General features: G+C 35.9%; 1 protein-coding gene across 1 annotated transcript; it reads right to left on the bottom strand.

Moving 5' to 3' along the window:
- Positions 1-23,864: 23,864 nt before the first annotated feature.
- On the bottom strand, positions 23,865-138,664 carry LOC126858295 (dynein axonemal heavy chain 12-like). Its single transcript, XM_050608499.1, has 8 exons — positions 138,554-138,664; positions 137,746-137,986; positions 137,422-137,668; positions 131,830-132,109; positions 86,195-86,635; positions 28,008-28,175; positions 26,438-26,779; positions 23,865-23,930 (listed from the first exon to the last, which is right to left on the bottom strand). Exons 1-8 carry the CDS (start codon positions 138,662-138,664, stop codon positions 23,865-23,867), a joined length of 1,896 nt encoding a protein of 631 aa, XP_050464456.1.
- Between the last annotated feature and the right edge of the window lie 5,515 nt (positions 138,665-144,179).

Here is a 144,179-nt window from a genome sequence, read left to right as displayed (position 1 = left end):
TCCAACAATTATCTATTTCCCAAGAACAGCACTCACGTCAATTTCTAGTACTGGAAGAGATAGGAGATCGCAAACTATCGCAATTCTTGAGGCATCTTCGAACATTTGCTGCAAATAACGTACTGGACTCTCTTTTATGTACATTATGGCTAGGGAGATACCACATCAAATGCAAATGATCCTTGTTACTTGAACGAAAGAATGGTCGCCGAACAAGCCGACCGCATCCACGACTTCCAGAGTGATAGTTGCATCCTCTCGACATCAAAAAAAAATGCTTGAAGCGCAAATTCAGGCGTTAACAAAGAAGGTCGATACATTCACTACACATCTCTCTAGAGGTAGGTCAAGAGATAGAAAACACGATAAAAATAGGAGTTGAAGCTGTAGCCAGAGCAAGGACTACAATAAAAAACACTGCTTTTACCATAATCGGTGTGGTGATAAAACGAAAAAATACACGCAACTATGTGCTTTCAATTCGGAAAAAGAACAAGGCAGTCACTGATGACGGTCGCTAACCCGCCCAAAGACCCTGCCATCTCTACATAGAGTAACATGCCAAAAAACGATTTCTGATAAACACAGGATCAGACGTGAGTGATATACCCTCGCTCGATGACAGCGGGATACATCATGTCTACGAATTATGAACTATTTGCAGCAAACGATCATTACAACATATGGTTGGATCACTATTCAACCAGAGTTAGGATTACGTCGATCATTTCCATTGCGCTTCGTCATCGTCAATGTCGCGACGTCCATCATATCTGAACTGATTTCTTGGTATATTATCATCTGCTACCGAACCTGCAAAAAAGAATACTATTAGATAGAGAAACAAATCTCCATACCAAAGGCTCGGTGAAAATCGGATTTACAGAATCGATCAAAGTTCTGGCAATCGAAAAGAAGTATCATTAGATCCTGGCAGAGTTTCCTGATATTACAAACTACTGTCAAAGTTCAAACAATCAAACATAACACCGTATACTACATCAAAACGACAGATGGCCGCCCTGAAGTATGTCATCCACGAAGGCTGGCTTCCAATAAACTAAAGACAACAAAAGAATTTTCTGCTACAAGAAGGAATTATTCAAAAGCTCATGGTCAATCCCCTTGCATATGGTTTCAAAAAAAGGGAACACATGGAGACCTTGTGGAGATTTCAGACAGCCAAATGCGAATACTAGATCGTTATCCGATACCCCATATTGAAGACTTTTCGCAAATTCTCCATAACGGAAAAGTCTTTTCAACAGATTAGATTTGGTCCGGGCCTATAACCAGATTTCTGTACATCCTGACGATGTATCAAAGATGGCAATTACTACTTCCTTTGGTCTATTTGAGTTTTGTTTTATGCCATTCGATCTTCGCAATGCGGCACAAAACGGTTCCAACGTTTTATTAACGAGATTATCAGCGACTTGGAATTTTGTTATGCAAACATAGACAATATTTTATTCGCATCCGAAACGACGAAAAAAAGCATGAAGACCACCTCCGCAAACTCTTCAAACGGTTAGAACAGAACGAAATCTTGCTAAGTCCAAATGCGTATTCGGAACCAGTCAAGTCTTCTTTCTTGGATACGAGATATCAGAACAGGGAACACGACTTCTTCCCGATAAGATTGGAAAAATTTTCCAAAACCAAAGAACATCCAACAGTTACGACAATATCTGGGAACATTGAATTTTTACCGCAGATTCCCAAAGTCGCAAAAGAGCAAATACTGCTAAAAGGATTATTTAGCGGGTCCAAAATTAAGAAGAATTACACCAATAGCTTGGAACGCTGAGTTAGAAGAAACTTTCATAAAACGTAAGGATAGTCTAGCCCGTGCAATGTTGCTAGCACATCCAAAATCGGAGGCAGAGATCACGCTTGCAACTGATGCTTCCGACAAAGTCAGGGGCAGTAATTCAGCAACGTGACGGAAAAGACTGGCAACCATTAGCCTTCTTCAGCAAGAAATTAAGTAACATAACAAAATCCGGCATAACAAAAATACAGCTCGTACGATAAAGAATTCCTGGCGACCTATACTGCAGTAAAATATTATTGCTACATGCTAAAAGGGAGCTTCTTTACCATGTACACTGATCGCAAGCCAATAACATACGTCTTCTTGCAAAATCCGTTGCACAGTTCTCCTAGAAAAACGAGGCAATTGCAATATATCGAACAGTTCACTATCGATATACGCCATATCTCAGAGAAAGACAATAGGTCGCTGAAGTTCTCAGGCGCTCGCTCGCTGATGTCTTTCGGTGCCAGGCCGCCTGCCAAGATCAATCAATTCGTCTTCCAACATCCAGTTATCCCAGACATCGGACACATCAGCACATCGCCTATTAGTGGTTTTCGCCATCACTAATATCGTCGCTGAGAAAGCGAGTCTGTGTGACACAGCGGCCCGCAAAAGAGTGTCAGCCCTAAAAAAGTTTGAGTGGATATGGCCACTCAAACCAAAAGACGAGGAAGAAAGCAATACAACGTCCCACTACATATAGCGTTTGTATATTATAACAAAATATTCGATTTGATAGATTTAAAAACGATATTTAAAGCAATGAATCACTCTAGTATCGACTCAATATACATAAACCTTCTTAAATTTATATTTAAAAAAATGGCACTTTTTAAGTAAATATTGAAGATATGAGCACAAACAAATAAAAAGAAGCATTAGACAAGGAGATACTATCTTTTCCAAACTTTTCGTCTTAGCAGTAGAAAATATTTTCAAGACTCTCCTATAAGAAAAGGCATCAGAATAGATGATATCTACCTGAATCACTTAAGATATGCGGACGATATAGCCAGAATTAGTAGCACTGAAGGAGATAGAGGTTCCGTGTCTGGGCGGCAGAGGGAGGGTGATTGTAAATGTGCTCGAGGAAAAAAGCGTGGAATGTAAGAGCAAGGAGGAAGGCAAGGAATTGGAAGGAAGGAGAAGCAAGAGCGGAAAGAGAGCAGATGAGAATAAAGGGAAATAAGATGGACAGAAAATGAAGAAATTAGAAGGAGTTAAGGATATATTGGCAGTTGGAGGTTAGGACAGAAAGAAATAGTAAGAGGGAGAGAGGAAGAGACATGTGGAAAGAAGGAGAGGCAAAAGAAAGACAGATGAACAGAAGATGTTAAGGAGAGAAAAGACGCAGGGAATAATACAGGGCGCGAATTGGTGGGAGAGTGTGAGAAAGAGACATATGGTTGGATAGAGAGACGAAATGAAGAGAGAGAAGAGATGTCAAGAGTAAGGATATGCAAAGTAAAACAGGGAACATCTTCTGTAGAGGACGAATAATGTTGAGGAGAGAATACCGAGAGATGACGAGAGAGGTACGGATTGTAAAGATCGAGCACGTGGAAATCGTTGAATATACACGGAACAGACACGGAACAAAGGAATTAGTACGCAGTATCACGTTGCAGATAGTGGTCAAAAGTAAGGTGAGAAGCGGTAAACGTGAGAAGAAAGTGGAGGAGATAGAAAAGGGGAAAGAGAGTGGAGTGAAGAGAGGGAAGAGAGATGAATACAAGCGTAAGAAGAGAAGAGTGAAGGAGGAGAGGTGGAGCGGTAAAGGAATTGAGGAAGACGTGTAAGAGGAGAAGATGGAAGAGGAGAAGAAGGAAGAGAGAGAAGGATGGAAGGAGGAGATGGAAGGATGGAGAGAAGCTGGAGGGGAGAAGTGGAATGGAGAGAGATGAGGAATGGGACAGAGAAAGGCGAGTTGATGGAGAAGATGAAAGGGATAAGCAGGCAGGATAGAAGAGAAGTGTCAGGGAAAAGTGAAGAAGGAGGGGGGGAAAACAGGAACAAGAGAGAAGGAAAAAGAGGAGAAGATAAGAGGAAGGATGAACAGAAGGTGCGAAAAGGATGAGGAACGTTTGGAAAAAAGAGATAAAGAGATTTTGAAAGGGATATCCGCGGAGGAAGCAGAAGGGATCAAAAGAGAGGAGCTACAGGAGCGACAGAGAAGAGAATGAGAGTTTGATGGGTGATACGAGGATGGAAAGAGCGGAGATGAGTGAAGTGATCAAGATGAAAGGGGAAGGAGAGAAATGCGAAGAAGAGGAGCGGAGAGCGGACGAAAAGACAAGAGAGGGAATTGATTCTAAGAAGGGTGAGAGGGAAGGAGAAGAAAGAAAGTAAAGAAGAGACTGGGAGTGAAAGTGAAGTTTCGGAAGAAAAGTGGAGGCTAATGAGAGAAAGAAGGAGCGGACGCGGGAGAAAGGGCGAGGATGGCCGCGATAGTAATGGAGTAAACGTTGGACAGGAGGGTGAAGACAGCAGGGATTGTAGAAAGGGAGGGTGAAGGAGGAAGGAAAGTGTTATTGATAGAGATGGAAGAGGAAGGGGACAGAGTCCTCTCTGCAACTCTTAGCAACTCCTGTTGCTGGAAATGAAAGGAGAAATAAGGAGGAAATGGGATATCGGCGTGGATGAGAATTTGTCAATGGAGGAAAAGAAGTTGAGATGGAGGATGGTAGAGAAAGCAAGGGAGGAAAGAAGGAAAGGTAGGAACACGTTAGTGGACAATAGAAGATTATGAGTAGACGGAAAAGAGTGGAAATGGGATGAGGAGAGGAAAATATGGTGGGAGAAGAAGAAGCTGAAGCAAGGAGGGATTGGGAGAACATAGGAGGTATGGAGGCGGATGAAGATTTCAGGATGGAAAGCAATGGTGAGATGAAGGGGAGACGCAGGAGATTAGCAACGGCCACTGAAGGAAGAAAAGGAGAGAGGAGGTACAAGAAGAGGACGGGGAAACGAGGAAGGGGAGGGAGTTACCAGAAATGTAAAGCTTATAGGCTAGGTTAAGATAGAAGAGTGGAGGAGAATGTAAGAGATTGTAGCCCTAAGGAGATCAATAAATATTACATACATACATACATACTTACATTCATAGTATCACTGAAGGAACTAAAGGAAAGAAGAATTTAAAAAAGGCATCCGAGAAAGCAGTATTAAAAATGAACATTAAGAACCAAATTTATGAGCTCAAATGAGGCGAATTCAATTCTTATTGAAGGCCAAATTATAAAGAAAGTGGACAAATATATTTATTTGGGCCATGAAATAAAATTGAGCAAAGAAGATCAAACTACTGAGATCGAAAGAAGGATTCGCATGAGCTGAGCAGCATTCAGGGAACTGAGTTTCATACTAAAAAATCCAGAAGTATCTATAAACCTGAAAAGAAAAGTACACGATATGTGCTTCCTGTGATGTCATATCTCGAGACTATGACTAACTATCAAAAACACTGTTACGTCCGATAGATTTCACGAATATTCCTTTTTTTTCTTCTCTAATATATAAATTATTGGGTCCTGCAGACCGCATGGTTGTTTTCTTTCATAGAAAATCCGTTAGCGACATAAATTTACGTTCTAAGAAATACTACGTCCGACAGAAAAAATAAGCAGGCGAAGTCTGGGAAGCAGGACTGTGTAATCTCGCTGTCTAAAGTCAGCGGATCTATAAATTTAACGTTACAATTCTGAAGGTTCGAGAATTTTAAACAAAAGATAACAGACGGTCAAGCGTTAGAAATATAAAACCATGTGGAAGCGAACGACAAACAGACAGCGAGATATGCAAGCTCAAGCTCAAATATCAGACCCAAGAACTCTAAGCAAAAGTAGAGCGAGGTCCAGAACAATGCATAGACGATCCGGAGTCGAAAACTCGCGACACTTGATACCACATGTTTGCCTGCCAGACCACCCTCGTACGTTATCTGTTTATCATAAATTTCAAGTGAAATGTCAACCTAGGAGATCAAAGCAAACTGGGGATGACTCAATCCGTAAAATGAAAGCCTCACCCTCACCCGATAGCAACTACTCTCCATTGGTCAAAACTCAGCGAAGATCTTCACCAATACCTATGATCTAAGAATCTAGAGTAACGCCCTAGGAAAAATCGGAGGGCGTGATTAGAAACAACTATTCGTTAAAATAGATTAACAAACCAATGGAGAGGAGGAGCAAAAGGGCTTAATAAACGTCGGACAGGACCACGCGACACGCGCTACGTTCTATTCATTTAAAAAATTTTAGCAGTCTCCTCATATACTCGGTCGAGATTATAATGCGAAGTGTGCCGTGTCCTCGCGAAAAGACTTTGCGACATATAATTATCTTAAGGACCCAAGACTTTATCGTGAACCGATTCCTACCCTCAGTGTATTTCGAGTTAAGATTTTATAGTGCGTTTAGTGTTATAAAGACTGTGCGAACCAATCAACAACCTTATTGTGAATACTGAGGAAGTCAACCTCCACCCGACGAGCTCGAGAGCCAAGATCTACAGGGTCGATCACGTTTTTTTTCTCAAGTCAAGTATCATTGCACTCAATAAATAGTAAGTGCTTAAACTCTTCAACTAATTAGTCTAAAATAATTCTTGGTTAACCATCCAACTAAAACCTTACTCGAAATCCTATTATATAGATCATTAACAATTTAGAATTATTATTAAAATTAAATTATTATTATTACATTTCTATTCTACTTCCCATACTTTCGAAACTCTTTATCAGTCACCAAGGGTCTTTCGCATTTTGCGGAGCTACCCGTGACTCTCTCTTTCTCTCTCTGACTCTCTCTCACTCTCTCACTCTCTTTATAAATCACCCAGGGTCGTTCGCATTTTGCGGAGCTACCCGTGATTCTCTCACTCTCTCACTCTCTTTATCAATCACCAAGGGTTGTTCGCGTTTTGCGGAGCTACCCGTGATTCTCTGACTCTCTCACTCTCTCTTATACAGTTACTAAGGGTCGTCCGCGTTTTGCGGAGCTACCCGTGACTCTCTCATAATCTCTCTTATACAGTTACTAAGGGTCGTCCGCGTTTTGCGGAGCTACCCGTGACTCTCTCATAATCTCTCTCTCTTATACAGTTACTAAGGGTCGCCCGCGTTTTGCGAAGCTATCCGTGACTCCCTCATAATCTCTCTCTTTTTATCAATCACCAAGGGTCGTTCGCGTTTTGCGTAGCTACCCGTGACTCTCTCATAATTTCTCTCTCTTATTATTCAGTTACCAAGGGTCGTCCGCGTTTTGCGGAGTTATCCGTGACTCTCTTATTATTCAGTTACTCAGGGTCGTTCGCGTTTTGCGGAGCTACTCGTGACTCTCTCATTATCTCTCTCTCCTATTATTTAGTTACCCAGAGTCGTTCGCGTTTTGCGGAGCCACCCATGACTCTCTCACAATCTCGCTTATTATTCGGTTACTCAGGGTGGTCCGCGTTTCGCGGAGCTACCCGTGACTCTCTTATAATCTCTCTATTATTCAGTTACTCAGGGTCGTTCGCGTTTTGTGGAGCTATCCGTGACTCTCTCATAATCTCTCTCTCTTATCATTCAGTTACTTAGGGTCGTCCGCGTTTTGCGGAGCTACCCCTGACTCTCTTATAATCTCTCTTATTATTCAGTTACTTAGGGTCGTTCGAGTTTTGCGGAGCTACCCGTGACTCTCTCATTATCTCTCTTCTCTCTTATACAGTTACTAAGGGTCGTCCGCGTTTTGCGGAGCTACCCGTGACTCTCTCATTATCTCTCTCTCTCTTATTCAGTTACCTAGGGTCATTCGCGTTTTACGGAGCTACCCGTGACTCTCTCATAATCTCTCTCTCTTATCATTCAGTTACCTAGGGTCGTCCGCGTTTTGCGGAGCTACCCGTGACTCTCTCATAATCTCTCTCTCTTATTATTCAGTTACCCAGGGTCGTTCGCGTTTTGCGGAGCTACCCGTGACTCTCTCACTCTCTCACTCTTCCTCTCTATCAACTATCAAGTTTGTTGCAAACCCCAAGAATTATTTCGGATTTTTTTTTTATATCCCCAAACCGTTTTTTTTTTATTTTTATTTATTATTATATCCTCCCTCAGTAGAAGGAGTAAATTGGAAACGTTCCTCCCGTGCGTCGGTGAAGCGTGCGCGTAACCGTCGAAATAGACGGCTTAGGAAGAGGTTGGCTCGGGCTCAGGCGGAAACTAATTCATCAACCGACGTTAACGTTAATATCAACATAAACATATCCACTACCGACACTCCTCGCTCCCCTACCCCCGTTACTTCTCCTCCACCCCTCTCTACCCATTCAAGATCGGAGTCGCCCACCCCCTCGATCATTATTTTGGGTGACTCCCCCTATTCTTCCCCTCATCGCCCCCTCACCAGGAAGACCCCCTCGAACTACGGGGTACTAACTACGAAGCAGAGGAAGTATCCACAGAGACCGAAGACTCGTCTCGGTCCGAACGGGAGCCGTCACCCCACTGGCCAAGCTTTTCCGAGGACTACTTCCACTTCCGGATATTGGCCCAGTTCCCCCCGATTTACGACCCACTTCCGGACGACGCCATCTCCATAGGGCCCGGCCCGGTGGACCTCGAGGAGTTGCTGACTGCACTGACGGAGGGCCTACCAGACACCGTAATCCCGTGGTTCGTCCCGGGGTGTAACTATCCTGTCGCTGTTCCTATAGAAGTCCTCTGGAGGCAATTCCTCCCTTCTACATGTATCCTAGAGGAGATCCCATAACACACACACACACACATATACATACAAAGACACATAAATACAAAATAATAGTTAATAAGCGATATACACTAAGCTAAATGTTTAATTAGATAAACCTAATAATTTGTTCGTTGCTCTCATTTTTCTTTTATTACACAATAAATGTGAAAATTTGATATGTAAACAATAATATATTTTTTTTGCCTAACCCTTTTCCTATCTCATATCCCAAGATCGCACAAGGTCCCGTCCCGGGTAATAAGGATTTAGTTCCTTTACCGAAAAGGGGACCAGCGAACGAACGGCCTACTGACCAAGTAAAAGCGACCCTTCCGGTCGTTGACCTGTCTCAGGCCCCGGTCAATTCGTTCGTCTCCGAAACATTCGTTGTCTAGCGTCTGTCTAGCGGAGTTAAATAGGTTACGCCCTCCCGCTGACCCTTACTTTAAAGGGTCTGGACGTAACAACACAAACAAATTGAGAATCATCCAAAAAGCAATAGAACGCTCAATGTGTCAGAAAAGATATATACTGGATATATACTGGATATATACCGTGCAGCAGACAGAGGTTGGTATCAACTAGATCAAAATAAATGGAAGACAGAAGGAGAGGCCTATGTCCAAGATACAAAAGGACTGTTAAAGAAGAAGAAGAAGAAGAAGAAGAAGAGAGATTGTAAAAGTATATATTTTCATATTTTCTGCATATACAATCAATATTTATAATATCTTACAGCAATAATTTTTAATTTAAAAATGTTTCAAAATATTTTCATTTATTTACGAGTTGTATTTTTTGAGTTTTTATTTTGTATCTTGTGAAAATCAGAATATAAATGCTTTGAAACATTTTCATATATTCATAAAAAATAATAGTTGTGAAACATTGTAAAACATGAATCGTACAAAAAACATGAAAATATATACTTTTACAATTTGCTCTGCGATTTGCGTTCTTTTGGCAAAAGTCATCAAAAAGTCAAAGTACAATCATAAGAAAGTCAAATTATGTTTTATTAAAAGTATTAAATGATATCATTTTGATTTTCTAGAAATGATTTTTGATATCATTTTGACCTTTAAATGATTTTTTGTTCTGCTTGAAATGGTGGCTTATACTAAAGCATAGTCACGTAAAGTCATGTAACTTGTATTTGAATGTTGCATATTGTTAATAGGCATTCTTACTTACGGACGCTCCTGAGACGTAGCATCGCGCTCCTTAGTTACGCGTATGAATCTAGCGATTCATTGCTAACGCGCGAGTGAGGAGTGGAGGGCAACGTGCGTGAGCCACAGAATCGGACCGAAATGTGCAAGTAAATCCCATCATTGCTTTACGTATAAAATCATACTACCATTCAACTTCTTCTGTTGGAGAAACAAAGTAATCACATAATACTTTTTTGAGCTTGAGCTTCTTTGATATTAGCATTATTCTTCAATATTTGATAATGACAACTAGAACGTATCCTGCTATATTAATAATTAAATAGATTTAAAAAATTAAATCGATTAAAAAAATGTATGAAATGTCTATATAGCAATTTCCTACTTTTACAACAATTATAATTAAATTTATTTACCTGGCTTGTGTTACTTTTTGAAATTATTTCTTTACTATAAAATTTATATCCACTGCATTGTTCTTCTTTCAATATATAATTATACAAACAGACTGAGCTGTTACTATTATATTAGCAGTTTCTACTAACATACAAATGGCTGTGTTGAAGATTCTCTATTTAACTAAAATTCCAAACTTTTTACGGTTCTCCGTACTCTAGAAAATTATAGTTACAAATTCTTTGTTTGTCACTCATATTTTTGCTAAGGTTTCACGATTTTATTTGAGAAATGCTTTAAAAGCATCATTAAGAAAATATGTAAATGTTTTTATATTGCTACCAGAAAGATTAATAGCTTTTTTGATCAAATTTAGTTATTTATTATTTAGATTAATTCCTATTTGGGAATCATGAAAAATACCTCCATCACTATCGCCTGCATTAAATCAAATATATGGATTCCTTAGTTTTTATTGTATTTAGTAAAAGTGTAAAAATTTGTATAACTTTTTTTTCATAGGTTCCAATATCAACTAATGTAAATCTGTACAAATGATCTGCCACTGCCATTAATACAATACTATATTATTTTTTATAGTTGTAAAACAAACTTTCAGAATATTGAGGACATTGCATTCTTATATGTTTACCATCAATTGATCTAATACAATTATGTATGTTTCACCGCTTCTAATATCTATCTGAATATTTTTTTAGTCCTTTTCAGTAGGATAAGATATAGTGGTTCTAAAACTTTAATCAATTCTAAACAAACTTCTTTCATAATTGTTCTAACTGTCGATTTTCCTACTCGAAATGCTAAAATGAAAATGGTGAGTCACCTGTAGTAAGGTAGTTGCAATATTTTTTATTTTATATTGCACATTTATATTGTACAATATAAAGTAGTTATTAAAATTATGAAATTATTACATTAAAGCTATTGTAAGTCTGTGTTTTAGAACAAGAGCACGTGTACTTTTCTTTTTTAAATGTCTTATTAATTCTACAAGTTTTTTGAAGTGTAAGTTTTATTCTAGCGTAGTGATAAAACAGTTCTGTGTCATTTTAAGATTTTGAAATAAATTTTTATAATTTATATATCGAACTCTCTGATTAATTGATCTAGTTTGCCATCGCCTATGTAGTCACTTGATTTGTTCTTTTTTACGTTTAAGTAAAATACAAGCAAATCTAATAACGAAACAATAATGAAACAATAATTTGCATTTCTCATATTTGGATTTAATATAAAGTATTCACCAATATCAATTTGTATGCGAAATTAAAATTTAAAATGTGATTTCATGAGCACAAAAATGGACATTGCTTTAGATTCGATTTTATTAACTTTATTAAATAAATTTTATTAAAATTTTATTATTAAAATTAAAAGTAACTAAACAAAATTATATTTTATTTATTTAGAAATAATTGAATTATGTATATACTTACTTTTGATTACATAGCACGTCAAATTTTATGACATACGCCAAAGCTTGTTACTTACGTCTACGACTTACGTTTACGACTTACTTATGTTGCTATGTGATCAAATTCTAATATCATCGAGATTGCGCACATTTTCCATCGTTTTGCCAAATACTGCATTAGTCATTAATTTATCTAAATTTTTTTTAAAATAATTTTTCGCGAATATTTAAAATTGTATATTGAGTTTGATATAACTGGAAAGTCATAGTGATTCAAAAAACTGTAATATACAATGTATTTTTATAACGCAAAGCCCGTGTCGTGTATATTGCTGCAGATTGCGGGAATGTATCACGTAACGCTTCTTATTATATAGGATTGCGAGCAGCTTGTCTTGTCGCTTATCCGATGATTTGTCGCGTTTGTCGGGCAAAGCGGTAGATCAGTGTGCGCATGATGATGTTGCGGATACTCGAGATGTACTTCGAGAACGTAGCCTATAAGCGAATCGAGCGCAATTAATCAAAATTAGATTAATTTAAGTCGTTGACCGATATCGAAAATCTGCATAGAAGTTTGACACATTATCCATCTGTAAATTATTTATTATCAAAATATATGCATGGCAATATGTCGCGAAATTTTTCTCATTCCTCTTGCGTTAAATTTATTATAGGGACATTAGCTGATAAATTAATCTTTATATGTTGCGTTAAATTTTTAAGTTTTTCAGTAAACTATCGGTATGATGTAATCGGTACTAGAATGATATGCAGATAACAAATCGTTGTATGAGCAATGCATGTAATAGGCGATACTCAGTATTTTATGGTACTGATATAAATTCTTTTCTTCCTTTATCTTCTCCAAAACGCACTCTAAGTCCACAACGAAAAGAAGCCGCTCTTTCCGATTAAAGTTGTTGAACGTGAACACTTGTCCTTATCACTCGGTTAATCGGATAGCGCAGTCATTCATCTCTCGACAGTCATATATGACTCCAACTTGTTGTCGAACCAAAGTAGTGCAAACCTCTGTAAAAAGAAATAATTTTTTATTTTTGTACAAATATTTTTACAATGTATTTTTTATTAAATATATACATACCGATTGCAAATATTTGTTCATTATGTTTGCTCAATTGCGATTTCACGAGCTTGGATAGATTTTTAATCCATGAAAAATGTCTAATGTTGTTATTTTCTACAAATTGACGATTATCTCTTTTTCGCTCACTCAGACGTATCAATATTCTTTTTTTTAATACTATATACATTTATTGAGATATTGTTGGCAAATTCGAATTTTTTAATTTGGTTCACAATCACTGGAAATTCAATGTCCTTAAAATTCAGTACTATCGTATAATGAAAGTACGACGATTCCCGTTCCGCATTTCTTTCAGCTGGATATAGACCACTGATCACGCAAAACACGCATTGTCATTAGACTTCACATTAATCACTGTTCTTTTCATCGTTGTCTCCCATGGCAATTTTATGACATCTCGTGCGCATAAGATTATACTTAGTTATATTTACAATCAAATCGAGTATTTGCGACAATGCCCACCCACTATTGTGTTCCTGAAATTCTTTAAGCGATGCCAGAATGAATAACGCACTGCTCGTAACACTTGTATAAATTAAATGCGAAAAAGTTCATAGTTTTTGGTATTGATACTTTTATTTGCGCATTTATTACCTGTAACAAATTCACCATTGAACATTTTATTAATTTTTACATTGAAGTGTTTTTTCATCATGTTTTGCTCTTATTCGAGCACAATGCCTTTGGCATCCTTGAAAAGTTGATGAGGTTCAATATGGTTATGATTTATAATCGCACTAATCAATATACGATTTTCGAACGCCATAACAATTCCTCGCCAAATCAATTCATGTTGTTGCATCCTGCATCTGCATTTACAAAACGTTTGCTTAACAAGTTCTTTAAATTTTCGAATCGTCCGATTCTAGCAATAGTCGATTGTCGAGTCTCGATCGACAATCGTGGACATGATTCAACTTTACTATTCTAATGACTTAATATATGCGTCGCATCGTTGTTCCCACGTACTTCTTTATCCGAATTCATTTTTGTCACTTACTCAGATTTTGTTTTGCATTATTTTCCGCCGTATTTCCAAACTTATGTTGAAATTATTAATATGATTGTTGTCTTGGAACAACTGCGAAAATACTGACAAAGTGTGCCTCTTTATCATGGTTTTATATTTTTGATATCTATTTTAATTAAAATTCGCGGTTTACCACATACGTTTTTAACTAATGTTGATTATTGCATTTTTGTAGCCTTTAATCTTGATGGTTACTCTTATATTTCAGGATTTGTCACGTACATTTTGATTTATGCCAAATATTTCATTTTCTACAGATGATGTCAAATTTTGAGTGCATTGCAAAAGGTTCGAATTACTTACAGCTCTCCTATTATATTATCCTTTTGCATGTTTTATTAAATAATTTCGCGGTTTGTCATATACATTGTGAACTTTGATATCTGTCAATGATATCATCATAAAATATCATAATAGAAGATTGCATATTCGACTAAAGCTCCATCTGGGGATGATGTTGTGAATAGCAGCCGTATATCGGCGCTTGAATATTAGAATTTGATAATTAGAAAAATATCGTGTATTTAATAGTAATAATCTTCTCACAATTTACGATACTGCAAAATTACACATATTATTTCAAGTCATTTAATATTGCATTGACTACTTGTGTGAAAGGTTCATATTAAAAATGTATCCCGCTGGAGGAAACCGCAATGAATTATTATGTTCCGATTTAAGACGATGAGACTTTGACGTATAAGAAGAAGAAATCAAACATGTAAGTTTCGATTAATTTAAAACACTTTTTTCAACAACTTATTTCTTCACAACTTATTTCTGACATAATTATTCATTAAATATGTTTTTCATAGCATTTCATATGAGCCTTGTCGTCTAGTGCGTCCTTGGCAAAAAATATGCTTTAACGACATCTTATAAATATTTGAAAATTGGAATAAACATTGGGGCTATGTCTTGCGTGAATTGATTATTGGCGATGTAATCAAATATTGCCTTTTGAAGTGAGGAAATCGCGGTGCAGAAACATGCGAACATTGAACAACTTTCACAATCATCTCAAATTCCATTATGTTCGAGATTTAATTATCGAAATGGTTAAAATATCTGATTCGGATATTATAAAAAATGACATTAATAATTCTTTACAAAGCTATCAAATGTATTATTTTTATTTGATTTTGAAAAATGTATAGATCATATATATCACTGTGCGAAAATACGCATATTGTTAATAAAAGATTCAAACAATTTGTAAACAACGCAATAACTCTAAATCACTAATGTGCGATGCTGCAAAAGTGATACGGGAAATGATATATTTGACAGTGATTCACTCATAGATTGTGAATTATTAATTTGTGCTGCAACGGTATTCTTTGCGATGCTTGTAATAAATAAATTATTATTTTATTTATCTGTCTGATTTTAATTATTTATTCTATCCTCTCTTAATAATGACGTATGTATAATTGACAAAACTTTAATCTTTCTCTCAACACATTCTGCTAGAGATGTAGAAAAATGATAATGTAGATGAAACATAATAGTCCGGTTGGAAGGAGACAAAAAAAATGAAATTGAAATATATAATCGAGAAGAATGTGCAACGTTGTGTAGTCTTACACAGTCTGTCACGCTCTTGCGACGTTCTTGACAATATGTAGTATGCCTGAACAAAAAGTAATTGTTATCGAAGATGACGATGTCATATTCATCAAAAATAATAACTTGTTGGAGAATAATGATGGATCATCTGACGCAGATGATTGGAAATCGGTAATTTTTTGGACGATTCATTTAACAAAAACCGCATATTTCGCAGGATTCTGATAGTGGTGCTTTCACGAACATAAATCAACAGATTTTGAAATGGAATTAAACTTTAGGTACAGTAAAAATGTGTTGTATATATTTCATTTATACATTGAAGGCAACGTGAAATTTTGCATATCGTGTTTTTTGCGACTCTTACATTTATTTCGAATACCCGTATTGTGCGGGAATATGAAAGTGCAATTTATAAACTAATCCTGGGATCATTTTGCATAGAATGCGGAAAACCTCTGCATCAGATAATGCCTTGCAATTTGTGCCCAACTTGCACAGTATAATTTGCACATATAAATTTGCAAAGAAGAGACTTGATTAGGAAATATAGTAATGGATAAGTAATGGAACAAGATTTATTAAAAGAATCCATACAATTGGATGGCGAGATAGATGACTTCATGTGGTTGAAATTTATGTTACGTGTGACTGTTACTGTGATAAGTTTTTCGAATTATTAAAAAAACAGTATTGAAGTGTCACGATAGAGCGGAATTCAATCGCTGATTGATCGAATGACTCGAAGGTTTACAAACTTTGCTACGCAGACATTCCGTACGCGTGCCAGACATCGGTATTCTGACGCTATCAACATATACCCCAGTAAATTCGATCATGCGGATAGGTTCGAAAAATCGATTTGGAAAAATCTCATACTTCTTCATTTTTGCCTGGCAAATCACTGGCAATGCTCTATCATATACATATTCTTTTATTCAGAAGGGTGACCTAAGTATTTCTTTACAAATTATAATAAATTAATATTATTATTATTAATCATAATTTTTTTTTGTTTTAAATGGAGCGCAGTCCGATAATTTTTATATTATTAACATTTTATTATTATTATTATTTTATTATTATTATTATTATTTATTATTATTATTTTTTATTATTATTATTTTTATTATTTATTTATTATTATTGTTATTATTAAATTTGTTATTTGTTATTGTTGTTATTATTATATTTTACACGATGTGATGTTGCCGTCTCACGCGCGTCCACCGGGTCCCTCCCCGATTGTTGAACACGTGATAAGCGTCCGCGCCAGTCTAAAATCGCGAAAATCGTGCCGAATTATCCAGAGAGGCGCTATTTGCATTATTAAATTTTGAATTTTAATTTCGATTTGTATTTTTATTACGCCGTAATATACCGGAGCCTCATCGGAGAGGAGGAGGAGCGGCCGGAGAGCTAGAGAATTAATACCATTCGAAAGATAGCGGGCGACTTTCGGGAAGGCAGCCAAAGAAAGTGAAAAATCAACAACCAAATTCCGGAGAGCGCGTGAGGTGCAAGGACGAGGAAATCCGCGCGCCCGGACGCAGGACTGTGCAGAGACGTCGCCCCGAAGGGTCGCAGATAAACTTCGCCACAGCAAGAGCGACGGGCGGAAAAGAGACTCGTGAGGGCTGCAATCCTATTCTCGAGAGCGGTATCAAGTCGAAATTCTTTGATGATTCCGTAAAATAGGATTAGCAGAAATATCCATCGCGATCGCGGAGATGCACGCATTCGCGATCTTGAGCGTGCCGCTTGACGGATACTTTATGCGTTATCATGCAATTAGTTGCGATAATACGCATCCTCTGGCCCAATCGATTTTCGATCACGGCGATCTCGGAGCAGACTGGCACGAGCGTTAGTGCAGAGCAGACTTGTTCATAATCAGTATTTTTGCGAGATAATCTTAGCGAGTGTGAGCTATCGGAGGAGATTCCGGCTGGCCGCGAAGAGCGATCCTGCAGGAGGTGAGAGATCGATTGGAAAGACCGCCGTCGAATCCCTTAGTCTGCACGAAGAAGAGCTGCAAACCCGGTAAGATTATTCCTCTGTAATACGACCACGCGTGATCGCGATATCGGAATCGTGTCATTCTGTCATAGTTGTCCAGAGTTAATATAATCACGTTAGAGCCGAGCTCTGTATTTGTCGCCTCTTATCTCCGTTATCGCATTAGATCAACATACGCCCTGCCCCTCTATCATTAGGTGAGCTAGTTCGCTCGCGATGAAATCTATTATTTTCGTTTGCCCTTTTTTCGCGCCTATCTCGCCTATTTAGTGAATTGATACGTGAAATTGTATTTGATGCCCAATTAATGTTCTCGCGAGTTTTAAAGTTTCGTCACGGCACGCGCAGAACGCCTTCCATCCCGTTCCCTCTCGGCGTGTAATTATATCTCGATTCTCTTTTTGTCCACGATCCTTTTCCCGCATCTCCCGTCCGGCGAATCCTACTTCCGTTCGTTGGCGCAAGTTGACATCCACGCGACGGAGAGATCGCGATGGCGGCCGTAGGCGGCATTCGACGATTCGCAGAGGGAAAAATCGTCGTAATGCACACTCTAATTTTTGAATAAATATTATTATTAATAATATTAAAAAAATATCGATTATTTCTGCGCCTCCATATTCCTTGATGCTATCTCTAACACATTGCAAACATTATCCTTATCGCATTGTTATCTTTGTCTCACATGTTACAAACGTTATCCCTCATATTCGTATACTATGCTTTTCCACGCGAATGCCTCGCGCTATCCCCCTCCCACACCTATGCTAACGCTATCCTTGCACCTTATGAATGCTATCCTTCTCTTATACATTGCGGACGCATCGCGCTATATCTCTCTCATACCTACTCGCGGACTCGTATCTTCACGTTTCTCTCACCGCTATGATCCCTCGTCCACCGGTCGCGCCGCGGTCCTTCTCTTCCTCGCGGACTCCTTGTCTACCGGTTGCGCCGCAGTTTCCCACAATAGTTACATACGCTCCAATGTTATAAGAATCTGGCCTTTTGATCATTGTTCTATCGCGTAAGCCTTTTCGCTGATTAGTCGGCGTGACCAATTCAGATAACTCATTATCTTTACTTTTTATTCTTGCAGAACATCTTCCTGTTGATCTAGTGCTTCCGATTTATCATTATTTAGTTCTCTGGGAGTATTTTTACCTTTGGCAACCAATTTATTTGATTCTCCCAATTCAACACTTGCGTATTCAAACTCGAAATCACCAATTTCAATTTCGTCAAAAAATACTATTAAGGCCATCCTTTTTCTTTATTGTCGCGATGCTTGCATGTCCCAATTTCTCATGTACAAGCTTAAGAGATTCTCCTTTAGTTAAATTTGCTTCCATCAGCCAAATAGTTTTAAATTTCATTCATAGAATTCCTCTAACTTTGGCACAATGCAGCATAATTTTAGCAATGAGCTGACCATTGAAGAACATCTTGACATTTCCACTCGTTAATTTCATATCTATTCCACGTTCCATTGAAATCATTAAAGAAAACAAATTTTTTCTTTCGTTCAGGTACCCAGCGCGTTCTCAATCGTTAGATTTTGCCACTTTGATCCTATGCCTTTACGAATAGCACCAATGCTCTTTGATTTATCCTGATGATTATCCAGCAAGTGTTATTAACTCGCTATCTTGCTTTTCATCTAGAATTGCAAACATCTTCCGATATACCATATAATCATACCATATAAAACATTGCGCCGCTATTTGCAATCCATATTGCACTGCTGACCGCACAGTTTACTTCTGAAGGCATTATGGCTTTAGATTAAGTATTGTTATTCCGTCATCTAATCTTCTTGAAGATTTCTTCATCTTAGATCATTCTGACTTAAAATGGCCATTTTTGTCGCAACTGTAACATTTAAGGTTGCTTCTATTTGGATCCGGATGCTCTCCCATCAGAAGTGGTATATTTTTCTTCTTTTATTCGCAACTATTTGTCTCTGTTACATCAGTCTTCCTTTTTGACGCAAACAACGCTTGCATATCCTTGTTATTTAAATGAAAATTCAGCATTTTTGAGTGCCGCAAAACATTCTTGTAACGTTTGTTTATCGTCATCACGCTGATGACGATAAACAAACGTTGCATCAAGAGTTTCACCAATGTAAATAAATGCAATCACGATGTGATAATTGCTACGACGTGCTGATTTTCAATCGTGCCTCCTGCAATTTTAAGTCCTATTAATAGTTATCTTATCTCGCCGATGTAATCGTCAATCGTTTGATCTTCCTGCTTTTGAACCAATCACAACTTTCTGAAAATTCGACATTTTCGCTGATTCGACTCCTTACTGTATTGATTTTGCAGATACGTCCACATTTCGAATGCACTGTCAAGACCGCTAATATGCTTCGCAACATTCTTGGTCACAGTTTGAAGAATAAGACTTTGAATGTGCTGGTTCTTATTCCATTCAGGCGTCTTTCTAGATTCAACCGCACTTGATGTCGTTAAGATAATCTTTGGCCAGTCCTTCTCGTAAATGATGGCCTCGATTATAACCTTTCAAAAATAGTAATTATTGTCGCATATCATCTTTTAAATCCTTGCTATTTCTGATTGAGTAATTATGTCTGATACTGATACTTTTTCTTCGTTATTTTACCTTAGTAACCTCAATATTTCTATATATTTCTATACTTCCTTTTTGTTTTAATCAACATGTCTAATATAATTGCACACATAAGCGTGCAGCAGATGCAGTGAAAATCAATTTCATAGGAATAACAGTTATTACTACAAAAAAGAATAAGTAAGCAGCGAGCACGGAAAAATAAACAGAAAAAAGAATGTCATCTGTCGACTTACAGTCCTTTTATAGGACGAATCAGAAGGGTTTGCTAGTGAAATTAATTAAGAATAAATCTGTTAATTTATAGATGTCTCGCGTCTGTCGCTATACATAATATTTTTTTATAACGTTTCATTCGAGCTTCATCGTGTAGTTCGCATCCTTGGATACATTTTAACCTGATATCTTATAGATATTTGGAGTAAGGCTATCTTGCGTGGAATTGATTCTCGACAACCGGGGCAATCAAATAGCATTGTCTTTTGAAACATAGAAATCGTTGATACAAAAATATGTGGATATTGAACGATTTTTACAATCGCCTCAAACTCTATTGCGGAGATTTGACAATTGAGACTGTTAAAATTGTTGAATGAGTAGGTTTATCGCATTTTGAAATACCGCGCACATGCGTAATACTGTGCAAAACTAAGATTTCGTTCACATCCTTTCTATAAGCTTTATTGTCTATGTATTAGAGGCGCCATGCAATAAGAAAATGGAAATACAGTTAGCCTTAGAGCATCCGTTATGTTGTAAGGTGTCTCCTAAAATTATAATAACCTTTTTAAAACTATTATCTAGAAATATCCACTGCTTCTTTTCCTGTTACATCGATATTTTTTACTATCGATATTTAAAACGTTCCAAAAGATTAAAGCCCAGTTAGGCCGATATTCATAATCAGTTCCTATTTAAGAATGTCTTAAGCACAATCTTAAGATATCCTAAACCAATCACCGGATCATCAGAGCCGTATTAGCATCTTAAAACATTACTAAGACAGTCTTGAAATAAGAACTGACTATGAATACCGGCCTTAGTTTAACCGCAAGGAAATAAGCAAAAGCGTGGATGTATCGAACGGAAAAGTGCAATAGTTTTCTTCGACTAGTTGAACATGACGCGGTCATCTATATTAAAAAGGCAAGTGCATGTAATATCAAGTTAATTATATATCCGAAGTGTTTGTGCGGCAAGTCGAAAAATCAAAAATTTCTCAAATTTCCTGTGCTGGAAATTCCAGATGAAAAATGTGTTTATCGCGGCGAGAGTCGACGATATTGTAAGAGGCACAATAGTATTGCGAGCAGGAGCCACAGCGCTGGTCGTCACAGTTTAGAAAAAAGACAATGCAAAAGCAAAAGTGTTAATCGCGACGACTGTCGAAAAATCACAACGTGAAACGCTGATCACGTGCAATACAGCCAACGAAATGTGGGAAAACCTGTGTCGAGTGCATGAGCAGAAATCTGCGTTGAACAAACTGTTCTTGACGCAGAAATTCCATGAGTATCGAATCAGGGAATTTGTATAGCACGTGACAAAAGTGAAAAATATGACGGGCCAGCTGAGAGGCGTGATTGAACAAGTGTCGGACACAACGATAAAGAAGCATAGAATGGCAAAGATTCTAGCAAGTTTAGTTTCAAAATATATGCTTTCCAGACCGTGTGGAACAATGTAAAAGAGGATAGACAGTCTTAGATAATCTAATGGAGAGGTTCATAAGAGAAGAAATAAGACTCGGAGGCGGAAGTGACTCGAAAGCGTTAGCCGTTATCAAAAACAGAAGCAAAAATAAATCAAAGACGATCGGAGGCTCGAAGAACCGGTGTTCAGAAGAAGAAATCAAGTGTTTCAAATGCAAAGAAAAGAAGCACTTTGCAGGCGACTGTCGCACGAAAAAAAAAACCGTAGCAGTAGATCGCGAGATAGCAGTGGATAGTAGTGGATCGCGAGATTGTGCATTTGTAGCCTCGTGAGGCGAACAATGAACAAAAAATGCCAGAAAAGTGCATGAGCCTCATGGAACAGATGAAGCAACTGCTGGATATCAATAAGAAAGATTCCTGGCTTACCGACAGTGGCATCGCGACATATATCACATCGACGCGAGTGGTTCAAGGATTTTCAGTCTTCAAAGAGAGACACAATTGTACTAGGCAACGATGGAGTGTGCAAAGCTGAAGGCGAAGAAACTATTCTTGTTGAGAAGTTTGCTGAGAAGTTTGTTGACGATTAGTGGAGCAGAGGGTACATTGAAAATGTACTGTACATGTCAAAAATACGGAAAAATCTCTTCTACGGATGCGTGCATCGGCAAAGGTTACGAGGTCAGTTTTTATGAATCAAAAGTGACAATCAAGGACAAAATCGTAGTCATGGCAATCGGCGTCAAGCAGAGAAATGCGATTTATCGCATATTTTTCCGCGTAATATCACCGAAAGTTTCGGACGAAGCAAATGTCACATCGATTGACTTAAAAGTGTGGCACAAATGTCTCGGGTATGTAGGCGGTAGAGCACTTTGCGAAATGATTAAAAGCGGACTAATCGACGGTATAAAAATAAAAAATACAAGTAAATTTTTCTGTGAACCGTGTCAGCTTGGAAAAATCACACAGCTACCGTTTTGAGTAGAACAAGTCAGACGAAACACTAAATCGGGTGAATTTATACACACAGATGTGTACGGGAAAATGCAGAGCGAGTCGCTTGGTGATATTACTATGTTACGTTTATTGATGATGCCTCAGGATTTTGTTATGTGTACTTTTTGAAGCACAAAGGTGACATTCTTGATAAATTCAAACTGTATGAAAGTGTAGTAGCGAACAAGTTCGGTAGCAAAATAAAAACTGTGAGGTCAGACAATGGTGACGAATATAAGAATGCGAAAATGGAAGAATATCTGGCAGAAGGTGGAATAATCATGGAAAACAGCTCCACACATTCTTCAACAAAATGGCAAAAGAGAACGAATCGAATAATTTTCGAGTACTCGGATGATATTAAGAGCGAAAGAACTTCCGGAAAATCTGTGGGCTGAAATAGTCAATACGGTGGTGTATTTGCTAAATAGAACCATACGCTCAAATCGGAAAAACATCAAAACTGCATACGAAGCATGGACTAGAAGGAAACCAGATTTGCGGCATGTGAAAATTTTTGGATCAGTAGCCTACAAACACGTACCTAAGCAATCAAGAAAGAAACTCAAAGACTAGTCTAAGAAAATGATCCTGGTGGGATATCAGGCTGAATCGTCGAATTATAGACTCTATGATCTTGCATCAAAGTCTGTATCCAGAGATGTGATATTCGACGAATCATTAAGCGGTGAGTCTCAGTATGAAAAGTCCTGAAGAAGGAGTACATGTCCTACCAAAAATTATACGAAACAGCGAGGAAGCTATCGAAATAGATGACAACAATGACGATGAGTCTGGCGGTGAGAATAATGAACTTTTCGTTTAGCAAGAAGAAAGGGATAGAGCAAGATATAAAACAAGCAGAGACTTTGGTTCAATGTCAGCTCAGAAATTGTGCAAATCTGCGGAGATGCCACGAAGATATGAAGTGGAAGTAGATTTTGTTGAGTACAAGACATGAAACGTATGAAAAGGTTGTAAAAAGATCAGAAGATGCAGAGTGTATGGCAGCGATCAAAGAGAATTACATACTCACAAGAAAAACAATACTTGGACACTGGTAAAAAAAAGATTATAAAACTCATAAAACACTGGTAAAAAAAGACTATAAAACTCATAAATTATAAATGGGTATTTAAACTAATTCATGGGAAATCAAAGGGAACTGCACGATACAAAGGGCGGTTATGCAACAGAGTTTCTTCAAAAACAAGGGATCAACTTCCATGTTTTCTCCAGTAGTGAGATATGACTCACTCAGGATGTTCTTAACTCGGGTTGCTCAAGATCTCGAACTGATACAATTTGATGTCTGTACGACATTCCTTTACGGCGAGCTAGAAGCGGAAGTTTTCATGAAAATCCCATAGGGCTTGGTCACCGAAAGAGAAGACTGTGAAAATGACAATATGTCGACTAAACAAGTCGCTATACCTAAAACAAGTTTCTAGGTTTTGGAATCGAAAATTCAACGATTTCATAAAGAAGTTTAGTTTAGAATAATCCGACAGATCTGTGTATCTATAAGGTGTTGAAGGTTCAAATGTATATTTAGCTTTGTTTGTCAACGATAGCTTTGTTGCTTCAAAATCGTGCTTGAAAAGATAGTTATTTTCTTAAAAGGAGCATTCGAAATAATGTTAAAAGACTCTAGTAAATTTGTAGGACTTCAAATCGAGGGAAACCAAAAAGAAAAATCAATGTTCTTGCATCAGAATGAATATGCTGATAAAATCTTGAAAAATTTCAAATTGTTGATGCAAAAGCAGTGATATTTTTTCAGACCTTCATGCAGTTCAATAAAATCCGATAACGAGATAGTAAATAATTTAATATAATATAATTAGTATAGTAAATAATTTAATATAATAATTTAATATAATTTTATAATATTCCATATCGCTAAGCGAGGTTCGTTGATGTTTCTCACAATAATATCACGTCCGGATATAGCTTATGCGGTTAATCGATTTCAAAATACCTGGATAACTACAATTAGATTCATTGAGAAGCTGTTAAGCGATCTATTCCTCTCCTACACATTGCGAATGCTATACATTGCTCTATCTCTCTTTAACGTGCTTGCGAACACTATCCTTGTTGCATCTTCGCATTGCGAATATTATACTTCGCGCCATTTTTTTCCACATGCATACGAGCATTATTCTTGTCTATTTTATGAACCCCTCGCCGGTCGCGTCACGGTGACATCATATCTCTCACGGGATTCCTCACTGCCCTCCCGCACTTTTTCTCAGAGGACTTGCATTAGAATCTTATATCATTACTGACATCTAAGCACGCTACTATCATAACATAATTATTTGAAATTTTGAAAATATATGTAATGTACAAACTTTATAATTTTGATAAGCTCAGAAAATATTACAATAATTACAAATGACAGAAATATGTAGACAATAAAATGCATTCATGGCATAGAGATTCTCACAACGTAGGAGATATATGCAGAACGCGAAATTTCCGCGAGATATGAGACTCGTTACAAGACAAAAATAAAGTATAAAACGATAGCGATACAGATATAAAAATGACTGTCAGCGGCAAGATTTCTAAAAGAGGTACTTACATGATATAAGAAGATTCGACCATGTGGCTGTTTAATCTCAAAATATAAAAATACGACAAAAATTCGGAAAAACCACAATTGAACCACAATTTGGAATTAGCAGCTTTATTTAGCACGATGAGATCCATCTCAACTTCGGCTGCGCAATTCGCTTCGCAAGAGTGAATTAATTTCAGATCATCGTTTTTCACATTGATTTATCGAATAGTGATAAATGAAAGACCTATAGGAAACACGCCACAACGCATTAATTTATAAGTAATTATAAGGCCACTTCAAGGCTAACCTCTCGTGCACCTTGGTATCCACAGATGAGATCTCGTCATTCACTTCTGCTGCTCATCGATATTACGCTAAATCTCTTAAAATAACACCAAAAATAAGAATAAAATTGTGGGATCGCGTCTGAACTTGCACTTAAACCGCTTTTTCTTTTCCTAAAATGGGAGAAGGGAGGCTCGCGCGACCGTTCACGGACTATTTTTTCCTTGTGACGGATGATCAAACATGTCACGCCACAGATTATTCCTGAGGACTACAAGTAATTATAAGTCGAAACTTCAAAGCGTTATATTTTTTCATAGACTGATAAAAAAATATTTTGAATAAAACTAAGTTGTTTTCTTTCGTAAAATTAAAAAATATAATAATTTTATATTATCATTTTAAAGATAATCTCTCGCTTCATCTCTGCAACCAGAATTTATAAACTAATTTCCTTTCATGTTTAAAAGCTTTTTATCAGACCCTTATAATTCAAGATCTTAATCGTTCAAGGTCTTAATCGTTAGCATAGTTTCTTAAACATCGAGCTGTTAAGAGTTATGTGGGCCACTCTGTATATTTGTGCAATAACTTCATGTGCTAAATATTAATCCAATATTTTTTATTTTATGTGTGAAATATGGTGATATGTGCAATATATATGTGTGCAATCTGTGCAATGCTATCAAATGTACAATTTGCATATGTACGTTTTTATTTTTAATTATTACATATGTATAATAATACTGCGCAATTGCTCTATTGCTCTATGAATAATCAAGATTGTCAGCAAACAAAATTGTCGACAAAATGTTGCAGGCAAACAAAGATGTTGACATTCGGAAATATAGGCTAACGGAATTATCCCTTTTTTATCAAAATTATTAATATTTTTTAGTATTTACTATATGTATAAATATTTCAAAAAATGAAAAAAAGTTTTAAAACAATATAAATATTTAAAGGTTCCAAAAAGTTAACAAAATTAATAGAAAGATTTAGGCAAGGCCACCAGCACCGTATAGGATGCAAAAAGTTTTACTTACTTCGCCAGACGTGAGACAAAGTTTGCGATTATCATCGAGCACTGTATTCAGACTTTCGATCCATGTGGCGTCTACTGGCCCATCAAAGATAATCCATTTCCTTTCAAATGAATTATCCGAAACGAACTTTCGAAAAATGTAAGCACACACTCCATCGGTCCATTCAGAGGACACTGGGTCAAAATAACCATACAACTGACCCAAAGTAATAGCTTTAGGATTCAGAACGAAGTATGTAGTCGGCGCGCTGTTTTCATCATTACGTTCGTACATCAATGTCAGAGCATCGGCCAAAGTGTGAAGAGCAGTAGTCTTGCCTCCAAATGGATCTCCGACCAACATGTTTTATCACAATATTTAATTAATAAATATAAATACACGCACGCACGCACGCACGCACGCACGCACGCACGCACGCACGCACATTATATATATATATATATATATATATATATATATATATATATATTATATGTGCGTGCGTGCGTGTGTGTGTGTGTGTGCGTGTGTGTATATATACAGGATGTCCCATAATAATCATATCATCTCTCATGGACAGGTAGAGCAAGTGAAACCGAGAAGAAAAGTCCATTACTATGTTTTTCTATTAACGCTTAATAAAGGAGTTATTATTGAGTACATTTTGGCCTATCTTCGCCAATCCTTAGCCAAGCGCACATTGATGAACTGTGCGCCTGGTAGTGTGCGAAAGCGTTCAGCTGTTACGTTGGCGCATAGATGCGTGGCTCACTGATGTGTGTCCGGCTAAAAATCGATACTGATTGACCAGACTTTATTCAATAATAATTTCTTTATTAAACATTATAGAAAAAAATGGTAAAGAACTTTTTTTCTCAGTTTCACTTGCTCTACGGTTCATATGAGAGTTGATATGGTATTATGGGACTTGTATATATATATATTGTATATATATATATATATATATATATATATATATATATATATATATATGATACTCCTAGATTAAACGGCCAAACATGAAACATGAATTTAAAACCTCAAAAATAATTTTTCTCTGGAAATGCTCACAAACATTTTGTTCAAGAAATATTGACTTAAGTTATAAAATTATAGGAATGAATAATATTGAAATGACTTTTCTTTTAAAAATGAAAAACTATTAATAGGCTTGTGTTTGCACTGTAAACAAAGCTAAAATAAAATTAACAATCATTAAAACGGAGAATAATGTAAGTGTGCGAAAAAATTACAGATGCATAATTTCAGTCGCTTGTTCTCTCATCGATAGATACAATGCTTATCTCTGTGTTGGAGGCCATTTTGAACAAAACATTTAATAATTAGATTTTAATTATTATAAAGCAATAAAAAAGGTAAAGGTAGATTATTTCGATATTACTTATTCCTATAGTTCTGTAACTTAAGAAGTCATTATCTCTGAGACAAATATACTTTCAAAGAAAAATTATTTTTGTTTTGAGTCCTACATTCATATTTCAAGTTTGGCCATTTAACCCGAAAGCATCCTGAGAGAGTATGTATATTATGAATCATTTTTATCATCACTTTTACAATTACTCACTAGCATGAAGCCATGACGGACCATCATCATTTCGTATGTTTGCACAATTTTCAATAAAAACACGCTTACTGGTTGAATATTTTTTTTTTTAGCAATATCATTTACTGCGGAAAAAAGCGCTGTGTAGTCCGGTGAAGGTAGAATTAATCCCGGAAAAAGATCTGATACTATTCCCTGAAAAGAAATTTGGAATATATATTGAAACAAATTAAGTATTCAATTAATATAAAATAAAAATTGATTATTAAAAATCATATAATTTATTTGATCACTAAAAGATTTCAAACAGTCTTCAAAGAATCACAGATTTCAAAAAAGTCTCACCTAATAAACATTGCTTATTGCACTAATATTACGTAGAAGTAAAAATAATATAATAAAGTTTTGTACATGAAATAAACTTGTAATATCATATTATACTTATTATTTTAATCAACTATTATTTTACGTAACAATAGTAATGTAACAAAACATTATTGTAATATAAAAATAATCTTGAACACAATTGGCATTCGTATATCACATTGTAAATGACAAACAATGTATTTGTCGTTAATGCAGTAATATAACTGCAATAAGCAATGTTTATTAGATGAGGTCTTTTGCCTGTTTGAAATTCTTTAATGATCGAATAATTTAAACTGTATGGTTTTTAATAATCTGTAATGCGTACATCGTTACCCGGCCGTCTACCCGCCGGACGCCGCCGTCCGACGACCATCAGTCGGGCCAGCGCGCGTAAAAGACCGCCGTCCCACGCCCAGCAGTCACGGGACCGTAGAGCGAAGGTGCTATGCGCCCCATTATATCAAAATCGTTGAGCGCGCCTAAATATTTGTTTATATTTACATTTATACCATCGGTTCGACATACCGTACCGGAGCACGAGTCGCGCGCTCGGGAAACCGCTCCGACCGTTTCCGAATATTCCCGAGCCGCGAACGGGCTCAATCGAATTGTTTAATAAACAATTATCGCGCCGACGCGATACCGCTGACAACGGATATAAATAAGCGCTCCACCCGGTAAAAAGACAGATTCTTCTCCGCCGCTCCGAAGTCAGTATGGATGCTCAGAGCATCCTGAAGAATCCGCACGCTTGAAAAGCGAGATCGAGGTTGGGAGTACTCCGCCTCTGCTGGGCTTTCCCAGCATCCCGCAAGCAAAGCGTTTCTAACAGAACCTCCGATCGTCCGGCAATATTTCTAGCAGTGGGAATTTACCCGCCACCGACGGATATTCCCGTCTGGCGGACGCTCCTATTCCGACCGCGAACTGCTCCCGCTGATCCAGATCATCGCGAAGTATCTCGCGAGCCGTCACAAGCCGACCTCGCCATTATTACGGCGACTAAAACCGCACGCCGAGGGCCGTAAGACCGTCTTACGCGCCGAAATTATCAGCGCACGATTCGCCAAGCCGCGAGGCTCCCGCCCCTCACGGAGATATTACCGCGCGCCATCGCGCTATCTATCCGACGGGTGACACCACCTATGGATCGCGAACATCGATTCTCGCGCACTGCGCTCGATCCGCCGCGTAAGCGCACCGTCCGCGGGTGCATTTTAAGCGTGCATCCGAGTTCGTCACGCACCCGACCGCAGATGCACGAGGTGCATATGCACACGCCGATACAGGCCGTTTGTACCATGTCGTTTATATCACGCGGAATCTCGCACGGGCACCTGCCCGCGCCGCTCACATACACACTTACACATTCGCATACACACACCCGCCCACGCATTCATTCGCGCACGATCATACACATTGTAAACCACCATTCTGACCATTTGAATAAAGACACTATTTATTTACACAAACACTCGCATTTCGTGCTTGCTATCCTTCCGAGCCCTGATCCCGATCGAGTTATCCCGCAACCGCGCTCAAGAAAAACCGACCGTTACAAATCAATTTCTATTTTATATTAAAGAATAAAAGGAACTTTAATATTGAACTTTACTGTGACACACGCACAAACAAGAAATATACTCATAAAGAAATAATCGCACGGAGCTTTCAAAAACGCGTTCACACAGCTTGATAATTCGCTCCAACTTACAATTTGACTGCCATTATCGTTCAACAACAACTCAGCAATATACTTAAAGACGATCTTCTAAAGATCAAAATACAGACAATAAGTTTCCGTAAAAACTAGGGATAAAATACGAGTGATAAACGTGTGAGAGTTTTGCGCGAGGGCAAATCTTTGAATCTTATGTGGGGGTGATTACGATAATTACGATCCCTTATTTGAAAAGTTGTTTCTGAAGGCATTTTTGACGAAAAACATGGGAAAAATAGTAAAAAAAATTTTCGACCTACAGTTTCCAAGATATGCGATTTTAAAGTTTCACAGTTTTAATACATTTTCTGTCATAAAATAAAGAAAAATAAAGTTTGTTTACATTGTATTTGTGTAAAGCAAAGATGGAAAAAGTGTTTACATTTTCAGAGATAAAATTCTTTGAGTTTTTCCACTTTCCACGCAAAGCAAGGGTCATTGCAAACCTATGTGTTTAATTTTTTGATAGTAGAGCCCTCTCGTAGAAGGGGATAGAACACACTGTTCAACGCATATATTTAATGCAAAATGACATTCCACATGGGTTACACAATTTTCCACTTTATATTTATCAAAAATTTAAATAAATAACACTTATCAATACAAAGATTTGGTTAGATGGCGTGAGAGTGAACGGACGTATGCATGGAGTGTGAGGTGATTTTTTAGTAAATATTAATTGTATAATAATTATATATATATATATATATATATATATATATATATATGTATAATTATATAAATAATTGTGTGGGCAGGATCGTAGGTTAGGTAAAAGAAGAGAATAGATAGTAAGGAAAAAGTGATTGAAGAGAAGAACAAAAGTATAATAAATAGGGCGTTTTTTAGAGGTAAAGACGACAAAGGATTGAGGTTAGGATGGCGAGGAAACCAGACAACGAAAGAATGCCGGTAAGGAAGGCAAGTATAAAGAAAGATAAATTATGTTTAAGATGATCGTCAATAAATGATTTGAGTAGTAAAGAAGTTAAAAGGATAAGAGAGATCATAATAGATAAGGAAAGAGAAGAGAGGAGGAATAATAAGTGAGGTTATGTTTATACGCACGTTTTATTAAAAGTTAAGTGATACATCCTGACGTATATCTTGTGGAAAAGGTGATACGCAAAAAGAGCAACAAGGTTTGTGAAATGGCTGGGATTTGATACAACACATAAATTTTGGATACATAAAAATAATATTATTATGTCCGTCCTTGTATATTTCGTCTCTGCGTCAGTTGTATAAGTAATTTATGTAATGGTATGTGAAATACATACAGTAACATAGGATAAGAAGTGTAGAGGATAAAGTAATATAGGATAATAAGGAATTTTTGTGTATTTAATATAAGAGCAAGAATTATGTGATTGTAAAGGTAAAGAAATAATTATAGGATAAGATAGTGAAATAATTATAGGATAAAATAATGAAGAAGGATAAAGTTATATGAAATAATAATATAGAATAAAAGGCGAAGGGAAGATATAGAATAAAATGTGAAGGAAGGAAAAAGAAGTATAGAGGTTAAAGTAATATAAGATAATAAGGAAAGGTATTTCTGTGTATTTGATTATAAGAACGAGGATTATTTGTTTGTAAAGGCAAAGAAATGTGAAATAATTATACGATAATATAGTGACGAAGGATAATGTAGATGTAAGTAAGATAGGAAAATAGAATAAGAAGCGTAAAGGATAAAGTAATATAGGATAAGAAGCGATGGGAGGAGATAAACAATAATATATTTATAAAGGTATGAGGTATGAATGTGGAATGGTTGATATACCGTGTTTTAAAGAATTTATGTAAACCAAGTCCATTTCTTGTTTTTAGCTGAAGTTATTAATAAATCTATCACTTATCAATACAAAAATTTGAGTTGAACCTCAATTTGTGTGGAAAGTGAAAAAACTCAAGGAGTTTTGTCCTTGGGAATGTAAACAGACACTTTTTTCACATCTGTTTTACATAAATGCAACGTAAACAAACTTTATTTTTCCTTATTTTATAACAGAAAAAGCATTAAAACTGTGAAACTTTAAAATCGCATATCTCGAAAAACATTGCTCAAAAATCTTTTTTTACTATTTTTCCCGTGTTCTTCGTCAAAAATGCCTTCAGAAATGACTTCAAATAGGGAATCGTAGTTATCATAATCGTGCTTTCATGTACGCTAGGACCTCATATGTTTAAGGACATATTCTCGCATATTCTCCAAAATATATAAACCTATATGAAACCTCACTTCGCATGGAAAGTAACCCCATGTGGAACCTCTTTTTGCATTAAAATGTATATGCGTGGGTGCAGTATGTTCCGCCCTGCGGGGGGACTCCACTATCAAAAAACTAGAAACGTACGTTTGCGTTGAACCTTGCTTTGCGTTTTACATAACATTTTTAACGGATTGTCACTTATTTCAAGCTCAAGGTTACTTAGAACAATAATCTTGACAACATATGTCAAGATCAAGATCATGTGAGGTTGGCCACTTTATGCATATTTATCAAAAGTATTTATTTTCATTTATCTCGCTTCGTAAATATATGTAGACATAATAGATCTCTTTTCTCCCTCCTACGAGGGGACTCCACTTCCGGAAAATATAACTTAATCTAAACCTATTTTTGATTCAAAACTAAAATTTATGCTTTTACTTATATCAATGCTTCATATTTTTTGAACGAATTGTGATAGCCACTTTTTTTTTATTAAAAACTTTTTAATGAATACTGACCGACGGCTGAAACCTTTTGAATGTTGTCAGAGCCATAACAACATACGTCAAGGTCAAAGTGGTTCTGAGGTGCTTCTCTAAAAGTAAATAATTATCATCTTTGTTTCTTTAGTGCCAAAATGGTTCAATTGCGGACACGGATTTGTTGGCAAAATTGGCTTATTTTGACTTTTATAACCACATAAAGTTTGTTAATCTAATTCTGAGACATCCTTTATACTATACATATAGACCACTATCGCGTTCGCGAAGATTTTACTGTTAAGAACTGATACAGACGTATGAACAATTTCGCTAAATTATAGTGTTAAATTAGAAAATTCGTGGCTTAGGTAATGGATGAGGTGAATGTATTCCGACGCGTTAGAATCATCGTTGCGTGATGTTTCTTATTGAGTCTCATGTATTCGCATCGTAATTTTATTTCTTTTGATTTACATTCAATTGACAGTATTTTTTCTAATATGTATTTCTTTTGTATAAAGGTCGATGGTTTATACCGCAATTTTTAATACTTGAATCGCGCGATTACAGCCGCGCGTCTTCGATCGCATCGCTGTGTGGTCTGCTTTATAAAGAAAACAATTAATCTGTTGTGAATATCGCATTTTTAGTTGTACTGCTCTTGCGACTGTAGCGACGCGATTTGTAGAGACTGTAGAGATGCGCGACTCAACTGCATCTGGAGCAGTCTAATCGCGTAACACCAAAACATTCTTCTTCACTTTTTGATAAAATTATTTGGTTTATTTAAAAATGAATGATTTTATACTTGGTAAATTGGTAAGCAAATATATATGCTTATACAATCCAAGATAAAAAATACAATACAATACAAGATAAAAATTATAAAGATCAGAATACGAAGGATAATATGTGGGAAAAAGTAGATAACATTACACAACCAGGTAAAAATAAATAAATAAATTCTTTTTTATTATTTTATCTTAAAAGATTCATATAGATTGATTAATAATAAAGTTTACAATCATATGCATATATTACAATCAATATGTAAATAGTTTATTCTAGTCAGGAGCTCTAAATTAGTTTATTTTATTTCCGCATTTTATTTACCATTGGATATAACCATTACTATGAAAATAATTCATCTCGAATATCAAATCTTTCAACATTAGCAAAATCATCAGTAGCACAAAGAGAAATCATATTTTGAATAGATAATTGTTCTGAAGAATTAAATTGAAAAAAATGACATTTTTCTTTTTTAAAAGTCCATCTCAAAGCATATTATGAATACAACATGCTCCGAGATGGATTTTTAGAAAAGGAAAATGTCATTTTTTCAATTTAATTCTTCAGAACAATTACCTACTCATAATTAAATTGTCTGTAATTTTCAGTTTAAGTGCTATTGGTATATAAAATATTCTAAACATCTGACTCAATAATCTAAAAGTATTCTCAGACACTCTTCTCGCACGTGAAAATCGATAATTAAACACAGTTTTTTTACATTTAAATGAGCATCATTTATCGTAAATGGTTTCATATATGTGTTGATAAATGGAAAGCTCCATCAGCAACAATGACATATACATAGTAAAGTAGTTTGAGTATTGGGTAAGTTTGTTGGAGAAGAATAGAATTCATTCTTTTTAATTTTCTAATACTTGATTTTTCTAAAATGCCATTATCCCCTTCTTTTCTATACGATCCATATCGTCCATAAGAAATTTATAATTCGCATCAACTATTGCTAGCAATACAATAGAAAAAGTTTTTGTAATTAAAAAATAACGATCCACTTCTTCCTGGGCAAAATATACGTATATGTTTTCCATTTATCGCTGCGATACAATTAGGGAAATTCCATTTTTCATAAAATTTTTTTTCTATTAACTGAAGGTTATTTTTTTAAGGTGCTGATAAAAATATAAGCGGTAGTTTTTCACTACATAATTGAAATACTTTTTTGACAATTCTATTTATATATCCTAATGAGATTCAAAAAGCAAAGAATAATGATATCAATAATTCTCCAGTTGCTAGAATCTAAAAATTAAAAAATAAAATTTTAATCTATCAAATTTTAATCTATTAAATTTAATCAATACAATCAATTTTATATCATATAATTTCAACTATTTTGTGATTAATTTATTGCAGTTGAAGAATGTAAAAAACGTTGAAAAATATATGTGACATATATTAAACATAAAAAAATTATAATAAAAAGACTATAGGATCAGCTAGATGAAAAAATGTATCAAATATCTTGCTGATAGCGTTTCATTTTTAAGGATAATAAATAACAAATGAAAGTAAGCATTATTTACATATAAATATTTTAATTACTAACAAAATAATTAATTATTTAAAATTAAACTCTATGAATCATTTTTGACATCTTATGAAATATTTTCATATAAAAATAATATTGTGTGTTTGTGACTTTATAGGAGTATCTCCAATATTCAGAAAGAAATTGAAAATAATTATTATGCATAAATGAAATTGATGAAAATGAGAATACTACACACAGGAAAAGATAATATTGATGATAAACAAGAAGAATTATAAAATAAATTAAATTAAATCAATGAAACGAGATCTGAGTGATGTGAATATTGATAATGAAACTCAAAATGTGGAACGAGGACATATAGATCAGTGTTGGGATTTACTTGCAACTTTCTTAATTTTTTTATTATCTATAAATATAGATTTGCAACCAATATGCAAAATAAGTTGAAAATTCTTGTATCTAGCATAAAAATTTTAAACTTATTTTGCGTACTGGTACCAAGTCTATATTTATAGATAATAGAAGAATTAAGAAATGTTCTTGTTTAACTTCGAAATTTAACATAAATTGTATGACCGAGTAATTGATATTATAAAAAGAAATTCAAAGAACGCTTTGAATTGTTAAAAAAGAAAAAAGAAAAAAGAAGTGTTAAGGAAGTTGAAGATCATCCTATCAATACTTTTTTAAAAATATGTCTACGTCCATTGAAAAATTAACACCAGTATCTTAAATCAAAGCAAAAATGCACCCCGCACAAAACCTATGGAAATGGATTCTCGGCGAGTTTGTCTGAAACTTTGGGAAAATGTTATTCATGTCATCTTGATCAAAAGTTCTCATGGCAACAACTCTCTTTAAAGCAGTATTTTAGCTCCAGGAGATCTTAAAGATGGACATTTTTATCACGCGATCACAGATGACTTCACCCATTCAGCTTTCAGGATAATGATTGTGTGTGTGTGTGTGTGTGTGTGCGTGTGGGTGGGTGGATGTGTGTGTGTATTGCATAATCCATATAACCTAATAACCCAATGAATTGATGAATAATAGTATTAACAGTATGAATCGTCGGCATTTGCGTTACCCTATATGCACCGCAAGGAAATTGCACGATCGGATTTTGCACATCATTATGGCCCTGAAAATGACCGATTTTGTCTTCAATTTTTAGGTTATATGGGTTATGCAATACACACACACGCACACGCACACGCACACACACACACACACACACACACACACACACATATTCATTATTCTGAAAGCTGAATGGGTGGTCATCTGTGATAAAATATTCATCTTTGAGGTCTCTTAGAGCTAAAGTATTGCTTTAAAGAGAGTTGTTGCCATGAGAACTTTTGATCAGGATGACATGACCAACATTTTTCCAATGTTTCAGACAAATTCGCCGAGAACCTATTTCCACAGGTTTTGTGCGGGGTTTTTTAAAATCTTTAGCGACTTAGAATTATAAGAATTATCGACTCGTCATCCAATTGTCTTATTTATCAGTTTCCAGCCCAATAATCAATATAACTATTTTGCTTATTCTGGATCACAGATATATCATTCAGATATATCAATCACGTCCTACGCCTGAACTTAATCATGAATTCTTGGAAAAGAATTCTCAACCTCCGGAAGTATTTTTATATAATTTCTAAATTAAATATTTTTACTGTTGATATTTTTTATTTTGTTTTATCTATAAAGTTTCTTAAGGAGATCTTTAAGCGATGGGCGAACTCCGATGGGTTAGCGCCCTCATCTAAACGTAACTAAATTTGCCGATAATACCGGCATTTGTAGTTCCGTTATTATCGATAGTATTAAATTAATTCAACCATGCATAATAGAAGACTCAATTTTTGCATTGTGTTCTATATATTCAAATGAGAATATTACAATATACTGCTTTTTACTGCTTTATCGTCTGGCATTAGATATATCCAAACATATCTAAGCGTATGATAATAAAATATACAGTGTGTCTGTATTGCATTTGAACACAATTTGAATATTGCTTACATTATAATGTTTACTCTTCTGTATATTTTTTAAGAGAAATACCATTTGGTCATTTGTGTTCATATTTTTATATATACATATTTATTTTATGTATACATATATATAATATATTTTATATATGTTTTATATGTTATATATATGTTATAAATATATATATGTATATATATTATATATATATATATATATATATATATATATATATATATAATATATTTTATATATTTTATATATGTATAAAATATATATTGTTGTATATTTAAATGTTTATGTATTTGTAGTATAAATTTACAAAACATTTACAATACATTATATATTTATCTTAATCGCGATAGAATAATGAATTTACAATATTTTGAATATTGAATTTACAATATTTTGAATATTAAAAATAAATAGTAGGTCCCTCCATCGTCTATTCTTGTGAGACACAACCATATACTTTTTTTGTCTCTCCAATAAAGATAATCTTCGCATTGAGATTTTTTTCGTGATATTTTTTTGCACATCGTGATAAGCTTTATGAATATGATAATCATTATCATCGTTAATATATTGATATGATGGAGAGCTCAATATTATAAACTTTTTCACCACAAAAATGAATGTTTATATATTAGTAAGACATAAGTACACGTAATATGATATTTGTCCAAATATATCCTCTCCAACTCACGAATTGATCGCCTCTGGCATTTATTTTACACACATGCAAATCGCATCTTGTGTGAAATAACAACCAGTTCACAAATTGATCGTCTCTGGCATTTACTTTTTAACCAAAGCGGACATGCAAAACGCATTAGTGTGAAAAAACAACCAGCTCACGAATCGCCTCTGGCTAACTAACTATTGTACCAGTAACTACTATTTTAAAATACTAATATAATAAGAGAGACAAGCTTTTCTCGTTATATTTGCGTCTCATTGTATTCCTACACACTATATATTAAAAATTGTACTCAAAAACATAACTTCAACGTGTAATAACGTATTATAACGTTGAACACGCTGTAATTTCTTGTTACGCGTATGGACAAGACACACGCAACAAACTAAGATTGAGCCTGCCGCGCACAGATACGATCGTGTGCGTCTCTTTGTATGCGCGTACAGCCGATTTACTGCCTGATACATACATACTACATACTAATTGCTATAGATATCGCGTAATGATGAAAATGAAAACTAATACACATTTTTATAAATGTTTATCTTTATAAATTAATATTCTATGACCGAATGAAAACATTATTTTTATATTATTAAATTAATTGCATAAAAACAAAAACATTATTTCTATTTTATGAAAAAATTATATAAATTTAATTATTTATATGTATGTTAATATGGATTATTCTGTATAATTAATAATAATTGTATTATCTTTGTATTTTACACATATATTATATACAACAAGATCCCCAAATTCAAATTGTGCAATGGAATAATTCTGGAAATATTAAATAGTAAAAATTTTTAACAATTTTTTCAATAATATTTTCTAAAATGTAATAGCTTTTACCTTATAATCTACGATTTATATGATTGCCTGTGATTCGTACATCTAATAATTGATAACCGAGCAGATTTTAAGGTTTTATTTACTCTTCCTTACTCTCTTGCGTCCACACCCATATTTTACTCGTCCATTCCTTCCTTTCTAACCTTTTCCCTTCCCCCTCTGTTAACCAAACTATGATTGGATATAATCGGAGTCTATATTATCTCCCACCTTCACCTTACTGCTTACCTGCATCCTTACATCTTCGTCCCATAACACATAATCTCTCACTGAATTACCAAATCCCCCCGTAACGTCCCCCCGTAAACATCCATTCCCTCTCTACATCTCCCTTCGTGCATCCATTAAATATTGTCCACCCCGATTTTTCTATCCCTAGCAACTCCTCTCCTTGTTGTTAACGTTTGCCCGACTCCTTCTCCTTTCATCCGCCTTGTACATCTTCCTTATCTGTTCTCGCATTAAAATCTCGAATCTATTCCGTTGACGCTGATTCTGTCGTATTATTCAACGCCTCGAGCTTCTCTTGATCCCTTATACATACTACGACTATCCTTTCACTTCATACTTTATTCCGATCCTTCACGTGATGACCTGTATTTATAACTTTCGGATCGGGATGATTGATTCTCCGATTCTGACTATCCTTTCCTGATGACGATTTCGGATGCCTTCGACGATGCTCGACGAATCTCTAGATCTCTTTGATCCGATCTCGATCGCGACGACGAGCGATTACTTACGACCTGTACTTTGCCGACGCCGGAGCGGATCTCTTGCGAGAATTGAATCTGATTCGTGATGCCGGAGCTGATTGATTATCGCGAGATTTTCGGATCTTTGATCTCGACTCGATTATTTTATCGACGGAGCGAGATCGATCGAACTCTCGCCTTTGAGATCTCTCGATCCGATCGACGCCGATGATGATCTGATCTGGTTCCACGGAGCGATGAAAAGTGCCGATCGACGCGGATCCTTTTGACGGATCGATATGTACTTTCGACTCCGACGCGATTTTTGATTCTTTGCTGATCGACAGATTACTCTCGATTGTGACGATTTCTGATTCGCGGACGCGTGGACTCTGATTGTCGATGCCGACGGATCGGTGCACGACGCGATGATTTCGAGACTCTTCGGATTTCTCTGATTCGGATGCGATCTGATGTCGACCCGGATTTGATTTCGGAGAGCGCCGATCGACGCGATTTCGGATCGCGGATGCGATTGTGTTGATGGATGCGCTTTGATTTTGATTCTTCGGATCTGCGATGCGATGCGATCTTTTTCGACGATTCTGAGCCGATCTTGACGATTGACTCGATTGATTTTGGTGCGATTAATGACTCTTCTTTCGACGATCCGGGATCTCTGATGCTCGAGATCTGATGCCGATGATTTTCTCGACCTTGCTCTTTCGCACTTATGCCATCTGGCGCGCCGTTTAGGTTGATCCAGGCGACGCGAGCCTTTCTGTTTCGAGGAGATTCCCTGTCGCATTCACTCAATCCGCTCTACGATCTCCGCTATCTATACTCTATGGTCTAACTGTCACTATCCTGCACCTCTCTTTACAACCTTATATTCGCGCTTGCTTCCACTTTCACCCTTCACCTCTCCACACTCTCTCACACTCATTCCTCTTCCACTCCTTCCTTTAACTCTCAACAATCTGCAAAGCACACACGTCAAACCACCTCGAAGCACACTACCTGACACCGGAAGCGGAAGTCAGGTTTCACTTACTCTATATACAATAATTAATTGATAAATTATCAATCTTTAACAAGATTGATATTAAAGATTGATAATTTATCAATTAATTATTGTATATAGAGTAAGTGAAACCTGACTTCCGTTTCCAGTGTCAAGTAGTGTATATACATATATATATATATATATATATATATATATATATATATATATATTCATTTTAAATGCTCGGTTATCAATTATTAGACGCACGAATCATATAGGCGATCATAAAAATCGTGTTGTAAAACAAAAGTTATTACATTTAAGAAAATAGTGCTAAAAAAATTAAAAAAAAATTTTATTATTTAATATTTCCAAAATTATTCCATTGCAAAATTTAAATTTCGAAGTTTTGAAGTGCATCTTGTATATAATATATAATGTGTAACATACAAAGATAATTATTATTAAATATACAGAATAATCCATATTAATGTACATAAAAATAGTAATTTTATATAATTTTTTCGTACAATAGAAATAATGTTTTTATATATAAAATCAATATAGCAATTATTTTGTATTTAAAAAAAAAAATTGCAAAAGAGTACCTCTGCGCATATTAGCGCAGATACATATCCGGATGGTGTGGACGATGCGGGCACATATCGGGATGATGCGGCATCGGGAATCTTATTTTATCTACAAAATGTGAACATTTTATAAAAAAAAACTTAAACTTGTATTTTATCAATATATGAATATAAATATAATGGATTAATGACGTTTTTAAGATAAACATGATACTAAATACGATATAAATCATATAATTTTTAATGAAATAAGTAATCATAATTAGATAATTGATTAAAAATAATCCGATTTATGTCATGTTTGGTATCATTTTAATCGCAAGAATCTCATTAATCCATTATATTTATATTCATATTGATAAAATGCAAAATGCAAGTTCCAGTTTTTATTCTATAGAAGATTTATATTTTGTAGATAAGAAAAAATCCCGATATTGAAAAGTCGATAAAAAAGAACAAGAAAGAATGAAGGAGCAAGCGGGATGACAAATCAAAGAATTTCGAAGTCTCGCTCACCAGGCCCTTTAACTGTAATCTTTGACGTACATATATCACCATATTATAGAAAGTAAAAATTCTATATTTCGCATTTTATATATCTGAAAATAATTGTAATGCATTAATTACATTTTTGCGATTAAAATGACACTAAATATGATATAAATCGGATTATTTTTAATAAAATAGTAATTATAATTTTAATTATATAATTGATTAAAAATTATGCGACTTATCGTGTTTAGTATTATTTTAATCAGTAAAATATTATTAATTCATTGTAATTATTTTCGAATCAATAAGTGTGAAAAACAAAAATTTTACAGTAACGATACATAACGCGAGAGATTATAAATAAAGCGAGCCTTGCGAGCGAGACTTATTGTTATAACATATGTAATATATTAATAATATACAAATTATCAGGCAAACTAAATTTTAACGACGATTTGACAGAAGATACGATCCCAGCTAATTTTTTAGATTGAGACGCTCCTGAACCATAGCGTTACAAGCGCGATCGGCGGCTTGGCCGTCGAGCAAAGAACGATACGTGGGGGGATCGTAGGCGTCGCTTCAGATATCGGCCCGAAAAGGGCAACTATCTCCGAGCACTGGAGTAAAGAATTAGATAAAAAACATTTTACATTAGAGAATGAAAATACTTAGCAATAATTTTCAAAATTATGCAAATAATATAAAATTAATAAATAAAATTTATGTTAATATTATCTCATGTTAATGTTTTGTTATAGAAATCATGTATAATTTGAAAAATGTATACGTCTTTATATAGATATTGCATAATTTTAGTAATAATTTATAGAATTATTTATTTCAAATAGTGATATTTTTATATATTTTATTTTTTTAATTTTACATTGTCAAATTATATTTTTATTTTATTATAGCAATTATTTTGTTAAAATATAAAAATTTATTTTTCACATATTTATATTAGCAAAAATAAGAAACTGTTTTAAAATAAAACAGCTCATTAATTAACAATTGACAAATAATATAATATAATATTCTAATGATTTGAAAAAAAAGCATAACGAAAATATTTTATTACATCATTCTTTCTTTCGTTTCCTTCTTTTTGTTTGTTTCTTTCTAAATCTCATCTTTTTATTAAATTTATTAAATTTATGAAAAAGTAATGTAAAATAAAGTTAGTATATTAATTATTATATTTTCTTAAATTATGAAAATGTTTTATTTTAATTGTTAATTAGTTATAATATATACTTATATACATTATAACTAATTAAAATTAAAACCAAAGCGTTACTATATCAATTAAATTCACGTATCTATTCTTCAATTTAAAAAAAATATTTTTATTCATATTTCACATTATCTCTGTGAACTTTTTCTGACAAATAAAAGACGCTCTTTAATTTATTATACAGGGTGTCCTAAAAATTTTGACACATCCGAAGTGTGAAGGTAAATTGGGCCAAATTGAGTCGAAAAGTCCTATACCATTTTGCAAAATTCGCAACAGTTTTTGCGTTATTAATTAAAATGAGCTATTTATAAAGATTGCAATTTTAAAAATACTATATTTAAAAAATAAAAAAAAAGATTATAAATGTGATTTGTATTTATTATTGTATTAAAATAAAGGACAATTTTATTATATATATATATATATATATATCAAATTTTTATTTAATAATAACATGTTACTATAACATGCAATAAAATGCAATAAAAAGTTTATAATATTTATCCCTAAAAAATAACTTATAAATTTTATTAAAAAAATATAAATTTTTATAAAAACAGTAATTATAAAAAATAGTGATATCCTTCTAAAAAATATCCTCCCGAAAAAAAAATCTTTCAAAGATAAAAAAAAATACGCCAAGTACATACAAAAATTTCTAACTGATACGCAAAAAATTAATAACAAAAATTTTAATATTTATCCTAAAAATAATTTTTAATTTTGCAGAAAAAAAAATTTTATAAAAAAGTTATTTGCAAAAAAATATAAATTTTTATAATAAATAGTTATTACAAAAGGTAGTGAGATTCCTCTAAAAAAAAACCTTACAAATGTAAAAAAAACAAGCCAACAACATAAAAATATCCTAACTTATACGCAAAAAATTACTAACAAAAATTTTAATATTTTTCTTTAAAAAATAATTTTAAAAAAAATTTCTTTTAAAAAATAATTTTCTCTTAAAAATTAAAATATCAAAAATCAAAACTAAATATGAAATCTATAGTTAACTAGCCAATTACATAGATACAATTCAGTTTGTAATTTAAAATAGTATTTGTCATAAAATCAATCTTGCATTTATAGAAATGTTATAGATTTTCACGAAAAAATTAGAATGCATTTTATTTTTATCAAGAAATTACATTATTATATACGCTCCCTTCAAATAAATATTTTGTATAATATATAAAATAATACTATTGTATTGCGGATTTTATTACATGAGTAAATCTTGAAAAAATTGGAATGCATTTTATTTCTATCAAGAAATTACATTATTATATATATATATTCTCCTACCCTTCAAATAAATATTTTGTATAAAGTAGCACTATTATGTTGCAGATTTTATTACAAATAAGAAAATCATAGAAGACTATTTAATCCTTACTGCAATAACGTTGATCATTATAATTTTAAATTTATATAATTTTATATTTAATAATTTTAAATTTAAAAATGTCCTGTGCCAAATTGATCGATTTGTAAAATTAATCATAAGCTTTACCATAAGGAAATAGTGAGCGAATTATGGAACGAATATAGAAGGTAGTAGAGCGGCGCAACTCATCATTCGATACAAACGCTTTCGCTACAGCTGATAGAGCGCTACAGCATACTCCCGTATTTCGCATACTATTTCCTTTCATAATTTAAAAACTAAGCTTCAGACGAAATTTTCGTAAAGGAAAAATTGTCTTAGAATTTATAGGGAACGGTTCTTTAAAGAATACTATACTTGTTTTGCATTACCCTGTGTACATATATAATTTTCGCGTTGCCGAATGTCCCTTGTCAGTTTGACCCAATCTACCTTCAATTTATATACAATAAAGGACCCTGTATATACAGAGTGTCTGACATATAATTGACCGAACAAAAAGTGAAGATAGATAGAGCCAAACTGACAAGGGACATTCAGCAACGGAAAATTGTTTATGTTTATAGTCAGAGCTTATAAGTGCTGCTATTTAAAATAATGCTGCAAATTTGATATTAAATATTAAATATTAAAATTGCTTCTTATTATAGTGCATAGAATTCGTCTTGAAGTCCCCTATAATATTTTGAAAAAAAATTGCATGTTGCCATTTAAATAATTCAAAGTGACATTGATTTTTTTATGAAAAACATTTTTTCTCAAAATTTTTTTATGATAGCACATGATAGCTTGCGTAAAACAAATTAATTTTCACTATATGAACTTTTTTTTTAAACTGTCTAAAAATTAGTGCGGAACGTTACGTTGAACATGTATGTAAATAACCTGTATGTAAGTAACATCTATTTTTATTATCTCCAAATCTGATTCTCTCCCTATAAAGGATCAAAATATTTAATTTTCTATTTTTACAGATGTTTATATTACTTTGGATCGAAGAATAAATTGCAGTCGCATACGGTGGACTGCTGAGAAATGAACGAGTGCGCCATCCGTTTACCGAACGAGAATGACAAGTGGCTCAAGTTCAACAATTACAACAGGAAAGTGCAGCTGCCTTTTGTCGTAAACGCCGACTTGGAATGCGTTTTGGAAAAGATGGAAGAAGAAAGAAACTATCAACATCATCAAGCATTTAGTATCGCTTATTATGTACATTATGCGTACGACGATTCGTTATCCGAGTATCATTCTCGCCGCAGTACTGATTGTATCACGTGATTCGTCGAAGGACTTAAAAATTTAGCGCATCGCGTAGAGATTATTTTAACCATGAATGTCCCCATGATAAATTTAACGCAAGAAGAATGGGAAAAATCTAACAGTGCGACACATTGTCACATTTGCGAGAAACCATTCGCGCCGGACGATACACGAGTACGCGATCATTGCCATCTGATCGGGCGGTACCGAGGTCCCGCGCATTCAAATTGCAATTTAAATTATAAGGATTCTTTTTACATTCCAATACTTTTTCATAATTTATCCGGTTACGATTCACATTTCATTATCAAGGAAATAGCTACAGCGTTCGAAGGGAGAATCGAGTTATTGCCGATAACGAAAGAAAAATATATATCTTTTACAAAACATGTTAAACTTGCAGAAAAGGAATCAAAAAATTGTATCAAATTGCGTTTTATAGATTCATATAAATTTCTTTCAGCCAGTCTTGACAAATTGGCATCTTTTTTAAATAAAGACAAACTCAAAATTTTAAAATCAAAATTTCAAAATGTACAAAAAGACAATTTCAATTTATTAACACGAAAGGGCGTCTTTCCGTACGAATATATTGACTGCGTCGACAGGAAGATACGTGTTTACCACTGCGCGATTCATTTCACAGTTCTTTGACTGGTGACACTGTATCCAAGAGCGCACGCCGAGACTGTCTGCGGGTTTTCCATTCGAACGCTAGGCGAATACAGCGATCTATATTTAAAAACAGATATCTTGTTATTAGCAGATATTTTCGAAAATTTCCGCGAAAATTGCATTAAAAGCTATGGGCTTGATCCCGCGTATTACTTTACTCTTCCCGGATACACATGGGATGCTATGTTGAAACATACAAATATTATGTTAGAATTACTTACTGATATCGACATGGTTATATTTATCGAACTGGGAATACGCGGCGGTTTGAATCAATGTTTCGGCAGATACGCGCATGCTAATAACAAGTATATGCAGTCGTACGATCCATCGAAATCTTTATCGTATTTGATATATTTCGATATTTCGTAAACAACTTATACGGTTGAGCGATGTGTCAACCGTTACCTTATGGCGAATTTCGATGGGTTGATGACATCTTTGATTTTAACATTAGCGCGATCGCTTTGGATTCGCCAACAGATTATATTCTCGAGGTCAATCTGGAGTATCCGCAAAGTAAACATGACGAGCACGCTGATCTACCGTTTTGCCCGATACGCGATAAATCTCCAGGTAAGCGGGAGGACAAGCTCCTCGCGACTCTATGCGATAAAAAACGTCATACATTATCACAACCTGCAGCAGTGTACGCGTCATGGTCTTCGCAAAAATACATCGCGTATTGCAATTTGCTCAATCCATGGCTTCGCGATTACACTGAGCTCAATACCCGATTTAGAATGAGCACGACAAACAATTTTGAAAAAAAATTATATAAATTATATAAATTATTTATAAAAATTATTTATAAAAATTATTTATAAAAATTATAAAAATTATATAAATTAATGAATAACGCGGTATTCAGTAAAACTATGGAAAACGTGCGCAATCATGTTAATGTAAAATTATTAACGAAGTAGAACGGACAATACGGCGCGGAGGCAATGATCGAAAAACCGAATTTTCATAGTAGAAGCGTATTTTCAGAAAATTTAGTCGCCGTTGAACTTGAGGTAAAATTCAATAAACCGATCTACGTGGGTATGTACATACTTGATGTATCGAAAGTATGTTTATACGAATTTTACCATGAATACATGTTACCATTATATCGCAACAATTGTAAAATAATGTACACCGATACAGAGGATTTCCGATACGACCTCCCCGCATACGCTGCACGGCACGGTTGTTCGTGCTATTGCAACACGCGCTGAATAACCATTGCTTGTTTTCATCAGCACACATTTCTTGTACGATGAGTCCACTCGCCCGCGCCTAATCTAATTCACTCCAAACAATCGCTACGTGCCGATTAGAAATTCTTGCGCACTCAAGTATAATAGAAGCCTCGCCGCCCGCGCCATATCACGTTTTGCGCCGAAGAACCATAGCATTGACAATTACTCTCGCGTGTCCGCCTAACCGCCGCGCTGTTACGGACTAAACCATATTGTATAACTGACTAAAGAGGCAAATAAATGACGATTAATAATTAAAGTCTTTGTCTCACTCTTCACAAATCTTGATCCCAATTGCGCTATCCACACACTGCACGTGAAACACTCCATTACAACTTCAGTAATATCCAAAATGTTTAAATAAAGTTAGGCTATAAGCTGAAGGTGGCAGTAATTGGGATATCCATCCTACGTCTGCAAGCTCTCTACCCTCCAGGGCAAAGCACGCAAGAGAAACGTTAGCAAAAAACTTTCTCGCGAGCATCAAAGAATAGAGATTATGCTTATTTATGTATTTGCCATCAAGCAGCAAACTCTCTCGTAAATAAAACGCTATAAATATGGATATATAAACCCGCATAACACTCGATTGAACAGTCGCAGCTCAGCAAACATAGATAGAAATCTACTCTAGTAACTGAGATATTTTGGGCATATTACGTCCAAAAAGGACAATGCACCCTGTTGCATAGACGAAAGACTTCAATGTTCTCCGAGTTCATTTGCTGTCCATGTCACTGTTGCCCTCATCGCAGCCAGGAGCGCAACGAGTCCTTCGAAGCTTCGAAGTTGCCTAAGATCAAAGCACGTTGCAATAAGTATATAGGCTCTGTCCTTCTTGAAAGTTACTGTTGGATCTGATTAGTGCTCTTTATTCGCCCGCCGCACCATTTTATCATTTACCACCTGGATACCGGGATTTATACCTCGCCGTTGATTCCTTGGATACTCCCCATTTATCTCGCCGTTGCCAGCCTCATCGCAAATAGTATTCAAAACAAACAGATGCTACCGCTCAGTCAAGTGCATAGAAAGATCCAGAACATTCCAGCGACCACCGTAGACAAAGAAACGCAATCCGACAGTAACTGAGAGACAGTGATGTTAGTTTTGCGAGGACTTACATGAGCAGAACACTGCGCATTACATGGATATGATTCACGCTTATGGGGGTATCATCTTTACACACTACGCTGCGGACAGCATTTCGAAACTGGCATCACAGCTGGGAAATCGGATAAATACGGATGCGAACTCACACACCGTGCATTCCATCCGAAAAACAATCAACGCGCTGGGGATCTTTGACACCTGATTTCACAATCATCTATTACAACATATATTGTGACGTTTGCCGTTCCGCGCGCGTCCACCGGATCTCTCCACGATCGCTGAGCGTGGAATACGCGCCCGCGCCAGTCGAAAATCGCGAGAGCCGTACCGAAATCTTCAGAGGGGCATTATTTGTCGGATTTATTTCGTTATTTTTAATTTCAATTATTGTTCTATTATTTCGATACGATATGGGAGCCTTATGGGAGGAGCGGGAAAGCGGCCTAGAAGATGACTATCAAAACAGCTCGGAAGACGAGAAGCGACCTTCGGGAGGATATGAGATGGAAGGGAATCCTCAACAGCCGAATTCTAAAGCGTGAGGTGAGGAGCGCGAGAGGACAAGGGGATCTTCGCGCCTTGACGCAGGAGACGTGTCCCCGAAGGACCCCGAAGGAACTCCACCGCCGCGAGGCGCGGCGGTAGGAAAAGAGGTTGTCGAGAATTACCAGTGCGTTCCTCGATCCTGAGATCTAGGCGGGGCCCGCCGATGCCTCCTCAGAAGAGCCTGAAAAAATTATGGATCGCGATCTCGGGGGTGTGCGCGCCCGCGCTATGATCATGAGCGTGCCGACCAGCGGCTGCTTCGCGTATTATCACGCGATTGGACGTGATAACACGCACCTCGATTGCGCATCCCCGATTGGCCCGGCGTTACCGATTCTAGATCGCGACGATCCCGGATCAGACTGGCGCGGATAGCAGCATGCGATAGAAGTGTGCTAGCGAGGACGTTTTTCGAGTGACGGACAAGCGTGAGCGAGAGTGGAGAGATCCCGGACGAGAGCGAGGAGAGCAAGAAAGTTTGCGGCCGGATCCTGACGGATCCCGAGGACGAGGCCAGACGTGGAGAAGTCGCCAGATTCCCGGACTCCCAGGAGGAGAGCATCGTTGCCGGTGAGGTTATCCCGCTGTATCATAGCCACGCGCGTTCGCGATATCGGAATCGTTCGTCTGCCGTCGTGAACACAATTATTTTCGCGTTTGAGCTCCGCTCGGAATTTTGGTGTTGATCGCGTCGTCCTTAGCATAATTGCGACAGCGACACGGCCATGTCGGCAGCGATCCGAACATCGAAACGTCTTAGGTATTGGTTTCACGGATTCAATCATTATTGCGCGTATTATACTGCATAAGTCGTTTCTCTGAAGATCGCGGATCGGTAATACGACGTAATAGTAGTCGCGAAATTTGTCGCCCGTCAAGCGTTTAAGTCATGTATGCGTGAGTCGTCTGTCGCCAAGTGTGAGTGTGTTTCGCGATTATCTTTTTTTAGTTAGTCGTCGAATGTGAGTGTGTTTCGTGAAGATATTTTTCTGTCTATTATTTTTTTCGTCAAATTATATGCATTAGAATGGATGAGCGATAGAGTGATTTCGTGGTTGGCACGAAATATCATACAGAGCGTTGTGAGCAATATTTGCGCGGTGCATGCTTAGGGCTGCACTGGATGCATATGGTTGACGTACGGCATGTTAAGATAGCGAGCGATATATTATCGATCCACGAGGGGTCCGATAATCGACCCAGTATAATTGCTCGGGCATAGGCCCGACCGACCTTGATTTAACGGCGTCTTATTTTCCGCTGCGCCAAGCTGTATCTAATATCCAGTCTCGCTTCCGCGAATTTATCGTCGCCGAATAATTCACCACTTATCTTTGTCTATCCATTCAGACACAACTCTTCCAAATTAATAAAGCTATTATGTCCTTGTTACGCTTAACGACTTTACTTTCTTTTTACGTGTATCTGTCGGTCTGTCTTTGGCGCTTCTTGCCTCTATTCGTTCAACATACGCCCTGCCCTTCTACTGGTAGGTGAGCTAGTCCGCCCGCGACGAAATCTACTTCTTTCTTTCGCTTCTTTTTTGCGCCTATCTCGCGTATTTAACGAATTAATACGTGCAAGACCGTATCTGGCGCCCAATTAAAATTCTCGTGAGTTTTAAGGTTTCGTCACGGCACGCGCGGAACACCTTCCACCCCGTCCCCTCCCGGCGTGTAATTATATCTCGATTCTCTTTCTTGTCCACGATCCTTTTTCCGCATCTCCCGTTTGTCGGCGCAACCGAACATCCGCATGACGGAGAGATCGCGACGGCAAACGCACGCAGCGTTTGACGGTTCGCGAAGGGAAAAATCGTCGCAATACATAGACATGGAACATTTATGCGTACAGTAAAAACGGAGATTTTTCTTAAGACCTCTATTGGTACGCGAAATATTCATACAGGGTGTCCTAGTCTACTTGTACACCCCTTTTCTTTCAAAAACTAAGCATTCTAGAGAAAAACATTTTTTAACAAAAATTGTTTGGTTTTGAGTGGACATAAGATGGTGTCATTGGTTTGATCTTGAATGATCATCGTTAAGGTCAAGTCGAGGAAACCTTTAATTATATGGAATCCCCTATTTTTTATTGCATATTCTTATAGCTTATGTCGGAAGCTTTCCAAAACTCTATTATAAAGTATTTTTTCATTAAGATTTTTTTGAGTTATTTTGAATCTTAATCTGACATATTTTAGTATAAAATATAAAATATCGACTTCCGTTTTCGGTGTCAGGTAGTGTGCTTCGAGGTGGTCGACGTGTGTGCTTTGCAGGTTGTAGAGAGATAAAGTGACGAGTGGAAGAGGAGTGAGTGTGTTAGTGTGGAAGCGTGAGTGTGAGTGAGCGTGGAGAGAGTGGTAAAATGGATCGGCGTAGAAACAACATCGCGTCTCGGTTAAAGGAGGTGTAGAACAGTGACGGTCAGGCCATCGAATATAGTACGGAAACGTCGAAGCGGATCGTCGAATCTAACAGGTCTCATCGAAACCTGCAAAACCGTCGCCTGGTCCATCAAATCGCCAGAATCAGAACTCGAAATATTAAGGCAGATACATCCGGCATCAAAGATAAAATCTGAGGTCAGATCGATCGAAAAATTAAATCACTCGAAAATCCGCATCAGGATCGATCGAAAACAAAATCGTCGTCGGCATCGCATCGCAAGATCCGGAAAGAATCAAAGCTCGCTCGTCAGAAGATCGCATCCAGGATTCGAAATCGCATCGGCGCGCTCCGAATCCGGATCGACATCCGTCAATCAATCAGGCAATCAGGAACGGATCATCGAGAACATCATCGAGGATCAAAATCCGAAATCGGCATCAAATCAGCGCGACATATCAGTCAAAATCATCCACGCGTCGTCATCAGAATAATATCTGTCGATCAGAACAAAGATCGCGCGTCGAGTCGAATCTCGAGCATCGTCATCGATCGTCGCGTCATGCATCTTCGATCAGGAACGTCTTCATCGGCGCGTCAAGATCGTTAATCGGCGCATCGAATCCGTCAAGTCAGCGAGATTCGATCGGATCTCGGCACATCCGACTCGATAGAAAGTCAAGATAAAGGCAAATCGTCGTCATCGGCTTTCGATAAGATCGCGAGATCGATCGTTCAGTTCACTCGCAAGAGATCCGTCGGATTAGAAAAGTCGGAAAGTCGAAGAAATAAAGTAGTAATCATCGCTTTCGTTCGCGTCGAATAGATCGAAAGATCAAGATTCGTCAGAAGATCATCTCGGCAGAAATCGGCGTCCAGAATCATCGTCAAATCCGACATCGTCCATCACTCCGTCCGTCGATTCATCGATCACAGTCCAGTCGAGAAGTCAAATCTCGAAAGAAACTTCGGCAGGTCGTCGATCGGCTCGCTTATCATCCGAAATAGTCAAAACTTTGTTGAAGTACAGAGAATAATAATAAACGATTGGAACCATGATAAAGTAGAAGATCAGATTCAAAATCTGCAAAGGAAGTTAAAGATGGATCGCATAAGTGGACAATGTTTAGTAAGATGCAAAGAGGAGATGTAGAGAGATCGGCAATCTAAGAGAAGTAAAGATTGATCGCCGATTATGTTGAGGAGATAAAGGATGCAGGTAACAAGTGATGGTGGGAGATAGACGTCAGTCATCATCAATCATCGTTGGATAAAGAGGCGTCGAACGAAAAGACCATCGTATGGACATAAAGTTCTAAAACGCAAAATAAAGTCGTAGGAGATAGATAAAGGTGTGCCGTCAGGGAAGTACAAGTCGGTCGGTCTATCACAGGATCACGAAAAGATCGTCGGTCATAAGTCATACGATCAGAGATCATCAGCGATTAAAGGATAAAGGAAGGATCAGAATCGTCAAAATCGATCGAATCGCGGAAAAGTCGAAAAATCAAATTCGAAAACAAGTTCGAGAGATCGTCGTCGAAGGCGAAAGAGTCAAAATCCGATCATGGAAGTCGGATCGATTTCAGAATAGAGATGGATCGTCGAAATAATCGGATCAAAGACACAGATGGATCGAGAAGACATCAGGAATAATCAAGGTCAGCGATTGGCAGACAGAAGGATAATAAAGTGTTAGGGATGGATGGAATTTCCGGCGGTGGTGTGGAAGTACGGAGGGGAGAATTTGGAGGAATGGGTGTGGAGAATATGTAACAGGGTTTGGAAGGGGGAGGATGGATAGATGAGTGGAGTAAGGGAGTGATTGTGCCGATAATAAAGAAGGGGGAGAGAGTAGAAGAGTATAGAAGGGTGTCGCTGACACCGACGCTATGTAAGATGTACTCTTCGGTGCTGGCAAGTAGATTAAGCGATGAAGTGGAGAAAAAGGGATTGGTGCTGCAGAATCAGACGGGATTCAGGAAGGCGTTAGGAATAATGGACAACATATTTGTACTGAATTATTTGGTGAATAAGCAGTTGGGGAAGAGGAAAGAAAAATTAGTGGCGTTCTTTATAGATTTGAAGGCAGCGTTTGATTCAGTAGATAGGAGGAAATTGGTGGAAGCAAAGAGAGAGATGGGGGTGAGGGAAGGGCTGGTTAGAAGGAGCGAGGATATTTTGAAAGAAACTAGAAACAGGGTGAGCAGGGGGGATGATTTGGGAGCAGGTTTTTGGACAGGAAGGGGGTAAGGCAGAGTGCCTATTGAGCCCTCACTTATTTAATTTGGTGACGGCGGATATGGAGGAGGTAATGAGTAGAGGAGAATGGGGAGAGATTAAAGGGGGAAATGAAGGTTTACACCTTGGCATACGCGGTTGATGTGGTTTTGATTGTGGAGGAGGAGGATAGAATGAGGAATATGATAGAAAGATTAGAGGGCTATCTGGAAAACAAGGGATTGGAGTTAAATGTGGGAAAGTCGAAAATCTTAAGATTTAGAAAAGGAGGAGGAAGAGAAAGGAATGTAAGTTGGAAATGGAAAGGGAAGGTAATAGAGGATGTAGAAGAATTTACTTATTTGGATTATGTAATGCAGAAGAATGGAGGACAGAAAGCACAGATAAGAGATAGGTTAAAGAAGGGTGCTGCTGTAATGAGTCAGGTTTGGCGAATTGGAAAAAGGAAATTTAAGAATGATTGAGGAAGAAATTAGCCGATAAACTGTGTGGACAGTGGAGAAGTATCGAGTGAAATCGGAAGGTTGAAAGGCTCAAGAAGATACCGATCGATGTCAGGATTACAAAGGAACCTCAGACTATGGTTAGGAGGAATGAAGAAGAGATCCGGTCGGGAACCGAAGAAAATGAGCAGGGATTCAAAGGTCGCGCATCAGGCATCGAATCGAAGAAGATCGATGAAAGGAAGAATCTCGGCGCGAAATCATCGAAGTCGAAGGCGACATCGGATTAGAATATCGGCATAATCGATCGGAAAGATCAAGGCGTCAAGATCAACAGATGCTACGGCAATGAACGGCATCGAGAGATCAGAGTACCGGAAATGTCTGGAAATAAAGTGCAAAGGATGGCAAGCCACAGGTTGGGAAACGGAATGAGGGGAAACTGGAAGGATGAAGAGAGTAAAAGCTGTAGATTATGTGGAAGGGAAGAGGAAACATGGGAGCATGTTTGGGAAAGATGTGTGAACTGGGGGGTGGAGAAGGGCTGGAAAGAGATGTTGGGAAAGGTGTTGGGGGAAAAGGGCGAAGAAGAGGGGTGGTTGAGGGAATTAGAAAGATTATCTGTCAATTGTAACGTGATCAATTGTACCGTGGTCAATATCAACGTAATCAATCGGGACCGTGGTCAATTGTAACGTGGTCAATCGGGATTGTGGTTAATCGGGACCGTGGTCAATTGCAACCGTGATCAATCGAGATAGTGTTTAATTGCAACGTAGTCAATATCAACGTGGCTATTCGCAACGTGGTCAATCGGGATCGTGGTCAATATTAATGTGGTCAAACAGGATGCTCCCGAACTCATGCCTTTCGCGAAGAAGAACGCTCGGAAAATTAAATAACCGGTCTTTATTCAATGACGGCCAGAACACGAGTCATCTCGAAATTCGTTCTTTTCGTATAATGATCTTCGGTAACCGGTTGCAAGGCAACAAACAAATAAACCTAGATTGCTAAGTCAACCTAAAATGAAAGTGCTATTGCCGAATTGACAAGCAATTGGCAACGAGACAACTACTGTGCGCTCAATATAGGGAAATGCATATAGCAGTAGAAGTTATGCCTTACAATAATGATCCAAATGCTATATTTTATTTATAAAATTTAGGATTTAATTTGTAAAAATTTCCATTTTTTGCTTTAAATAGGCAATTAATGGATTATTTTCTCCATTTATTCACTTAATTTCAAATAATCTGTTTAATATTCTGAATCTCTTATTGAGATTGTATCATACATTAAAGTGACAAAAGAGAGATACTTTGAATCTTATATTAGTTCTCTGTCTTTTATAGGCTTTATATCCCTTTTGTGATAAAAAAATTTAATCAAGTTAGTTAAGTCTGTCACATAAATAATGGTAAGCAAAGGAATATATGTTATATACATATTTTTGCGTCCGTAAATCGATCTAGAATAATTTTGAACACAATTGGCACTCATGTATCATCGTTGTAAATAACAAACACTCTTTAGGAAATAAAAGAAACTTTAATATTAAACTTTATCGTGACATATACACAAACAGAAGTATACTCATAGGCTGCGGTCCGAAACACGCTCACGGTACTATGCTCGCGGCGCTCACGATCAATCCGATGTTAACGCGGTTAAAGAATGCTAATAACTCTTTCGTCTCTACCGCTTGTGGTAGATTTGCAGCGTAATTCGCAGAATAACATATCCTGTGTTGTTATGAAATAGTGAACATTTTGATTTGACTATCTGCGGAGTGAGTAGGTATACTAGGAGAGTTCTAACTTAAGTCCTCCGAGGGGAATGCGTGGCGAGGGGAAGCCGTGCGGGGAAATGACGTTACACGGAGGAATGACGTGGCGCGGGCAGAGGATGCTCGCACGTTTATTTAGGATATATTTACAATCGGTGCGTAATAGAACGGCCGATGTAATAAAATTCTTTTAACTAACAAACACAACCGCATTAATAATAATTTTTTCTAATGAAATATTTAAACAAAATAGAATCATGACGGTATTTTATTCATTTTTTTTTCTACGAAGAGCCGCTTATCGGGTGTCGATATATCGGTCAGGATGCATGAATTTATAAATAACAATAATAATTTTTTCTAACAAAATATTTAAACATAATAGAACCATTGCGGCGTCCTTTTAATTTTTTTCTAAAAATAGAACCGTTGTGGTGCTCTTTTTTTCCAAGAAGAATCTTTTCCTAAGATCCTTTTTTTTTAGGAAAAGTTTTCTCCATCGCTTACATATCTATCTTACATATAAGGAAGGGCAACGAAAGAAATAGATAATCATTTTTTTTCATTTTTTTTAACACATTTATTTATATTATCATACATCACCTCGTTTCAAGGTTTCACACAAAAGTTTATCCACAGCATAAGCTACTCGCAATGTATGACAGATTTTTTATCATAAAATTCACGCAAAATTTTGACTGCATCTTCTCTCATGGCACTAGGCATATTATTTTGAAAACACCGAACAAATTGATCAAAGATCGCATTTATGTCCTCAGTCTTCTCGTACAGCTTTAAATATTCGTGATTAATACAATGTTCGAATTCGAGTAAAAATAATAGTTAATGGTTTCATGTACAAGCAAGAATCATCTACTGTAAGTTTTACGACACTTGCATCGTGTATTTTAACATGTTCCATTACTAGATATTCAATTCTTAGCGACGAAGGTGTATTCGACTGCAAGAATCGCTCGATATCGACACGTCTTTCAATGAACGTTTCTCATATTTCATGAGATAGTGTTATGTGATTTCCTCGAATATCGCCAAGATGTAATTCCACAAAGGACGCAGGTCCCACGCTGATTCCAATATCCAAGTATTTATGAGGAAAGGAGTGGTGGAAGGAAAATAAGAAAAACATTAATTACATTAATACATTTTATTTTTGAAAAATATCTCAATTCTTTTTGCAACCACCAGTCAAATATTTTGAATACATTTTGTAATGGGCAATTCTTAACATGTTTTCTACATTGAATAGTATTAGTAACATCTAAATTATTTAAAGATTCAATATCTTCATAATCAGCATCCAAAGTCTCGATGTTTATCTCTCGCATAATTTTCAAGCAAATCCACCAGTCATTCTCGTTTCTGGCATACACGAGAGCATCTGGCATCTCGTCATCCTCTTCTGTACCAAGCACCGCCGATGTAATCAAATGTTTAGCCATGCTGTACGGCACGTTTCCATTTTCTCATCGTAATCTATGATAATTCGTAATCATCGTAACCAGGAAGCACATGACTTGTCGGATTTTATGAGGAGATTCCATAGCATAGGATATGTAAAAATATAATGCGCCAGAATGGTCCCCTTTCTCAGCACCGCCACCTCCTTTACGACAAATTTCGTCCCGATGAGGAATCCTTGCAAGTCCACGAACGATGGTACGGACATAACTTTTTTCATATCAGCACGTCGAGAAAAAGACTGCGATTGATCCTGATGCATTATAGGTTTTATATCGTCTCATCCGCCATACTTAGGCGATTTTGCGCACAACATTAGTCAATGGGTTGTACTGAATCACGCGATCATGTATGATAAGACAGTACGCAGTGGTATTCATCGGCACGTTCTCCTTATACTCGAATTCTAATCTCACATCCACGGTTGCGCTCTTGATCGATTCGTTTTGTCGAGAGCAATCGATAATCACGAACGGACCGTTCTGTAGAAACTGCGTGACGATGAGATTCAGCTCGAGATACTCGTATCCGTAATAATTCTTGCAAAAACGCTGATACGTGTTGTATAGAATCGACCATCTGTTTTTATCAAAATCCAGATTCATATCGTCGTACGGATAACATTTCGAGTTCAGATAAAGTTTTACGTTGTTCAATTTGCAGTCGTCGAATCGACTCACATCCTCGGACATGATATTCTTCCGACCTGTCTGTAAAGCGAAGACAATGTATCGCGGCTTCTTCAGCTGAGTCGCAGTCTTAATGACCTACGAATATTTGGTTGTACGCAGCAATAGCGGAAATTCTTACAGATCCCACGAGCGAAAACCCACGCTGAGGTATCGTCTGCTTTTCAAGGCGCGCAGCATCAACAGCTTGTTGATCTCGTTCAATATTACGTGTGGCATTCACTATTGTATCTTGAATATGTCGATCACAGACTCCAGTGCCAAATTTCCAATCAGACAATTGTTGTCGTTGCGCGATCGTATTAAAATCAATTCATGACAAGCATTAATCACCACGCATCTATAATCCTCGCAAAATCCCAATAACATGTAGAATGGTTCGCAAAAATTGAAAGATCAATTTGCATTAATGTGCGCATCCCAGCCGACGTTCCTCATAATTACGGTTCTATCGGATGATATCATTACATAGTTCTTGAGTGTGCTTGTTATTCCCACATTTCTATTACGATTAATCTCCACATCATCGAGTTCGTATCGAATCTCATCGAACATGAACGCGATACAATTATTTCCTAGTGTCACATCAGACCCTTCGGCTGATTTGTTTATCGTTAATTTTCCCTCGATGTATAGAAAACTCATACGGCAGCGTATATAGATCCTGTTGTTGTATAGATATTCGTATCTCGTCGCTCTGCTCAAACGTCGGCATACGGGTTGTATGTGTGAGTCTCGATCTTGATAATACGATCGTCAAAAATCGGCTCTCCTCCGATGTTAAGGATATCGGTCATGTTTTCTCAGATATTTCGTACCGCGAAGCCCAAAGATTGTAAAAATTTAACATTCGTAGCGTTGAGCTTCTTTCTCGTCTTTTTAACGCAACTTAATGATGATGATAATGATGATAATGGTGATGATGATGATGATGATCGGATGATATCATCAATTGGTACCGTAAAGATATTATTATTTCTCGCCTGCTTCGAGTCGTTCAACACGAGCATCTCATGTGTCATACGTTAATTTTGTCGCCGTCGTGCAATCTGATGGTGATCTCTTCTCCTCGAAAATCGAGCAATCGTTCGTTTTGATCCGCGATGCGTATCGTTAGATTCGTAATGCTCCGCGCGATGATCGGCAAGTAAATGATCTGCGCCGATGTCTACGATATCTTATATCCTGGTGGCACACTTCATGTATGTGAAAATTCATTGTATTTTATGAACGCGTTTGTCGTTACTGTACGCACCCGCGGTCACGTTACACTCTATGCGGATAATGTTTATGTTTTTGATATTAATCTGATTGATGCCATTGTCTCGGCTGCAATATGGGGTTTGAAAATCCCAATAACGATCCGATGTTGTTGGGTTTAAAAAAGTTTACTCTGAAAGCGCACTTGATCTCGCTATTCATCGTATTGTAATTAGCCCCGAGTACTATCGGGTATTCTACAGTCTCGTCCTCGTCACCGTTCACTCGAATGGTCTCCTCTCCTGACGGGATATCACCGCGTTTATCGAAACGATTGCCAGAGCGAATTACACGTCGCGGGCGTTTCGGTAAAATTGCACGTTTCAAAAATTCATATATGGCATGTATCTCGTACGATCCTTCGGGAATCGTAATTTCTGTGTCATTCTCATCAAAATAAAATTTATTATTCGAGGAATTCACATTCGACATCATATGATAATTCTCAAAATTTGTTAGACCGAGCTCGTAGTCATCGTCGCTCAAATCCATGGCTGGATGGTAATGTGCCGCGAGGAGGCTATTCTTCTCTCTCAGCGTGAATGTCATAGACATGTCGGCAAAGCTGTTTAACGAATACTGAGTTTTAACGACGCATCGTCAGGCTTTCAATTTGCATGCATTGACTGTTCGGAGAAACTGCAGGCATAATTGTCCGCAAATGCTCTGATTGTAAGTTTGAAAGGATATACGATTGTACTCGATCTTTGTCACGTTCCGAAATATCGTACCAATTCATTCGGTGGTCGAAAATTACCAAAACTGTCTAAATATATAAAATAGCGCGATTCCCCCTCTTTGCATACGCTACCCAATGAGTACCAGGGCCCGCTGCATTGTCCAGATTTATGATACCGTTCCCGTTTCGACGTATGCCATCGATCGGTAACGAGTCACGCATGAAAAAACATCTCTAAAGTATGGTACGCGCATGTGTTTCGCCAGTTGTTCTAATTGTATGTTCGTTGTCACCCCTGGGCATATTTAACCTCTTTGATGTTTTTTTTTCTTCGTTACTACTCCCTGTCCACGTTTGTACGGGCCGAGATACAATCTATCTACATATTTGTATGGAGCGAGATAAAATCCATGACCTTCTATCGCGTGATTGTGACGTTGCAGCTCTTCCAGCTGACGCCGCGCGGATTTGCTCACTGCCTTTGCCACACCAGCCGCTCCACCGATCAAAGATCCAAGTGCGCTCAACATCGGTAGAATCGGCAATACATCACCTCGTTTCGCTGTTGGAAGTATATGTTTTTTCGTCGGCTTTTTCCTCGTAGTCATCGTCCTCATCTTTGTCTTTGTCTTCATACCCATACCCATACCGATTTTTGTCTTGGCTTTCATCGCTGCCCAAACAGCCACAGCTGCGGCTCTCTCACCGAGAGTCGAATCTTTCGCAACGATGCGTCTTCGCGCTCTCTTGGCAAGTATTCTGTCAGTCACGTGTCTCTCGATAAGATTATTGCTCCGAGAGTATGTTATATCGTGCTCGCGGCACGCTGCATCAAATGAATTTATACCCTGATCTCCTCTCGCCAATCGTTTTTCCAAATGAGTACCCGGGCCGCAAAACTGATAGCCTGGGATATATAACTCGAAAGGAAGGGCGTTTATCGCGCGATTTAATAGGCCTCTACCTATTTTCGTTGACATTCGCTGCAATCTTTTATCAACGGTGCTGGGCCGATGTGCGTTTGCTGCCAAGGTTGATTGTAATGTTCGTAACAGCGACGATATTGTTGAATCTCAAAATCCGCCTTTATATGTTCCGGAAACTTGTCCCACAGATAATGGATGTGATCACCGCACATTCGCAGCAAAACGACTTTCGGCACAAACTGTAACTGTTCGGCGCTCAAATTGCAAATATCGGAAGGTCTCGATAGCAGGATGAACATTATCGCTACTGAGCGATTCGTGATTCCGCACATCTATAAATAGACGTTCGATCCAACTGCCATCTCATTCGATAGTGTGAAAATTCGTACGACAAACGTTGGCGATAATCAAAGTGACGAATTGTGACGACAAATTACGGTCGATGAGGGACAACGCGGAGATGCGCAAACATAGTACGATGTTACCGACTACTATACGCGGTATCATTTGCGGTCCTTCGAATTGCGGTAAAACCAACGTGTTGATAAGTTTGATAGAAAGTCCACACGGTGTACGTTTCGAGAACGTGTACGTGTCAAAATCGCTTCAACAGCCGAAATATCGATATCTGGAGAATTTATTGACATCAATCGACGAAATTGGTTATTTTACATTTTCCAACAACAGTGACGTTATTCCATCAAGCGAGGCGCGTCCAAACTCGATCTTCGTGTTCGATGACGTGGCATGTGATAAGCAAGATGCTGTGAGAGAGTACTTTTCAATGGGTCGGCACTTGAGCGTCGACTGCTTTTATCTCTGTCAAACGTACGCGAGAATACCTAAACATCTGATACGTGACAATGCGAACCTACTGATTCTGTTCAAGCAGGATGGTACCAATCTGAAACATGTGTATAACGATCACGTGAATACCGATATGTCTTACAATGAATTTTGCGCGTTATGTCGCGATTGTTGGCAGCACAAGTATGGATTTGTAGTGATAGGCAAAGACAATTCGCTCAACGATGGTCGGTATAGAAAAAGATTTAACGTGTTCGCGATACCGCAAAGTGATTAGTCGTTGCCGATACATCGTGGTGAAACGTAAAGAAATGGACACTCTACTGACATGGCTGACAGCGAGGGTAGTTCGTGAGCGCGAGAAGATTGCGAGAAAAATTGCGAAAACGAGCGAATCGATTCGCAAGAAACATCGCGCTTTGAAGACCGGTAAAATCGAGGAAAATATCGTATTAGACAGACATTTTAGACCTCTTATCGGACCACTACAAAAGATTGTTGACAACTCTAGTTCGAACGTGGTAAAGAACGAGCCGGGAAGTAACATCGACACGGAAATCGAACCGTTAATCATCCGGAAGCGTGAGAAGGATGCAACACCAGAAAAGAGAGAAAAACAATCTGACTCCTGGTCGAATCACTCAGCGACACCGCATAAATCGAAACGATTGGTCACTTCACCGGACGAATCGCCGATAACCTCTACATTGTCCGTAACAACGAGAATCGTACCTACGATGCCTGAATTACTTGCTCGCGAGGATGTTTCCGAAACCACGGACGACTCACTCGTAACGTCCGTTCGAAATCAATTACAAACATTGGAAGGTCAAGAAATGTTGCGAGAGCACTTGGGGTTATTAGGACAAAAATACGTGGGTACTCTCCTCGGTGGTGATGAAAAAAACGAGATCGATCACGTATACGGGATATATTTCGACAAGAATAAAATGATGCTCGGTAACAAACGATTCGATATTAATAAAGATGACTCTATAATAATAGACAAAGTGAGGTACGTTGCTGCACCAGGATTATACGAGTTGATCTTTAAGAGAATGCACGATGCTGTCATTTACACGGAGGACGATATGCAGAAATACAAGAGCATATTATTGGCAACGAGCGTGCAATTACGATCCGTAAGGCCAATTACAAGCAACAAGTGATGATACAAGTATACACAAATAATCACACCTTCGATGTTGAACGAATCACAAAAGAAAAAATCTGGAAAAGGAATATTCATGCCTCGCGCGATGACAGTCGCCGACAACAAGATCGACTATGTGCACTGGGATAATCCCAACGAGCTGGTGGATCTTCTACGATTGCTCGATGCTTCACGCCGAGCTGACCACAACGCCCACTATAATGAGCTCCTGTCGATCATTGAGGAACTTCGAGAAGCTAGCATTATTATAAATTAAATGTGTCTCGACAAAACTAATCAATCGATCGATCAACGTCGCTCACATCGGTAATGCACATTAACAAATTTGGGATCTCCGAGCAGAGCAGGGACGTGATGAATGTCTTTTCGTACCGTCAATGGAGCGGATTAATGAGAAATTTCATGCGCGATAATGCTCTGTGTCGTACCGTTACTTTGGGCTTTGACGCGAGGACACGCAAGATTCGCCGCGTAGCGCAATCTGAGGCTGATACCGATGTCATCAACAAACTATATGTGGATCAGTGCATTAAAATATTGCGGAATCAACAGAAAGAGTCAGACGAGAAGCTTATTGCATTCGAGAAGGACGTGCGAGCGTTACAGGCTGTGGTAAACGAGCTTCGGCATGCGAATAACGCTAGATTAGAAACGCCAACGAACGACAATGAAACGTCAACAAACCATAACAAAACGCCAACGAACGACAACGAAACGAAAACGAACGTCAACGAACGACAACAAAACACCAACAAATAACAATGGACAGCAACAAGCGGTCTAGGATTAGCTATGAACGGTTGATAAAAGGCAACAAACGGTTCAGGAACGGCTGTCAGACGATTGTCGAACGGCTTAGGAACGGCTCAGGAACAGCTGTCAAACTGCTCAGAAACGGATCAGAAACGACTACGAACGGCTAACCGGCCATTATAAACGGCAAACTGATGACAAAGAACGACTATTAAATAATAGAAATAAAACGGAAATTAAACGGAAATAAACGACTGTTTGAATGGTTAAAAGAAAGTTTGAGATATTATAAAACATAATGTAATTTCTTTGCATATATTATTACGCGCCGACCAAACACCGCTAAAAACATGGCATCGTTAAAATCCGATAAAAATATCGAGAAGCTACGACTCGAGGAATTGGATGCTGCGGAGAGAAGAAATTTTCCTCGAAGACATAGTGCAGGGATACGACGACTTGTGGCAAGCTGACATCGTCGAGATGCATCGTACTCGCGTTTCAATAAAGGCCACTACATACTTACAGTCATCGATGTGCTGAGCAAGTACGCGTGGGCCGTACCGCTCAAGAGTAAAGGTGAAAGTGAGACGGCTAATGCTATCGCTGAGATAATTCGAGATAGTAAGAGATGCCCGAGAAACATGCAAACCGATATGGGGAAGGAATTTTACAACATCGACGTGCAACGCCTCATGAGAAAACATGACATCAATCGTTATTCAACGTATTCGGTGTTGAAGGCATCAGTCGTCGAACGATTCAATCGCACCTTAAAGAACAACATGTGGAAAATGTTTACGCTCAACGGAACTTACAAATGGGTGGATAAATTGCCGCGACTCGTGTCGGATTACAACGCGCGCAAGCATCGAACAATCAGTATGCAACCCGTCGACGTTACCCCCGCGATCGCTGAAAGACTCTTGGCTACGGTGTACAGCGCGATAAAGATAGCGGGCAAAGTTCAAAGTAGGTGACTCTGTACGCATTAGTAATTACAAGACGATTTTTGAGAAAGGTTATACCGAATTGGACCACCGAGGTGTTTAAGATTATTAAAGTACAGCATACTAACCCTGTAACTTATGTAACTCGAGGACTATCGTAAGAAATCTGTCGCTGGAGCATTCTACGAGCATGAGTTGCATCGCGCAAGTTATCCGGACGTGTATCTCGTAGAAAAAGTACTGCGCAAGAGAGATGACGAGGTTTACGTGAAATGATTGAGATTCGATGGATCGCACAAGTCTTGGATGCACAAGGACAATGTAATTTAATTCACATACAAACTACATTTTATTTTTAACATATAAAAAAATGAAATATAATACATATAAAGAATCTGAAATATGTAAAAATATATGTAAGATGTATACAGCATATAAAATATAAAAGAAAAATAAAGATAAAAGTATATTTCTTTTATTTTCCTGCTTTGATAGTCAATAGTATAATACATTGTGTTACACACACACACACACACACACGCACGCACGCACGCACGCACGCACGCACTAAATTACATTATGTTACATTATATTACATTACATTATAAGGGTATTCGGTAATGTCTCCATGGTAACGTGTCGGTCGTTTCGGATACGATATACAGCTTGTCGTCGATATAGACAGAGCAATTTTTGTCTCGCGGATGGTATATACTTCATGCAATTTTGATCTTATACATGATTGCTGTCGAGTCATTTCAATCTCTATGTGAAGGCACTGCGTGTAATCGTCAAAAGTTATAGTACACACAACGACGTTACTCTTGACGCCTTTAACCTTTTTCGTATCTTTTTTATCATCTACTCGTAACGCGTACATTTTTGCTCTAAGTCCAATGAATTCGGTCATGATGGCACCGTTATTTTCATCTTTCATCAAGCCCGAGACTTTCTTGTTCTTGAGCGTATATCATACGTTTTTAGCTGGACAATCGCTCGTGTCCAATCTATCGATATCGCGTTTCATGTTTTCATATATATCGTCGCATTTAATGTAATAAATTAAACTTGGAAAGTGACGCATTGCTTATTCACAGATGCTCGATGCGTCTGTGCTTGGAGCTAAGATAGCCAACGAAATCGAGAAAAGTTGGCGGGGTAGCGAACTCACTCTCCCATGATCCGACAGGCCAGATGTTATGACCGTTCTAGAATCTTTGAGAAGAGTGGCAAACTCTCGTTCGTGCGGCGGGATATAAAGGATTTGCAGTCAGAGCGGATGTGAAGAATACTTGGCGGAGACTCCAAACTCCGTCAACCTCCTTTTTCTTTTCTGCATTTGAGAATCGGTTTCTGAATCTACTATCGTGCGTATTGTTCGAGTGGATTCAGATACCGTCGTGTCATTTACCGTTATCTTCCGGCAGTGAGAGAAACGGCGCAAGATTTCAGCGGGCTGCACTAGGCGTCGTCCGGATTTAATGCTACATTGGCGGCCGTGTAACGATCATACAGTCGTTTTAATTTCGTTAATTAAAAAAGACTAGGCATCTCTACTCCGGCTGATATTCGCCGGGCGGCAGACTTCCGGCTGGTGAACATACCAGATAACGATGTGGAGATGCATCGTTACAAAGTTAAAAATTTTCTTACGTTGAATCATAATATTACTTAACAATTGTATTATTATAAAATCATTATGCATTAAATGTAAATAATTAATCAAATTAATAATAAATAAAAATCTATAAAAATTTATGATGTCCCTGAATGCTATTTATAAAAGCATGTTGTCCGTATGATAGATACCCAATAATTTCTAATCCTTTTAACTGTGACCAAATCACTGCCACTTCCAATGCCACTATCGCTGCGCCCAAAAAGAGATTAGAGTAGACTGTAGGTGAGAGTCAGTTATTTGGATTTATAATATTTATTCTTGCTTCAAACATTGACGGACAAACCAGATCTCGTAAAACTCTTCTCGTAAACTAGTTACTCGTAGATATAGTTACGATCTATTTATTGAACAATTTATCTTTCACCAATCAACGATTATTGTCGCAAATTCGTGGGAGGTAGAAATCGTGGAGTCAACAGGGCGATATTCATCAGGGTAATAGTATAAATTTTTTCAAGTTATATTATATTTAACTAAACCTGATAAAGATAGCAAACTAAATCTTGAATATGAAACATGAAACATGAAACGTGAAACATGAAACAAATATCTTCAAATTAAAAGTTTTATACTGACAGATTTCTCGCACAAATGTTTCTTATGATATAAATCTAACATAACATTGATGTTTCTGATCTTATACGTACGCATGAGTAGTATAGCGGGCCACTCTGTGGGACAGTAATGTCCCACTTTTCCCTCTTGGCGCCAACCCCCCGCTGTGAGCCCAAGCCCCTTGCGCTGATATTTGAGGAAAAAAAGAGTGAGGATTCGTGGACGTTCACGAAGCAATTTTTTAATTTTTTAATTTTTTATTTTTTACCGGGCTGGTAGAAATACTCGGGCTTGAACCTAGGTCCTCCGCTTTTCTGTCCGGGTCCTAGTGTGGTGGGCTAACTGAAATCTTTCAAAAGTGAGAGTTAAATGGGGTATTATGGAGAGGAGTAGGTCTCTCTGACCAAAGGCCGAGCGCTCCGATTGATTCCCTATAGTGGCCGGCTGCTTGATTGGTTCCGACGAGCTGGAAAAACGAAACAGAAAATAGTGCGAGAGAGAAAGTCGACAAGATGTCCAACGTGCCGGTAAAATACCGTCAAAAACAGCAGAGTTGTCCCATTGCATTCCCCTCTTCCTTCCCCTTGTGGAAAACCGAAAGATATCGTGCGATACGGCATCTCTCCCTTTCGACCACCCTTACGGAAAATCGTGCTGCAACACGCGTGTCGCCCACTCTCTCCTACTCTTCTTGCTAAAAAAGAAAAATCGGCTAGTGTGGAATTATCTGATATCAAGATATACGGACGAAATATATACAAGCGTTCATGTTCGGATACGACTGTCCCATCGGTCGCAATAGTGACATCATTGTTGGAGACAATAAACTCCCGGAGATTTAAAGCGCTATGATGTCACAGGGGCTAGGAAGGAAAGAAAAGGAAAAAATTAAATGTTTTCAGTTATTTAAAATTAATAACATTTTTATTTATGCTGCAGCAGAAATACAATGTTCGGTACAAATTATTTACATTCAAATATATAATAATTATAACATTTACAAAAAAAGATATTATACGTTGCAAGTGGATTTCGCTTCCAATTTGTGACGAATTTCCTTGTGGTTCAGCGAAGGCCTCTTTGATCACATTCAATAATTCCTCGTCAGAAATATGAATGAAGAAAATTCGGGGAGAAGGAGGAGTTGTATCCTCTAGAACTATGATAATGATTAAAGAGGGGGATGATGGTGGAGAAGCGTCTTGTAAATATACAAGTGAGTAGCAAGGCCGAGGAAAAGTAGGCGAAGGTAGACGTTCGTTGTAGCGATTGTTCGTGTTCTTAGTGTAACAGTCGATGAAGATGACATCGGGATCGCTGATGGGCTGAATAACTAGTTTCTTTCCCTTGCGGCAGCATCTTTTGAGGTGGGTGGGAGCATAATAAAATTCCTTGTCCGATCTGGTTTTCATTGCACAAAAAGACAAAAATATTAATTAATTAATGTTATTAAAATAAAAGCAAAGTATAAAACGAATAAAATTTATTATTAACCACTTACATTTATATTTAATGTCTTTCCAGTTTCCGGGAAATTTTCGCCGTGTTAATCGAGACCCTGAACTGGTAGAGTAGACGCCGATATATTCACTGACAACCAAAGCACTGGTAAAACTTAGCAAAGCTTGTAAGAAAACTGTCTCTAAATCCTAAAGTTTTTCTTTTTATAGTTTTTTTCGAAGGCCTATTCTGATTTTTAGAAGGAATTCTTCAAAATTTTAACGAATTAGAATTGTATGAAGCATAAGTGGGGAACCAACAACTTTAGTGAATTAGAAAAATAAGCGCCTGGCGACACCAGGGTGGTGACAATAGGCGTCTTGAAAAAATGCATGTGTACCTGAGCGTGGTGGAGGTATACGGCGTCATATCGATGAGATAAGAAAAGAAAGGTTGAAAAAATCAAACAATTTAAGTAAAAAACTCACATTTATTTTTATAATGATTTATATATAATTAAAATATTACACAAGTGTATTTTTTATAACATTACAATTCGAATTACTTAAACGTGACAACACATAGCATACAATGTTTCATTTGTTTCTTTTTTCGTGAAGAAAAATTTTAAGAAATAAATGTACAATTAAACGATCGTTATGTTCGCAATCTTCGATAAAAAGACTAAGAAATAGATTAAGATCATTGCACAAATAATATAAAAATACGCAACTATATTGTCCACATATTTGCGAAAAAATTCCTTAATCGTTGAGTATTCTAGCGATGAATAATGGAGTTTCGGCGAAGTTGGAAGAGAAATCCTGGGTGCAAGGATGGTATTCCGTAGCTGTCAAAGTAGGTGGCTGTGCCATGCTCATCGAGGAAGAAGGCGACTCAATGTTCTTCAGGTCGATTGTGCTCGTCTGTATTAGCGACGATAGCTGCCGACCGTGTCCACACTCTCGGGACTCTGTCGGCAGGATAAACTCCCGTATGTTTAGCATTGATGTGTCGTAATATTTGTAAAATTTCGTGAGAGTTCATTTTTCTGATTCGACGGCAAGCGCACGAGTGGTATTGTATATTCGATAACTTCAGTATTTACCTCTTTTGGTTTCACGTTTTGATTATCATGTATCGTCGAGTCTTCAATGCCTGCTTGCACGGAGATAGCAGTTGTTTCGAGTTTGTTCTTATCCATCAACGTCGATAATTCAAATTTTTCTTTTTCTTCTTCTTCTTCCTTTTTTTCTTCTTTAATTGGCCACACCAAATTTTCTTTTTTCTCTATTTCACTATTTGACAGCGTTTTAATATTTTTATTTAGGATATAAGAAATATCATCTACATTACTGATTTCCTCGTTTTTATCATAGGATATTTCCCATTTATCTGGAGTACGACAATTAATTGGAGTATTGTTGTTCCTAATGCCGTCGACGAAATTATTTTGCTCAAGTATCCAATATTTTAATTTGTTCGCGTTGCGTAATGCACAATGAAAGATTCTTAATTTTCGAAATCCGTGATAACCACAATATCGTCCGCGCTCTCCTCTCGACGTTAGATTTTTAAATGCAGGGGAAATATCTTCCAAATATATATCTCTGGAGAGTAAATTTTTCAAGTAGCTTGCTTTTTCACTTCCTCTGACATAAATGTATCGTGCATGTCTTGTTATTTCGCGTAGATGCGATGTAAAATATTTCGGATTAACTTCGCCGTCGAACCATTCAATACCATGATAATTTCGTGTGAGCCAATTATTTTCTCGTCTTACATTTTCTGATAATTCACCAAACGAATGCGGGAGCATCATAATCCAATGTCCGACAAATAGAGCGTCAACGGCGACAATGACGACTTCTTTAAGGTTAAATTTCGCGCGAGCACATCGTGGAAACCTTGTATGTCGATGATTATATATATAATAATGCGAAAACCGGTGCGCTCTGGATAGCTGATTTTAAACTCTTCGCGAAGCGGCGATACTCATGTCTAGAATGAAACTGAAATCTTTTTTTGCTGCACTGCATGTTTTTTGATATGTTGCACGCTGATGTTAGCGTTTTGATCAGTCGTGATGAAGGAAAATTATGAGAAAATTTTTCGAGTATTACATTATAGAGAGCGACGGAAATCTAACCAGCAAAATCAACAATGACTTGACGAGATGTCAATTTCTATGACATTATCAAACTGCGTAAATAATAGTTAACGGTCTCTGTGAGAGCTTTCTCAAATCGCACTTTTAATCGTAAACTACCATGTCTCACAAGATTCCAATGTCCTGCATAATTAGCCGATAAATCGGGCATGAGATCAAAAGCGAATAACGTATAGCCCTTTGAATAATCATCTCTGCTTAGAATTTCCTTCGTTCAAAAAATGAATACCTGTTCCCGTGAAGAGCGTTTGATGAAGCTTCGACATAAAGAGATTCTTCTGCCGAGAAAGAAGGTTGTAACGGTCTACTAGGAATTTGCATGCCATCGACGTACAGCGAGAAGAAATTTATTCTATAATATTTGAAATTAAACGGATTTAATTTTCTATCGCCATTAAATACTTTATTATTGACAAAACCGACTATTATTCTTTTCGGAAATTGCCAAGAATTATCTAACGATTCAGCCACAACAACGCTATGGATCGTGAATGTTTTAACCTCGACTCTCGTTAACAGATATTTGGCCGTAACTTTACTCAGCATTCTTGCATGTGTGAGCAATAATACGGCGCTTATTTTCGCTCTTCTCACTAGCAGGCTCGCATCCAGTATATGAATTTTCGACGACGAACCGTTACTATCCATAAGACAGAACGAATCTTTCGAACAAACAGGTCTCATACGTACCTCTACACGTTAATTAAAAATTTGTCTTGATTGAAAGCATCACAATGGAGATGACCTATAAGATCTAGCGCTCGTCCGCCGTGAATGTATTGTGCGCGTCTCACGAGAGCGAAATTTGGTGTTTTTGATTCTACCGGTTCGTCCATTGCTCCGGGTGTATCCGCGTCCCATAAACACGATGTTAGATGGGAAGTTTTTGTGTATGAAAAATAATTTAATAATGCCTCGATGTAGGCGCGGTACGCGTAAGCGTTATTTGGCGGTGATACGAGTTTTTGGTTGAAATACACGTCGATCTGATTAAAAATGGAATGAAGCAGATGATTTATAGGGCCTATGGTGGCGGTCGAGGCCTTGATAGCGTTCCTGCGGTATATACCGCGGAATCGCTCGACGTTTCTACGCGTACGCGAAGACTCAACATGATGTGCATGAGATCTAAATATTCTTCTCCGTGACCCGGAATGACGAATTCTATTGGAGAATCGTCCGAGAGCGAAGTCACGGATTTGTAATGAATCCATTGCAAAATCTCGATACTAGTTTGCATAGGCGGCAAAGAGAAGAGATCGAGCTCATTTTTTAAACACTCGCTCAAATGCGTATGAAGAAAGAACTTATTTAACGTAAATCTTTCTTTATCGTCACTGTAATTTTCACCGTCAGATATGGTTAAAATGATCTGTTTAAGAAAATATGTCGGATACGGTGCGTTTTTTACCGGTTTTATGCTGTTTTGAGGCTGTTTTAAGTCTTTTCACCGACGTGCGATTTTTCCTCTTTATTTTTCACTGCTTTTGAACTTGTTCTTTTTTTTCCGCTCGTCTTTCCGAGCTTCGTCGAATTTTTCTTACTAAGACATCGTTTATGTAATGTCGCGGATTTAGCGATGCGCATTAATTAAGCCCATTGAAAGCAAACTGAGCTATATGCATTTTCGCGTTCGCCTTACATCCTGAAACTTTCATCAAACTAGATATTTTTTTCTTAGCTTTTCCCTTAAGATTATCGCGCGATTCTTCAAAACGGTGTTTGGCCTTAAAAGGCATATTGTTTTCCTCATCTTCAATTATATTAAAACCGGCGCGTAAAGCTTCTTTCCCCACAAAGCACACACCGCTGTTTAAATAAAGCAGTACACGCCTGAACAATCCCTCGAGAAAACTACCGATACCGTGGGCTCGCTGATATTGCGATCTTATGAAAACTCGAGGAATTCCACCCCTGCGACTAACACCGTTTTGTAATTTGTCGTTATACGTCGAATAAAAATCCATTAATGTTTAATTTTTTATAGCAACCACTAATTATATTTATATTATCTAATTGATACGTCTAAAGTGTAATGTCGCTGTCAATGTTCCAAATTCAAATGGTATACTCTGTCCTAGTTGATCTCTTACATCTATTTCGATTGTGCGAAAACACGATTGACGCAGGGAGATGTATTGAGCGTGTGAGAAATGCTTTATCTGAGTAGATGCAAACGAGTAATCATTTCCAACAATCGATCGCAACTATTCGCAGAAGACGAGATTGTACATCACTGGTAATATAAGGTTCGCAAATGTCGCAATAGACAAAGAGCTTGTCGGGGACCGCGAAGTAAACTAGCAGATACGTCGGCTATTATCGCACGATCGCGCAGAAGTATGTAAAAAGATGACGAAAAAGTTTCAACATCGTTATAGATCTACGGAGGTAAAACATTGTTTGTAACGCTATTATTTTTAATTTAATCCTCATCCTCTATATTAAACAGCATATTAAACCTGGTTTCATTATAGAATCATAACGGCAAATGTTCCACATTATCATTGAGTTTATTGTGCGTAACAAATCCGAATATTCGGCAAAATTTGTCGGAAAAATTTATATGATGAATCATATTACATTTCGCAATGTCGTAGGAAATTTTCATAGTAATCTTACGACCGAAAATAGTAGCAAATTGCCAAACGATATGTGAACCTACGGAATTAGCTAAGAAATTCATAGTTTCTATAAGATCGTGCACATTTGAATAAATATCAGGCGGTATTTCAGATTTTACAGCCTCAATTTTCTTTTTTGAGGATTCTAACAAGAATTCTTCAAAATCGATGAAACTTAGTCTCTCACCAGATCGTATATGAAGAAAATTAGTCGGAAACTGAATCTCCGTAAGTGCTACTTCCCAACGATCGTGCAAATCTATACGCTGAGGTAATTCGGTGGTAGCTTGTGGTTTTATTCTCCGGAAAAAAACGCATGCTACTATTACTAGGGAGAATCATGTAAAATCCCTCTTCCTTCATTTTTGATTCAAAGATTTTAAGCTCGAAGCGGGTATCCAAAAGTCGAATTTTGAAGGATATCTTTGCCAGCTAACAAGTAATTGCTTATTATTACCGCGTCCTTTACTTCTTATCACGATAAGATCTACAATAAATTCTTCCCCTTGCAAGTCTTTAATAACCGGTGCTAATTTTTGTTTGTAAAAAATTCCGTCTATAACTTCGCCCGCTAAATCACTTAATTTGTATACGCGTGGTTTTCTCCATTCGAGAACACGGTGAATTCGAAATAGTTCTTCGCTTCATTTTGCCTCGTATCCTTTCTCAAAGGCTACTTTTGCTCTACTGACCCGTACAAAATCACTTCGTTATATTTAGCCTTTTGTCTACGTTCGCGATTCTTTTTTTGCTCGGCGTCATTCCATCAACGATTCATATTTTCACGCGCGACACGTGCATTTTCCCGCGTAACGATTGCAGGCTGCAATTTGATAGTGGAATGATGCGTGTGATTGTAAGCGCGAACGACATCCTGCAAAACATCGATGTAACGTCGCGTATTTTTATGTGTAAAATAACGCCACGTTACTTGATCGTTCTACTAAATCGTTCCATGATAGCTGCTTTGATATCAGGATTACGTGTTACGCGAAAACGAATATCTTTTTCTTTTAAGAAATTTTGTACATGACGTGCAATAATTCTTTATCTTTGTCTGTCTGCAGGTAGACGGGTAAACGATCGTTGTTTCTCGAGAATATGCGTTGAAAGGTTTTACTACACAGGTACCTGTTTTATCACGTAAAAGTTTCTACCCAAACAAATTTACTAAGTGCGTCGATAACCGTCAATAAATATGAATTGCCGTCATTGTAGCTTTTGAGATCGATCAAATTAGCCTCCCATAAGTCATCGATATTTGACACGATATAATGTAAACGCGGAAATTTTCGGCGTACCGAATGATGCAACGTATACGCATCTTGCGATTTAAGCCAGTCGATGACTTCGTTACGCGTGAAATTCGGTTTAGCAGCTCGCGACAAATTGCCTGCGGCTGAATATCCAGCATAATGCGAGGGATTGTAATAGAATTTTTCGAGTTCTATAATTTAAGTTTGCTCCAGTCGAGTAAACCTTTTCTCTTTTTTGTCGGTGGCAGCTCTACCTGTTAATGTTTTGTCGACATCATCCTCGTCGGCCCCTATAAACGTCGTATCACCTTCGGTTTCGCTAGATTCCTGCACCTTACGCCTACATAACTTTGAGCGCGCGGATGAAGTTTTCGGAGTGGAACTTCCACGCGGTAACACGATTTTTATACGATGAGATCGTGCGGCCGTATGTAATAAATCGCGATTTCTTATGAGATTGGTATGCCTATGTCATGTAATAAACGGGCAAACTGAATTCTTCCAGTTGCTTTTACTGTTTTTCTTCCGCGTATCGCATCATTTATAAGATCGGTAATATCGAATCCATTATGCCGGCGCCGTCTATAGTTACGAGTCCTCGACTATCCCAGCTAATCTTTGATGGAGGAATATCAAATAAATATTTTAATAGGGCGCGCGCTTTATCGCGATAAGTTTTCGGTACGCTGCTGACTATTTCTTTAATCATTTCAGCCGATTGGGCGCGTTTTTTTCCGAAAATACTGCTACTATCGCCGCCATCACCACGCTCGCTACTGATTAAATTTGATGTTTCCATAAAATCATTATCGGTGGTGTCATCTAAATTCGTTTCTTCGTTCTGCTCGTCGTTATTGTTCTCGTTAGCCTGCATATTATCGCGTAAACGTTTTTTTGCCTACAAAGTGAAGATAACGTTGAAGTACTTCTTTATACAATTTCCATTTTTTGTCCTCATCTACAGGAGTTGCGAGATTCAAAATACGCCACATCTCCACATCAAGTCGTGACAAAGTTGTTCCTGGTCCATACTGAATTATTATAACATTTTCCGTATTTGATATTTCCATATTTTTCTTCGCTGGATTGTCAGATGGTATAACGGACGACATTTCCGGTTACATACGCTGCATTCTCTCAAGATTTTTCGTAGAAATCAAAACCATTTTTTTAGCTCACTCCATTATTCAAAGTTCTAATGTTAATACTTTTTTTTTATTTTTTCCCAGAAAAGACACGTATAGACAGGTATGTATTTTTCTCTTTAGTCACCGATAACTTGGGATAATACAGCATCAAGTATAGAAGTATAGAACCGATAAGATAAAGTAAAAACCCGCCTCGTTGTAACAACAATTTTCTTTTAGCCTTCCAATTACCCTCTTTTATTGCAATACATTGTAGAATCGTTTTATGTTTGGCTAAATGCTTCTTATCGCTACATCGAAGCGGTACGTTACCCTTGAGAGTTTTGAAAATGCATTCTAAAATACACTTTACGAGATTATTATCGGCCGTACATAAGAATGCCGTTCTTTGATCTTTTTTCAAATGACACAAAGTTTTCAAAAGACATAAGTTTCTCTCACTGATAGAGGGTCTGGCATTCTTTATTGCTTTATCTGATGTCAAAGACGTCGAATTTTTATTACTCTCACCTTTTTTCACCATTACGCTGTAATTACACGACTGGCAAGTTTCGAACGCGAATATTGTCCTTTATACATCCTCACTTCTATTGTTCGATCTACGCGGAATGTAAGCGTAATGCAGAGTAAAGGGAAAGATACACGTGGGAAAGCGATATTTGTCTGGAGTCGATTGTTTCAAATCGAGCAAAAAATACCCGAGGTCTCGATGTAGCGTCGTAGTACGCTTCTTCCATAAATTTTCGATCATCGGGATATACTTGGCGCGCTAGATAGCGAATTTGTGCGCGATCGGATTTTTAAAAACTACTATGTAATTCGCGTTCAGAGATATGTCGCGTTATCCGCGTCTTTGATGAAAGAGATTTTGCGAGATGAGTAACACTGAGATTCTTGTAATGACCTCCTTTGGTAAATAGATTTACGATAGCGTCGCATGACGATGATTCTCTCATAAGATTGTCAATTATTACTAATTTTGGCGAGAGCGGATCGTTGGAATAATCTTCCGGTCGCGGTAACCCTTCGCGAAATTCAATTATATTTTTCTTCGATTTTATCAAAGTATTATTAACTTAACCCGTCTTTCGTGCTCTTTTCTCCTCCTCTTCTTTTTCACTTGTGGCGTATTGTAAACGCTGATACGCATCTTGCAACTCTGCGTAATAAAATAAAATTCTCTCGAATCTAACATCCGACATAGCGGATAAATATTGAAGAAACGAAAATTTTTACGAAAATTGTTTTTCCACATCCCATAGGTCCGCAGACGATCGACGTCCATGGATGTTTCCATCGTACGTCCATTTTGCGAAATGAACGATTTGGCATTTGCGTACGCTTTTATAAATGTAAAAAAGTAGCCGATGATACTTAATGATATGTAAAAAATATGTACATTCAAATATTGCTTTAATATTGCTCGTGTATGTGAGGAATAATAAGCTTACCCGCGCTGTGGGGTCCCCACTGTGGCCGCATGCTTGCGCTAGCGTTTCCGGTCCGCGTACGAGCGAAAAGTATCGTGGCCAATTAGCTGATAAGCAGCCGCGGAATCGACGCGAGTAAGCGTATTCGCGGAGGTCGCACCAACATTTTCTTGAACACCGCGGCTTACGAGCTTATATACGGTGCTCTATGCATGCTTATGCTAAAAATAAAATGTTCGTCTAACGCAAGGATATCGTACAATATTACTTTGATAAAATTTTTTATGTTAATAGAAAAGAAGTGAGGAAGAGGGGTGGTTGATAGGAAAGAAGTGGGGTAAAAGAAAAATATATTGAACCTTTTTTAAGGTTAAAACGTTCTATTTATTAAAAATAAAATTTTTCTTTTTTATAAAATTAACAATTGCGCTTTAGTAAAATTATACGTACAATTTCATTAAAACCTAGCGAAAGTAATTCTTCAAATACAATATTAAAATATACGTCTAAAAATGGTAAATTATTTATTTGTGTTCGCACATCGCTTTCGATTTCTTCAAAATTACCTCTAACTGTAAGTTTTATGATTTCGCAATCTATATAAGACGAGGGAAGTTTTAATTCTATTTCGTTAATCAGGTATTTGGAGCACACGTTGACGGTGTCGGTAATGGAAATTAGCTATGCCAAATGAGCGTCTACACATCTTGCAATATCTTCCAGGCCGACAAAAGTAGCTTTCTTCATCACAATGGCGACGTTGTACGTTTTTCGCTTCTTCAACAGAGATTGCTCCTCCGTGTCGTTATTATTCGCTGGTTGTTCTGCATTTTCCTTATAGCTCACTATCACTGCCCTTGTTCCGTAAGAGATGGTGAAGCCGATGGAAATATTGTTGATAATAATCGGATTTGGTTTGGATTTTTGATTCTCACACAAATACTGCTTCATCTGCTCCATGCTGATTTGAAGTTGCTGCCATGTGTCGGTGTCGAGACATATTCCATCTGCATAATTACCTGTTAATTTTACAATCGGTACAAAGCAATTTTCGCTTGTCGCCTGCAACCCCACGTGAATCTTTTTAGTGTACGATACATTAAGCCCGATACGTTATCGATAATAAATATATAATAATAAATATCGGTGATCGTTTCTTTTATCGATGACGGTCCTGAGGTCCGATTTGTTAATATCACAAAAGTGAGTAGATTTAACAAAATCGGTTAGATTTTTCCGATCACTGAATACTTTTTTTGTGGCGGCCATTTTTATCACCTTTACTGAGAACTGATTGAACACTGGTCACAACAATGACGAATACTTGTACCGAAGCCGAAATAAAGATTTCGTACGAGCAAATTCAAATGAATAAAGATCCATGTTTTCTCGCGTTGCTTATATACTAAAATATAAGGAAAAGTGAGGGGAAAATATGCAACTAAATAATTAAAAAACCATTCTACACGTTCAAACTTGTTCAGCAAGCTAAAAGTTACACGAAAAAATACCTAGAAACTTCTAGAAATTAGATACGTTACAAGGAAAAATTTTTCTAAATGTCGCAATGTAGTACTAGTAGTAGGTCTGCAGTTGTAATAAATTATAAAACGTAAATAAAAATTTATCACCTGTGGAATAAATTTTTATATAATAAAAAGATTTTTATTTTATATAACTTTTTTATATAAATTTTTATATAACTTTGTTTCTTTTACGACAATATAAAAAAGCTTTGTGACAAAGCCATTCCTGAAGAAGCAGTATAACAAAAATGCCTACAATAAAATTAAAATAAATAAATAACACCTGTGAATAACGTAATTAAAAAAAATATCTTTGTTCATATCCTTTTTTCAATGAAAATGCGATTTTTCAATGCTTTTTGATTTTTCTGAGCTATTCTATTGGAGAAAGATAGAGGTCTTTTAACCTCTCATGGGTTTTCTTTTTTCGAAAAAGAGGGGATATGCGTATAAATAAATTCTTCGAGACAGGGTAGAAAAAATTATTTCCGAGTTCTCCAACGTTTGAATCTGCGTGTATTGCTATGCAAATAGCACCATTATATATTATTCGCGAAAAGATATATCGCAAGAGTGCGATTCTAAAAATGTCGGGACTTAAAAATATATTACGCAAGTGTATAATTATAAGAGCGAATTTGTCATCCACGATAAACAGTGAACGATATTTATCCTCATTATCGGATGAATCGTCGGAAATTAATTACGCGGTTTTCCGATCTTTTACGTGCGCCTGTTCAGACACTGTACTAGCAGCATTGTACAAATTAGGTTATTTTAATGATTTCGACGAACTGTTACATATCGCGGATGAAATAATGGAAATGCGCGAGGCGTTTAACCATGAGGAGAAGGATGCTGGAGGGCTTATAAGCTTCCTGCTAATGCATCATCGTGGAAATCGTTTAACAGGTAAGCAAAATGTTTTTATTACTTACTATAGTACAATTATAATGTAATCGAATATATGAGTTGATGATAAAATTTTCAAATTTATCATAATTTATAGATCGGAACACTCAAGCGAGTACAAGCGCACAAGAGGCTCCTGCTCAGGTGCAGAAACGTAAGGCCGAAGAAGAGCTCGAAATGGAGTCTTCGTGTAAGTATTTAAAAAATAAAATATTAATTTTCAAAGACGTTTTAACAAGAATAATCACAAAATTTTAAGAAAAATAAAAATAATTTAGGTATAATTTTTATTTTATTTATAATTAATTATTCCTTTTGCTTCGACAGTGCAGAGGCGATGATACTCAAAAGAAAAAAGTACCGGCCGCAGAACATGTGACGCAGACTCAAAATAATGAGAAAAGAAGTCAAATCGGAAAATCGCTAATCCTTCGCCGGTGACGGAGGAGGCTGAAGAAGAAGAGAAAAAAGACATATCGCACCAATGATAACGGCAACAACAGGTTGGCAATAACTTTAGCAACATCAATTTATTAGCGGAAAATACGCGGCATATTAGGAGATTCGGTATAATGAGAAGGGAAGCGAGTTTCGCGATACGACCGTTACACGGCGATACAAATATTTATAAAGCATTAGAAAATGCATTTCGCGAAATTTACGCGTATGTGCTAAATACATGTCAACCAGGCGAGTAGGGCTATCTTTTCATTCGCTAAATTTAGCTCATGGACCGGGTATATTGTTTCGCCCTATGACTTAACATACGAAGATATTTGGAGAGTCGTAAGTTCGGTAGCGCAGAGTGCCGGGGGTCTCGATGTCGCGGAATGTTTCAATATTCGCGTTTTCAATGTCTCGGTTCCTTCAGGTCGTGGTCGCGTTAAATTAACTCACGAGGACATTGCAAAGCGCTCGATAATAACAATTAATAATTCGGACAATTTATGCTTTCCGCGTTCACTAATAGCTCGGATTTATTGTGAACACGGTAATTTACGCATGGGCAAATTGCACGAAAAATGGAGTAATATAAGGCATCCATATTCTCCGCTTCAGCGCGAGCTAGCAATACAATTAGTTAGGAATGCTGGTATTACGATAACTGAAGAGGGTTGCGGAATTGCAGAAATCGAGCGCTTTCAACGCTATCTTGCAGTTGATAACATCGCGATTGTAGTTTATAATTTCGCTATTTTCGGTCGTGGTGCAAAACCAATGTACGACGGAATCGCGACACTCACTTCTCTCGATCGTGAACCCGCGCTACGTCTATATATAATGTATTACGAACGTTTACGGCATTATAATCCCATTGTAAATTTAAATGCCACCGCGGGTTGTAGAAATTATTGCGAACCATGCAATGTAGATTATTGGAACAATAAAACGGGTCATCGCTGTCCGAGTAAATATCCGCGTTGTTTCATTCTGCCATCATGTAAACAGTCAGACACGGAAATTATTAAATGCAACGTGTGTAAACGGGCATTTTTCGGTAAGAAATGCTTCGAGCGTCATCGTAGCGTAAAATCATACGACGGTAAATCATCCGTAAATATTTGCAATGTCGTATGATTTTACGACGGATGTAGACGTATCGTTAAATTTAGCATGAAACACGAATGCGGTTTCTTACTGCAAATTATGCCGTTCGCCAAAGCCAGAAAATCACTTATGCTACATGCAGCCTCTTCGACACATTAATGATTCCTTTAACGAACCTTTGTCAACTTTGTCATCGACAACGGCAACGGTGCCAAACAAAAAGGAACGCGTAGCATTCATGTTTTATGATTTTGAAACACGGCAAGATGAGACGCTTGAAAGTACAACTACCGTAAAAAAACACATCCATTCTGCGTAGCGCAACAAATTTGCGAAGCATGCGCGAAAGAAAATAATTTATTCGTGCGGTATCGTTGGTGCGGGGTGAGAGAGTTCGTATTTTGTCATGATTCGGTAAAACAGTTTACAATGCAAGCGACAAAATGTTTCAAGCAAATTTGTATAGAGCATAATGCAAAAGCGTTTGACGCTCAATTTATTTTAAAGTATATTGTCGAAAATCGTAATAACTTAGAACCTAAATTAATATTAAGCAGCACAAAGATCATGGTATTAACAGTAGGACATATACGAAATTCGATACGAAATTCATCGACAGTGTAAATTATATGCCGATGCGCTTATCCGATTTACCGAAGGCTTTCGGATTGCAGAATATGTCGGATAAAGACATTTTTCCACATTTGTTTAATACTGTCGAAAACCAATCGTATGTCGGACCCTTACCAGACATACATTAATATTCTCCGGAATCAATGAAAACAAAAGAGTGTAAACGCTTTCTTGCATGGCATGCCAATATGCGGCAGAAAAACACCATGTTTGATTTCTAACGCGAAATCATTCGCTATTACCGTACCGACATCGATATTCTTCGACAAGCGTGCATGACGTTTAGAAAAATTTTTATCGATCGTGGAAATGTGTGCCCGTTCGAGGAATGCACTACTATTGCTTCGACGTGGATGACTGTTTTCCGGAAAAACTTTTTGCACTCGAATACGATAGGCATCATTCCAGCAAGTGGATACAGAAAAGCAAACAATCATTCGCGTAAAGCTCTGCAGTAGTTGATATGAATGGAGCGCGAGCTCGGCCATTCTATAAATCACGCAGGGCATGCGCGTGAATATCGTATAATCGACGGCACGTCGATGGATATTATGAAACGTCTGATACGTCAGGAACGACACAATGTCATGTACTGCAATTTCACGGATGTTTTTGGCACGGATGCCCGTCTTGCTTTCTTTTGAATCACGACAGACCGATTTCATCATTGGATTGTAAGGATACAATCGACTCATGTTACGAGAGAACTCTCGCAATTTCGTGGAGACTGCATCAACGGAAATACTCTGTAATGGAAAAGTGGGAATGCTCTTTCGATCGCGATATGCGAAATAATCGTGAAATGCGTGAATATCTCGACAATCACTCGCTGGTGGAAACATCTTCGCTCGATACGCGCTATGCATTTTTCGATGGACACACGGATAATATCGTGACGCGATATGAGGTTATAAGTACGGAAAAAATACGATACGTGGACGTATGTTCCTTGTACCCATATATTTTGAAAATAGGTGCTTTCCCGATCGGTCATCCCGATATTTATGTCAGTGATAAATGTTCCACATTAATCGGGAACGCGCCGAATTATAATTTTAATACATTGGAAGGACTCATACGTTATAGAGTACTCGCTCCGCGTAATCTATTTCATCCCGTACTCCCATATTGCTCGAAGAAAAAATTACTTTTCGCATTGTGTCGCAGTTGCTGTGAAATATTTTCGCAAACGATCTGCACATGAAAATGGATAAGCGCGAATTCTAGGGTACTTGGATGTCCTGCGAATTACGCAAGGCCGTCGAAAAAGGTTATTTCGTGACGGCGGTAAGTGAGATTTGGCAGTACAAAATTAGCCAATTCGATCACACGACGCGTCAAGAAGGATTATTGGACGAATATATAAATACATTCTTGCAACTTAAACAAGAAGCCAGTGAATGGCCGAGCGAATGCGGGGAAAACGATGATGATGCTAAAGAACAATATTTATGGGAATATGAAAAAACCGAAGGTATTATTCTCGATAAGCGCAACATTGTGCAAAATCCCGGCTTACGTTCTGTCGCGAAGCTATGCTTAAATTCTTTTTGGGGGAAATTCGGCCAACAATCCAATTTGACTAATACGTAAGTCGTGAGAACGCAGCAATGTTTTATGACTTTGCTGATGAGTGCCGAGCAAACCGAAATAACCGATATATTACCCGTAATCGACGAGGTAATATATGTTTCATGGTGACAGCGACAAGAAGCAGTTGTTTCCTCCCCGTTGACTAATGTCAACACACAAGCTCGTTTAACATTATATTCTTATTTAGAGTGATTAGAACGTCGTGTTTTGTACTATGATACAGATTCATGTATCTACGTAAGTAGCGGCGATCCGAACGAATATGAGCCTCGAAAACCCCACAGGAAATTTTTTAGGCTATGACTGACGAGCTCGAGAGCTATGGCAGTGGCAGTTATATCGAAGCGTTCGTGTCCGGTCCGAAATTTTATGCTTATATACGCATGCCAGACGGACGAACGCACGAATCGTGTAAAGTTAAAGGCATTACTTTAAATTATGAAAACTCACAGCTTGTTAATTTCAATAGTATTAGAGATTTATTATTAGCTAAAGAGACAAAAAATGAAGAGAACGACGAAAAAGCTGAAACTTCGATAAATTTACGATTCAGAGCAATTCAACGTACCGCGTTTCATGAGTTAGTAACGCGGGATGAAACCAAAGTATGTGAGCCTGTATTATTAAAACGTAGATTTATTAATAGTTGATCACTATCATACGGATATATATATAATAGATAAATAATTTTTCATATCCTATTTTTATTGACTCTCGCACTTTTATCGCTGTATATAATAACTTAGTAACGAATTCACATATTTTCCGTTCATTAAGAGTTAACATTTTTTTGTAAATATTATAAATATTATATATTTAAGTGTAAATAATTTGTACAGAACATTGTATTTCTGCAGCATAAATAAAAATGTTATTAATTTTAAATTGATGTTGTTATTGATTGTTATTAATTTTAAACTGAAAACATTTAATTTTTCCTTTTCTCTCCTTCCTTCTTTTCTTCCTAGCCTCTGTGACATCATAGCGCTTTAAATCTCCGGGAGTCTATCGTCTCCAACGATGCATGTCTACCTGCGTTGCATGTCTCGACCGACAGGACAGTCGTGTCCGAAAATGAACGCTTGTATTTCGTCCGTATACCTTGATATCAGATAATTCCACACTAGCTGATTTTTCTTTTTTTCAGCAAGAAGAATAGGAGACAGTGGGCAACACGCGTGTTGCAGCACGATTTTTCGTAAGGGTGGTTGAAGGGGAGAGATGCCGTATGTCGCGAATATCTTTTGGATTTCCACAAGGGGTTGGAGGAGGGGAACGCAATGGAACAACTCTGCTGTCTTTGACGGTCGCTATTTTACTGACGTTGACACGTCGGACATCTTGTCGACTTTCTCTCTCGCACTATTTTCTGTCTCGTTTTTCCAGCTCGTCGGAATCAATCATGCAGCCGGCCACTATAGGGAACCAATCAGAGCACTCGGCCCCTGAGCCAGAGAGACCTACTCCTCTCCATAAATACCCCATCTAACTCTCACTCTTGTAAGATTTCAGTTTGCCCACTACACTAAGACCCAAAAAAGCGGAAGACCCAGGTTCAAGCCCGAGTATTTCTACCAGCTCGGTAAAAAATAAAAAATAAAAAAAATTAAAATTAAAAAATTGCCTTGTGGAGTCCCCACTCTTTTTTCTTCAGGTACCAGCGCAAAGGGCCCGGGCTCACAGCGGGGTCTAGCGCCAAGGGGCTATTACTCGCATGTGAGTGTGCTAATGATAAACGAATTACTGGCTGTTGCTCATATGCCACGGTTGTGTTATTATTACTTGTCACATGCAAAGTTCTTGTCTAAAAATTTAAAAAAAAAATACTCAATAATATATTTCAACTATTCAAGATAATTGCATTCCAATAATAAAAGATGATGATAGCGATGAAGATTGAGAAAATTAATTTTATAATGAATACAGGAAGAAAGAGAGAAAGAGAGAGAGAGAGAGAGAGAGAGAGAGAATAATATCAATAGAATATCAATACAAATATATGGCGAAAGGACTCATAAAAATGAAGCACCCCTATTTGTGAGAGATGGTAAGAAGCTTAAAAATGTACTACAAACATACTTCCTCGCGATAAACTTTGAAAATTATATTATTTATAGATTAAATATAGATAATCCCTAATATAAATATTGTTAATAATATATTAAAATTATATAATTTCTTTATAACTATTGAAATTTTTCACAAAATAGAACTGTTTATATTGTCTAATTCAGATAATTTCATAATAATTTTTACTGAAATATAAAAATACACTTAAATATTCATTTTAATAATAAATAAATACATAATTAAATCTAAAATATTTTCACCCGTTTTAATGGAAAATCAATAATGCAATAGGAACAGCACCAGGTGCTGTGCGATGCGATATTTTGATCTATATATATAAAAAAATATGTAAGAATAGGGAATTCAAAGATGTTTTTATGAAAATATGGTAGATGTTATTCAAAAATATCGTCCTAAAAAATAAAAAAGAATCCATGAATTTTGTTTACTTATTTCTTTCAGTCAGAAAAATTTCTTCAATTCTTTTAAACAATTGTTTTATTGATATTTACAGCATATATTTTTTTCATCAAAATCGGCTGTCATTTGAAAAAAAAAATTATTTTTTAATCTTATTTTCCTTCTCAATATTTAATACAAAATGCTATTTCGAGATTACTATTTAAATATTTTATACTACATGGATGTCAACTTATGACACTAATTTGGGTCTAATATATGCAGGGATTGATTTGCCTTATTTGGCTAAATCCTTTCTAGAAAAAATTAATATGTGCATATAATTGTTGATAAGCATTGAACTAGCGGGATCATTAAATTTTTCTACTTTTATGCTTTTTTGTTATGTGGATGTTATATGCTTATATTTTTATGGCAATGTCAGATTCTATTTGTAGTCGCATTTGTATCTTTTATTCTGTTTGTTCATTCTCTTTATCTTGCACTTTCCAGTAATGTTTTTTTTTATAAACTATTTAAAACTATTTCAACTATTCTCTAAAAACGAAATTAATTTTTAGTTCTATTAATTTTCATATATATAAATATATTAAATTTTTACATAAATCTTTGTTATTCCTTTTCGTTTTTTGATCTACTGATTTAAACTTGATTTAAACTATTATAAAAAATTGGAAAAATATCTTAAAAATTATTATTAGATGATATTATTTTTTAACATACCTGGAAGAGTGGTATATCGCGTGTTAGAAACTTAGGTAAGTTTACGTCAATCAACGAACGTAGAAGAAGAATAGCCTCATCTTCATTGGGATGCTTCAATTTCAGACTCTGTGCTGCAGAAAGAACAGTTTTGACGGCACGCATACCATAGTCATAATGTGATTGCGTAGACAACTGTTCAGAACAGAGTTTGTATGTAGTGACAATTTTTGTAGAAAGTTCGCGGGCGAAGCCAAAGCCTGAAGAATATAAAAAAATCTCAGCGATCATGGCGTAGTCTGGTACCATCATGGCGACTGTGCGAAATAAGACTTTCAAATTGTCTGGCAATTCCGTGCGACCGGCGTAACCAGGATTCATTGTAATGCATATAAAAACAGCCGGATTCAATATGAGTTCAGTGTCTTCAAAAACAAACGTCTCCAAACCGGCACGTACTGCCTATATATATACATATAATTATTATCTTTTATTAAATTATTTTTGAAATACATAATTCTTAATAAAGAACAATAATATAAATTATCTTATAGAAATTAAATTAATGATATAGAAAATATATATCGCGTATTATATGCAATTCAATTAAACTACAAACAAAATTTATTGAAAATTTCCACTCAACTCGTTTTTACAAAAAAGAATAAAATTGCATTATTTACAAAAATAATATAAAAATAATTGGAAATAAAACTGTAAACATGTCAAATAAATAAAAATCGAAAAAAAATGGCAATAATTGTATTGCATGTTGGTACGCACTTATTCGAGTAATTAATAAAAAGCGAACAAATCAGCGCTTTTTGCTTTAGAGAGCGCTTCGCCCTTATTACTAATGTGCGTGTGTGCGTGTGCGTGTGCGTGTGTGCGTGTGCGTGTGTGCATGTGCATGTGCATGTGTGTGTGGCGCGCACGCACACGCAAATTCCAAAACAAAAAATCAAAACTAAATATGAAATTAATAATTAATTATAATATTGTTACGTCCACCCCTATATTTCGTCTCTATGTATCGTCTTTGACAGTTTGCTGTATTTCTTAACACGTCGCTAAGGGAGTTGTTGATTTATTACGGTGGACATTGTGTATTTAGAGCCGCCATCTTTGTCTCGCGACGGGTTTGTTTCCGTGGGGACGTATCTACGATTAAGGAGTTTATCTGTACCGTATTCTGTATTCTGTGTTCTGTGTTATATTAAAGTTCTTTTTGTTATTTAAAATAAATGTTGTTATTTACGACGTAAAGTGTAAGTGCCGGTTGAAACGTACGCAATTCGATTATTCTCGAAGTCGTCCTGCGGACGCAACATTTTGGGAGCTGGATCGAACTAGACAACGAAACTTTGGGTTTGAAACACACAACGAGCTATGGATGCATTGGAACAGCGAGTTTTGCCGACTGGGGTGTCAACACGGAAAAGATTTCGTGGCGCGACTCCGCTCCGTACCGCAGGGCCGACTAGGGAAATTACGACAGCATAAGCGGCGGCATCAGGGTCAATTTTGGAAAGAATTACCCTACAATCTGCGTTACGAAAGATACAACAGCTTCGCGAAGAGCGATAGAAAGAGCGAGCTGAATTAGAAGCACAATTTCAACAACGAGATGAAATGCTCCGTGGATTTGAAGAGAAAAGATGCACCAAATGGATAATATTCAGCTAAGTCGTTCTAGTAATAGAGGTAGCTTTAGAGCGGGTAACTTTGAGGAGGCCGGGACGCGTGAGGAGATCGGAGCGTATGAGAAAATTGGGGCGCGTGAATCAATTAACAGAGAGTTGGGCTATAAATTGAAGCCAGATATTTTTGATGGGACTGTTCCATTGAGAGAGTTCTTTTCACAATTTGTTGTTGATCGCTCGAGCTAATCAGTGGAGTGACGCGACGAAAAGTGTAGCGTTAATTTCGTGTTTGAGAAGGAAAGTACGAGTGGTTTTAAAATGCATAAATGATATTGAAAGCCTCGAATTATGCAGAGCTAAAATTGGAATTACGTTTTGGAGAGGGATAATGCTCTCAATCTTATTATTCGCGTTTACCAATAGAAAGCAGAAATCGGGAGAGGATGAGGCAATTTTGGGTTTCGATATTGAGCGTTTGACGCAATTAGCTTATCTAGAATGCTCCCATCAAGTTCGTGATAAGATCGCTTGTTCGAAATTTGTCACTGCTCTTTCGGATAGATTCGTGGAAAGAACTCTACAGTTAGAAAGTGTCACCTCCTTGAAAATGGCCATTCAAAGAGCAATGGCAGTGAGAGTAATTCAAGAAAGTAATTTTGAAAGAAAAAAAGAATTTAATAGTAATTATAATAATTATTATAAAAATAATTATAAATGACAGAGAACTAATAATTTTAATGTTAAAAAGAAATATTTCAATTACAAAAATAAGGATTAGAAGAATGATAGAAGTTTTGAATGTTAGTGAGTCCTATTAAACAGGCTCCTCGTCAAATACCTTTGAAAATACGAGGGGAGGTCGATAAAATCATCGAAGATATGAGATGTCAAGAAATTATAGAGGAGTCACAAAGTCCGTAGGTTTTGCCTGCCGTTATGGTTAGGAAGAAGGATGGATCAATTAGATTCTGCTTTGATTATAGGAAATTAAATGCAATAATGGTAAAAGATTCCTATTCAATGCCTCAAATTAATGACATGATCAGTTAGATGAAATTCGTGGTTCTCTTCTTTGGACCTTAAGAGGTCCCCTTTGGATATTGGCAAGTGAAGATTCGCCAGGAGAACAAGGAAAAGACAGCATTCTCACTTGACAATGGTTTGTGGCAATTCACTGTCATATCTTTCGGACTGTGTAATGCTCCCCTTTTGAGCGATTAATGGAGAAAGTCTTACGGGGATTACTTTGTAATATTTGTTTGGTATATTTAGATGATGTTGTCATTTTTGGTAAAAGTTTCGAAGATATGCTAGAATGTTTAAGACAAGTCTTCTTGCGATTACGTTCTACTAATTTAAAGTTGAATCCAAAGAAATGTTCTTTCTTTAAGCGAGAGATATAATATTTAGGTCATGTAGTTTCTCAGCAGGGTATTACAACTGACCCTGAAAAGATTTCCAGTGTTAAGTATTGGCCGGTTCCCCGCATCAAAAAGCAGGTCCGTAGTTTCTTAGATTTTTGTTCCTACTACAGGAAATTCATTAAAGGAGTTTCGCTGATAGCGAAGACATTGTTCGCACTAACTGAAAATTTGACAAAATTTCTGTGGACTGAACAATGCGAGGCAGTCTTTGTAGAATTGAAGAAACGTTTAGTGTCTTCTCCTATTTTATCTTTTCTAAAAGATAAGGGCCAATTTATTCTAGATACTGATGCGTCTAATCATGGGATCGGTGCGATATTGTCTCAGATTCAAGATACAAGAGTAGAAAAGAGTAGAAAAGGTTATAGCATATTATAGTCGTGTGTTAAATAAATCTGAGAGAAATTATGTTATGCGCCGGGAATTGTAGATTCATTAAAATCATTCCATCATTATTTATACAGATGTAAATTCGTAATTAGATCTGATCACATTTCTTTACATTAATCGTTTAGGATTTTGGAAGGGCAAATGACATGTTAGAGAGGGTTCAGTAGTAATAATAAATAATTTTGAAGTTGTTCATCGGAAAGGGACACTTCACGATAACGCCGATATTTCGCGTGGGCGCAGCGATGCGAAGAATTTATCAATGAGCTCGAAGAATGCAATCGTGTCAAGCGTCCGCGATTCTTGATCGGAAACAGTCTTTCGTTGCCAGAATCGCGCGACATGAGGGTGTAAAAATTCGATTACAAAGACAGTTTATACTTAGTGGTAATTACAGTGATAACAATTACGCAGGAAGACTCGTTTGGCGAGAGATCGATACCACGTTTGAAAATCGCGTATTGACCGGTGTGGTGATTAACACAAACTATATCGAACCGCATCAATTTCTCGAGGACGTCAAAGACATTGTGCTCGAACACGTGCAAAACGTGATAAAAAAACATTTTGATGTGAAAATAAACACTGTGTTTAATGGTGAATTTGTGACAGGTGATAAGCGCGCAAATAAGAGCATTAATACGAGAAACTGTGAACTCTTTCGCACTGCCGATCTACGCGAGTAGTATGAGCGGCGGGTTATCGAGCTCATCCTTGCCTCGCTCGAAGAATTTCAAGAACGCGACAGCGGGTGAGCTTTGTTGCGAATATTCCATTTGATTGTAAATATAAACAAGTATAATCCAATGCGCGCGGGATATCACATAAAATTACCGCGAGAAATAATGATGAAAAAAGCGGTAATTAATTTACAGTCTAAAGACAATGCGTGACATGTTTTACGTGGTCAGTGGTTGCTGCTCTGCATCCAGCTAAATTGAAAGTGGATCGAGAATCGTCGTACCCGCATTACACGACAGTGCTAAATCTTCAGGACATTGAGTTTCCAGTGACTATTAATCAAATTAAAAAATTTGAACTTCATAATAACATTTCAATAAATATATATAGTATCGAGGAAAAAACATTGTTCCGACACGTCTAAGCAAGTTAAAGAAGGACCGACACGTCAATTTGCTATACATGTAAGATTCACATGACGTCGAACATTTTGCGTGGATTAAGAATCTTTCCCGCCTCATGAGCTCGCAATTGAGCAAGAAATATCATAGAAAATATATTTGCTATCGGTACGTATATTTTATATATTTTATATATTGCATTTTCTTTTTATTAAATATATACGAAAGAAAAATTAATTATTTCTATTTTTTTTCTTTTACAGATGTTTACACTACTTTGGATCGGAAGATAAATTGCAGTCGCATACGGTTGACTGCCGACAAATATACGAGTGCGCTATTCGGTTACCGAGCGAAAACGACAAATGGCTCAGCTTTGGCAACTACAACAGGAAAGAGCGACTTCCCTTTATTGTATACACCGATTTGGAGTGCGTTTTGAAGAAAACGAAAGAAGAAGAAAGGAACTATCAACATCACCAAATATTTAGCATAGCTTATTATATACATTGCACATACGACGAAACATTGTCCGCGTATCATTCTCGCCGTAATACCGATTGTATCGTGGTTCGTCGAAGAACTTAAAAATTTAGCACATCGCGTAAAAGGTATCATATCCACGAATATCCCCATGATAATTTTTTTGAAAGAACAGTGGGCGCATTTCGCAGCGCGTCGCAATGACGTGCGAGTACGCGATCATTACCATCTGGGCGATACTGAAGTCCCGCTCATTCAAATTGCAATTTAAATTATAAAAACTCTTATTGCATTCCAATAATTTTTCACAATTTATCCGGTTATGACGCACATTTTATTGTAAAAGAAATAGCTATTGCGTTCGAAGGAAAAATCGACTTATTATTGATAACGAAAGAAAAGTATACTTCATTCACGAAACACATTAAAGATACCACTGAAAGATCAAATTTGCGAAGCGATATTAAATTGCGTTTCATCAATTCATACAAATTTCTTTGAACCAGTCTCGACAAATTGACATCTTTTTTAAATAAAGACAAACTTAAAATTTTACGTTCCAAATTTTCTACATTATCTGATCATGATTTTGAGTTATTGACGCAGAAAGGTATCTTTCCATACGAATACATTGGTTGCATCACGAACGAGAAGAGAACTTTACGAACGAGAATCATTTTACAGTTCTTTGACTGGAAACACTGTATCCGAGAGTGAAGACGCGCACGCCCAGAACGTCTGGAGGCGGTTCTCCAAACTCTAGGCGAATACAGCGATCTGTATTTAAAAAAAGATATCTTGTTATTGGCCGACGTTTTTGAAAATTTCCGCGAAAGTTGTATTAAAAGTTATGGGCTCGATCCTGCGTATTACTATACTTTACCTGGTGTCACATGGGACACCATGAAGCATACTAGTGTAAATTTCGAATTGCTCACCAATATTGACATGATTATGTTTATCAAACGTAGTATTCGCGGCCTGAGCCAATAGCGTTCCGACAGATACGCGCAAGCCAATAACAAATACATGCAGTCGTACGATCCATCGAAATCTTCATCGTATTTAATGTACTTTGATGTAAATAATTTGTACGGATGGACAATGTGTCAACCATGCCGATTTTCGATGGGTCGACAACGTATTCAGTTTTGATTCATCATCGATCGCGTTTGATTTGCCTATCGGCTACATCCTCGAAGTCGATCTCGAGTATCCACAATATCTTCACGATGCGCACCTACCGTTTTGCCCGATATGCGATAAACCTCCCGGTAAGCGGGAGAACAAGCTTCTCGCGACATTATACTATAAAAAACTTTACGTGATACACTGCCGCAATCTGCAGCAGTCTTCGCGTCGCAAAGATACATCGCGTAGTGCAATTTTCACAATCTTCATGGCTCCGCGATTACATTAAACTTAATACAAAATTCCGAACACTCGCGAGAAATGATTTAGAAAAAAGTTTACATAAATTAATGAATAACGCGATATTTGGCAAAACGATGGAAAATGTGCGCAATCATGTTAATGAAAATTATTAATAAAGTTGGATGGACGATACGGTGCAGAGGCAATGATCAAAAAACCAAATTTCCATAGTAGAAGAGTCTTTTCGGAAAATTTAGTCGCCATCAAATTACGCAAACTTGAAGTGAAATTTAATAAACTAATTTAGGTCGATATATGTATATTCGACATATTGAAAGTGCGTTTATACGAATTTCACCATAAATACATGATACCGCAAAATTTCGCATTATATAACAAAAATTGTAATATAATGTACACTGGTAGATAGTTTAATTTTTCATATTAAATGCGACAATGTATATATAAAAGCATGAAACACGATATCGATAGATTCGACACGAGCGATTATCTGACTTACAACGTGTACGATATATCATTCAAGAACAAGAAAGTGCCGGGTTTAATGAAAGATGAAAATAATAACGCGATCGTGACCTAACGGACTTAACGGTGTCTAAATGAACAGTGTCCAAGTGAGCGGTGTCCAAGTAAACGATGCGTATTTTTTTACGTGTCCAAAATTAATGTGTCCAAATGCACTGTGTGCAATTGAATCATGTGCAAAATCTCGTGTCCATTTGTACCGTGTCCAAGTGCGCTGCTCCCGGCGATGTTGAGGAAGGGGACTGTTTTAGGGGGCGCATTACATTTTTACATATCCTATGGAAGCTATGGAATCTTCTTACAAAATCCGACAAGTCATTGTGGGAGCTGAGTCTTTTGTGGAATTACATCTTGGCGATAACCGAGGAAATCACATAATATTGCCTCATAAAACGTGAAAAACATTCATCAAAAGACGTATCAATATTGAATGTGACTGCAGGAATCAAGACACATTTGCGCCTTCATCACTAAGAATTGAATATCTAGTAATGGAACATGTTAAAATACGTGATGCAAGTGTTGTAAAACTTACAGTAGAGGATTCTTGCTTGTACATGAAACCAGCAACTATATTATTTTTATTCGAACTCGAACATTGCGTTAATCAGGAATATTTAAAGCTGTACGAGATTACAGAAGATGTAAATGCGAGTTTTGTTCAATTTGTTCGGTGTTTGCAAAGTAATATGCCTAGAACCATGAGAGAAGATGCAGACAAAATTTTGTGCGAAGTTGTGATAAAACATCTATTATAGATTGCGAATTAGTAGCTTATGCTGTGGAACTTTTGTGTGAAGCCTTGAAACGAGGTGATGTATGGGTAACATAAATAAAAAAAAATATGTAAAAATTAAAAAAGATAATCATCTATTTTTTTCGCTTTCCTTTCTTGTATGCATATAAGATATATAACCGCGGCGCGACCGGTTAGCAGTATCCCGGACGAGGGATAGCGCGATGTGTTGCGTGGATGTAAGAGAGAGATAACATTTGTATATATAGTGGGATAGAGATAGGGATAGTGCGAGACATCTATAATGTGTGTAAAAAGGATAGCGCGATGCGTTAGAGAGGGATAACACGAGGCGTTCGTAAGATGCCGTGTTAAAGAGAGATAGCGCAAAGCATTCGTGTAAGAAAAAACGTATGGGCATAAGAGGGATAGCGTCTGCAATATGTGGGAAAAGGATAGCACTAATGGTATTCGCAATGTGTTGGAGAGGAATGCGGGACGTTCGTAAGACGATGCGACAAGGATAGCGTTATCATAGGTATAGGAAAAGGATAGCGCTAATGATTGCATGCATGTGGGAGAGGGACAGCGCGGCACATCTATAATGTGTGGGAAAAGGAAAGAAGAAGACGTAGAAATAATTCCCAGCGTTCAGACCACACGTGCAATAATGCGAAACGCTATTTGTTTATAATTTTTAAAAATTCCATTTCATTTTAAAAATTATATCCGCATATCATCAATACTCGCCTTTTCGCGCCAATTATAAACAAAACATGTCTCGATGCGATAAGCATCCCCAGCCCGCGCGACGTCAGATCCTCGTGCGCTCAAATCCCCTATGCGGTTTCCCCTCGACCCGTAGAGGACCTAGATTAGAACCAGCCCCTATCCCCTACTAATGTTCAGTTTCTTCCATATTTCAAACGGCATCTTGCTTTCATCCGTTTGAAACTGTACCGTTCGATTCAGTATGTATACCGCCGTGTTCACTGTTTCCGCCCAGAGGAATATCAGATTTTTTGCTTGGAGTATCGTCTTTTCCGCAATTTTACAATTGTGCAATTGTCTTTTTCCATTTTCCCGTTTTGCAGGGAAGGTAGAAAGAAACAACCATAAATGCTAGCTAATCCATTTTACCGTTGCAATACACGCAACTGTTATTCGTCAATGTAATTATTGCGCAACCGAACTTGTTCACAATTCGCTATTTCCGGAAACAATCAAGCACATCAAACTTGTACTTGATGAATTATACGATTCTAAAACTCGTAACATCATCCTTGAAAGTTAAAATAAAAAAAAAGCTTGCACCACCGAGCGACTAGACTGACATAGACCCGCTGTGCACACATTCTCCTAGCTATCTACTTGTTCTGATCTATCACATTCTTGAAAAGCAATCTGTAAAGTTTCTTCAAATGATTTGCAGAAGAATTCTGTACTTCTGTTTATGTTTATTCCGTTGGCAAGATCCTTCTGAACTCACGATGTGTATGTGTTCAAGTCTGTCATGCCACATCTTCAGACTCGTCTCTGATGCTTGTTTCACATTTGCCGGAAAAACATATGTATGTACATTTGATTGTTGCACACTAACTACTTTTTTTTTACTATTTCTTGACATCTCGATCTTATCGTCTCTGAAACTGACACAAAAATCTTTTTCCGCACACGTATTGACCAAAAATATTTTTTTTTATAACTCGAAGTATTATAGTATGATTTCTAACAACGCACCGTTCCACTTTCCATTCACGTATTTTTCAATGTTTATTTTTTCCACTCCGGTTACTTAACACTCTTCATCATCTCCGAATGTGACACTGTTCGTAAGACAAAAATCAATCACCCAATCTGTTCGTTGCATTATGTGTGCTATCAAGCTATAGTCGATATACCAAACCTGTGTATCGATACGCAGATTTTTCTTATCAATCTTGAATATTTAGACCACATGCGCCACTTCCCTTCCCGAATACGTAGCTACAAACGCACACCTATTTTCCGATTGTTATTTATTGTTCTCTTATTTGTAGGTATCTTTTTTTTTGTGAGTATTCACTCGCGGAGTAATCTTTTCCTTGACATAATAACATATGTTTATTCGACAGCTGTTTTATCTTCTTTTTTTCGTTTTACCACTTGTCTTTCATATTCTTTTATCCAATGACCGCTAAAGCACTCGTCACATAGAGATACCTGTTTTGCATTTTATGCCTGCGCGTGTGGAAAAGATACACATACAAGCATGAATCAGGTATGTATATGTAATGCGCAAAACATTCTGTATTACATTTTGTGCACTGCGCGTCAATGATTCGTTCCACTTCCCTAGCGAGCAAAGCAATATTTATCCTTTGCTAATGCCTAGGATTTCTATACATTAGCAAAGGATATTGCCTTGTTCGCTAGGGAAACAGAACTAATCATTGACGCGCAGTGTATACGGTTCACGCAGTGATGTTAGAAATGCTATTCTGTGCGCGCATGTATGACAAAAATTATATAGTGTTGTAGCAAAAAATAAAGTATGTTACAGACTCTTAATTGTATAATATATGAAATGGAATAAAATTATAAAAAACTAGCAATTACAAAATATCAAATTAGATATTATTTAACATAATAATAAAATATATATATAAATAATTAAAAATCAGTAATACCTAATTAAAATTGATAAGTATAAATTAAGGGTAAATGTTTACATTTACAGTTTACGTTTACAACTTATACAGCACCGATCGTTTTCATTTTTATATATATTATAGAGGGCACATTCCTGAGTAATACGCACTTTGAATTTTGTGGCTCTCTCTTCTGTTTCCAAAAATATGCAATTTTAAAATTTCATAGTTTTAATGCTCTTTCTATTATAAAATAAAGAAAAATAACGGTTGTTTACGTTATATTTCTGTAAAAGAGTCATGGAAATAGTGTTTGTTTACATTTTCGGAGGCAAAGCTTCGTATAGGCATAACTTTAAGAGTTTTATCGTCTATACACTTTTCCATTGTCACAACAGTTGTAAGGTAGAACTTGCTTTCTCTATTGTAAAGTATGTGCGTGGACAAAGTGGGTTCCGTCCCCCCTCCCTACAAGGGTGGTTCCACTTCCAAAAAAAATAACCTAACCCAAACTTATTTCTGATTTACAATTAAAATTTGATTTGGATTAGGTTATTTTTTTGGAAGTGAAGCTCCCCTGTAGGAAGGAGGGGGAACGGACCCATTGCGTTCACGCATACACTTTTCCATTCGCACAACAGTTGTAGGATAGAACTCGCTTCCCCTCTTGAACAGTATATGTTTTTGAGAGTTTTACAAAAAAGTATAATAGACAATTTTTATATTTTATTATATAATATTTATTTTATAAATCATTAATAAGAGGATATACATCTGCCATAATGTTAAAGAATTCATCAATATGTTTATCATAATTAAATTGAAGTTTAAATAAAAATTCTGCTAAATATCTAGCATAATTCGTTTCGTGTGCCGAATCGAGGTATAGGTATTGCACCACGAACGTCTCGCCATACACATTCAATGTGCTGAGTATGTGCACCAATTTCTGGATCCACAAAATTATAATTATGATTGACTGACAAATGTTTATATTTTTCATTTTTTAAACATTTATACGATTTTCAATAATCCGATATTATAGTGGTTCTTAGTACAATCCGTTTTTTTATAACATGTAAAAGAGTTTCGGCAGATCGATCAACAACAGGTTCAAATAAATAATTTTTTCTTTCGATCAAATATTCATTGTTCCTCAATCAAACGTCCCTTGTTATATTTTCTTTTATCAATCTTGGCCGCATCTATTTCTACTATGCAATTCTTACCATCTAATTGTACACTATTTTTAGAGACCCAATTAATACATAGCTGAAATTATTATAGCAATTTATAATATAAGAAAAAATAAAATTAAAATGTCTATGTATTTGAAGCAATAAAATTATTTACCTTTCGAAAATTACTCCAATCTGCTATAGCGTTTACTTAAATTTAATTTCACTTCAAGAAATAAGTAGCGTGGCGGAGATAGCATAAAAAAATATGTAATAAAACGACAAGCATTTTCAAGTCCGACATGCATTTCAGAGAATCAGGTTTTATGTGCGCTTACTCAAAAATTACACCATGTTCTTCTTTTTCTATTGCGTTGTTTCTGTTCATATACAACTATGACATTCCAATATTAAACGAACACGAGATAAACTTGCAATATAATTGCAACGTGGACATTTGATTTCACTACGTATAACATGATGTTCAAGTAAATAATCAATAAGTTTATTTTTATCTGCAGTAGTAGATAGAAATAAAGCTTCATTGCTGTATTTCTTTTGAAATTTCTAGCGAAACTGAACAAGTGTACGATTTTAAAATATACTAGCAGTAATATAAAAACAACTCTAAATGTAAACAAATGAAATTCTTAGTGAAAATATATTGACAGTGATGCAAATGTAAACAAAAAGACATAAACACGCAAGTAAAGTACAGTGAAAAGATCACAGAAATAAATACGAAAATCATAATACTTCAAAATTGCATATCTCTGGAACCAGAAGAAAGCGCCACAAAGTTCAAAATGCATGTTACTCAAAAATGTGCCCTCTATAATATATGTAAAAATGAAAACGATCGATGCTGTGTAAGTTAATGTAAATATTTATCTTTTTATTTTTTAATATAAAAGAGGATTATTTTTTAATATAAAAGCTCTGAAAGGGGGAAAAGAGGAAAGATAAAAAAAAACATAACTTTTATAAAAAACATAAGTAAAACTAAAACTTTTATATAATTAAAACTAAAATTAAAACAAAACTTTTATATAACTAAAAATAAATAAAATTTATTATGGCAGAAATTATCAAAAGAATACCAACATTTTTTGCAAAGATAAAGAAAACTGCTAAAAACCTCACTAGTATTCAAACATAACAAAAATACAAAATAAAGACTTTACAATAAATAAAATTAAAATATGTAATATATAACATAATTATTATTAGTTGACTACTAATTGAAGGTGTCAATTTTTAAGAAATAAAATAAAATAAAATATATATACAACATAAATAACGTCATTAAATTTATTATATATTTAACAGAACTAAAACAACACAAGATAATAATATTATAATATATGAAATAATTAAATAAAATCTATAAAACAAAACAATTGTTATAAAATAATACGAATAAAATTATAATTAACATGCAAGTAGAGAAAAATCGGTTAGATAAATGCAACCAAATAATGTTCATTACGTATAAAAAAAAGCAAACATCATACATATGTAAAAATAAAAAAGAATAAATTTAATCACTATCACATATTTTTTCAGAATATAAATTTTGATTATTATGTAATTCCAAATGTCTAGAATCGACTTGAAAAGACACAATTAATATTCTTGAAAAGTTGATCGAATTGTACAAATAGCGGAAATAGTTTCATTTGTAAGGCATAACTTCCACCGCCATATGCATTTCTCGATATTGTGTGCGCAGAAGTTGTCTCGTTGCCAATTGGTAGTCAACTTGACGAGCACTTCATTTTAGGTTGACTTAGCAACTTATGTTTATTTGCCTTGCAACCGGTTATCGAAGATCAATATACAAAGGAACGAATCAAGAGATGATTCCTGTTCCGGCCGTCATTAGATAAAGACCGGTTATTTAATATTCCGAGCGTTATTCTTCGCGAAAAGCATGAGCTCTCGTTTAAGTTAATTTTAAATACACGTAATTTGTTTATAAATGGGATAGTAAATGGGAAAAATGACTAATTGTGAGCTTCGCGCAGTAATCGGAGCGCAAGTATTTTTGTTTAAATTATATATTTATAATGTACGTTTTGGTCTTAGATTTGGACTTTCTTCAGCCTGTTAACATTATTCATACATTATTAATATATTACAATCGGATCAGTCGTGTTAATACATGGATAATTTATTTAAAATTACATACGTGTTTTTTGTGTTTTGTAGCTGCACACTGGCCTGTGTCAATCGGCCGAAAATCATGTTAATCTGGTGAAGCGGGGTATCGAGCCATGAGTTTTAAGACGCAACTGTCGTGTGTTTAAATAATTGACTTTGTGTAATGTTATTCGCAATGATCATTTGGGCATTGGATATAAATAATAAACAAATAAGGTTGTTGTGCTGTTTAGCTTAGATTTGTTCGTTAAATTTTTGTTAAATTAAACTTTCAAACTTTCTGGCGGATTTCTCTTTCTTTTGCATACGTTAGAAGCATGTGTAAATAAAATAATAAATTAAAATTCGAATAAATAAATTAGATTGCGTCAAATGTAAAATGTGCGTAAATAAATTAAATGAATAATTGGGTCAACGGTTAAAATGTAAATAAGTATAAAAGTAAAAATAATGTGATTTGAAGTTGTATTGGGTCAGAATATAAAATGTATATAAATAAATTAAATAAATAATTATTAAAATGTAAATAAGTATATAAATAAATTAGATTGAGTCAAAATATAAAATATATATAAATAAATTAAATAAATAAATCAAATAAATAAATTAAATTTAGATAAAATAAAATCTGACAGAATAATTAAAATTTTTTGTAAATTCTTCACCATCAAACCATTATCATACCATCGTGTGATATGCGTGATGCAAATTCTCAGTGTCGCTTTGTAAATTATTGCTTGGGTTAAAAGAACATATAAAAACATTAATATTAAAACAAATTGAAAAAAACAGAGTACGATTTTAACAAACAATGCAAGCAATAATCGAACACATTACTTTAATATCCCATATGTTCCATTATTCTCGGAACAATTTAGGCCTGTGGTCCGTGATTTGCAAAAATATCGTACACAGGCATGAATAAACTGACAAGATACATTAGAGTGTGGAAGGATAAAACCCAATGAAATGAGAAACAATGTCTACAAATTAACATGCAAAGATTGCAACGTCTCATATGTCGAACAAACAAGCAGACTATTGAAAACCAGAATCACCGAACATAAAAGCACATAAGAAAAAATACTACTCAACATTCTGTAATCACGGACCGCAGACTCCTCAACCACGAGTTTGCATGGGATATAAGGTAAAGATTTTGGATGAAGAATATATAGGAGATGCAAGAATATATGGGACGCATATATAGGAAGCGCTTGATGTTGGAGATGATATTCATCAAACGACAAACAAATAGTCTTAATTTACTAAGCGACACCGAGAATTTGCATCACGCATATCATATGATGATCGAGAATTTACAAAAAATTTAAATTATTCTGTCGGATTTTATTTTATCTAAATTTAATTTATTTGTTTGATTTATTTATTTAATTTATTTATACACATTTTATATTCTGACCCAATTCAACTTCAAATCACATTATTTTTACTTTTACTTATTTACATTTTAACTGTTGACCCAATTGTTATGCAAGTGAATCACAATATTCATATAATTAATCTACCTATTCTTTTAATTTATTTACATAATCTTTTGACCCAATCTAATTTACTTATTCACATTTTAATTTATTATTTTATTTATACATGCTTCTAACTTGCATGCAAAAGAAAGAGGAATCCGCCAGAAAGTTTGAATTAATTTAACAAACAAACGATCTAAGCTAAACAGCACAACAGCCTTATTTGTTTATTATTTATATCCAATATCCAAACGATCATTGCGAATAACATTACACAAAGTCAATCATTTAAACACACGACAGTTGCGTCTTAAAACTCGTGGCTCGCGATACCCCGCTTCACTAGATTAACATGATTTTCGCCGATTGAGTAAACAGGCCACTGTACACCTATGAAACACAAAAAACACGTATGTAATTTAATAAATAAATTCATTATCCATGTATTAACACGACTGATCCGATTGTAATATATTAATAATGTATAAATAATGTTAACAGGCTGAAGAAGGTCCAAACCTAGGACCAAAACATACAATAAATAAATAATTTAAACAAAAATACTTGCGCTCCGATTACTGCGCGAAATTTACAATTAGTCATTTATGTCATTTATTATGCTTACGTATATGAGCTTTAAGATATTAATATTTGTTTATAAAGTCCATCAAAGTGTATTATTTGTTTGACAAATCTTGTGAAATACATTTATCGTGAAACAAGACCAGAGAACCATCTAGCAAATTCCTTCGTGCCTTCTCAATCTCCTGATAAATTCCTGCAACCTAACCTAACCTACCCGCCCCAATAATAAGATCATCCTTACACATTTGATAACCGGTTTCATTTTTCAGTTTTTATGTCTGTAATTATTGAAAATACACGCTCAGCTTCAGCATTCAATTGTAGCAAGGAAAATATTATTTTAATTAAAAATTCGGTGCGATTTCGATAACTACGGCCTCTTATTTGAAAGGTTGTTTCTGAAGGCATTTTTGACAAGGAACAATAGTAAAAAATTTCGATCAATACTTTTCGAGATATGCGATTTTAAAGTTCTTTCACAGTTTTAATGCACTTTTTGTTACAAAATAAGGAAAAATAAAGTTTGTTTACGTTGTATTTGTGTAAAGCAGAGATAAAAAAAAGTGTTTGTTTATATTTCCAGAGATAAAACTCTTTGAGTTTTTCCACTTTCCACACAAGGCAAGGTTCAACATAACGCAAACCTATGTGTCTAATTTTTTGATAGTGGAGCTCTCCCGTAGAGGGCAGAACATACTATCTTCACGCATATACTTTTTAGCAAAATGAGGTTTCACATGGATTTGCACAACTTTCCATTTATATTTACCAAAAATTTATATAAATAACACTTATCAATACAAACATTTAAGTTGAACCTCAATTCGTGTGGAAAGTGAAAAAATCTAAGGAGTTTCATTCTTGGAAATGTAAACAGACACTTTTTTCACATCTATTTTACACAAATGCAACAACGTAAACTTTATTTTTCCTTATTTTATAACAGAGAAAGTATTAAAACTTTGAAACTTTAAAATTACATTTCTCAAAAACTATTGTTCGAAAACTTTTTTTACTATTTTTCCCGTATTGCCTTGTTAAAAATACCTTCAGAAATGACCCTTCAAATAGGGAGCCATAGTTATCGTAATCGTGCCAAAAATTCTAAAATTGAAAATAATTTGTCTTCATTAAAATCTTTAGAGTTAATCTTTTGATGAATGACTAATGACTAATGACTAATGATTTATCGATTACTTACTGGAGACGTGAGATTATGAGTTTGCGAGAAAATGCGAGAAATTGGCGCGAAAAAAAAAATAAAAGAAGAGAGAGCATCGATTACTATCTCCTCTAGAGGACTCCGTTAGATTAAAATCATGCTCAACATCGATTCTTGAAATTGAATATGATAAACTATCGATTCAAAATAATGGTGAACATTTTATTGGAGAGTCGCTATCTTAGTCTCGCGACAATTAACATATCATACGGAAGCGTTTCTTTCATGACTTTTAAATATTCTCGTAATTTCTGTTAATATTCAATTTGTGAATTTTAAGTTATTAAAGTTCTTTAGTTCTTTTCTCAAAAGTATTTCATCATTTCCGGCGTGACTGTTTGTATGAAAGTGACGAGATCGATCTAGATCGATTCGCGCACTCAACAATATATATGAAAATCAAGAATCCATCGTAAAGAAAACCCATCTTCGACCTTTCAATGAACACAACAATAGGCAGCCAATTATCACAAACACTCAATCCACCAAATCGCCAAAATGTTTATTCAATATAAACTGCTTGACTCTTAGTTTAAGTAAAAAAATAAATAAAGTAAAAGGGTAGATAATACGAGCCACGCGCAATAATTAAAGCAAAAATATTTATTATATTGTGTTAAGTATAAAACAATAAGCGTACATTTTTAACGGTGTTATTCTTCAAGTCATCTTCAGCGTATTTTTAACAAAATTCAATAATCAATAGTCAGCTTATGGTGCAAAATTAAAATAAAAAGCATACATAAAAAAAACAACAAAATTACATAATTAAAGTAAAAGGCGACCAATTAAATAAAAGCAGTGGAAATGAATAAATAATAAATAAGAAAATTTTAGTCTCTCATGTCAAATACATAATAAAGTTAAAGCGGCTTAACTTCCTTTGTAAAATAAGCATCTTCAATCAGTTGCCCTCCAGTTGAAAGCAGGGAAGTAGAAAAAAAATTATGTGATGCCTGAAAAGGAATAGATTAGAGTAAAAAGACAAATATAGAGATTGACAAGAGACTTTAATAAAAATTATAATTGAAACAGGATCATTTACAATTAGCCCTATAGAATAGTTCTCGTAAATAGAATATTCCACATATATCAGATAATAATAAAGGCAAGTCTATCTGGTTAAACTTGTCTTGATGACGTATTGGAAAACAATAAAGTATATATTTAAAACAAGATGGGAAACAATGTCATGAAATATATGTATATGTATACATATATATATATATATATATATATATATATATATATATATATATACAAATATATTCAATAAAGATAAACACATGTACAAACGCAGAAAACAGAACATTTGCATAAAAACATACAATCGCACATATACAAAAACACGCATAATATATATAAACGACATGTATAATATATATAAATGACATAAAATTAAATAAAAAAGATGTTAAGTACAAAACTTAGATCTTTGAAAGTTTATCTATTGCCGAAAGTAAATCTTCGACAAGCATGTGGTATCTATTTGCAAATTTAATTTCTGTTTTTTTTTCTTTTTATAAGCATTCCAGTAATGGGATGCTCTAACGTCTTAATGACAATTATCGTTGGCGTTAGGAAGCGATAGCCTATGAGAATTGCGCTTTTCATGACGGATTATCCTTACCATTGGCAGTCGCTAGTTAACGATACCGAAAACAGCAAGTTACTAAATCCTGCCCCAGATATTATCGTTTAATCGAAAAAAATTCGTTATCCAAAATTTTTAAAACTCTCGAAGTTGGGCCTATACGCCGATGACCTTGTCTTTGACATATGTTGTCAAAGAGTATTTTTAAGTAATTCTCCAAGAATTAAGTGACGGACGATATTAGTTTAGAAGATATAGCAAATTAAGTTTCATATGTGGAACATCTGCTTAACTCTCCTGCTTAACACGTTCCCATTCACACAACAGTTGCAGGATAGAACTCGAAGGTGTATTCGTGGACACAGTGCGTTTCGCCGCCCCTACGGAGGAACTTTCAAAAGATATAACCTAACACAAATCTATTTCTGATTTAAAACTAAAATTTGGTTTGGGTTAAATTATATCTTCCGGAAGTGGAGCCCCCTCTATGGGGAGAGGCATAACCCATTGTGCCCACGCATATATTTTGGGATCGTCCCGTTTGTGCACATTACAGATCGGACATGATAATATTTCCCGATCGGACATTGGCCCGATCAGACACAAGCCGATGGTTGAATTCAAATCTATGTGTCTAGTTTTTTGATAGTGGAGCTGCAGGCAAGGGCGGAACATACTGCTTCCACGCAAACCACACTTTAATGCAAAGTGAGGTTTTAACATTTACAACTTTCTTGCAAAGTGAGATTTCACAGTGGACTTACAATTTTCCATGCAAAGCGAGTTTTAACGTAAACTTATGTGTCTAGTTTTTTGATGGAGCTCCCTCAGGGGAAGATGAAACATACTGCCACTACGCATATATTTTTCAATCCAAGGTTCCATATGGGTTTACAACTTTTCACGAGGTTCAATACCGGATCCTCTAACTGATTTTTTCTCCAACTTTCATGATCATTTTCTCTAAAAATCATTCTTCCAACTAATTCTTCTCTTTTTAAATCTAACTTGTTGCAATAATTGCAATTGGTTTCTTCACAAGAATTAATAAACCATCGACGTTACCGTGAAATTTTCCTTTCCGATGAATAACTTCAAAATTATATTGTTGAATCCGCCCTAGCCAATGCGCCATTTGTCCTTCCAAATTCCTAAACTATATATCAACTAGTAAAGAAATATGGTCGGATCTAATTTACATTCATATAAATAATGATGTAACGATTTCAATGAATCTACAATGACTAACAATTACGACGCGTAACACAATAATTTTTCTCAGATTTATTTAACACGACTATAATACTATTATCTTTTCTACTCCATCTTGAACCTGAGACAATACCGCACTAATTCCATGATTAGACTTGTCAGTATCAAAAATAAATTGGCCCTTATCTTTTGGAAAAGATAAAATAGGAGAAAACACTAAACGCTTTCTTCAACTCTACAAAAGCTGCCTCGCACTGTTCAGTCCACACAAATATTGTCAAATTTTCAATTAATGCGAACAATGATTTCGCTATCAGCGAAAATTGCTTCACGAATTTCCTACAGTAGGAACAAAAACCTAAGAAACTACAAATCTGCTTTTTAATACGAGGAACCAATTCTTAATGAAATTTGGAAAAAAGAAATTTTTTCAGGGTCAGTTGTAACACCTTGCTGAGAAACTACATATTCTAAATATTTTATCTCTAGTTTAAAAAAAGAACATTTCTTTGGATTCAACTTTAAATTAGTAAAGTGTAATCGCAAGAAAACTTAAATAAGAAAATAAAAAGCAAAATATCACAGATTTTACGTCAGCTGTTACGAGGTAAACTTCTGTACTTATGTGTCACAGTGTATTTTGACAACGACTTTATTTGGCGAAATGCCGTGCTTCAGGCGCTTTTTATGCGAATTTTCAAACATTTATAACTAAAAAAGGAAGCCTCCACCGAAATTTTCTTACTCTTGATTTTCGTCTTATTTTATCATATAGAATCATTCTTCAAATTTAGTCCCACCTGTTGCCGAACACCTCTAAAGATAAAACAAACAAGGGAAAACTAAGCAAGAACACCAAGGATCTCATGACACAGAGAAGAGTACTAAGAGAAAGTCCCACTCAAAACCAACCTGCATTGAAACAACTAAACAAAAATATCTCAAAGGCTGTAAGGAAGGATATACGTAAATACAATACGGATGAAATCATTAGGGTGATAGAGAAAAATAAAGGTATAAAAATCCTAAACAAAAATCTTTATGGTACTAAGAGGAGTGTCTGCAGACTAATGGATCAGCAGGGTAATGTAACATCAAATAAAGAAGAAATCCTAAAAGTTGTTGAACACTTTTACAAAACCCTCTACAGAGAGCGAAACTTGGAAGAAGAACATGCGCGAATCCCTCACATCCAAAATCGAGAATCAGAAGACATCCCTGAAGTAACCATAAGCGAAGTAGAAAATACCCTTGCCTCCATGAAGAACAACAGGGCACCTGGTGAAGACCAAATAATAATAGAGGCCATTAAAGCCAGTGGAAAATCTATGATGTGCGCCTTACAAAAATTGTTCAACGCATGCATCTCCAAAGGGATCACACCTACCCAGTGGAATAATGCCGTCATCATTCTCATCCACAAGAAAGGAGATATTGCCAATCTTATCAACTACCGGCCTATTAGTCTGTTGTCCCACATTTATAAGTTATTTATGAAGGTTATTACACAACGACTAACACCAAAGTTGGACTTCTATCAGCCAAAGGAACAGGCGGGCTTCAGAAAAGGCTACGGAACAAATGACCACCTGCTGACCGTTAAGGTCCTTATTGAAAAGGCCCTAGAGTACAATAAGCCGCTAATCCTTATTTTCATCGATTTCCAGAAAGCCTTTGATACCATCAACCAGAGAGCCATGTTGCGAGCACTGGCAGAATTCAGGATTAATTATCGGTATATTTCGCTCATAAAACATACATACGACAATGCAACATCATGTGTCAGACTCCATCAAGATACAGACACATTTCCAATGGAACGGGGAGTCCGTCAAGGCGATAATATATCACCAAAGCTGTTTACTGCTCTGCTGGAACTCGCTTTTAAACAACACAACTGGGATAATCTGGGAATTAACATTGATGGAGAATACCTTAATCATTTGCGATTTGCGGACGATATCGTGCTCATAGCGGACCATCTCGATGATGCCCAAAAAATGGTAGATGACTTCAACAATTCTACACGGCTAATGGGATTCAACATCAACTTCTCAAAAACCCAGTTTATGACTAACTTAGTACCCAGCACAGGTATATTGGTGGAAGGTGTTCTAGTAGAACAGGTGGAATCATATAGATACTTAGGCCACGAGATTAGGATTGGTAGGGACAATCAAACCAACGAAATAATCAGAAGAATAGGATTGACGTGGGCGGCCTTTGGTAAACTGGGTTACATATTACGATCAAACATTCCTATTTGCTTAAAGAGAAAAGTGTTCAATATGTGTGTCCTTCCCGTCTTGACTTACGGAGCAGAAACCTTGACACTGACAAGGAAAACCATCTCAAAGAAACATGTCGCCCAAAGACGTATGGAGCGGTCAATGTTGGGGTTGTCACTGAGGGACAGAGTACCTAATGTCGAAATACGACGAAGAACAGGAGTTGAAGATGCGATCCAGAAAATCACAAAACTCAAATGGAATTAGGCAGGCCACGTCGCTAGAATGTCGGACCAAAGGTGGAACAGAAAGGTGCTTGAATGGCGACCTAGAGCAGACGCCTACCGCAGCAGAGGTCGCCCCCCGTCGCGATGGACCGACGATATAAAGCGTATTCAGGGAAACTGGATACAAGCGGCGCAGGACCGCGAATATTGGGTGACACTACGGGAGGCTTACGTCCAGCAGTGGACACGTGTACAGGCTGAATGATGATGATGATGATAATCATTACAATTATTTTAAACTTGATAGGTACTTCTTCCCCAGTTGGATATGTAACTTGAGAGAAATGATCAAGAGAAATTTGTCACTTAGGCATTCTAACCAAATTAATATTAATTAATGTTACATCCGAGTCCGTAACAATTTTAATTGTACAAATTTGTTCGTCAATATAACCTTCAAAATTAAATAATTTTTTTCTATTTTTAACATTTAAATTTCTACAACTATAAGAATTATTACTTAATCTTATTGGAGCTTTTTGTTTATCCGTCAAACTTGCTCCGATTAGTTCGACTAAATCTAAACTAAAATATTTCCCCTTTATAATTATTTTTATAGTAATTATTATTATTTCTAAAATCATTTCTAAAATCATTCTTTTTTTCGAAATTACTCTTTTTGATCACTTTCAGGGCCATTGCTCTTTGAATAGCTATTTTCAAGTAAGTGACACTTTCTAACTGTAGAGTTCTTCTCATAAAAAGTCTAAAAGAGCAGTAACAAATTACGCACAAGCGATCTTATCACGAACTTGGTGATTGCATTCTGGATATGCCAATTGAGATAAACGCTCAATATCGGAACCCAAAGTTGCCTCATCCTCTCCCGATTTTTGTTTTTTATTAGTAAACTGCGAATAATAAGATTGAGAGCAATATCCTTCTCCAAAACGTAATTCCAATTTAGAATTTAATTCTACATAATTAAGACTTTCAATATCACTTATACACTTGGAAACCGTCCGTTCTCAAACACGATATAAGTGCTACATTTTTCGTCGCGTCACTCCATTGATTGGCTCGCGCGATCAACTCAAATTGTGAAAAAAACTCTCTCAATGGAACAGTTCCATAAAAAATATCTGGCTTTATAGCCTAACTCTAAGTTAATCGATTCATGCGCTCCAATTTCCTCACGCGCTTCGATTTTTTCACGCGCCCCGCTTTCTTCAAAGCTACCCGCTTTAAAGCTACTTCTTTATTATTAGAATGACTTAGCTGAATATTATCCATTTGGCGCCTCCTTTCTTCCATTCCTCGAAGCATCTCATTCCGCTGTTGGAGTTGTGCTTCAAAGCTCTCAGTTCGCTCTTTCAGACGCTCTTTCTTTCCTCGCGAAGCTGTCGTATTTCTCGCAACGCAGATTGTAGTGTAACTCTTTCCAAAGTTAGCCCTGATGCTGCAACTTGCGCCGTTGTAATAAATCCTCAGTCATTTCTGGCCCTGCGGTACGGAGTCGCAGCACAAAATTTTTTTGGTGTTGACACTCCAACTGGCAAAATTCGCTGTTCTAATGTATCCATCATTGTGCGTTTCAAATCCAAAGTTACGTTGTCTAGCTTAATGCCAGTTGAGCTCCCAAAATGTTACGTCCGCACGACGACTTCAAAATAAATCAAACCGCGACACAACCGGCACCCCGCGTCGTAAATAATAGCACTTATTATAAATAACTAAAGGAACTTTAATACAACACAGAATACAGAATACAGAACATGGAACAAATAAACTCGTTTGTAATAAATAGCAAATACATCCACGTGGAATCAAATCCGTCGCGAGACAAATATGGCGGCTCTAAACACAAAATGGACGCTGTTGTTTTCAGAATAACTCCTTTAGCGACGTGTTAGGGAATCATGGGCGTATCCCATTTGAACACGTAATGATTTGACACCGCCCAATTGGACACGCATTATTGGACACGTTTTATTGGACACTATTCAATTGGACATCGCTGAATTGGACACCGCACGATTTGATACCGTACTATTGGACATCGCACGATTGTTTAATGGTGCGGTGTCCAATCGTGTAATGTACGTATCCAATTACGTGTTCAAATGGAGGTCACCCGGGAATCATCTCCTAGAGACAGTATAGCAAACTGCGATAGACGACACGCAGGGACATAATATAAAGACGGACGTAACAGTATTAATAAGCGCTCTCTTATATGAACTTTTTTTTTATTTGCCGAAGTTGGGTTCACGCGCAATTTATTTCTCACATTGAAAATAACTGGGCCTGTGCCCGATCGAGCCTGTGTCCGATTGCAACAATATGTGTTCAATCAGAACAGTTTTCGATTGGATCTGTGTCCGATCGAGTCTGTGTCTGATGGCGACTGTATTCGATTGAACCTGTGTCTGATCGAGTCTGTGTCCGATTGGAAAATATTGTCCGATCTGTAATGTATGCAATCGGGACTTACTCTACACTTTATACATATGCATGGACAGAGTGGGTTGCTCCGCCCTCCTATGGGGAAGGATGTTCCACTTCGGGAAGATATAATCTAACCCAAATCAAATTTTAGTTTTAAATCAGAAATAGATTTGGATTAGGTTATATATTCTGGAAATGAAGTCTCCCAAAGGGGGGACTCCATTTCCAGAGCGGAATCCACTGTATGTACTTTGCAAGATAAAGTGAAGTTCACTCTTTAATGCTTTATAACTTTGAACGGACTGTGACCGCTATTTTTTTCAAGATCAGAATCAGTTAAGACAATGACCTTGACAACATATTTCAAAGATACATACATGAGGTTGCCTCCTTTCTATATATTTAATTACCGTATTCTAAACTAGTGCCGTCAGTCACTTAATTCTTGCGAAGAATTACTCAGAAGAACCTCTTTAAAAACATATGTCGAGATTATCGGCATATAGATCCAACTTCGTGAGTTTTATCAAAACTTTCACTCCATTCTAATTAAAAATAATGATTGGATTCTGTTGGCATATGCAATATATGACGTATGTGTTAAGTATATTATAAGAGCCCACGTTCTATAATATTTTAGTTTATGTTTGTTGCGCGCGCTCTTTGTACGTGCTGGTTGATAACACTTTTTAGTTAGTTTAAGTTAGTCTGTACCAGTGTTGCCAACTTAGCGTATTTTCCGCTAGATTTAGCTTAATTATGTTTCAGTTGAGATGTAAAAATTATGTTTTAAAGTATTCGGTGATTAGCTTATTTTCTGGATTATTAGAAAATTAAAACAGCGGATTTTTTTAAAATAAACATTATCTTTTTTGTTAAGTTTTATTAGAGACATTATATATAATTTTATTGGTTTATTGATTTAGAAAGCTTGGCTATGTTTCTTATTCGTATGATGTTAGCCGACGACTAACACTTTTTTTAAATAATTATGTATAAAATCAATTGTATTTTGTTTACAGATGATTGTAGTGCATTTATTTTCGTTTATTAGTTCATAATTAATTTTTAATTAATTATTTAATTGTAGATCATGCAACTAGCCGACATGTAATATAAAATTACAAAAATAGATGTGAAATCAATTATATGTTTAGAGATGATCGTAGTGCATTTATTTTTGTTTATTAGTTTATAATTAATTTTTAATTAATTATTTAAAGTTTGAAATATACTAAAGTACATGCATGGATAGGAAGTATGCGGGCGCGCGCACACACACACACACGAGGGGGGTGCTAGGGGGGCCGAAGGCTCCCTCTCGCTCCCATCCCACCGATAAGCAGGGTGGATCTCGCTTTACAACTTACAAAGTACATGCTACATTAGTAAAGCAAGGTTTACCCTGCCTACCGGAGGGGTGGGTACGGGGCCGAAGGGTCCCCTTGCACCCCTCCGCCCCCGTGTGTGTGTGTGTGTATGTGTGCGCGCGCGCGCGCGAGTTCTTCTTGTCCATGCATGCACTTACTGGTATATTTAAAATTTTTTTGTTAATAACTTTTTAATGATAAGCGACCGACTAGGCTAAAAATTTTTTTATGTTACTCAGGGTCATGACCTTGACAATATGTGTCAAGGTCAATGTTGTTCTGACCATCAAGGTGCTTCTCTAAAAGTAAATAATTACCGAAAATACACTAAAACTGTCAAAATTTAATATTAAATATTTAAAATTATAAGAGACCGCCGATAAATTTATAAAGAGAAGTTACTCATGATCATGTCTTTGACAACATATATCAAGGTCAAAGTCATCGGTGCGGTAACCTAATCTGAATATTTACCGTCTAACGAAAAGATTGAAATTATCATTAATATAAATATTGAAAAACTTTTTTACTCATTCGAAGCTATTTGGCAACATAGCTATCAGTCTTTGGAAAACTTTTCAACATGGTTCTGTGCTACAAAGAAGCTTTGTAAGTAATATGGTGGGTTATTTATTGAGGAAACAATAATTTTTAATAGATAACCAGTTTTATGTATCTTCCCCACTGTGATATGCGGCCTTGAAATTGGCGGTGGAGCTTTGGCTGCAATGATCCCTTGGAGCTGTACCGGTGGGTTTAACCGTGTCGGGATGGACCAAAAAGTAATGGCTGGCTAACGCATATTTAGAGGGTAGTGCCCCTTGAATTAAATGCACTCGGGTGGACGGGCCCGATAGCCTGGTGAGGCGATCGTTTAAGGGAAGGAAAACTCCGACAAATACCACTTTGTTCATATGGATGATGTCAAAGAAAATGGAAAAAGACGTACCACCCCAGGGTGACCGGACATCCAGGGATCGGCGCGGAGAGAGTATAATCCCAGCCCAACCCGCGTCGTCATCGAGCAATGGAAGGATTTTCGGGATTTAGTTTTTTTCAGAGAATACCCTAAAAACTGAGAGCGATGACGAATCGCCAGGTTCATGAAGATAGTGGAGTAGATGGGGAAGAGCGCACGAGCATGCGGGAGATCCCGCTTAAGACATTGCAGGAGCATGTGAATCTCCTCGACTGGCTGGCGGTCTGATTCCCCTTTTTGAAGAGAAAAAATAGGGGGGCAGCACCAGGAATTCGCCCAGGCCGATCGGGCCTGTGTCCAATTGCAACCATATGTGTCCGATTGAGCCGGTGTCTGATTGAACCTGTGTCCGATCGGACCTGTGTCTAATTGCAACCATATGTGTCCGATCGAGCCGGTGTCCGATCGGGCCCTATGTCCGATCGGGCCGGTGTTCGATCGAGTCTGTGTCCGATCAGGTCTGTGTCCAATCGAGAAATTTTGTTGTGTCCGATTGGTAATGTGCGCAACCGAGACTCATTCTATGCACAGACCTGGGAAGACCGGCCGGGCACTTCTTGGGGAGGGTCGGGTGCGCTCCCCGACCGCCGAAGAGGCGAAGAGGAGGCGCGCCTCCCTCGAAGAGGAGCCGGGCCCACCGGATAAAAAGATAGAGGGAACGGGTTTCGGAAAAGAAGGCGTGGATCGCTACGGGAGGGAGGAGGGGATGGACACGACTTGAGTCGTTCCACCGTCTTCCTCCGTACAGCCGGGAGCGCCGGCGACGGGGGGGGGGAAGGGTGCCCTCGCCTGTCCATCTGGGCAAAACGCTTCTCCCGTGCCCGGGCTGGTGCAGGGTTCAGGGAAGTGGGCGCGTTCCCTTTCTGACCTTTGAGGGCGGGAAGGGGATGCGTCTGTTCCGTTGTCGGGGATCTTCCATTTTTGAGAGGACACGGGAGAGAGAGCAAGGAGCGTAGGGCCGCAGTGGGGAGGGAGGAGCTTGAGTCGACCAGTCTTCCTTCCCTACTCCACGGCTGGGAAGTCTGGCGGTGTCAACCGCCGAGGCCCCGCAGGCGCGAGCTCATGGAAGCCATTGCACGGGACCCCTCGTGCTGAGAGAGATGTGTGATATGGCCCTGCAAATCCCTCAGGTTAAGGGAGATCCTTCAGACCCTCCCCCTCCCCGGGATAAGGCTAGGTTAAATACGGGCGTAGGCGAGGGTGGTGGTCGGAAGTAGTGCAGATGCCAGATTGCCTTTGGAAGATTATAGCCTCTCGGCAATACTCTACCACAAAATATAGTGATCTGTACGTGTCGATCAAAATAAATTCAGAGTTTTTTCTTCTTACATGTCCCGTAAACATGTAGAGAGGGTAATTTAATAATATTTACATTAACGGACACTTTGCCAAAAATCAAGATGTTGATATATGTTGTCAATTACATAATCCTGAGTAACATTTCCTTATAACTTAATCGGCGATCTCTTATATTTTCTGATATTAAAAGTTAAAATTTGATCCAAAACGAATATTTAGTATGATTCATATAACTCAAACTAAATTTTTTGTTTATATGATCCTTTTTTAATTTTAATTTTTATTAACGTCTCTTATGCTTTTATTCCAATTATTGCCTTTCATCACTTAATATTTCTACCGCTCGACCTTCTAACCTTTCTAACCTGCAAGACATCTGATTGAAAATGTTATTTTACAACGAAAGCTAAACCGCATATAACTTTATTATGTATTTGACATAGAGGCCTATAATTTTTTTTTATTTATTTATTTCCACAGCTAATTGACCGTTTTTAAATTAATTATGTATTTATAGCCTTTTTTATTTATTGGCTTTTATTTTAATTTTTTATATATTGCTTTTCTACGTAATTAGACAGGGCGGCAACGGTTACTGACCTGAAATTCGTGCTGTTTGACAGCATTTAATTGCTTATAGCGGATCAAAAGTATAATTACTCCTGAATGGCACCAGTAGTGCTCACATATTTAATGCGCTCTCGAAAGCGTGAACAGACTGATTTGACTTCTCTTTGCGCTGCTTTATATACATGTTGACTGTTATCTGATAGCCAGATCAAGAGATACGGTAATGTTTCGCGTCAAGTCCGTGCAATAACAATGAGACATCCCGAGTATCTATATTATACGCGAGTCGGATAGTTCGGATAGCTTGAGAGTATCTTAAATTATCAAATTTGAATAACGATTGAACCGATCGAATTCTTGATAAACTTAATCGATAGCTTGGGTTTGATTTATACAAGGCAAATGTCTTCATTTTTGCTCTACATATTCTATAAAACAGAAATATTACGAAGAAAAGTCAAAATGTGAAAATTTTAAAAAACATCACCGTTGTCACCATCATCGCCCCTTTACCGTTATATATGTACACAACACATGTAATAGAATATAGTTGTGCACACGTATATATATATATACAACACGCATGCAAAAATGGCAGTTTATTCTTGTAAGTTTGTTGTGTTTGACGAATAATCGCGCTAAAGGCGGTTTGCAATATCTTCTTTTCTGATGACATGTGATCTTAGAACATATAAAAATCGAAGAGGAATGGTAGACTGAAAAGTATCCGAAGGAAGTGAGAAAGAAAATTAGTGCCTCTCTCTTGCAAGTAACTGCTCGAAAATGCACATGCGTGCCATTTGCTGACTCATACAAGCATTGTGTCTGCAGATATACATATCTTCGCATGTATATGTTGTATGTCAAACATAAAATTAAATAAAAATAAAAATTTTTTTATTTTATGATTTTATATTAATTTATAATTGTCGTATAAATTTTACAATTTTTAATTTTTTGTATAAATTTCTAATTTTTAATTTTCATATAAGTTTTTTATAATTTAATATTTTTTATAATATAATTTATAATTTTTTTTGTTTTATATTATTTTTTATTAACTTTTTTAGAATATATATAATTATTAGAATATATATATAAATTATTGTTTATCTTATATCATTTTACATAATTTTTATAATAAATGCATCTCAAAGTATTATATGTGTATATATTATTACAATTGTGTGCACTTTGTTAATTAAATAAATAAAAATAACTGTTTTAGCTATATTACTTTATTTATATTGCAATCCATTAAATTAATTTTTTTTAATATTGAAAATAGTCCAGTCATTTGGTACCAAAAAAGGGCTTTACCTGGAAAGTTTGCCGGGAGTTTTGATATTTACAAGTTTTATAAATTTCGAGGTGTTCTTTTCGAATTTTTATTTTGCCACTTTGTATCTTTGCCGCATATTGAAAAAATGGCGCTCAAAAACGATTTTTTAACAATATCTCCTTCCCGGTTCATTTTTCATTAAAAATAGTTATGTAATAAATTAAACTAAAAAAAATTTCCTACAATTTATATGTATATTTTTTTTGTAAAATAAATAGTTATGGCTGGTAGGTCGCTTCGTAAACGATTTGACCTTCAATTTCCTACAATTTCACATCTAACTGTGTCTATCCAACTATCCTGTTACCACTTAATCTATTCTGTATTCCTATCACACACACACACATCACATCTCTATTCTGGACCTCCACTTCCATCTCCGTATCCATTCCTCGCTTTCATTCCATCCATCCTTCCCTCATCAGTCTTTTTTCCATGCTCCTCCGCTCCTCCTCTCGGTCCTCTTCCTATTTCATCCTCCTCCATTCCATTCCATTTCCTCCATTCATTCCATTTCTCCATTCCCTCCTCCCTTTCCACTGCTTCTCCAGTCCATCTTTCCTCCATTCCTATTCCTCCTTTCCTACTCTTCATCCTTCCATTCCATTCCCATTCCATTCCCTACCATCACCATCCTTCCACTTCCATCCATTGTCCATTCCCATTCTCTTCCGAGCCCTCCGTCTTTCCATTTCCTTCATCCATCTTCTATGTCCTTTTCATCCGAGTCTATCCTCCTTCGATCTTTTCACCTCTATCCCTATACCCTCTCTCTTCATACCCACATTTTTTCTTCCACTTCGATAATTCCTTTTCTTCTTACACTCTCCCTCAGTTCGCTTTCAGCATCTCCTCATCGATCCACTCCCCTTCCTTCCTCCATCACTCCATCAGACCTCCTCCCTTATAGCCACTCCATCCCTTATTCTCACCTTACCCATGCTTGCCGTCCCATTCATCCACCCTATTCTCTCCCAGTCCTTCTTTCCTCTCTTTCCAGCTCACATTTCAGTCCACCAGTTTATCCATGAGTCATAATCTTCATTTCTCCGAATCATTCCTGAGTCTTCCTTTGCCATTCACCCTATCTGTCCTTCCTGTCCATATCTCTCTATCATTATCCTGTCCTTCCATTCTTCCATTCCATTACCACTCCTCCTCCTTCCCTTTCCATCTCCTTTCCCATTCCCTTTTCCTTCCCCCTCCTTTCCTGAACCTTAAGATTTTCGACTTCCCCACATTTAATTCCAACCCTTTGTTTCTCAGATATCCTTCTAATCTTTCGATCATGTTCTTCATTCCATCCTCCTTCTCCACAATCAACACCACATCATCTGCGTATGCCAAAGTGTAAATCCTTTTCTCCCCTAATTTAACTCCTCCCCATCTTCCTCTACTCATTACCTCCTCCATATCCGCCGTCACCAAATTGAATAAATGAGGACTCAATGGACATTCCTGCCTTACTTCCCTTCTGGTCCAAAACCCTGTTCCCAAATCCTCCCCCCTCCTCACCCTGTTTCTAGTCTCCCTCAAGACATCCTCACTCCTTTTAACTAGCCCTTCCCTCACTTCCCTCTCTCTCAACGTTTTCACCAATTTCCTCCTATCTACCGAATCAAATGCTACTTTCAAATCTATAAAAAACGCCACTAATTTTCTTTTTTTCTTACGTAGCTGCCTGTTCACTAAATAATTTAGTGCAAATATGTTGTCCATTGTCCCTAACCCCTTTCTGAATCCTATCTGGTCTGGATGGATGGTGAAAAGTGGTGGTGGGGTTGGTTGGGTTGCGTTTTGTGGCCAAAATGGGCAGGTGGGCGGGTGGCAAGTTGGTGGTGGTGGTAAACAGGGTGCCGGTGTTGTGGCGATTAAATGGGTTTGCGTGAAATGGGGTTTGGGTGGCGTTGACGCGTGTTGCGATGGTGTGGAACATGGTTTTGAGTGGGCAGCCGTGGCGGTAAGTGCGTGGGGTTGTAAAGCCAAAATGGGCGATGACGTGATGAGCGATGGTGAACGGGTGCCGTGATGGCGTGGCATACCGATGGGCAATGAATTCGCTGTTCGCCATCGCCATCCTCGCCTTTGCGATATGCGATGATCAATTAAGCAATAATGCGTCTCGTGTTGCTAAATGCTCTCCATTTCCCTCCATCCCTCTTTTCTTCTATCTTCTCTTCCTCCACCCCATCAAAAGCATAATTAGATAGTGATCAATTGGATGGCGTAAGCGTGTGGTGACCCTCCTTGGTAATTCTTTTATTCTTCGACTTTCATCCCAATTCCTCCTCCTCTTTATCTCCTTTTTCTTATTACTCTCCCCTCCTCAACTATTCTTGCATTAAAGTCACCCTCAATCAATATTCTACTGTTTTCTTCCTTTTTCTCCGCCCATTCATTCAACTCTTCCAGCTTCCTCTCCATATCCCCTCTATTTCTCCTATCCACTCCATTTCTACCCTCCTTTAATACTTCACTTCCATTATTTCCATTACTTCCATTATTATCCATCCCTCTTTTTTGCCTTCACTTTCTCTACCTTCAATTCCTTTCTTATTCCTATCAATATTCCTCCCAGTGCCCTCCCCTTCTTAATCTTCCTCTCCGCTAATTGCACTTCCGTTCCTTATCCATCCTTATCGTTCATCTATCCATTCCATCCATCCTTCCATCCTTCTCCACCTTCCCTTCCATTCCATCTTTTCCTTCCACCATTTCCTTCATTTCTCATTCCTATCCACTTCCCTTCTTCCTCCTCCATCCTATCCTTCTCCATCTTATTCCCTTTCCTTCCTCGTCAATCCTCCATTCTTTCCTTCCACTTTTAAGTTTCTTCCTATTCCAATCTCCTTCTTCTTCCTACTTTCAGCCTTCTACCATTTCCTTCCTCCTCTACCTTCACCTATCTTTCTTCATCTTCAGATCTGCCTTGCTCAATGCTGCCATACATTCCTCTACCGTCACCTTCTCCTCCCTATCCACTCCTCTATCATACGTTTAGTCCTCGTTTCCATCCTATCCTTCCTTCCTCTTTCCCTTTCTTTATCTTATTCCTCTATCCCTTTCTTTCTTCCTACTATCCGCTCCTATCTCCTTCCTCCTTTCCGTATCACATCTTCTTCTTTCCTATTCTTCCCTCTACTCCTTCACTACTCGCTCCATGCATCTCCTTATCTCATTCCAGCTCCTTCAACCTTTCCATTTATCACTGCCATTTTCCTTTCCTTTTATCACATCGCTTCACATCTACCTTTCTTCTCTTCATTGACTCCTAGTCCTACAGCTTCTGCCTTCCTTTCCATCTTTCTGGCGTCTCATCTGTTACACGATCGCACGGACTCCGTCTGCACATAACCTTCAGCAGCTTCCGCTACCTATATACCCTATGCCTAACGGTCATTGCCCCACACCTCCCTTTACACCCTTATATTCGTCCCTACGCCTTACCTACTTTCACCCTTCACCTCTCCACGCTCTTTCTCACTCACGCTTCCACATCACACACTCACTCCTCTTCCACTCCTCACTTTATCTCACTACAGCCTGCAAGATACGTCAATTACCTCGAAGCATACTATCTGACACCGGAAACGGAAGTCCTAATAATGTTTTAGTATACGCATTAATAATTTAGTGCATTGTCATTCTCTTCGCTGCTCCTGATGGATCAGATTCTGCAAATTTTTCGTGAGAATCGAACAAAACTTCACAAATAGAAATTTCTTCCTCAGAATCAGCGATAGGAATTTCTTCTATAGAATCAACTTCTGTTTCGATTTTATCGTAAATTTGCTCGAGAATGGTTTCACTTTCTTCCTCTGCATCGCTGTCTTGTAATTGAATTTCTATATTGTCACAGGCACCATTGCAATTCGTGCAAATAATGAAATATTTTAGCACTTTTATACCTGCAACGAAAAACTCATGTCTATAACACGCAGTAAATAATTTCTTACTAATACACGTATTGCTCGGATTTTGTACATCATTATAGTCCTGAAAAGTTTTTGTCCTCAATTCAAGAAAAATATGTCTATCATCAATTCATTGGTTTATTAGGTTTTATAGGTTGCAATACACACACACACACACACACACACACACGCACGCACGCACGCACGCACGCACGCACGCACGCACGCACACATACAAGCATTATTCTGAAAACTGAATGGGTGAAATCATCGCATAATAAAATATTCATCTTTGAAATCTTTTGGAGCTAAAATATTGTTTTAAAGAGAGTTGTTGCCATGAGAATTTTTGATCAGGATGACATGAACAACATTTCCCAAAGTTACAGACAAATTCGCCGAGAACCCATTTTCATAGGTTTGTGCGGGATTCTTTAAATAACTACTATTTTGTACAATAGTATTTTTTTGATTAAAATAGGACTATTTTGAATAGAATTAAAATGACATAATTTTGTAGAGCAGTTTTTTGAATGGCACCCGTTTGACCACATTAAAATTGACCACGGTCCCGTTTGACCACGTTGAAATTGACGTTGCGAATAGCCACGTTGATATTGACCACGTTGCAATTAAACACGATCCCGATTAACCGCGGTCCCGAATGACCACGATTCCGATTGACCACTGTCCCGATTGATCACTGTCCCAATTGACCACCGTCCCGATTAATCACGGTCCCGATTGACCACGGTCCCGATTGACCACGTTGATATTGACCACGGTCCCGATTGACCACGGTGTCCAAAAGCTACAGTGTCCAAAATTACTGTGTCCAATTGAACCGTGTGCAAAATCTCGTGTCCATTTGCACCGTGTCCAATTGTACTGTGTCCAAGTGCGCCGCTCCCTTTAATTGCAACGTGGTCAATATCAACGTGGCTATTCGCAACGTGGTCAATTTCAACGTGGTCAATCGGGACCATGGTCAATATTAACGTGATCAAACGGGACGCTCCCAATTCTGTAGAGCAGTTTTTTACTGTAATTTAAAAATAATACACAATTTTTGCTTAACATTTTTTTCACATTACACGTGTACTTGGCGTCTTTTTTTACCTCCTTTTAAAAAGATAAATTTTTATAGGGATAGTAATTTTCCCGAATCGCCATTTTGCTGCTAGATATGCGACTATTTAAACTCCTGTACACGTGTTTAGCGCATGGTCTAATTCGTAGGCACGTGCTCGGCGCGTGGACTATATCACGCGCGGCACGTGACTAGCGCGTGAGTTTTCGCTTCGCGCGCCGTATAATTCATACTGCATGCGCTCTCTATATTTCTTTTTCTTCCACTTGTATTAAGCCTTTGGCTTGTTTACATTAATTCATGTCGCTCCTTCTTGTGATATGGACATCCAGCACTCTTTCCACCGTTTCGGTGATCTACAGAGTGGTCCTGCAACTTTCTGGCATTCCATCCTGCGCTATTTTTGATAATCATCTTTTATCCTTGACAAATGGTCGTTCTATGCGCTTCTTCTCCTCCATATCCATCTAACTATATCCTGCGTTTTGCACTTGTCTCCAATTTCTCTGCTTGATCTTATCTCTTAATGTGAATCTTGCTATTCTTCTCAATACATCTCGGTTGTTCTGAGTTTTTCCTTGGTTTTGAATATTTCTGCTCGAATTTCTGCCGCGTATGTAATTATTGGTTGGACATAAGATTTGTATATCCGTACTTTCGCCTCCTTATTCATAAACTTATTCCATATCACGTCAGGCAACCAGCTATTCTTGCTGCTTTGTTGGTTTGATCTCTTACTTTCTCTATTCTGTCTTGTCTTGATGTGAGCTCTACCGTCAGATATCTTAAGGACTTGCTCAATCACCTAATCGTTCACGGCTAATTTGCAGCGAATCGTTCCTTTGTCGCGATTAGGGCTTTTGTTTTGGAGATCTCCATGTTGAATCGTGTTGTAGAGATGTAGAAACTATGCAGCATTCTTTTCAGGTCGTCCTCTCCTTTCGAGTTTATCAAGAAATAAAACCAAAGCATCATGGATTCTTCCGAGGTAAAATTTCAGTCCGGAGGTAAACTAGTCCTACGTTCACCGAACTCCAGGTGGAGACTATCGTGGAGAACCCATGTCATGAAGTCGAAAAGCGGGGGAGAAATCAAAGTAAGAAGTCTTTACAGATCTGAGGCATTTCAATCGGTAGTCGGGGAGATCGAGGAGTATGAGATGGAGATCGTCGCGTTGCAGGAAACAAGATGGGCTGAGAAAGGTTCGCTTAGCGCGGACTTGTATATGCTTCAATATGAAGGATCAAAAATCCATAAATTTAGATCAACAATAAGACATGAAAGTGTGCACAAGGATATTATAACCGAATAAGGGTAATTAACTTTGCAATCGGCAAAAATTTCTTCGTCAAAAGCACAATTTTTAAACACAAAAATATTCATAAACAAATTGGATTTCCCCGGATGGAAATATGCATAACCAAATTGATCATGTTCTTGCGGATAAATGACGCCATAAGAACATATTCAATGTTAGGTCTTTTAGAAAGGTGGATTGTGATTCGGATCATTTTTTTGTAATGCTAAAATTAGAAAATGTCTTTTGACAAACAAAACTAATGGACAGCCAATGGGAACTAAACATTTAAACGCACAAAATATTATCGAGAAAGAAAACGGATTAAAATACACAGTAAAAGTAACGAAATTCGCAGCCTTAGAGGAAATAGATAAATCGGATGATAACGCGATTAACAGACAATAGAAAAACATACGCAACGATAATAAAATCAGCGAAAACCACGGTAGGTTTTTGTAAAAGAAACAGAAACAAATAGTTTGATAAAGAATGCGTAAAAATTGCTAAAGTACAAAACGAAACATGCATCTCATGTTTAACCTATAATACAAAGGAAACTCAAGAGCAGTTATTTAATAATAATAATAGGCAAGCGATTCATGTTATATTTAAAAATAAGAAGCTTCAATATCTAAAATATAAATCGAAGAAATAAATAAAAATTGCTAAAACAGTAACGTCCGCGGTATGTTCATGAAAATAAATAAACCTAGAAAGAGATTCCAAGCTAGGAAAATGATGAAAGATGAAAACGATAATTTAATTACAAATGCAACTAGAGTATTAAACACTTGGAAAAAATATTTTGATCAGTTATTAAATGTTGAATTTCGGAACAACTAGAAAATAGAAAGCCTTAATATTTACACCGCTAAGCTCATGATTAATGAACCAACGATTGTAGAAGCGCAATTAAAAGACTAAAGAATCACAAAGCACTGGATAATGATCTGATTCCGGTAGAAATAATTAAATGGAAGGATATAAATTATTAAAAGAAATTCATAAATTAATTAATATGATTTGAAACTAAGTGAAGTATTGTCGGAACAATGGAAAAATTCAATTATTCAAAAATTCAATGGAAAAATTCAGTTATTCCGATTTTCAAAAAAGAGAACAAAATGAACTATTGAGATATTCACTTTCACCAACTTGCTATAAAGTTTTGTCAAATATTCTATTGATTAAGCTGGTACTATATGCACATGAAATAATTGAAGATCATCAATGCGGTTCTAGAAGAAATAGATCGACGACAGATCAAATCTTTATTATTTGGCAAATTTCCACAAAATGGAAATTTAATTAATCTGTACATCAACTCTGCATTGATTAAAAAAAAAAGCATATAATTCGATAAAGTCAAAAACAATGTTTGAAATTTTGATTCGTTTGGAGATACCTAAAAAATTGATTACGTAGTTCAAGTCCGTTTAATACAAGAGTTTGAGTAAAGATTGATAACCAAATGTCGGAGATTTTTAATATCTATAGCGATTTGAAACAGGGAATGCATTGTCACTCTTCTGTTTAACCTAGTATTGGAATATGCCGTTAGAAAAATGCAAGAAAGTGAAGATGATTTGTAGTTGAACGATATAACTCAATTATTAATATATGCGGACGATAGTTTTGCTGGAGGATAATAGTGAAACTAATTAATATCACAAAAACTCTAATAAATAAAACGAAAGAACTCGGATTGCAAATAAACGTAAAAAAGAACTAAATACAGGGTGTCTCAGAGCACCTGTGTCAACACTCGTGGGCAGAGGACAGTAAATTCCTTTAGAGAACAGAAAAATCCTTTACTATTTTGCAATTTTCGCAATAATTATTGAAATATTAATTTAAAAATTGGCGAATGAACACGCGTTTTGCGCTGCTATTGCGCGGCTAAGCCATTGGACGTATGCTAAGCGTGACAGCGAGCTTCGTAGTGTCGCACGGCAACGAAATGTTTGGTATCCCTCTCGTCGCGAGGCCAAACTTTTCGTTATCGTGCGATACTACGAAGCTCACCGCTGTCACACTAGAACGTACGTCTCGTGGTCCAGCCGCGCGATAGCCGCTCATTCGCCAATCTTTTTAAATTATTATCTCAATAATTATTGCGAAAATTGCAAAATGGTAAAGGACTTTTCTATTCAATTTACTGTCCTCTATCTGCCCACAAGCGTTGTCACAGGTTCTTTGGGACACCCTGTATATGATCACTAATAGATTTCATAATATCCAAAATGGCGGAAATTTGGCCGTTCGTGATAAAATATTTGAGCAGATTAGTAATTTTATGAATTTAGGATCGATTTTAAATCAAATTAATGCAATAAGAGGAGAGCTTAAGAAAAGAATTAATTTGGGGAATGTGTCATTCGGTTTTCAGATAGCAAATGTTCGTCATTTTGACGTCGAATACTAATCATGTTCATATGAATGACATCAAGTGATCAAAAAGTGACCAAAAATTGCCCATAAATCTTTTGAATAACATTAAAATGACGTCATCATATTACGTCAATATGACGGAATATTTAAGTCTTATATCGTTTTTTTTTTGTCAGTGTCATAAAATCTATAAAAAGATGCTATTTTATCTCAATGAAATCTTTGATAGAAGATATTCATATTTGACGATATTTATGATTTATGATATTATAATTTATTAAATATATTTGTATTTATAATTATAAATTTATTTATTTATTCTATTATTTTATTTATTATCTAAAAGTTAAAATTATAATTTTTAATTAAATCTAATTTTTAATAAATTTAGTTTTAAATTAATTAGCTATTTAAATTGTTTATTAATTAATTATTTATAATTATAATTTTATTAAATAATTAAAACTTCACGCAAGTTTTATAGGTAGATAATATATCGAGATTAAAAATAAACGCGAATATTTGGATCAAAGTAGCGAAAGCGAATAATGCCTTAGTGAAAATAAATAAAGATCAAATAATGCATTTCAAAATTATTAAATATTTAATTTATAACAATATTAAATTTACTATATAATGTAAAATATATAAATTATCATTTTCAAAATATAAAGTTTTCTACCTTTATATAAAATTCATATACATATAAATAGTAAAACAAGCATTGCGAACGTAAAGTGAAACATGCCTTAAATTACGTAAATTACATGCGTCGTTATACTGCGCACGTGTTTTTCTTTTTTTTTTTGCTACACCGGCGAAAAAGAAGGAATGAGTTTGTACTAGTCTGTCCTTCAAGCAAGTTTGTGCAAGTCCATGATTATATCGTATTGCTCAGTGTACATTTTAGAAGACGCAGGAGAGAATTCTGTATTTTTTTATTATTTAATGTACTTTTACTTTCTTAATTATCTAATATTAAATGATATTAAAATGACTTTTGTTGGAGTCGAATTTGCTAATGAAATTGTTGAAGAAGAAGCATCAATTGCTTTTGTGCAGCGCTCATGATTCATGCCACGAAAGAAAGAGGTTTGTGACCTCCATATAAAACTGATGCACAATTTAAGAAAGCATTCTTTCTTAAGGAGAAACCAAAAAGCGAGACATGGAAATTATAGTGTCAAACAAATACTTTACTCTTATGATATATACACACACACGCGCGCACGCACGCACACATGTATATTCTTATATATATTGTTACGTCCTTGCGTCGTATTAGAGGCAATAAGTCTGAAGCGAGATTATAGAGGAGGATTGTCTCCAAGTGGTTGTTATGGAATGTCGATAAACGGCAGCCATGTTAGATTTAGGGAAGCCGTCTTGCAGTGCGGCTGTATTGGAGACAGCTCCGTCTTTACATTCGGTTCACTTATTACGTTGCTGTGTTATTATTCTAATAAAGTTTCCCATTTCCTAAACAGATGCTTTTCTTTCGTGTGAGTGACACGGTGTGCGAGTGTAAAGCCAATCTCGATAAATCTCGAGCCAGCGGACGTAATATTTTGGGGGCTCGTTCGGGATCTACATCAGTGCACAACGAGCTATGGCTACATCGGAACAGCAAATTTTGACAGCTGTCGATACGAAAAAGATTACGAAGTGCGACTCCGCTCTGTACCGCAGGGCCGAAAATGGCAGGGGATTCCGCGACACAAATTACGGCATCAAGACAATCTCTTGAGAGAGTTACTCTTCAATCTGCGCTGCGAGAAATACGGCAGCTTTGCGAGGAGCATCTAAAAGAACGAGCTTAGCTTGAGATGCAGCTTCTGCAGCGGAATGAGATGCTCCGCGGAATAGAGAAAAGGATGCGACAAATGGACATACAGCTAAGTCATTCTAAGAATGGAGATAGTTTTAGAGCAGGAAGTTTTGAGGAGGAGAGCGAGTTAATAAAGAGCTAGGTTATAAATTAAAACCGGATAATTTTGACGGAGATATCTCATTGCGTGAATTTCTTTCACAGTTTAATTTGATAGCGCGAGCGAATAATTGGAGCGAAAGTATGAAGACGATAGTGTTAGCATCTCGTTTACAGAGAAAGGTACATTCCGTATTAGATGGAATTGTTGAAATAGAGGCACTAAGATTTACGAACTTGGAGTCAAGATTAGAATTATGTTTCGGGGAAGGACACCTAGCTCAAACGTTTTGTTCGCAATTTATATTAATAGGAGACAAAAGGTGGGGGAAGATTTACCAACTTTGGGAGTGGAAATTGAATGATTGTCGCGCTTAGTTTATCCTGAATGTACGCACGAAGTTCGCGATAAGGTCGCCTGTGTTCAATTTATTGCCGTAATAACGAACGAATTTTTAAAACGGACATTACAATTAGAAAATATAAACTCATTAAAATCCACGATAGAAAGAGCTATGACGATATAAACAATTCAGGAAAATAATTTTAAACATTTAAACATTAATTATTAAAATTATTATGATATTTGTTTTGTCGATAAGTGTATTATTTAATTTTATGTTTATTATGTTTAGCGGGAGCTGTTCAAGATTGAATTCGTGGAAATTTTGAGAAGAGAGGCTTTGAACATCTTATTTTTGGAGACTGCCTCATCCGCTGTTTTTGATTCGCGGTTTTCCCGTCGGGTCATAGGGCGAATGCCAAGGCAGAAACTTGAGGAGTCCTTTTTTGGATGTTGGATCTACGGAGGATACCCCCCTCTTGTCTAATGATTTTCGATAGTAACGTCAAGGAAGATAGATTCCCGGAATTCAAGAGACATCCATCAGTACTTTTACCTTGACGATTTTAAATATTTTGTATATTATTATTTTCTATTATTTAATATGTTGATAATATATAATGTGATATATCATTTGATGTATGTTAATGATAATAGATGTACATAATATATAAATGAACATATACTAATAAATTGAAATTTAAGTATACTAGTTAATTATTATTATATCTTTTTTGACGTTTTTATATAAAACTTTAAAAATTTTGTATAAAATACAAATATTTAATATAATAATACTTTTATTATATAACATAACAATAATTTTCATATAACGTGGAATATTGTGTGGACAAGTCTGGATCCATATACACTACTAAAAAAAATAGGGAACATTTTTCATATTCTAAAAATTGGATTATTTTCAAACCTAAATTATACATTACTAAAAAAAATAGGAAACATTTTTCATACCTAAATATTGGACTATTTTCAAACAAAGTTGAAACTCGACGAAAAATTATTGTACACAAAATTAAAAAACCATTTTAAAACTTGCAGTTTTAACTTTAACGCACTATCAGTAATTTTTAATATTTTTTTATCTTGTTTGTTTTGTACTTTAAAAAAGAACATATTGTTTTGTTCTCTAAAATTACATATTTTTGACACTCTGCAGCTCGATAAAGAACTCTCGAAAAATTCAACTTAAGTTCCATAAACTACAATATTTTTCCTACAAAATGCTTTTTTTTAAATTTTTATACAATTTTTTTTGACCGAGTTACACCAGTTTGAAATCTATATTTTTTAAAAATGAAAAAATGATAAAAATTTTTTAAAAATCACTAATAGCGTTAAATTTAAAATTTCAGGCTTTATAAAATGCTTTCTTAATTTTTTGTCTACGATGATTTTTGGCGGAGTATCGACATTATTTCTAACAAATACAGTTTAGTTTTAAAATCGTATAACTTATTAAAAAAAAGAAAAATTTTTAAAAAAGCATTTTGTAAGCAAAATAGAAATGTTGTAGTTTATGGAACATAAAATAAATTTTATAAAAGAAATTTTTTTATCGAGTTGCAAAGTGTCAAAAATACGTAATTTTAAGAAACAAAACAATGTATTCTTTTTTAAAGTACAGAACAAGGAAGATAAAAAAAATTTTTTAAACCATCGATAATGCGTTAAAATTGAAACTTCAAGCTTTAAAATGCTTTTTTAATTTTATGTACAATGATTTTTCGTCGAGTTTCAATGATTTGAAAATAGCTCAATTTTTAGAGTATAAAAAGTGTACTTTATTTTTTTTAGTAGTATATTTTAATGTAATATGGGCTCGTTAAATTTTTATATTTTGCTTCGATGTGTTTTATGCGACTTAGAGTTTACGAAAAATTGTCTTTCAAGTTATACATCCTGTAAGACATACTTTGCAAATTAGAGAAATTCTAAACACAAAACAATAGTGCTGTATACTGACGTATGACGCAAAGAGACGTATGACTTTGTTTATATATTTTATATATCAATGCGGCGTAGTGGGGTATACATGTACACATACTCTTCCCCCCCTCTCTCTCTCTCTCTCATTTATCATATATAAAAGAGTGTACACAAAAGAAAAATCAAACTTAAATAGTGTGAATGCCCCTTGATGGACAAAATCGCTTTGCGTGTGTGCGAGCGAGCATACGTACGTGAGTCTGAAACTTATCCAGGAAAAAAGTCTCGTTTGCTATATACGAATATCATTTCTCTACAAATATCTTTCAGGATTGACAGCATCAATCTTATTCAAACTGGTCGCAATCGAAAGCTTGCATTCATATTATATGTCATATCACATTATATATTATAAAAGTGCAGTTAGATTTTTTATTATGGCTCTAGTTCCTGAGATATTTTAATCGGAAGTTTATAAAAACCATTATACATAAAAGACATAAAACTCCGGATAAGCTACTTGATAGTGCCGTGGCCTCTGTACATAGGCAAACTCTTCACATGCCAGAAAATTTTTGTCATGTACTTGGCGATTTTTTTTTATGAACTTGGTAGCGTCGCGACGCTACCTCTTGATATTTTGGAACATAAAAATGGGCCTGTATTAAATTATAACTATTGTCAATGATACAAATAATATAAAAAAATCAGTTTTGCAAATTTATCATTTTTTATCAACATTTACAGCAATTCAAATAGTTATTGTAATTTGTGGGACAATGCAGAAATAATAGAAATACATAATATTGCGAAAACAACAAATAATGATATTTTCCATATTGAAAAACATTTTATTAAACGGTCACCGTTATATTTATATCTGTGCGACTCATCGTTACTTAATATATATATTCTCAATGATTTAAGTGATCTCAAAATATAGCCTATTAGTCTCATTAGTATTGTATTACCTTACATTGATGATAATATTTACGTATGTTTTCCAATCATACATAATTTCGATTAATATATATTTTTTTAATTGATAATTTTTAATTACATATTTATGAAAATTTAGTTAAATTTTATAATCACAATATGCATATTGTGCAATGTCATTGTGTAATTTGAGATAGCTTAACATATCACAATATGCATTGTGATTGTGAAGCTCAATAATTAAACTAACTTAATTATTAAGTTTCCATTATTACGTTTCTATTATTACATTTATTATGAGTTTATATTTTAATTTATATTTTATTTAATAATAATTATATGAATACAATGTATGAATACATGTATTAATAAATTTCTATTTATTTGATAATAATTATAAAATTAGTAAAATATTTATATATACATATACACCTATTTCCATTTCCAAATTTTATACATAACTATATAATTTATTATATATTTTATTAAAATATACATATATATATACATATATGTATATATATATATATATATATATATATATATATATACATATACATATATGTACATATGTATATACGTATACATATATTTAAATAAATAATAATGTTTTTAAGATGTTATTAATATAATAACAATTAACAAGTACACATACACACATACAATTTTAGTCAGTGAGAAACCAAAACCTAACGTCAAAATGATATGCGCTTGCTACCTGAGTTGTTGTCTAGGCGTCTGAAAATTGGAATTTACAAAACGATTATTTTACCGGTAGTCCTTTATGGCTGCAAAGCGTGATCTCTTACGTTACAAGACAAAAAGAAATTTAGGATATTCGAAAATAAAGTGCTTCAAAAAATCTTTGGTGCAAAACGCTATGAGGAAACGGGAATGGAGAAAATTACACAATGCGGAATTACATCAATTATATAGTAGACTGTACATCATTATTAACGTCGTGAAATTGCGACTATTAAGATGGGCAGGTATGGAGAATAATCGAACGACATATAAAATATTTATTGGTAAACGCAGTGGTAAAAGATCTTTGGGTAGAATAAGTCATAGGTGAGAGGATAATATTAAAATGAATCTTAACGAGATAGGGTACGAGGGTCGCGAATGGAGGAAACTTGCTCGGGATCGGAAATATTGGCGAGATTTGGTATTTGCGGTAATGAACTGAATCGAGTTCCTGACGCACTTAATAATAATAACAATAATTTTTATTTAGAACTCTTCCACTTTAAATATGTAGTATTTCATGTTATTATACGTCAAAAGTGTGATTCAGGAATAATTGTACATTTTTTGAGGATATATATTCATTAATTTTTTTTATTTGTAATATTTTTAGCATTTACCAAATGAATTCGTTATTCTCACGAATTTATTTTTCCAAGCTTAAAAGTTTTTTCAAGTCAAATTTTAAGTTTCGAAGCTTTAAAAAGGTACCTTAAATTTTGATGGTTCAAAATTAACTTCGAAACTTTGAATTTTTCGTAGCTTCAAATCTTCAAAGTTTTCAACAAAAATCTTATTTAATTGAAAATTCAGAAGATTTAAGTAATATTCTATTATATTTATTACCTGCACTATGCATAATATTTGTTGACCCACGACTGACAGGACTTCTAATTCAATACGATTAAACTCATCGAAGCAGGACCACGCGCCGCAGCTCACCAAACCCTTAAAAAATTTGCCCATATTCTTGTAGTCGAGACCTTCGGAACAGTTGAATACTATACATTGCACAGCAATAATTCGACTCAAGTCCTTGGTTGTTTCAGTTTTGCCAGTTCCTGCTGGACCCTCAGGTGAACCATTCAGATGCAAAGAATATGCACCGATTAACGTGCGATAGCATCTTTGGTTCATTCAACAACAATTTGAATTAGTATGAATATACATATTAATATTTTATTGTGTTTTTCTAGATTTCTATGTTTTTTTTCTAAAAATTTTCTTTCTTATTTAAAGACTTTTTGCGTTTCAGACTTTTATTATTCATATAAGATTTATTGGAGACTACTTTATTTTGTGATGATATTAGAAAAAGTAATAATAAGTCATAAGAAAATAAATTAAAAATGAATAATAATATTTTTAACAATAATGCTTTTCTACTAAGTTCATTTTGAAAAATATTGATTTAAGAAAAAAATAGCAAAATTTAATATATCTTTTGTAATTTTTGAATTTATATACACTACTAAAAAAAAGGTAAATATTAGGTCATGTTCAAAAGTCAATGACCTTGACATATATTGTCAAAGTCATGAATAACCCTGAATAACATTCAAAAAACCATCGCTCGCTATTTATTAAAAAGTTATTAACAAAAGAATTTCCATGAATTATATGTAATTTTCAGACAATATGTATGTTTTATAATATAAATCTCTAAAACTTAAAGATAAAATTAAGTTAAAATTAAAATTAAATTAAAAAAATAAAGTAATACTTAAGATTAAATTTTGTACATATTCTGTACATGCGTAGCAGAAAGCGCGCGCGCGCGCAAGCACACACACACACGGGGGGTAGGGTGCAAGGGGAGCCTTCGGCCACCCTACCGCACCCATCCCGCCGATAGGCAGGGTGCTCGCTTTACAACTTATAAAATACATGCTACATTGTAAATCAAGGTCCACCCTGTTTATCGGCGAGGTGGGTACAGGATGGGGGTCAAAGGCCCCCCTTGCATTCCTCCCGCCGTGTGTACGCGCGCGCGCATGTTCCTGTCCATGCATGTACTTTGGTATATTTCAAACTTTTTTTGTTAATAACTTCTTAATAAGCAACGAGCGATGATTAAATTAGAAAAAAAAGTTACTCAAAATTATGTCCTTGACAACATATATCAAGGTCATTGAAATCGGTGAGACCGCCCTTAATCTTAAGTTTTACCTAAATCTTTACTAGATTCATTCATTTCGCGATGGACACGAAACAAGGTTTACGAAGCGTTTACGAAGCGTTCAAAGCAGGTATGGGATGGACTTCACTTCGCGCAGAAAGTTGCAAAATCATGTGAAATCATATAATTATAAATCTTGATTCGCATCCAAAGCACAAGACGATATAGGATGAACCTCACTCCTCGCAGAAAGCTGCCCATTGTACAATCTTGCTTTGCATTAAAAAGTGTATGCGTGGAATCAGTATTTTCCATCCCTCCCCTTACAGGGGGACTCCACTACCATTAAAATTAGATACAATGATTTGGATTGAATCTCGCTTCGCGTGAAAACTTGTAAACTCATCTGGAACTTCACTTCGCATTAAAAAGTGTATGCGTGAAGACATTGTATTCTGCCTCCACTCCACCTACGCAGAGACTCTACTATCAAGAAAATTAGATACATAAGTTTGAGTTTAACCTTGCTTAACGTGGAAAGTTATTCTCTTGTTGAACAGAGTATATATGAATACTACATATAATTTTTCGTATGGGAGGATGTAGGAGAAAAAGTTCTACTTTTCCACGTCTACGCATTCGATTTAGTACACATAAATTAATGAATCTAGTAGAGATTAATATTATAAAATATACATATTATCTGAAAATTGCATATAATGGAAATTCTTTTGTTGATAACTTTTTAATAAACAACGAGCGATGGCTAAAACCTTTTGAATGTGTTCAGTGTTATGATCTTGACAACATATGTCAAGGTCATTAACTTTTGAAGATGATGATCTTATGTGAATATTTATAAAAAAAAAAATAGGGAATACTTTTCAAATCACAAAAATTGGACTATTTTCAAATTGCTGAAATTCAACGAAAAATCATCGTAGACACAAAATTAAAAAAGCATTTTAAAGTTTGATGTTTCAACTTTACATGCTATTAGTGATTTTTTAAATTCTTTTTATCTTCTTTGTTCTGTGATTTAAAAAAGAACACACTGTTTTTTTTTAAAAGTACACATTGTTTTCTTATAATTATGTATTTTTGATATTCTGCAACTCGATAATAAAATTTCTTTAATAAATTTAACTCAAGTTCCATAAATGACAACATTTTACTTACAAATTGGGTTTTTTAAAATTTTTCTATTTTTTTTACCGAGTTACACGATTTGAAAACTAAACTATATTTGTTAGAAATAATGTCGATACTCGGCAAAAAATCATCTTAAACAAAAAATTAAAAAAACGTTTTGAAGCTTGAAATTTCAACTTTAACACATTATATTTAAAAAAATTTTATTATTTTCTTATTTAAATAAAAATACAGGTTTAGTTAGTTTGAAACCTGTGTAACTCGGTCAAAAAAAAAAAAAATCGTAGAAAAATAAAAAAAAGCATTTTGTGGACAAAATGTTGTAGTTTATGGAATAAATTGATTTTTTCGAGAAAAAATTTATCGAGCTGCAGAGTGTTAAAAAAATGTAATTTTAAGGAACAAAATAATGTATTCTTTTTAAAAACACAGAACAAGAAAGATAAAAGAGTTTTAAAAACCACTGATAGCGTGTTAAGGTTGAAACTTCAAATTTCAAAATACTCGTTTAATTTTGTATCTACAATGATTTTTCGTCAAGTTTCAGCAGTTTGCAAAAGAGCCCAATTTTTATGGTATGCAAAGTGTTCCCTATTTTTTTTAAATAGTGTAAACTATCTTTCTTTTAGCGTAAATTTTTTAACATATATTTCAATATACATATTGATTATCGCCCTGTACAATACGTAACAAAAAGGTTGAAACAAATCATCATCGAAAAATCCTTCATTATTTTTTTGCTGATGAATACGCTTTCATTTGTTTCCATTTTTTTTGTTACACTTTGTTAAATAAAAGTATTTATATATATCTTATTTAAAGAAATGATAAGAAATAATAAAAATATGTTTTCAATTTGTGAAATATCAAAAAATATATACAAGCAAAAAATGATATTACTTAATTATCCGGATTGGGAAAATTACTTTATAAAAGCAATTCATTACCATTACTTATTACCAATTTTTAAAACTAGTTTTGTTATCGTTATTCAAATAATAAAGTATCATTACGAAGGTTCATTCAAATATTGACAAAGGGTGATCCAGCTCCAATGACCTTGACCTTGACATATGTTGTCGAAGTCATCGCCCTGAGTAACTCAGTAAAAGTTTTTAACGTTGTTTGTCGTTTATTAAAAAATTATTAACAAACAAAGTTTTGTAAAAATCAAGATTTATACGTAATTTAATAATGAAAAACTTGATATTAGACTTAATTTATATTATAATTTAAAAGTTGAATAAAGGATTGAAATAAAAATAGCCCTTCGGGGCATGTTGACTAATTACATTGAGATATTAGTTGTAATGATTGGACTTATTTATTGTAAGGGAGAATAAAATATTATTATTTCAAAAGGAAAATTACTATTTAAAAAGATTATTTATTCTATTACAAACGCGAATTTATTTTTTATTTGCCAAAGAATTTGTTTAGTTCATTCATATAATTGACATTTAATTTTATAAAACATGATTCATGTCATCAATAATTAATACTCTATAATAAAACAACTTTCTTAATATTGTGCCATTTTACTACCGTTGACTAAAGCAAATAACATATTTCTAATTAGATCCTATTGTCAGCCTGTTCAATATTGTAAGTTACTCAATCCTTGATTGTAGAGTTGGTTGACCAACATGGGAAATATTAGAAAAATATTGAAATATATTAATTATCATTAAAATAAGGCAATTTTAATAATTTCATTCGATAGTCAAATATACATTTTACCGAAGACAATAATTGCTACAATGTATATTTCTTTCGTTTCATTAAAAATCAAATACTGAAAAATTGGTCAGTGTCAATTTTTCCTACAGGCAGTACAAGAAATTGAATGATAGAAAAATATTTCATATAGAAATTTTTATCATAGAAAAATAAGACCTTGCTATCTATCTCAGAATCACAAAAAATGTACGAAAGTCCGCCGGAAAATATTCAATGGATCTTTGACCAATCGACGATCTATAAAAAAAAAGCTCTCGAGACTTGCAAAGTCATTTAGTATTCAATTTTTTGACAGTGATTATTCATGTCATAATGCACGACCGAGTTCTCATCAATATCTTCATTCAAAGGTCCGAATCAAACACCGGAATCCCTAAATTATCCCCAAAATTAGCAACACGATTTAAAGATTTTTTTATATATTTTCTCACTCGATAACCCATTTGTATACTTTGTTTTTGATATTTTTATTTATAAAAAGGATAATCATATATTGTATTAACCGGCCGATTTAATCTTAATAGAGGTTTCTCCTAATCATTTTGACGAATGTTCCCAAACTTGTAACAGTCGCGGAGAAAAATAAACTCAACTGTACATACACACATTTATACAAACGCGATTATTATCTTTGTTTATATAACATGTATTCAACTTTTTATTAATTTTTCTAATAAATAAAATTATATATTTTTTATTTAATTAATAAAAATCGTTCTTAATCCCTCTCTCATTCCCAGCACGAAGATCACACTTGATCCCATCTCGCGTAAAAGAAATCAAATTCCTTGACCAAAAAGGGACTACCAAACAAACGGAATGAACAGCATAATAGCGAGAAATAACAGTTTTGAATAATCATTTATCTGACTTTCAGACCTGCAAGTTTGTTTGACCCAATTCTTACGTCGCGAAGCATTTGATTTCGAGATAAATAATAAGAAAGTTGTTGTGCGTTTCATTGACTTATACTTCCTAAAGTCTAAACATAACAGAATAATGAGACAAATTAATTGATGTAAAAAAACAAAATTGAAAATAGCCCATTTTTGCAACTTCAATTACAAATTTTTCAAAATTCTAACATGATGAAGCAATCTCGAAACCGATATTGCACAATCAAGTGTCGAGCGTAGAAGTATCATTGTGAAATAAATTAGATGATAAAATTTCACGGATGATAAAATGTCAGATGAAATGTCGGATGAAAGTCGCAAAAGATAAAATGTCGAACAGTAAAATGTCAACGTACAAATGTAACCTGATGTCATAGTTTTTTATAATAATATTATTAAAAAACCGCCGGTATTACAGATATTCATAGATTTCTTCTGACTATGTTAATTAAAAACCTAATTATTTAATAAAATCTAATAATCAATTAGTTCTTATATGTTACCTTATATTTTATTTTAGATATAACATACCTATCAGTCAAAGGCGTGATTACGAGACGTGGACAATTACCGATGTATTCGTAAGCATATTCTATTGTCGAATAGATAAGTCTGACGTAAACTTCGTCCTCCCAATAATAACGAAGTTGAGCTAACCATTCAAAGTCCATTTCATCAGTGATCCGTTTTTCACTAAGAGATTTAACGACATCCATTGCATGTACATCGATAGTAATAAGAGCGTTCAATGTTGTTCGATTTTGCTTGGATAGTTGTCCTGCAATTTAATTAAAATTTTTACACATTTTTTGACAGAATTTAATATAATATAATGTTTGTTATAATATTACGAACCTCTAACTAGAATGACCAATTTCAAGATTTCAACCTTTAATTTCTCGTAAAGGGATTCCATCGCAAAGGGTGCATGATCAACTAAACAATTTTGTACTTCGAGAGTCCAATAGATTTGCGAAACGCATAGAACAACCATGCCAGGCCAAATAAGCACCCATGCTATTCGTTCGTTTATCTCGTAGTCCAAATAACTTAAATAGATTTCCTCTCTTACTGATCGTACCATCTGTTTCTCCACCTATAGCATTGAGTTTTATCCAAATATTTAAATATTATATATAAGTTTTATTCAAATATATAATATCATATTATAAAAGTAATAAAACCAATTCCTTTAAACGCCTATATTAATACTCGATTAAATCCTAAAATCCAGTTTGAATTATATGTTTTGCTGATATAACAAATCTAAATAGAATATGATCAAGATATAGTTATTACCGAAAACTTTGCATGTACAGGAATTATTTTAATGTTTCTATTTAAATATCTTTATTTCCAAATAATAAAAGAAATTTTTGTAGTGGAGAATGGCACTAATGCTTACTGTAGCCATCATCTATTTGCAGCAAAAAAACTAATGTATTTGCATTTATATATTTTTTTTAGTCCGACAAATAATTGTTATAAAATAATATTTATTCATTTAAAAAATGTATGAAATGCAACTTGGTGAATCGTGGATCGAACTCGAGTCTTACGTTTTCTGGATAACTGTTCTTATCATTGATTGTGAGCTATAGACCTCACACCAAAGCTACCATCGTGGGAAATAGGAGCCTCCACTACTTATCGCGGGACTTACTAACACAGACGTAGCTGCTACGTCATAGCGTATACGTATAGCCCTGTATCGCAGCAGAGATACTACTAACACAGACGTAGCAGCTATGCGGTAAGTAGTGGAAGCTCCCATTTCCCATGATCTGGCAGCTTTGCCTCACACCTTATGCCATTTTAACACAGTTTATACGATTTCAGAGCTGTTGATGTTGGAATCTCGCTCAATAGTGCCGATGTGACGACTGTCATGGAAAGAGGGTGGTCCGTAAATGTGGTATAATCGGCAAGAAGTTCACTTTTTATAAAAAAATAAGTCGAACTTGCAGAATAAAATTTTTTCATATGTCTTTTTGGAAATATTGCCCATTCTGTTGCATATAAAGCTGGACTTTTTTCACTAGAATATTTTGAAACATTTCCAGCATGTTTCAACTTTTGTGACTCAAGCCTCATCGGTAAGCCTCTTGCCGATTGTACCACGAATTACGGACCATCCTATACAGAGTTCTAAAAAGATACGGGGAGATATTTAGGGAGATATTTCTCACACCTAAATGATGAAAAAATGTTATATGAGCATGAGTGCGGAAACGTTATTTTCAAGAGTTAAAGTTTCTTTTCTGAGTAAGGAATACCTCCCTAAATTTTGGCCGTAATTTTGACCTTTTTAGAACATCCTGTATATATTCATGATGTCCCATTTTAATTGTGCACCCCAATTAACATCGTAGAAAGTGGTCGGATGAAAACAGTTTTAGACAAAAGTTGTTGGGTTTTGAGGAAGACATCCAATAACCTTGAATTTATTGTAGATGACCTTGTTTAAGGTGATTTCAAAGTTAACTTTAGTTTTTCAAGTGGAATAACTTATTTGTGACATCGAAAATCGATAAAGGAGAAAATTTTACGTTAAAAACATGATAATATAGGATTCGGAGTGGCAACAAATTAATACAAAATTTAATCGGTGGAAACATTTGAAAGTAGATGATGCCAACCTCTACTTTTCGTTATTTTGTGACCTCATCAAACATAGTCGATATATAGGATTATGTTTGTAACAGAGTTCAGTCAAAATATAAAAATGAAAAATAAGCGAGCATTCCATTTTCTTTTCTACTCAACTAAGTGCATTGACTGTATGTATATAAAGTAATGTTTATTTAAACAAGCAAAAGTTAAGTTGGCTCTACTGAAATGTCAAACCTTTTCGCTTCTATTCTATTTCCAGTGAAAACAGTATGTCAAATTCGATGCGCACCAAAATAGAATCGGATTGAAAGCTTCGGTGAAAACTAGACCAATGATTCGTTCCGTTTCCCTAACGAGCAAGACAATATCTATCCTTTGCTAATGCATAGAATTCCTATATATTAACAAAGGATAGATATTACCTTGCTCGCTAAGAAAACGGAACGAATTGACGCGCTGTGTACAACACAGAAATCGTATTTATGTGATTTATTTAAAATAAAAAAAAAATTTAATATGGTACAAAAGTGTATTTATTACAAACATATATATATATATATGTATATATATATATATATATATATATATATATATATATATATATAAGGTGTCCCAGAACTGGCGGAAAAGTTTTAATGACAGATTCTTCATGAAATTTTAAGCCAAAAAGTTCTGTACAAAAAAGTGATCCGATGAATAGAATTTGAATGACTCGTGTACCGCTGCGATGCATGTTTCTTATTACTCTACATTTAATTATTTATTATTTATTTATTATTGCTTTATTATTTATTATTATATTTTACTTTTAATTATTTTTTTTTCTTATTACTCTACATTTAATTATTTATTATTTATTCATTATTGATTTATTCTATATTATGTACCAGTTGCTTAAACCTTAAACACAGAAAAATATGGGGTACTAATTTAAGTTATTTGGATAATTTATTAATTAATTGATAAAATTATCATCAATTTGTTATTTAATATTTATTTATTTTACATTTATCATTTGTTAAATTAATCTTATCAATATCCTGCATATCTCATGTTCAAAGGCTATGCAACGCGTACGAAAACAAAGTATACAAATAATTATTAATTAATAAAGATAAATATCAATTGTAATAAAATTAATTACTATTTAATTCATATTATTAATAGCAGAATAATGTATATTAATAAACATTGTAAATTTATAGTAAGAAACATTGCAGCAGTCATGAGTCAAACTTAGTCATGCCGATCCTGACCACACGAATTTTATGCGCTCCCATACGTCAAATTCAATGCCTCACCATTCAGAATTTCAGAATCTGAAGAATCTGTCATTAAAAACTTTGCCGCCAATTCTGGGATACCCTTATATATATATACAGGGTGGCCCAACTAAAGTGTTATAAGACAATATCTCAGAAAATATTCGCATCGAAAAATTGTTCAGGACAAAGTTTTATGGATTCAAGAGGTCTTTCTAACTATATAAATACCAAGTTGCTCCCGCCCCCCTTTTAAGAGAATGATAAATTTCTTAATTTCAAATTTTACCCTTTATAAATGATTACATATTTGGATTCTACAAGAAAAAATAAGCAACTTTTATCTGAAACATTTTTCTGAAAAATGTTTCTATCAAAAGTTATGAACGTTTAAACTTTAAAATAGAGAGTACGCAAGTTAATGAATAAAATCATAAATTAATTGAAAAACTTCATAGTTTTTCATTTTTTTTTTAAATTTATGTTATGTTTTTTATGTTATTGTTGTAAATGTAAATTTATGTTATGTTATTTATAAATGTTTGAACAGTTGTCCATTTTTATCTATGCATTTATTAATTTTTTCTACAAAATTTTGCCTAACACGTATTCTTTTAAACCAAATATTTGGTAATAGATGGAGGAAATCCTATTCAATGGCCTCCTCCGTTCATCTGATTTTGCCTTTGGACTATTTTTTATGGGGATATGTCAAAGAAAAAGTTATGTCTCAATTATCTACGACGATAGAAAACTTAAAACAAAGAATACGTGATATGCGCTAGCATAACCCCAGATATGTTGTTTAGAGTTAGACCTTAGAGCTAGACTACACCTTTTTTCTTTCAAAAACTAAGCATTTTAGAGAAAAACATTTTGAACAAAAATTGTATGGTTTTGAGGGGAACATAAAATGGTGTTATTTGTTTGACCTTGGATGGCATTGTTAAGATCAAGTTAAGGACACATTTAATTTCTTAAATGGAAACTCCCATTTTTTATTGCTTATTCTGGTAGCTTATCTCGAGAGCTTTTCAAAACACTATAATAAAGTATTTTTTTAATAAGAATTTTTTGAGTTATGAGCACGCACGCACGCACGCACGCGCACACACACACACACACACGCACACACGCACGCACACGCACGCACATGCACGCGCACGCGCCCGCACACACACGCACGCACGCACACGCACGCACACGCACACGCACACGCACGCACACGCACACGCACACGCACACGCACACGCACACGCACACGCACACGCACACGCACACGCACACGCACACGCACACGCACACGCACATATATATATATATATATATATATATATATATATATATATATATATATATATATATTGTTACGTCCCTGCGTCGCGTTAAAGGCAATCGGTCTGAAGCGAGATCATAGAGAAGAATCGTCTCCAAGAGGTTGTCATGGAATGTTAATAAATAACGGCAGCCTTGTCAGATTTCGGGAAGCTGTCCTAGAGTACGTGTTTGAGACAGCTCCATTTTTACGATTTATCTATTACGACATCTTGTATTCTGTGTTATAGTTGTGTTGTAGTAAAGTTCTTGTTCCTTTTAGAACAAGTCTTGTTATTTACGGTGCGGAGCGTGAATGTGTTGTATGCGATATAAATTCGATTAAACTCGAAATTGACGCGCGGACTCAACATTTTGGGAGCTCGTCCGTGATCGAACTGGATAATGCAATATTTGAAAAGAGCGCATAACGGGCTACATCAGAATAGCAACGAGATCTTGCATCTGGAATCATGTCACGAAAAAGATTCCGGGCTGCGACTCTGCTTCGAATTTCGGATCTGAAAGCTACACCATCGGGGCCGATATTGGAGGCGATCACGCTCCAATCTGCGTTGCGGGAGATCCGGCAGTTACGAGAAAAACGACTGTAACAGCTTATGAGGCGCAGCTACAACAGCGTGAAGAAATGCTTCACAGAATGGAGGACAGGAAAACAGTTGGAAAACATCGATAATAACTAGTTAAGTCATTCTTATAATAGAGATAATAGAGAGGAACGTACTGAGCGCAGAGATTTTAGTAACGGAAGTGAACGCGGAAATTTTAATTTTAATGAATATCGTTATAAATTAAAACCCGATAACTATGACGGGAGTGTTCCTTTGTGGGAATTTTTCACCCAATTTTATTTGGTAGCTCGAGCGAACGGGTGGTTCAATTAAGAAAAAACGGTCATTTTGGCGTAATGCTTAAGAGGGAAAGCGCGTTCCGTATTTGATGGAATTTTTGAAATCGAAGATTTAAAGTTCGATGAACTAAAGTTCAGATTAGAATTACGTTTCGGGGAAAGCTACCTCGCTCAAACGTATTATTCACAATTTACCAATAGGAGACAGAATGTGGGGGAAGATTTGTCGACTTTGGGAGTGGAGATTGAGCGATTGTCGCGTTTAGCTTATCCAGAATGTACACACGAGATTCGCGATAAGATCGCCTGTGCTCAGTTTATTACCGCAATAACGAATGGATTTTTGAAGTGGACGCTACAATTAGAGAACGTAAATTCATTAAAATCTGCGATAGAAAGAGCTAGAACGATACAAGCAATTCAGGAAAATAGTTATTCGGAAAGGCGAAATCGTTTTTACCAAAATAATGAATTTTCGGGTAATTTGGAACGGAGATTTAATTTTGAAAAAAATGGAAATAATGGATTTAGGAATAATGAGAGATCGATTACGGAAAAAAAGAATAAAACATTTCGTGAAAGTAATATAAAAACTAAGTTTTCTGAGGGAAATAAGGAATGTTGGCAATGTGGGAAAATTGGACATTTTCGTGCGGAGTGCCCAGTGAAGAAAATTTAGCAGAAGTCAAACTAGATTTTGTCGAATGGGACGGGGCCGGATCGACAAATAAAATGAAGACCCCGAATGTTAATTTTAAGTTAGGACGTGCACGAAATTGTGAACTATTCTGTTATGAAGGAAAACAACGGAAAATTGTGTAAATTTAAAATAAATATAGGTTTTGATGTGTCGATTTTGAGCAGTAGATTGATGAATAATCTTGAAATTAGGAATGTAGAAAAAAATATTAGAATTGTTTATCATACTGGGGAAGTGGTTCCGATTCACTCTAGAACAAATGTTAAAGTAGAATTAGGAAAATTTTCTTTAGAGTTGCCTATATTTGATATAAGTGATGATTGTCTTTTAGGAATAGATTTCCTATCTCTTATTGGAATAGAACTTGATTTTCGTTCCGCATTGGGAATTTCGCAAGAGGAGTTTATTTGTGCACGGATAAGTCAGAGGAATAAAATTCCTATTTGTTTGATAGAATTATTTGAACGAGATTCAGGAAATTTAGATTTGGTTCAGAAGATGTTCGCTGAATTTCGCTTTTAACTGAATT

This window comes from Cataglyphis hispanica, chromosome 24, assembly GCF_021464435.1.
Source record: "Cataglyphis hispanica isolate Lineage 1 chromosome 24, ULB_Chis1_1.0, whole genome shotgun sequence".
Classification (NCBI taxonomy): Eukaryota; Metazoa; Arthropoda; class Insecta; order Hymenoptera; family Formicidae; genus Cataglyphis; species Cataglyphis hispanica.
Note: the sequence above shows the minus strand (reverse complement) of the source record. Positions and strands in the feature narration are given on the sequence as shown.

Excerpts from the sequence above, each read along its gene's own strand:
- LOC126858295 (XM_050608499.1), bottom strand. The coding sequence starts at position 138,664 with ATGGGAGCTTCCACTACTTACCGCATAGCTGCTACGTCTGTGTTAGTA. Across the intron at positions 137,987-138,553 it reads TAGCAGCTACGTCTGTGTTA|GTGGAGAAACAGATGGTACG; the intron begins GTAAGTCCCGCG and ends TCAATGCTATAG. Across the intron at positions 26,780-28,007 it reads TGATGGTCCGTCATGGCTTC|ATGTTGGTCGGAGATCCATT; the intron begins ATGCTAGTGAGT and ends TTGTGATAAAAC.